The sequence below is a fragment of the Asparagus officinalis genome, chromosome 4 (genome assembly GCF_001876935.1).
Source record: "Asparagus officinalis chromosome 4, Aspof.V1, whole genome shotgun sequence".
Lineage (NCBI taxonomy): Eukaryota > Viridiplantae > Streptophyta > Magnoliopsida > Asparagales > Asparagaceae > Asparagus > Asparagus officinalis.
In genome coordinates this window covers 91,290,496-91,395,528 of record NC_033797.1, presented here as the reverse complement: position 1 = coordinate 91,395,528, position 105,033 = coordinate 91,290,496, and the positions used below count along the sequence as shown (strand labels likewise).

At 36.3% G+C, this 105,033-nt stretch overlaps 1 protein-coding gene across 1 annotated transcript; it reads right to left on the bottom strand.

The window, feature by feature from the left end:
- Positions 24,978 to 46,561, bottom strand: LOC109837845 (CAAX prenyl protease 1 homolog). Its single transcript, XM_020406211.1, has 14 exons — positions 46,419 to 46,561; positions 42,743 to 42,890; positions 42,484 to 42,568; positions 42,182 to 42,277; positions 38,832 to 38,897; positions 38,568 to 38,666; positions 38,290 to 38,403; positions 37,974 to 38,084; positions 29,849 to 29,911; positions 28,697 to 28,789; positions 26,766 to 26,879; positions 26,485 to 26,556; positions 26,318 to 26,383; positions 24,978 to 25,461 (listed from the first exon to the last, which is right to left on the bottom strand). Exons 1-14 carry the CDS (start codon positions 46,447 to 46,449, stop codon positions 25,342 to 25,344), a joined length of 1,278 nt encoding a protein of 425 aa, XP_020261800.1. The 5' UTR covers positions 46,450 to 46,561; the 3' UTR covers positions 24,978 to 25,341.

Sequence of the window (105,033 nt, the reverse complement as noted above, 5' to 3'; positions counted from 1 at the left end):
CCACCAAGGTGGCTCGGTGGTCGAGCCACCAAGGTGGCTCGGTGGCCGAGCCACCTAGGTGGCCGGCCGAGCCACCTCTTGGTGGCTCGGTGGCCGAGCCACCAAGGTGGCTCGGCACAGTGCCGGCCACCCCGAGGTGGCCGACGGTGGCCGACAGTGGCCGACAGTGGCCAGCATTTGTTCTTTCGCGGGCACTGTTTAGAGAGCCTATAAATAGGCCTAGAGATGCTCATTTTCAGATGTTGGAAAATTTTGGAGAGAGGCGAAGCCCTGCTGGATTGGAGACTCGGAACTTAAAAAAGATTGGAACGATCATCAACGCCAAATAAGGCAGGAGTTCGAGAGGACCGGATCTCAGATCTACGTTGCTACACTCCGGATCTAAGCTTGGTCTTAGATCCCGAGACTTGGACGATTGTTTCCTTGGTGAAACAATCCTCCCCGGCTATTATTTCCTTGGTGAAATAATACCCGTTGTACTGCGTAGATCCGACCGGATCTAGATCTCGCGGTGGTCCACGGCAAACAACCCCGGCACAGGCAAAGAACCCACACAAAGCGAGTGACCGCAAAACAGTAGCTCGCGATTCGTTCGACAAATAAGGAAACAAAATTGTAATTTTTTATTTCTTTTTTATTTGATTTTCGTTGTAACCGGATCTTATAAAAAGACCGGATCTTTGTAATCGATAAACTATTACAAGAGTGTACAATGGAATCATTAATGAAGAAAACAACGAATTTCCCCGCGACCGTTGTCATGAATGATCCGTCTTGGCACGCCGTGTCGGTAGATGACATGATGCTTGATGAAATTAATGGCGTTGTTCGTCTTCACTTCTCTAAGCGGAATCGCTTCAGCCCACTTTGAGAAATAATCTGTGATCGCGAGGATGACCCGATCACCTTTGACTGAAGGGGGGAAAATAGGACCGACTATGGCCATACCCCAAGTCTCGAATGGCCATGAAGTGGTTGACGTGTGCAACTGCTCTGGCGGTTGATGCATATAATTCGCATGTATCTGGCAAGCATGACACTGTCGGGCGTACTCGATCGCGTCACGAACCATCGTTGGCGGTTGATGCATATAATTCGCATGTATCTGGCAAGCGTGGCATTCCCGTGCGTATTCGATTGCGTCACGAACCATTGTGGGCCAGTAGTACCCCATTCTTCTGATACGATCATACAGTTTAGGATCGGGTTGATGCGCACCACATTCTCCTTCGTGTGCTTCCTTAAGAACTTCCTTTGCTTCTCTGTTCGAAAGGCATCGGAGTAAAAGACCGTCGTACCCTCTACGGTATAATGTATGGGTTTCAGTATTATAGAAGAATCTTGGAGCTCTTCGGCGGATTGATTCCTTTTCTTTTACATCCTCTGGCAAGATACCATATTGGATGTAGTCGATGATAGGAAAACGCCAATCTCGGGACTCAGACCCAATTTGAGTTGAATTCACCTCTTTGGCGTTCACGTTTCCATCCTCTTCTTCTTCAATCTCCATACTGTATATGGGTACGCAGAGTTGATGCGTCCGTACTGTGACTAACAGCTCAGCTTCGGGAGGCTGTGCCAGTGATACTGCTAGTGCCGCTTTTCTTCAATCTCCGTACTGTATATGGGTACGCAGAGTTGATGCGTCCGTACTGTGACTACCAGCTCAGCTTCGGGAGGCTGTGCCAGTGATACTGCTAGTGCCGCCAGTGCGTCTGCATAAGCGTTCTGGAGACGAGGGATGTATTCAATAAAGAATTCTTCGAAAGATTCTGCCATTTTGATGGCTTCCTGGTGGTACGGGATCAGGTCTTGATTCCTGACTTCATACTCACCGCGAACTTGGTTGACTATCAATTGCGAATCTCCAAAAGCTTCGAGATATTCGACCCCCAGCTCTTTGGCGAAACTGAGTCCAATGAGAAGCGCGTTGTATTCGGCAACATTATTGGAGCACGGACTAGTCAACGAATAAGCCCGAGGCATCACGTGCTTTCCAGGGGAGATTAAGACGACTCCAACTCCAGAGGAAACTGTAGGACATCCCGGGGTTATTACTCTATTAACTGCCCTTGAGGCACCATCGAAGTATAATTGCCATACTTGTTGGTGTGATGTGGTGTTAACCTCGTGGGTTTCATCCGGCAAGTCATCATATACTTCTGCCGTATCTGTGGTCGGGTTTGCCGCCAAAAGGTCACAAATCGCCTGTCCTTTTATCGACTTCTGCTGCTTGAAGTGCAAATCGTATTGGGACAAGAGAAGGGCCCACTTCGCTAGACGCCAATTCATAGAGGCCGGTTGCGTCATAAACACCCGTACTGGATTAACGTTGGAGATAACGTAGATCGTCTGTCCCACTAGGTAATGCCGCATCTTTTGCATCGCAAATACCAATGCAAGGCATTCTTTCTCAATCATCGGATATCGAGACTCAGCGCCTACCAAGGTCCGACTGAGGTAATAAACTGCCTGTTCGTGACCGTTATCATCGTCTTGCGCTAGTAAGGCACTTATCGAGTGGTTCATCGCCTTGAGATAAATCAAGAACGGTTTACCAGATTTCGGTGCAACGAGAACAGGAGGGTTCGCCAGATATGTTTTGATATCTTCGAACGCTTTTTGGCAGGCATCATCCCAGATGAATGATACTCCTTTCTTGTTCAGCTTAGAGAACGGTTGGCACTTCCCAGAAAGATTTGAGATGAAACGCCGGATATAAGCTAAACGCCCTTGCAATCCTCTGAGTTCTCTCAGATTCCTCGGGGGCTGCAATTCATGTATCGCCTTCACCTTATCAGGATCGATATGTATACCCTTAGTGGTGACGACGAACCCAAGAAATTTTCCGCTGGACATTCCAAGAAATGATTTAGTGGGGTTCATCTTCAACTGATGACTCCTCATGAGATCGAACATTGTCTTCAAATCCTTGATGTGATCTTCCTTGTTGCGGCTTTTCACAACCAAATCATCAACGTAACATTCGACTGTTTTCCTGAGATGTTCTTGGAAAATCTTAGTCATCGCTCGCTGGTATGTGGCACCGGCATTCTTCAGGCCGAAAGGCATCACCGTATAGCAGAAAACGCCGAGGGGTGTTCTAAACGCCGTATGCTTCTCATCCTCTGGATGCATCTTGATCTGGTTATATCCCGAAAATCCATCCATGAAGGACATCCTCTCAAATCCACATGTATTGTCGATAATGACATCCGTGATCGGGAGAGGGAAATCGTCTTTCGGACATGCTTCATTCAGGTTCCTGAAGTCGATGCAAATCCTGATTTTGCCATTCTTCTTCATGACGGGAACGATGTTGGCTAACCAGTCTGGATGTTGTTCCTCTCGGATAAATCCTGATTCGATCAACTTCTTAACCTCTGCCTCAATGGCTTCCATAATCTGCGGACGAAACCGTCTTTGCTGTTGCTTGACAGGTTTGGCATCCGGCTTGATATCGAGGCGGTGCATTGCGACATTGGGGTCGAGCCCTGGCATGTCTTCATAATTCCATGCGAAGACGTCGATATATTCCCTGATGAGAGCAATCAATTCCTCCTTCTCATCTGGGGGAAGACTGTCGCTGATGAATATAGGCTTTGGGTTAGCTTCATCACCCATGTTAATCTGGACTATTTTATCTTCAGTGGGTGGTTCTCTTTGCTCGAACCTATCGCCATACTGCATATTCAGATGGTGAACCCACGGGTCTTCCCATGTTGGCATTTGATCGTCGTCTTCCATGGTGGATGGATCAGCTGTAGTCATGTTCGCCATTAGGGTTTTGAAAACTTCTCCCAGACTTGTATCGGAGTCCCACTCTGAAGCATCGGGAGAGTATCCCTTCTTGGCTTTGTTAGCAATTTGATCGATAATTTGCCAACCACATTCGTCATCTGATGAAACATAACCTAAGCCTCGCCCATATTTATAATAATCCTCAGGTTTACCTTTTGGTACATATACTGCTTTGGCTGGATTACGAGGACCTCGATCGAAGTATAAACCTTCTCCGAGTGTGAAATCGTAGCCCTGCTTTTCCATGAGCTTGCGCGCTTCTGGACTATACTTGGATAGATGTCGACCAGGTTTGTCATCATCTTCGTCTTCACTTAGGAAATGATCTGGTAACGGAGAGCTTTTTCCTTTACCGTAAATCACTTCTTTAGCACCTCTTACTTTGTTCGGGATGACCATGGTTGTTCCGAAAGAATGCTGGAGGTGTTCCTTCGTTACATAGGATGATCGGATCGGCATATACAACTCAGGATTGTCGTACAGCTCTTTTATCACATCATCAAGAGACAAGGAGTACTCTAAATCATCTTTTATTGCAATATCGGCAAGTTGCCAGTTACAACCTCCATCTGACGATTGTTCATCGTCAAGATTGATTACAAAGGGTACAATGTCATTTAAAACAAAACCGCCATTGTAATCGAATCCGGCTTCAGAATCAGCTTCTTCTCCGCTGTCTGTGCCCTGGGCCGATGGTTCAGTATCGGATTCGTTACCATAAAGGAGAGAATCGGTGAAATAATTCTCATACCCCTTGAATGGTTGCTTATCCGCGACCACCGTCCTAACCTCATTGTCAGTGTCGACATACTTCAAACACTGATGGAGAGTAGAGGGAATTATCACGTTACTATGGATCCAAGGCCGACCCAATAGTAAGTTGTACGAAGTCTCCGCATCGATCACATAACACGTGACTTCTGTCTTCAGATCTCCCATCTGGCACTTCACCCGGATCTTACCCAAGGGTCTTGACCCACTAGTGTTGAATCCATAAATAACAGTGCCTGTGGACGCCAACTTGCTTACTGGGATGCCGAGGAAATGCATCAATCGAAGCGGCATAATACTCACAGCAGAACCCGGATCCACTTGGATTCGGTTGACTTGGCTGGCACAAAATTTGTGCTTGGTACCAAGTATACCCATTTTTCTCATATATATATATATATAGGGATTGCTCCCCCTATCAAAAAGCCATATAGAATATATGCAATGAAGATCATGGCAAACATATGTGAGTAAGCATAGATGAATATGCTAAATATCACCCACATACAAAAGATAATGAGAACATATATAAATATATCAAGATGAACATATTGTCTCATATCATAAAAGCCAATGTATAAAATAGATTTATGAAATCAAAAGAAGAGAAACATGAGAATCATGTAAAAAAGTTTTCAAATGAAAACAAATCAACCAATTGAAATCATAAATCAAAGTTTAAATCATGAAACCAAATCATCATTGAATTTTAAAAATCAAGAGAGGCAACTCTATCTAGCTCTTGAGTTAGTATTAACCCATATGAACATTTTAGCATCCGGTAAACATGATTTGGGAATAAACACCCAATAAATCCGGAGGGTTATATAAATACAAACCTCTCATCAAAATCAAAACTAGGAATTATGAAAACATAAGAATTTGACCAAAGAAAATTTGTTTTCATAAAAAGTTTCAAAGCATAATTTTCAAATAACCAAGAAAAAGGAAAAATAAGAATACTAAAATTCTTGGTTTAAAATTTAAATTTGTTTTGGTACCCAAGAACTCTTGGTACCAAAAGATTTAGGGACATGACCCCTATCATTAAAGCTCAAAGCCTTAGGGTTATGAACCCTCTTAGGCACATATGGTGCACTAACATGGTCAAAACAATATTCATTCAAATGACCCTTCCGATTGCAATTTGTGCAATGAAAGAGATCCATTTGTTTTTGTGGACCATTAGCTCGTGCACGGGAATCATTTGCAAATAAAGATTTTCTTTTAAAATTATTTTGCAAATGAGAAACATTCTTAAACAATGGTCTATTTGGAACATATTGCAATTTAGAAGCTTTTTGTATATCAAAACAAAATTTAGCAAGATGTCCAAACCTACCACAAACATCACATTTAAAAACATGTGGTCTATTGGAAGCATTTGTCAAATGAGATTTTCTTTTCAAATCAAAGCAATATTTGGCCAAATGACCAAAACGACCACAATAATCACACTTGAACACACTAGCATGCTTATGATGAACTTTGTGAGAATGAGCATGTGAATGTGTAAGTGTACAAGATGAAGAAGCTATATGAGATGCACAAGGAACATTAGCATTCTTATGTTTGTGTGCATCATAACAAAACTTAGCTAAATGACCTTGACGGCCGCAAATAGAACACTTATAAGTTTTGCTATACATGTGTGCATAATGAGTGGATGATTTTGATTTAGTCTTGGCACACATGTCCATAAGCTTCTTATGGTTATTAATGCATATTTTCAAAGTTGAATCTAAGGATGAAATACTATTTTTCATAAGATTCAAATCTTCATTTTTAGGCACATATGCATTTTTAGAAGTAGAACATAAATAGTTATTTATAAAAGAAGCTGTATTATTTTTTATGTTCTCTACTTCTAACATGGCATTATCTTTCTCATGAGTTAACTTACCAAAGTTTGAAATTAAAGAATCATGATCCAATTTTAATTTTTCATTATTTTCTTTAAGGATCATATTCTCATTAGAAATAGTATCAAACTTAGAAGCTAAAGACTCATGATCGGATTTTAAAATTTCATGCTTGCTTTTAAGATTAATGAAATCATTTTGCAATTTCTTGTAGGCATGCAATAATTTATCACTAGCACAAGCAAGTTCATCACTATATAAATTATTATCGGGTTCGAACTCGCAAACCTCACTAGGGCTATCGCCTAGTGCACGTGTGCATGAAGCTCCATATGAACTTGAAGCGGGATCCTCCAAAGCTTGTCGGATCGCCTCCAAGTCTCCTTGATGCGCTTCTATGAATTTCCATAATGTATAAGCGCTATCAAAAGAATCAAGCTTGTTAGACATAAATGAATCAAATGCATTTAATAAAAATTCTAACATAAGCTTGTTCATAATAAACATCTTTTTATCATGTTTGCTCCACTTGGATTTCTCCAACGTGGGCACAATATAAGCACAATCAATGATTTCCCATAAATCGATATTTTTAGATTGAACAAATATTTTGAATCTAAAACACCATTGAGCATAAGGGAAAGCATTGAATTTAGGAGCAATACTAGAATCATAGCCTAAACAAGATGCATCATTCATATCCATAATTTGTAGAAATATGCAAGCAAGATACAAATGCAATCAAAACAAGATTAGCACAAAAAGATAACTTGGATCTTTAACTCAAGGCGATTAGACCTTAAATCAAAGAGCACCAAGCTCTGATACCAATTGTTAGACCCTAGAGGGGGGGTGATTAGGGTCTTATGCTAATCTAATCCGATTAAATGCCAATTAAAACTAATTAACAAGTTATCCTAGCAAGTATGAAATGCAATAATATATATGAGCTAGGATAAGCAATATACAATATGATATATCCTAGCAAAGAGATATATAGCAAAATATATATGCAAGGATATATAAACTAACACAAGGGGTAAACAATATGAACTAGATAGTGGATCATATAAATAATGAGACAATGGCGAAATGAGCAATGAGCATAAATAAGAATAAACGCCAAAGCACATTCAAACACATAATATGATCACGGAGTTCGGACCTTCCGTCCTACGTCTCCGCTCCCCACTCCCGGGGAGAAATCCACTATCACAACCGGGTTTTCTACGCTCACCCGAATAACATTTACACCTCACGAGAAATCCACTATCACAACCGGGTTTTCTACGCTCACCCGAATAACGTTTACACCTCACAGTGTCGGTTTTCAACGCTCACCGAACAACGTCACTCCTCACACTCGGTTTTCTAGTTCACCGAAAACTTCACAACACACTCGGTTTTCTACCTCACCAAAAACCTTACACCACTCACAATGTAACAAATATAAATTTGTTCTCTACAATAGATGAGAACTCAATTAAGCACAAACTCAATGTTACAATCTCTCACAACCCTAATATACTATGTATGCAAATATAATAAGCTCAAGTGGGTGTGTGTAACAATGAGATAATATAATCAAATCTAAACTCAATATAAAAACTAGCTTTAAAGAATGATAATCAAATAACTAAGCAAATGTAAAGCTAGATAGAGTTTAGAAAACTTCTCCAATAGATGACAAGATGGAGAGATGGAGATTGGAGCCCAAACAAGAAGATGATCTCCTCCACTTGTGAAAACAATCTTCAAACCAAACAAACACTAAAACACACTTAAACCCTTGTTTAAAACTCTTTAAACTTGTTTAAAACATTTCTTGATTACATGAAAAGAGATCAGCAATTGGGTATTTTTACCCTCTCAAAACTCAGCCAAAAACCCCAAGCCAAAGGACAACAAAGCCCCCAGAAAGCTCCTCGGAAAAGTAGCCGTTGTGCCCAACGGATCTATTGTCGGTCGACCGAAAATTCCGTCGGTCGACCGATGAGAGCAAAAACACGAGGAAAACATTCTGGACCATCGTCGGTCGACCGGTGCGGTCGACCGATGGAGTTTTTCGGTCGACCGGACCGGTCGACCGACAGACTCTCTGTCGCCCAGTGAACATATGAACTCAGGTTCGGTCGACCGGTGCGGTCGACCGAAAACTGATATGAAAACTGTTTATCTGATTTTGAAATGCTGTTTAAAAATATCAAATAAATTCCAAAAAATGTAAAACTTTGGGGAATGATTGTAGACATGATAATAAACATGCTACAACGACTGGTTTCGAAAAAGGACTTCCCAAATGAAAAATATTATCATTTTACAAAATAGTCCAAAACATGAAAATATGAGATACTTGAACTTTGATGTTTTGACATAAACCAACTTTTGAAACTATGTGAAATGTTTTTATAGACTTAGAAATAGATGTAAACTATTGTTATGAAGTCTATAAATAATGAATATAGTATTTTATCAAAATACACATATAATACACTTAAAACATGATTTCATGGAACTAAATAAAATTGATATTGATGAAATCATATAAATGTATTAAGTGTGAAACAAAAATATGTTTTCCAATTGTATTCAATTTGTTTCATAGTAAAACTTGAAAACTATCAAACCAAAACATATATGTATATATATAACTATATATATACGTGGAAACCAATAAATGTGTGTGTGTGTATGATATTGAGCTTAAAGTACTAACACACATAATATAAAACTCCTAAACTAAATTACCCAAGCAATCTTGATCTTCAATTAAGCTTGACTTGGTACACTTGCGGATGAAGCTTAAACATGATCTTTAACTTGAATTGTATAGGCTTCACCGACATTCCGCCAACCTCCTTTGGATATGATCGTTGAAGCTCTATTCCATCCATCCTCCAACATATTGTTTGCCTAGAATAAATATAAAACACAAACACTAGACAAACAATATTAGATATAAATTATTTGTAAATCATCATCAAAACAAGAAGGCCAACAGTAATAAATATTTAGAAAAAAATAAATTAATTAATAAAAATACCTTTGGCGTAGAATAGAAACATTAAATAAAGATCCTCGGTTGAAGAAGTTATTTATCTCCTTGAGTAAAGTATGACTAAGATAATTGTATTGTGTGTTTACATATTTATATATTATATATAAATTATTATGAAATTTAAATTAATGGACATTAGTGATTTTTTTAGATTTTATTCTCTCGTTAGAGATTGATTTTATACCTCTTATAATATAGATTATTCTCTGGTCAATATATGATTTTATACCATATTTAATGTATAAAATATAAGATAATTTTAACTAGTAAATGATGATAAAACTAAATTTTATATTGTCTTAGATTTTTCTGTTATTTTTTGAATTTATAACATATAATAATTATATAATTATATAAGTATTTAAATTAAAAGTAAACAATAATTATTATATTCAAGATACTTTGGATAATTTTATTATTATATTTCTAGATATTTTGCATGTCTTTTTAAAATTTCATTTCCAACTTTATTTGAAGTTTAAATTTATCCGGTAATTAAACTATATGCCAAATATATTTTTGGTAAGTTATTATAGATATTATACATTGAATATATTGCATTATGATCTAATCATAATATAAAAATTACCTTAATATAATAGATTCTATTTTTGTGTAAATTTACATTAAAAATTCCAAAATCAGATGCAAAATGACAACTAATTAAGTATTCAATTGATTGATAATTGTTTTGAAAAATCATATTCTATTATTCTAGGCAGCTCTTGTTTTTTAATATTTTATATTGTTTTACAATTTGAAATTATATTTTGATAATATTTTTATTGACAATAGATATATTTAATAATTTATTTTAGTAATAAAACAAGTCATTCCTCTCATGTTTAAATTTCAAAATATCTTATATTTGATAATAGATATAGATACTCGAATTTATAAATAGTCAATTATGTAATATTAATGAATAATGTGGTTGGTTTTTTAATAAATACATTAAATTTTTGAAATAATATTTAATTATTTATATTTAAAAAGTTTGAAATTTGAAATAAAAAATAAAAACACTTATTGGGAATATACACACCTGCCACTGCATTACCAGCACATATCCTATAAAATATATGCTACTTACCACCAAGTTAAAATATCATTTCCTACATACCAATTTTTTACTTTAAGAGGTCATCTCTCTATCACAAATCAACAATATTTGTGTAGTATCAAATCTCAACTCCTCAAATTTTGTTTTCATCTATATATGGTAAGTTATGATTTTGTATTTTTATTTACATGATTAGTATCCAAATTTCATCATTTATATATGTCAAGTAAAAGAATTTTAGATCTAAATATAAGTTATTATTATAATTGTAAATAGCCATTTAATTAGCATCATAAATCAACAACACTTGTAATATCAAATATCTAGTCCTTAATTTTTGATTTTTTCTATTTAAAGTACATTGTTATTTTTTTTCATGATTACTATCCAATTTTCAGTTTAAATAGTCTAATTTAATTTATTTTTGGTATATTATTGTCGATATTATATATTGAATTATGATCTAACCTAATTATAAAAATTACCTTAACATAATAAATTCTTTGTGTAAAGAATTATTGTAGATATTAGATGTTATATAATGAATAGTCGATTATGTAATATTAATGAATAATGTGGTTATTTTTTAATAAATACATTAAATTTTTTGAAATAATATTTAATTATTTATATTTAAATTTTTTTGGAATTTGAAATAAAAAATAAAAAGCAAAAAACTTATTGAGAATTTACACACCTACCACCAGACCTACCAACACATATCCTATAAAATATATGCTACCTACCATCAAATTAAAATATAATTTCCTACCTACCAATTTTTTTAAAAAAATCTCATCTCTCTATCACAAATCAACTAACACTTGGTGCAATATCAAATCTCAACTCCTCAAATTTCGTTTTCATCTACATGGTAAGTTATGATTTTGTATTTTTTATTTACATTCTTAATATCCAAATTTCATCATTTATATGTGTAAAGTAAAAAAAATTAAATATAATTTTTTATAATTGTAGACAACAATTTAATTAGCATCATAAATCAACAACACTTGTAGTATCAAATATCTAGTCCTTAATTTTTGTTTTTTTCTATTTAAGGTAAGTTTTTCGTGATTAGTATCCAATTTTCAGTTTAAATACTTAAATTTAATTTATTTTAGGTATATTATTGTTGATATTATATATTGAATTATGATCTAACCTAATTATAAAAATTACCTTAATATTACTAGTTCTATCTTTGTGTAATAAATTATTGTATATATTAGATATTATATAATGAATAGTCAATTATGTTTTATTAATGAATATTGTGGTTGTTTTTTAAATAAAATACTCTAATTTTATTTTAACACAATTTGTTTGGTATGGAAATAAATTTTCACAACTATCTGAAAAATAAAAAATAAAAAATTCAATTAAATTTGCAAATTTGGGTACTAATTTATTTGGGAAAAAGTTTAATTGCACAAATATTTTAAAAACCCGAAATATACTTTCACAGATATTTAAAAATGAAAAAAATCCAAATTAAAATTTAGAAATTAAGTAGAAATTAAGAAACTAAATTATCTTTATAAAAATTTTTAATTTCAGTTATCACATTTAAAAAAACCAAAAATCACATATATTTTAATTTATGAAATCTTGATTTACATGAATAATTTTGAATTTAAGAAACTTTAACAAATTTATAAAATTAAAAAAATCTAAAATTCAAAACATGCATCGAATTATGAATGAAAATGACTATTAGATATCAAAAAACATTAAACATATTAAAATTAAAATAATTATTCAAGGGCTTCAGAGTAAATACGTGAATAATCTTTCTCTAAGTAGAAGTGCATTGGATTGTAGGTAAAATACCTAAGAACTGTTTCTCAAAATTAAAACTCAAGATCCCAAAAAATTAATATTTTTTATAACAATTAGAACTGAGAAAATGCTCCAAAAATTAAAATAAAAATTATATTAGATAAGGGTATATTAAATATCTGATTATTTTCCTCCTAGCAATAAAAGAGCCATGGGTTGAAGATAAAAAATCGGAGATTATTTTTTGCATGTTATAATTTTTTTTTTTTTGTGAGAAAAGTTAAAACAACAACTTTTAAATATAAAAAATTAATAATCAGATATATAAAATTAGAAATAACTAATCAAGGATTGCATAATAAATACCTGAATAATATTTCTCCAAGAAAAAGTTCTTTCGGTCATAAATAAAATATAGGAGAATAGTTTATAGGAATTAAAATAACAATAATAAATACCAAAAATTGTTTTCATTCATTTTGAAAAGAAACGCCTGAATGAGATTATGGATATTTGATATTATTTGTGATTTGAATTAGTTACTAAAGATATTACAAAAGATACACTAATGATAGATATGAAGAATCTTTTAAGATTTGTGCATCTTTTGATGGCACAAATCTTGAGACAAGATGAGTAGATAAAAAGTTTGGTGGACAAAGCCTCCTATCCACTAACACTAACACTAACTAAGGATTATCTGCAACTAACACTAACTATGCATTCAAGCTATCAAAATATTCTTTCAGTAACGACATAGATGCTTCAAAAATAAACTGAGAAACTGAATTAGATAGTAATAGAAGAATAAGAAATGTATAACGACATAGATGCTTCAAAAATAAACTGAGAAACTGAATTAGATAGTAATAGAAGAATAAGAAATGTATTGATGATTAAAAAAAAGAATGGCAGATTAGATAGTAATAGAAGAATAAGAAATGTATTGATGATTAAAAAAAAGAATGGCAGATATGAGAAAAGTGTAAACTCATGTCAGACTCAATGGAAACTAACTTTTAAACCTTCGTTGAGCAAGAGAACACCATGCCTACAAACCTGATGCCAACTTCGGAGGTGAAGGGATGATGGCAAGGAGAGGAGGCAAAGGGCGGCGGATATTTGGCCAGCGGGCGGCCGAGGTGTGGGCGTGAGAGGGATTGTTGGGGGATATTTGGCCTGAGCGGGATGAGGTCTGAAGCGCGTGGACGGAGTGCTCCCGATGGGCGGGGTGACGCGGTGATGATTTTCTAGCCTGAGCGGGCGGAGGTCTGATGCGCGTGGACGGAGCACTCTCGATAGGCGGCGAGCTATTGAAGGAGGCGGTGATGATTTCCTATTTTTTTAGGCTTCAGAATCAATTAAGGAGGCGGTGATGATTTCTAATTAAGAGAGATTAATTTCCTATTTTTTAGACGATAATACCCCTCCTATCAACTAATTCATGCCACATCATCTAATCAAAATCCTGATATTAAAATCTAATCCAACGGTTAAAAACGTTGATGGCACAAATCTTGACACAAGATGAGTGGATAAAAAGTTTGGTTCATCCATCAAATTTTTTATCCGTTGATATTGCATTGGGATCCGTGATAGATATGAAGAATCTTTTAAGATTTGTGCATCTTTTGATGGCACAAATCTTGACACAAGATGAGTGGATAAAAAGTTTGGTGGACAAGGCCTCCTATCCACTTAAGTGGATTGGTATCCACTTAAGTGGATAGGAGTTTTACTCTCTCTCTATATATGTATATATATATATATATTTATACTCTTATATATATATAATTATATATGTACATATAAGTTTATGTTTATATATATGTATAGATATATAAATATATATTTATACTCTTATATGTATTTATACTATTATATAAATATACTTATATATGTACATATAAGTTTATGTTTATATATGTGTCAGCAAGAGAGAAGTAAACCTGCACAGAAACATGCACAAAGTGGTTTTTGTTTTGAGGGTGCTTATCAGTTCTCTCCTACTATCAACTCCTCTAGATTCATCAGTGTTAACAGAGCTTCTACTGCAAAAAGAACTACTGTGTGTGCAGCTGACACTCCAATACTTGCTTCTCATTATTCTATCCTAGATCATAAGATATTTGATTTGGATCCCTCCAATTTTAACAGGGGGGATTACAAATTAATGAATTTGGCTATTTGGAATATTAGAGGGCTAAATAAACCCTCTAAACATGGAGTTGTTAAGAAATTTATACAGGAATATAAAATTTCCTTACTAGCTCTATTAGAAACTAAGGTGGATGGAGAAGCAAAAATGAAGCAACTTGGAAACAAAATTGCCAAAGATTGGAAGTGGATATCTAACATTCATATGGCCAATAAAGCTAGGATATGGATTCTATGGGACAGTGAAGTCTTCTCTATGCAGAATATTAATGCAACTGATCAGTTTATCACTTGCAAGCTGGAATCTAAAGATGGAAAATTATCCTTTCTTCTCACAGCTGTATATGCTCTTAATCAAACAGAAGGTAGGAAAACACTATAGGAAGATCTGCTAAATTTCAAAAGGAATGTGAATTACCCCTGGCTAGTGGGAGGGGATTTTAATGCAATCACAAAAAGTGATGAGAAAATAGGAGGAACTCAAATAACTGATACTGGAGCTGATGACTTTCAAAGCTTCATTACTTCTAGTCAGTTAATGCACATAAAGACTACTGGATGTTTCTTCACTTGGTGTAATAAACAAGATTCAAGCACAAGAATCTGGAGCAGATTAGATAGGATCCTAGTGAATGATGATTGGATTCAAAAATATACTACAAGTCAAGTGGAATATTTGGTACCTCTTTGTTCAGATCACTCTCCAGGTTTGATAACTATTGTTGAGGACAATGTTGCTATGGGAAAAAAGCCTTTTAAATTCTTTAGCATGTGGGCTAAGCACCCTGATTTCCTAAAAATGGTGAACTCAATTTGGAATGATGAAATTAGGGGATACAACATGTTCAGGTTCTATTTTAAACTCAAGAATCTAAAATCTGCTCTGAAGGAGCTAAATAAAAAGCATTTTATGGATATAAGTCAGCAAGTATCAAGAGCTAAAACTGAGCTGTGGGACATTCAGGAAAAGCTATGCACTGATCTTTTCAATCCAGATTTGATTTCAAAAGAAACGGATTGTATTAGAAAATATACCAAACTTTTGGATTGTGAAAACTCCTTCTATAGGCAAAAAGCAAATATTAAATGGGGACTTCATGCTGATAAAGGCTCACAATTTTTTCACTCAATTATGAAGGCTAAAAGGCATCAAAGCAGGATTTTGTCTCTGCATACTGAAAATGGTGCTAGTCTCACAGAAATGTCTGAAATTGTTGAAGAATTTGTTGGGTATTATAAAAATTTGCTGGGCAATGCAAAGGCCGCTAATGCTCCTGATCCTAGTGTGATAAAAAATGGGCCAATCTTGACTGATGACCAGTGTAATAAGCTATGCTCTCCTGTTACCAGAGAGGAAATAAAGCAAGCTCTATTCTCTATACCTAATAGTAAAGCTCCTGGACCAGATGATTTTAACTCTTCTTTCTACAAAGCTACATGAGATATTATTAAGGAAGATCTTTTTCTGGCTATTGAAGAGTTCTTCTATTCAGGTAAATTACTTGGCACCCTTAACAATACATCCATTACTTTGGTTCCAAAAATTCTTAACCCAAGCTCAGCTGCTAACTTCAGACCAATATCATGCTGCAATGTAATATATAAAGTCATATCTAAAATTCTAGCTAGCAGGGTTCAACAAGTGATGGGTTATCTTGTAAATGATGCTCAAAGTGCTTTTGTAAAGTGAAGGCTTATTTCTAGCAATTTCCTCTTAGCTCATGAACCTATAAAGCATTATGGGAGGAAAAATAACTCTCCAAGAGATACTCTTAATGTTGATTTAAGGAAGGCATTTGACACAGTTAGCTGGGATTTCATCAAAAGCATGTTGATTGGATTGGGTTTTCCTAGCACTATGGTTGGATGGATAATGGAATGTGTCACTACCCCTAAGTTCTCATTAGCAATAAATGGAGGGTTACATGGCTATTTCCAAGGAGCTAGAGGATTAAGACAAGGGGATCCTCTATCCCCTTTATCTCTTTGTGATTGGGATGGAATATCTGTCAAGGAGAATGGATGCACTGAAAAAAGATATAATGTTTAAATTTCATCCCAAGTGTTCTAAGTTGAAGATTACTCACCTTGTATTTGCAGATGATTTGTTGCTATTTTGCAAAGCTGATATGAGCTCTGTTGGAAAAATCTTTGCATGTCTTCAAGATTTCAGTCAAGCTTCAGGTCTGGAAGCTAACCCCAGTAAATGCTCCATCTACATGAGTGGGATAGATGATAATCTCAAAAGCCAAATTTGTAGCTTCCTCTATTTCTCAGAGGGTATTTTACCTATGAAATATCTGGGACTCCCACTAAGTACAAAAAGGCTTACTTACATTGAATGCTCTGCATTGATAGGGAAAATTCAGGCTCAATTCCAAAACTGGCAGCAGAGAAGGAAATTTTCTTATGCTGGGAGATTAGAGATGATTAAATCTGTTATTCTGGGTATGCATACATATTGGATTAGCAACTATATCCTGCAAATAAAAGTCTTGGAAAAAATTGATAGACTATGCTCAGATTACTTATGGGACAACAAGATGCACCTAGTATCCTGGAGTGTTGTATGTCAAAAGAAGAAAAAAGGGGGGCTGGGGGTTTTTTCAGCAAAAGCATGGAATTATGCAGCTGCTGTTAAGCTCCTGTGGATGGTACATTTGAAAAAAGATCTATTATGGATTAAATGGGTTCACGGCCATTACTTGAAAAATCATAACATATAGGAGGCACAATCAAGAGTGAGTGATTCATGGATGTGAAGGCAGTTGTTGAAAGTAAGAGATGTGTTGTTGAATAAGTTTGGAAGCATCGAAAACATGAAGATAAGCATGGAAAGTTGCACAACAAATGATAAAATCAAACTATCAGCTGTGTATAAAATCTTGACACAGCCAGCTTCTGAGGTTGGATGGTCTGATACAATATGGGATAGTTTCTGTTATCCAAAGCACTCATTTACTATGTGGTTAGCATGCAATTCAAAACTTCTCACCATGGATAGACTGTGTCGAATGGGGATTATGAACTCAGATCAGAGCAAGTGTGTTCTATGCTGCAGATATCAGCCAGAGACAAGAGATCATATACTTTTTGAATGTCAATTTTCAGCTGACATTTGGAACAGAGTGATGGAATGGCTTAACTACAGGTGGAGATCATGTAATTGGAATCAGCTCATTAATTGGTATTCTTATAGATTGAAAGGAAAAGGGTTGATGAAAAAGTTGAAGAGAATGGTTCTATCAATTTTAATATATATGATATGGAAGGAGAGGAATCAAAGAATTTTTCAAGCTAAAGCAAAAGATCCAGCTCAGATTTTCAGAGATATACAAGTTTCAGTTTACACGAAAGTACTTAATGATAGTGTATATAGCCATATGAAAGAAATACTAGAGAAAATGTAATTTTCTTTATTTTTGTTATATTAGTCATTGCTGGTTCTTGATGTTCTTCACAATGTCACAATTTGGAAAATGAATAAAATTCAGTTCATTTACCAAAAAAAAAAGAAACTTAAGGGGGTGTGTTGAGCTCTAGATTTAGAATAAATCATGATCAAGTATATGATCTATGATTGTGATCAAAAGTAATGGTGCCTTCACTTTTTAGTAGTGAAGAGGTTCCATATTCTACAAAAATAAAGTGTGCACTAGGGATGCATATGGTTCGGATACGGCTCGTATATGATACTTATCATATAAGTATCTGCTTATCAATCACAGATATGGATACATATATAGATATTCCACAATAAGGAAAATTTATATCCACATCTTATAAAATCAGGTAGGAATACAGATATACATGCGGATATACAAATGGATATCCATTTGGATACAAAACGGATATAAAGAAATCTAAAAGGTCTGATATGCAAGCCTAGAGGGAATGAAAAGGATTACCTACTGGTTTCACATTATCACATATAGCTCTAAAGGAGTTAAACAAAAAACACTTCATGGATATTAGTGAACAAGTTCTTAGAGCTAAAAATGAACTTGCTGATATTCAGGTGCAACTCAATGAAGATTTGCTCAATTCAACCTTGATTCAAAAAGAAAAAGAAAGCACCAGTAAATATGTTAAACTACATTTATTGCATTGATCCCTAAGGTACAATGTCCTAAAACCCCTGCTGATTTTAGACCAATCTCCTGTTGTAATTGTCTTTACAAATTCATATAAAAATTTTAGCAAACAGAATTCAATCTGTTATGGGGTATATCATAAATGAGGCTCAGAGTGCTTTTGTGAAGGGGAGACAAATTTTCAGTAATATCTTGCTAGCACATGAACTTGTCAAGAACTATGGCAGAAAGAATCTATCACCTAGAGTTATGATAAACATTGACATAAGAAAGGCTTTTGACACTATCAGCTGGAAATTTATGCATGAAATGCTTAGTGGTTTGGGGTTTCCTGAAGTTTTTACAAACTAGATTATGTCTTGTATCTCCTCCCCCAAATACTCCATTTCACTAAATGGATCACTGCATGGTTACTTCAACGGTGATAGAGGTTTAAGGCAAGGGGATCCTCTCTCTCCTACCTTTTCATTATTGGTCTTAAATATTTGTCCAAGAGCATTGAACTTCTAAGGAATGATAAACAGTTTAAATACCACCCAAAGTGTGGAAAATTCAAAATTTCACACTTAGTTTTTGCTGATGACCTCCTCCTTTTTAGCAAAGGTGATTTTTATTCAGTGCAAAGGATCTACAAATGTGTTAAAGACTTTGGTGATATGTCTGGCTTGGAAGCAAATCCTTCTAAATGTTCAATCTTCTATGGTGGGGTTCAGGAATCAGTTAAGAATGCTATTACAAATAGTTTGGGGTTCCCTGAAGGAGCCTTGCCCATCAGATACCTTGGCTTGCCACTTATATGCAAGCGGATGTCTTACCTGGACTGTATCCTTTGTTCATGAAAATTACAAGCCAGTTTCAAGCATGGATGAAGAATAAAAACTTGTCTTATGCTGGTAGATTGCTAATCATCAAGATTGTAATTCTGGGTGTGCAAATTTTCTGGACCTCTAGCTATATCCTCCCAGCAAAAGTCCTTCATAAAATTGATGAACTTTGTAAGAATTTCCTCTGGGGCAAACCTGATCAAACTTTCAAATCTCTTCTTGTTGCTTGGAGCAAAGTGTGCACGGGGAAAATCAATGGTGGCTTGGGCATTTTTTTCTGCTACTTTATGGAACAAAGCAACAACTTTGAGAACTCTTTGGTACATTCATATTAACAAAGAGTCGTTATGGATAAAATGGATTCATGGCACTTATCTGAAGGATAGTGATATCTGGCGAGTGAAGGCAAAGGTTGGTGATTCTTGCGTTATGGAAGCAATTAATCAAAACTAGAGACAATGTTGTGAACAATTTGGGAGGGGTTGAAAACCTGAAGAATCTGATTAATTCTTGCTGTGTCAACTCCAAAATCCACCTCTGCTCTGTATGACTCTCTAAACTCAGGTTCTAAGGTGGTTTGGCATGATGTTGTTTGGGAAAAGTTAAACTATCCCAAACATTCTTTCATTATGTGGCTGGTTGTTCAAGATAAACTTCTTACATAGGATAGATTACTCAGGAGGGGGATCATTCAATCAAACCAGGTGCTGCTTGTGTGAAGGTGCAGGAGTTGAGAACAGAACCCATCTATTTTTTGACTGTAGCTTCTCCAATTGTGTGTGGAATGGCATTATGGAATGGCTTAAGTTCAACTGGAGATCAACAGACTGGCAAATTCTCTTGAATTGGTATACTTTCAGGTTGAGGGGGAAAGGCTACAAACAAAGAATTAAGAGACTGGCACTATCCACTACAATCTATAACATTTGGAGAGAGAGAAATGCTAGAATCTTCAAAGGGGGATCCAGAAGCATTGAGCAGCTGATCAAGATCATCAAAATTGATACCTGGAGCATATCACTCCACAGTTCACTGCCGAATGAAACCTGTAAATGGCTTCTCTCACTGTAGTAGTGTTCTGACAGTTTTGATGTTTAGTTCTATCACATAATTTTCAAAACCAAGAAAAGGAAAAGTAAGAACATTAAAATTCTTGGTTTAAAAATCAAATTTGTTTTGGTACCCAAGAATTCTTGGTACCAAGAGATTTAGGGACATGACCCCTATCTTTTAAGCTCAAAGCCCTAGGGTTATGAACCCTCTTAGGCGCATATGGTGCACTAACATGGTCAAAACAATATTCATTCAAATGACCCTTCCGATTGCAATTTGTGCAATGAAAGAGATCCATTTGTTTTTGTGGACCATTAGCTCGTGCACGGGAATCATTTGCAAATAAAGATTTTCTTTTAAAATTATTTTGCAAATGAGAAACATTCTTAAACAATGGTCTATTTGGAACATATTGCAATTTAGAAGCTTTTTGTATATCAAAACAAAATTTAGCAAGATGTCCAAACCTACCACAAACATGACATTTAAAAACATGTGGTCTATGAAAAACATTTGGCAATCTAGAATTCTTTTTCATGTCAAAGCAAAACTTTGCCAAATGGCCAAACCGACCACATAGATCACATTTATACACATTAGCATGCTTATGATGAGAAATAGGTGCATGTGTGTGTACATGTGATGAAGAAACTTGATGAGATGCACAAGTAGGATTAATATTCTTATGTTTTTGTGCATCATAGCAAAATTTAGCTAAATGGCCTTTACGACCACAAATGGAGCACTTGTAAACTTTGCTATACAAGTGTGCATAGTGTGTAGGTGATTTTGTAGCACTAGATTTAGCACACTTGTCCATAAGTTTCTTATGGTTATCAATGCATGTTTTTAAAGTTGAATCTAAGCATGATATGTGTTCCTTAACAAGATTCAAATCATCATTATGCACAACATCATTGATAATAGAAGTAGAGCATGTATGGTTATCAAAATCATTTCTAATAGCTACTACTTCTAGCATGACATTATCTCTTTCATGAGTTAACTTAGCAAAGTTTGAAAGCAAAGAATCATGATCCAATTTTAATTTTTCATTGTTTTCTTTAAGGATCATATTTTCATTAGAAATAGTATCAAACTTAGATGCTAACAACTCATGATCGGATTTTAAATCCTCATGCTTGCTTTTTAAATCAATAAAATTTTTATGCAATAAGTTATAGGCATGCAATAATTTTTCACTAGCACAAGCAAGTTCATCACTAGATAAATCATTAGTGGTTTCAAACTCGCAAACCTCACTAGGGCTATCGCCTAGTGGCCGTGTGCATGAAGCTCTGCATGAACTTGAAGCCGGATCCTCCAAAGCTTGTCGGATCGCCTCCAAGTCTCCTTGATGTGCTTCAATAAATTTCCATAAGGTGTAAGCACTATCAAAAGAATCAAGCTTGTTAGACATAAATGAATCAAATGCATTTAATAAAAATTCTAACATAAGCTTGTTCATAATAAACATCTTTTTATCATGTTTGCTCCACTTGGATTTCTCCAACGTGGGCACAATATAAGCACAATCAATGATTTCCCATAAATCGATATTTTTAGATTGAACAAATATTTTGAATCTAAAGCACCATTGAGCATAGGGGAAAACATTGAATTTAGGAGCAATACTAAAATCATAGCCTAAACAAGATGCATCATTCATATCTATAATTTGTAAAAAATATGCAAGCAAGATATAAATGCAATCAAAACAAGATTAGCATAAAAAGATAACTTGGATCTTTAACTCAAGGCGATTAGACCTTAAATCAAATAGCACCAAGCTCTGATACCAATTGTTAGACCCTAGAGGAGGGTGATTAGGGTCTTATGCTAATCTAATCTGATTTTATGCCAATTAAAACTTATTAACAAGTTATCCTAGAAAGTATGACATACAATAATATATGTGAGCTAGGATAAGCAATATGAACAAGGGATATATCCTAGTAATAAGATATACTATGAGTTATATACAAGAATATGAAACTAAGGGTGATATAAACATAAACAAGATAAACAAGATAGTGGATAATATGAACTAAGAGCAAATGACAAATGCGATATAAACAATAAGCATGAATGTAAAAGAACGCCAATGACAAACTCAAACACACGATATGATCACGGAGTTCGGACCTTCCGTCCTACGTCTCCGCTCCCCACTCCCGGGGAGAATTACACTATCACAACCGGGTTTTCTACACTCACCCGAATAATGTTTACACCTCACAATTTCTCTCACGGAGTTCGGTCCCCACGACCTACGTCTCCGCTCCTCACCTCGAGGAGATCTCCACACACTCTCTCACAATGTGGCTACACTCCACCCTTACAATACGGTTTTCTAGTTCACCGAAAACTTCACAACACACTCAATGTAACAAATATAAATTTGTTCTCTACAATAGATGAGAACTCAAATAAGCACAACTCAAAGTTACAATCTCTCACCACCCAACTATACTATGTATGTAAATACTAAAAGCTCAATGTGGGTGTATGTAATAATGAGATTAAATAAATCAAAACTAAACTCAATATAATTCTAGCTTAATAACAATGATAATCAAATATATAAAAAGAGCTAGAAATAGAGTTTAGAAGACTTCTCAAGTAGATCAAGAGATTGAAGGAGGAAAGGTTGAATGCTCAAGCACCAATAGAAGAACTCCTCAAGCTCTTGTGAAGTTAATTTCACAAACCCAAACACTCAAATGCTTAAAAGCTTCTTAAACAAACTTAAACAACACTTAAACAAGTTTAAACCATTGTTAAACTTTTTCTAAAACATTCTCTTAGATTTCTTAAAACTAAGGTATAAGGGGGTATTTATAGCCTCCCAATACCTCAAACAAAAGCCCGAACCAAAAGACCAAAAACCCCTCCAACGGATACAAAAAAATAACCGTTATGGGCATTCTGAGAGCTGGGCGGTCGACCGACCTTTTTTTTCGGTCGACCGCTCGCACTGTACAAACCTGAAAAAGTTCCAGAGACATTTCCGGTCGACCGGTCCGGTCGACCGGAGTTACTGTAGCAGTCCGTAGCTGTTTTGTAAAATTAATTTAAAATAGTAAATGAACTCCCAAAATTATTAAATTTTGTGGGAATGTTCTAGACATGTAGAATAACATGTCAGAGAAAGAATTTCTGAAAAATATTTTCCCAGTTGAGAGAAATAAATATTTGAACACAAATTTACAGTTTCTGAAAAACTGTTAACATATACGATTTTGTAAAATCAATTGGCACAGCAAATCAACTCCAAAAATAGTAAAAACTGGAGAAAAGTTTCTAAACATGTAGATAAACATGTCAGAGATAGAATTTTTCAAATATCACTTCCCATTTGCGAAAACTCATCAGTTTTGTAAAACATGCACGAACATGTGAACATGAAACAAAATAGTATTTTCCAATTCTATTCATTTGTTTCATAGTAAAACTTGAAAACTATCAAACCAAAACATATATGTATATATATAACTATATATATACAAAAACCAAAACGTGTATGTGTGTATATGATTGAGCTTAAAGTACTAACACACATAATATAAATTCCTAAACTAAATTACCCAAGCAATGATCTTGATCTTCAATAAGCTTGACTTGGTAATCTCGCGGATGAAGCTTGAACTTGGATCTTGAACTTTGAATAGCAAGGCTTCACCGACATTCCGCTAACCTCCATTGGATATGATCGTTGAAGCTCTATTCCATCCATCCTCCAGCTACGTTGTTTGTCTATAATAAATAAGAAAATACAAATACTAGACAAACAACGTTAGTGGTAAATTGTTTGTTAAACATCATCAAAACAAGAAGGCCAACAGACGAGGTGCTCGTTGGGGATCAAGAGACGGTTGAGGGAGCGGGCGGCAACGACTTTGTCGGCGATGGAGTGCCACTGGCCGCGGTTGAGGGAGAGGGCGAGATGAAGAGGACGGCACAGTAGAGGGGATCGTCGACAGTTAAGGGTGTTTGGATTTTGAGATGATGACAGAGGAGGAAGAAGAAGTTGAGTTTTGGGGAGATGACAGTGATTTTGGGGAGGGGTAAACTTAGGTTTTTGGGTAAAAAACATATAAAATGGGCCTAATCATGAGCCGGAGCATATTTTTCTCAAATTTTGGGGGTTGGAGCACATAACTAAACTGGTACACATTGTTTTTAAAATTTTGGGGCCTGGAAGCAATTTTTCCTAGAAAAAATGACTTTACGACATTTTCAGAGGCATTGGGACTTTCTTATGCATTCTTTATTATTTCTATTTTATTATTACAGCTAAACCATATTTAAAACTCATCAATATAATAACATCTCTATATCAAGTTAAATAATAACATCTTAATATCAAGCCCCCCGCATCGCACTGGTGAAAAATATTGCAACTCTTATAATCTTATTAAAACGACTCACTGTTCCTTGCAACAATATTTTGCAGCCTGTTCTCATACCAACATGTTTTATTTTCATTTTACCGAATATTAATCCACAAGATTAGCCCAGAAACACCTCTATTTCCTCAAAACAGATAAAAGTTCATTCCAATTTTACCTTCATAGGCTTCTCGATTTTTTTGCATTAATACATGATTAACAAAATCTTCAGCGTCGATATTAAACCAAACATGTAATAAATTTCTGTGCTTCCAGTATACAGAATCCTAATTTGGTATTTGCATTGTTCTATGAAATGATTTCAAAAGACCGTCTGAAACATTATGCAACTGCATTTTTTTTCTCTTTCTGATATCCTCAAATATCATGCAAGTACTCCCTTTAATTTGCAGCTCTTTTCTTTGGAGCACTTCAAGCTGAATGGCACAGATATGCATTGCACTCCAGTGGGTAATGGTGTTACATTACTCTTCTTTCTTACTTTCGGTATCATCTAAAGCAGCCAGTCTTTCCACCAATGGAGGGTGTGAGTAATGGTATGCCGAATACAATGGATCCGTATTCATAGAAGACAAGTTCTCTTCCTGCAAATAATAATGAATCTTTCAATCAACAAAAATCAACATATGGAAATCTATCGACATGTATGTAGCCAAAATTTATTAACTCAAAGACAAACCATCCCATCCACGAAATAAATGCTATGATATATCAGGAAGAGCAGTAACAGTTTAAACTACCAATGACCAAAAATTTGAGGGGTGGAGCAATGCATGAAGTAATGGACATAGCTATGGGACTGCAACAATGCAACCAAAAATGAATCAATGAAAGAGCGAATAACGCAGATGCCAGTGCACTGAAATGTGTTTTGTTTGACTCTCACTGCAGATCTAATTATTCGGCTTTGGCTTAGTCCTATGAAATGTCCAAAACTGGATCAGTGGGTTTCCCTTTCAAAAGTAGTCTGAGTTCGGATCAAGATGGAAGGCCTGCACACTCTACATGGGCCCTATCCAAGTCTACTCACAAGTATTGTTTTCCATTAAGTTAGCAGAAGGAAGCAGTTAACACAATAATCTTGAAAATTGAGTATAAAGGTGCAGGTAATATGACAATGACCAGAGTGATGTATTGTGTTGCCTCCCACATGGAGATAAGAAATCATGTTGGTTCTTTTAAGTGCACCCCAATAAAGAAAGAACAAACAAAAGCCAAGGTTTACCAAATGGCAAATTCACATCCACAAAGATCACAAGGTAGATGCCCTGTAACTGGGCTGCGTATACCATTCAATACTACATAACATATGGTTGTCAAACATAAGTATTCTAACTAACGGAATCTGATGAAAATAATAATAAGAATAAATTTGTGATGGCTAGGAATTTCCATATGTTGAGGTATGCATCTGTTACGAATATAAAACTGCAATGTCACCTGAAGCTTCACAAGGCCTGCACGAAGTTCTTTGGTATAACCAAGTTTCTTTGCAAAAGCATCAGCCTGCAGAACATGAGATATGACAGTTCCGTACCAATTAACAAATGAACAAAAAAAAATTTAGGTACTAGCTGAGAATAACACCCCAATCTATTAAATATTACCTGAAACTCAAATGCCCGGCTTACAAGATTAAGGCCAAAGCTCACAAGGTGCTGGAGAGGTATTACAGTATGCTGCGAGTCGTGAATAAGGAAATTAGATGTGCACTCTACATTTTATGTTAACATATGCAATTATTTTCCTATTTCTTAACTGATGATTTAATTTACTTATATGAGTGCAGAAACAGGTGCTTATATCCTATATGCAATATTTCACCATCGGATTAGAAGAGCAGTAGAAGTTTTGCCCATTAAGCTATGATATTACATCAAACAAGTACCTGAAAGATGATGAGGCCAATAAGCACAGGTTGCGTATCAAAGCCATAACTCTGAAAGAGATCCTTTGAATTTCTTACAAGGGTGTAGCCTCCAAATTGCAGAAGTGTGAGAATCTGCTTAAACATGTCAGACCCATGCTCTAAGATAAAAGAATTACTCCAATGACAGTCGATTTGGAGCTAAATGAGAATTCACACACTATATTTAAATAACTTATCAGCAAATTGGAATTCATTAAGCGAAGGACCTTGAGAAAATACCATATATGCAATACAGGAAAAAGCAACATGCTTAAGATGATATATATAGCTTTATAACCTAGATTATTTTTGCATGGAAGGGACTTAAGTGCAATGAAACAGACGGTACATGAGAACCACCTTCGATCCACTTATGCAGTCAATCAAAATTATCATCTGGATTCGTTTGTGCAAATTACCTTTCTTTATCTTTCTCGTTCTTGGAAACGTGAACCACTCTGGACTTTGCAAGGGGTTGAACATACTCTCGAATCTTCTTTGGGTCGAAGATTTTCACTATTACTTTGAATTATGTTCTCAACTTAAAAGGCCTAACACGTCATAAGTATCGGGTGCCAAAATGTCTCAGCAACCTGAAGAAAGTTCAGTCTAGCATCTAGAAAATCTATACCAGTGTACCTTGCTGATTTGTTAACTAAACACGGATGTAAGTAAAAGTGTAATAACTTTCACCAAATCAAATAAATGAACAAGACCCCTGGATTTCAAGTCATTATCACAACACATATTGCAAGTGCAGATATTATAAGATTGCATAACATACAGAAGTCTAGTTTAATGCTTTAAATTATCTAAAATAGTGCAATGATAACACTGATCGAGCGCAAGAAGGAATTATTAGTGTTTTCAAAGGCGTGCGCATCACCACGCCTCATGCGCTCTGTGATGCGGGGCAAAGGCGAAGCGCCCTGCATCTGATGCAACAGCACCTTTTGCGCCTCGCAAGCCGCAAGTGACCTGTGCTTTGTGTAGGGCACATCCTAGGCATAGACCACATACAGTTTTGTTCTTTAACATTTCAATCGTACCTTTATACCCGATGACTCATACACAAATTAGCAAAATAAAACCGTTAAGCCTTTCTAGTAGCCTAATTGAGGATCATAAGTTTGCTTCAATATTAGTCTTGATTTGACTCTTGATTTGAAAACTTATGAACTTTGCTCTATGTTGGATGTGTTAGCATAAGAAATTAAGACCTTATTTTGTGATTTCATAGTAGATATTGTTTATCTCGATATACTTCATGTGAAGATATGCTCTTTTGTGCTTGATAACCATCTTGAAAATTATGTGTGTGGTGTGCGCCTTGCTTCACTCTGCGCACGCATAGCATTGCACCTTGCTCATTGATAACACACGAATTATATGTTCTACAAAATTGGCATATCAATGATGGAATCGCAACCATATATTTCAAGACTTGAATCTCAAATCTCCAAATGATTTGGATAAAGAGGTCCATAACCTACTACTCTTTGGGACTTCTGATTTTTTCCATAATTCTTCTTCTCACAAAGACCACAAATTCTTCAACTTGAATAGATAAACCTAGAAGGCTAGACCCAACAATAAGTATATGCCCAGCATGCTCCATACTATTGCATAGCGGGTAGGATGTACCTTGAACCCTGCTAATTCATTTTTAGACCGGCTGTTGTAAAGTACATTGTAACATGTTAGCTATCCCCTCTATATTCACTCAATCAATCAAAGAATTATTATTCTTCAAATGACAAAAGGTAGACAGACCCTTGGGCACATTATGAGAGATGTTCATCGCGTAAAGCTGTAATAGTGCACAGAACTTTTTATAACTTTCAGAAGAATGGTACAAACAAAAAAAATAGTGGGGTTGAAAAGCATCTGTTTATGTGAGGAGGGTATACCTGGACAGCAATGAACGAATACATTGTATGGTTCAATTTCCAATGTCCAAGCTCATGGGCGATTACTGCAACGACTTCATCCTCATTTTTGCACTGCAAAATGTTCCTTATAAGTTAAGGTTCAGCATGTCATGTTACCAAAACATGACAAGTTCTGAATGACGTGTAGAACAAGCAAAAAGAATCAACTGAGTGATCAATTGGTATGTTTAGAGCAAGAAATAACAGATAGGAAATTAATTTTAACATTGTTTTGCCACTTTTCAATGTTTTCTATAAATTTTAATGAAAGAGTTAAAGTTGATTCTGTTAATTTAAGGAAATAGATGTCTAAGATGACAATTCTCATTGCCTAGAATTTGCAAATGCAAAATAAAACAGCTTTTGGGTTTATAACACATGTATGTAGATAGAGCCCATAGGGTCAGCAAAAAAAGTGGACAGCTGTGAAGGGGCAAACCAGTTGACAGAGAGGAATCCAAGGTGACATGCCTGGGAACTTGGCTACATTTGGCTAGTATCTGTTAATGGAGGTGGTAAAGATTTCGGAAACTAAGGACTGGTAGTTGGGTAGCATGGGTTGGGAATTACGACACAATTGAATAGGCTACTAATTTTAACAGGAAAACCATAATGAAACGAAGAAAGAAAAAGGCAGGTTGCATATTGGGATGATGGGGTTGACATAAGCAGGCCTTCAGCAGAGCAGGGTTAGGCTAGGACTGGGCCTATGACAGAACCCAAACCTGGCCTCTGTAGATCTTCTATATGGGCCCCTAATTAAAACCCCTATCCTTGCCCTATTTCCGTGAGGACTCTGGGCCTCCGTGCGTGTGTGGGTGTGTGTGTTTTCATTATTTTATTTTATTTTATTTTAATTAATAAATTACTTTATTTATTTATTTATTGGGGGAAGGATTGGGATGGACTCATAGGCTTGTCCTAATTTCCAATAAATTATAAAATAATGATAATGTATGGTCTTTTAGATGGTATTTTCCTGCTTGAATATTTTACAGCCAAAAGGCATCCGGAAGATGTCAATGGCTAAATCATCTCATGTTTGTCACACTCACACCAACATTACATACAAGAAATGTTTTATTATCCAAATAAATAAAGACTGCAAATGAATAAAAATTTTGAGAATACCTGCTGAATTAAAGTATCATAAAGAACGATGCGCTTGTTGTTGAAAAAACCATACATATATGCCTGCCAATATAAAATCAACATAATATTAGCAACTTTAAGCAATATGAGAAAGGAAAAGGTGCAGAAAATAGAGCCTCAAATCACAAGAAATAGGTTCAAGAAAGCATCATGATACAAGAGAAACATGACGACAATATGGGAGCAAGTTCAGAAGAAAGGAATCCAACAAAACCATAGATGAAAATGGCACTAGTGCACCCTACAACAAAACCATAGATGAAAATGGCACTAGTGCACCCTAACACATGACATCATGACATGTACGATGCAAACAACCAATTAAAAGAGGCAACGTGATGTTATTCTTTCTCCAAAACCAGCAATTGCAGCTTGTCAGTAATCAACAAAAGTTTTACATTTTACAAAGTCCGTAGGTCATACAGTTTTCTTTTCTGCCCAAAAGAACAGCAAAATAAAAGATTTTACTTTATTGGCAACAGAAGGAATATCTGTGCTTCTACTTCGCAACAATACGAACAAGCAAATAAAATAGGTCTACTTTGTCAATGAATCAGTCAAGTTTGCCCTTTTCTTATCATTCAAGGATCCACCTAATTTAACTTCCTACAAGTCCATAAGCTGCCGTCTTTCCAAGCTTTTCCATGGAAAAATTTGTGGATTAGTATCAATCCTAGTGCATTACCTTTTTTATAATTCCACATTAGCTACCAAAATAATTAATCAATGCTCCTGTTCTACGAAGCCAAATTGACTTCTAAATCCTTGAGAGAGAGAGAGAGACTTCTAACCATCTCAAAGTCCCTCTAACCATTATAAAAGAGAGAGACATCTAACCATCTTAAAGTCCCTCTAACCATTGCATCAAAACTCCAAAGATTGTGGGAGCTGAGGGTTATAGTTTTATATTAATTCTAACACATACCTCCCTCCACCCAAACCCAAACCCTAATCCTACGCAGAAAACAAATCCAATCCCACATCCAAAGCCAAAAAAAACAAATTGAAGTGCTGATGTTGCTGATCCTAGATGCTCCTCCTCCAGAGTCCTATTGCTTTCTTCAGGAAGACATCCCGAATATATTTCCTAAATCTATTTCCTGATGTCACATAATCCCTAATATATACAAGCTCTAGAAGAAACAAATCTATATTCATTACAAGAGGAACTACAGTTACTACACCTATAAATCAGGAAAAAAATACTACACAGACTAATTCACTAGGGATTAAAAGCATGCATATAGAAAATAAAAAAATAGAGGTTTTAGGTAGGCACATCTCTTTCCTCGTTGCAACAAAAAGACGTACTATCCAGCTATTTTAGAGAGAGTGGGGAGAAGGGAGAGGGGAGAGAGGAGGGGAGTGAAGGAGGGAGAGGGAGGAGAGAGATTTTATTTCAATTTTAAATTTAGCTGCAATGAAAGATGCTTTGCTTGAGTATCTTAAGATTCCTCTTCAACAAGTTATTCAAGAATAGCAAATCAATGTGCGATGCACAGGCCTTGTGTGTTACTCCAATTAAGCAACTCATTATAATTTTTTCAGTAAAGTCTTCTTAAATCCAACTTATTATAATTTCCTAAGTGAAAGTTTTCTTAAATCTAACTCTATTATAACTTCCTCATTGAAGTCTAAATCCAGCTGAGAATAATTTTCTCAGTGAAGTCTTCTTAAATCCTAGATTAAGATCAGAGACACCATCTACATGTCTACATAAAATAATAGTATATCATAACTCTATAAGTACTCCTAGAAATCTTATTGGGAACTCATTCCAAGTACTTTTTCTTAAAGTAATTATTGCAAATTTCTGCTTCCAAACATGCAGAACCCACATAACCCCTCACAGGCCACAACCCACCCTTTTGTCCTAAAAAATTTGTAATCTTTCTTGTGCAACATAAAATAAAGATCTGGTCCTAGATTTAGAGGCATACGAGGTTTCCAAATTAAAAATATATATACTATTAAGCAAAATATTTGTGATTTTAAATAGCAGATCAAGCTTTCGATCATGACTTAGAGTTCTAGATGCTCAAATGCATGATCCATTGACTTTATGTGGTAATTACTTTCCATCTTGTATTCTCCTAATCCATGGAATACACCTTAATACATGACTATGGGTTTCTAACTTCTTGATTAGTATATTTCTTATTTTCAACTATATGCATTGAAGTTTCATTGTGATATATATGGGAATGAGCCATATATCTCAAGACCAGCTCCTTTAGTTCCATATTCCTTGGTTAAAAAAAAGAAGGATTAATGTTTAGGTATATATCAAGGCTAAGAATTCTGGAAGAAGCTTAAAAAATCCTGAGATTGTTGAAGAAACTCACAAGTTGAGCAATAGGGAGCAGGACTAAAAAGAGGCAAATGTTAGCCTTCTTCTAGTTGTTGAAGACTAAGCAACAGTTGGGAGGTTGGAAAGCAAAAGCTTGTGAAGGCTAATGTTTTTCAAATTTAATATTAGAAAAGCGTCAGTGTATAATAACACTTTAGCAAGGATTTTATGTAAACATGTATAAAGGTTATGTCTTGCCAAAGTAAATGGTATAAATTTAGTCAATAGTTATTTTTTGCAGGGTTCATAGAATTATGTTATCTTGATATGTACTATTCGTTTGAAATGTTCAAGTTCACCTTCTCGAAATATACGAGTTAATCTTCTCAACAAGTGATTTTTGAAATAATATGACGAAATTAGATTTTAAATTTTATTGTTGTTAAATTTTAAATAAAAATGTTGTTCCATCTAAAAAGTTTATCATAGTTGTTGTAACAAAATTGTAACACTTTTTCCAAATTATAATTACATTGGAATGAAGAGATGTGATTTTTTTTTTCTTAGTTTGTTTTATGTCTCATCTTGCGTCTTCTTAATTTAAGAATTCTTCTCACTTTACTTTTGTGCTTCATTTTTCTCTTCTCCCTTCTCTCTCCTCACTCCACCTCTACCACTTCATTTCCGAAAACTTTCTACTAAACAATTTTACTTGTGTTCATTGCCTCTTATCAAACCACGACTTTTATTAATTCAACCAACTGTAGTGATATAATAAATAATTTTTTATCATGTGCAAGCACATGCAAAATTTTGAAGGAATTATTAAGAAGAAAAGAAATCACTCTTCATTGATGATTCATAGATACAATACATTAATTTATACATATGATGAGAAATCCTAAGAAAGTCTAAATATTAGGTATGAAATAAGATGGTATATGCACTACCAAATATAAATAAATATGTTATCAAATACCAAGGATAGCAATAAAGTAAATTATATCATATTATATGTTCATATGTCCCACTATATTAAACAGCAATATTCCAATATTTAACTAGAATATTCCTCCTTCCTCTTGCATGTCTCTTTTAAGATGTCTCATATCATTGTTGTTGTCGTCAGCATCACATTACTGAACCACCGGCACTATGGTCGTAATAGTAGCTTGTTAATCTCATATCAATTGAGAGTACTAAAGTCCCTCTAACCATTACACCAAAACGTCAAAGTTGTGTTAAGGATTGAGAATTATAGGTTTATAATTCTAACATGCCCAGCAAGTTAAGCGTCTTTTTTTATAGGCTAAAACTTAGACTCATTTAGATATGCTAATTTTTAGAAAACCTGCTTTAAATTCTTGGCCAGTGGATCTGCACCTAGATTTCTCAGATACCAACCATCTCAAAGTCTAATGATACACCAAAACCCTCTTTTAAATAGAGATTAGAAGGATATTACAAAACAGTTATGAGAAAAATCATATCAAATCGCATCTCACAATATCTACTAGAACTAAATACCAATAATATCTTTGCCATTTCTATTTTCTCTATATGGTATCAGAGCTTCATTGATCCTATAAAACTCCTCACTTTATTAATTTGAGTTCATCGAGGGGGTTTGGTGTTTGCCTTCTTGTTTTGATGATGTTTAATAAAAAATTTACCACTAATGTTGTTTGTCTAGTATTTGTGTTTTCTTATTTATTATAGGCAAACAACGTAGTTGGAGGATGGATGGAATAGAGCTTCAACGATGATATCCAATGGAGATTGGCGGAATAGTGGTTGAAGCCTATGCAATTCAAGTTGAAGATCCAAGTTCAAGCTTCATCCGCAGAGTATACCAAGTCAAGCTTATTGAAGATCAAGATCATTGCTTAGGTAACTTTAGTTTAGGTGTTATATTATGTGTGTTAGATACTCTAAGCTCAATATCGTATACACACACACTTATTGGTTTCTTCGTATATATATATAGTTATATATATATACAAAAGTTTTTGGTTTCTATGCATATATAGTTATATATACATACATGTGTTTTGGTCTTTATGATATGACATATTTCATACTCTATTGTGTTTTAGTACTTTATTGCATAGAATATGTAATTTTGTGAAAATATTATCTTATTAGTTTATAGACTTTAATATCAGTTTATACATGTTTTACTAAGTCTATAAAAATATTTCACAAAGTTTCAAAAGTTGGTTTATGTCAAAACATCAAAATTTAAGTATCTCATATTTTCATGTTTTGGACTATTTTATAAAATGATGATATTTTTCATTTGGGAAGTCCTTTTTGGAAACCAGTCGTTGTAGCATGTTTATTATCATGTCTACAATCATTCCCCAAAATTTTACATTTTTTAGAATTTATTTGATATTTTTAAATAGGGTTTTAAAATCAAAAAAACAGTTTTCAAAATCAGATTTTCATATATCAGTTCTCGGTGGACCGCACCGGTCGACCGGACCTATGTTATTTAGTCAGTGAGCAGCAGAGAGTTTGTCGGTCGACCGATGCGGTCGACCGAGAGCTTGATTTTTCTGTCGGTCGACCGCACCAGTCGACCGATGAAGTCTCTGTTTGTTTTTCTCGTTTTCGATCTGGATCGCGATCGACCGAAAATTTCGTCGGTCGACCGAATGATTTCGTCGGTCGACCGAAAATTTCGTCGGTCGACCGCCGCTCAGTCAGGTCCGTTTCCAACGGCTATTTTTGTTACTGTTGCTGAGGCTGTTTCTGTTATTTGGTTTGGGGTTTTTGGCTGAGGTTCTTGGAGGCTATAAATACCCCATTGATCTCAGTTCTTAATCACCTAAGAGAATGTTTTGACAAGTTTTAAACAAGTTTAAGTTTGTTTAGTTTGTTTTTGGGGTTTGCTGTTACAAAGAGGAGTTTGCATCATCTGTTGAGGAATTCATCTTCAATATCCTTTCATCCTCTCTTTGTGTTTTTAGATAAGTTTCCTTAACTCTATTTCCTAGCATTTCTACTATTGTATTTCATATTAATATTATTGCTAGTTCTTATTGAGTTAAGTTTTTATTTATATCTCATTGTTACACACACCCACTTGAACTTATTGTATTTGCATATATAGTATAATAGGGTTGTGAGAGATTGTAACATTGAGTTGTGCTTAATTGAGTTCTCATCTATTGTAGAGAACAAATTTATATTTGTTACATTGTGAGTGTTGTAAGGTTTTCGGTGAGCTAGAAACCGAGTGTGTTGTGAAGTTTTCGGTGAACTAAAAAACCGAGTGTGAGGAGTGAACGTTGTTCGGTGAGCGTTGAAAACCGACATAGTGTGGTTGTAAACGTTATTCGGGTGAGCGTAGAAAACCCGATTGTGATAGTGGATTTCTCCCCGGGAGCGGGGAGCGGAGACGTAGGACGGAAGGTCCGAACTCCGTGATCATATCTTGTGTTTGAGTGTGCTTTGGCGTTTATTTATACTTGTGTTTATATTTCTTGTCGCCTTTGTCATTAGCTCATTTTTTATATGATCCACTATCTAGTTCATATTGTTTACCCCTTGTGTTAGTTTTATATCCTTGCATATACATATATCATATTGTATAGGATATATCATCTTGTGTTAGTTTATATATCCTAGCATATATATATTCATCATATAGGATATATCTCATTGTTCATATTGCTTATCCTAGCTTATATAGTTATATTTTATACTTGCTAGGATAACTTGTTAATTAATTTTTATTAGCATTTAATCGAATTAGATTAGCATAAGACTCTAATCACCCCCTCTAGGGTCTAACATTTGGCATGGGCTTCATGCTCTCCTCGACGGCTTCGACAACAAACTTTAGAATTCCTATTTTCTAGATCTCAAAAAAACCTCTACAAAAAATAAGAAAATTTTAAAAAATAAACTCCATCTCAAAATCAATAACGATTACACCAAAACTCTGAAGTTGTAGTGAGGGCTGAGAGTTACCATTTTATATTCTAACACGCACTTGCAGATTGAGCACTCATTTTATGGGCCAAAACGTGAACTCTCACAGCGATGTTAATATTTTTAAATATCCGCGTTAAATTCGTGGCTTATGAGATTAAAACCTGGGTTGCTCTGATATCATCTCAAAGTCCCGCTAGTCATTACACCAAAACTCTAAAGTTATGGAGAGGGTTGAGGGTTATATTTTAATACTAATTCTAACGAAGACCTCCCTCCACGCAAATCCTAACCGTAATCCTAGCTAAAAAAACCTAATCCCAAATCCAAATCTAGAAAATTAATCAGAGCGTTAATGTTTTTGCTCCTAGATCCTCCTCTAGAGTCCCAAATTACTGGTTTCTTCAAGAAGACAACATGAATATATTTCCTAAATCCATTTCCTGGTGTCACCCAATCCCGATAAATCTATATTCATTACCAGAGGAATTACACTTCTAACTCAAGGGAAAAAATAATAGACTACTTCACTAGGGACTAAAATGCATATAAGAAAATTAAAAAATAGAGATTTTAAGCGAGCACATCTTTTTCCTCTTAGTAACAAAAAAGAAAGAAAATAAATGAAAAATAAGTAGAGAACTTTGGGGGGATCTTGGACATTGATTCGTTGAGATGAGCACAAAGGAGATGGAGGGAGCATATTTATAGCATCTTAAGGTAGGTCAATTATAGTAAGGAGCAAGAATCTTTTACTCACGAGACGTACTACTATGCTATTTTAGAGAGAGGGGGGGAGGGAGGGAGAAAGAGGAGGGATATTTTATTTTATTTTTAATTTTAACTGCAATGAAAGATGCTCTGTTTGAGTATCTTAAGTTTCTTTGCAATAAGTTGTTCAAGAATAGCAATCTATATGCAATGTAGGGGCCTGTGTATTGCTATTGCTATTGAACTCATTGAAATTTTCTCAGTGAAGTTTTCTTAAATCCAACTCATTATAATTTCCTCGTTGAAGCTTCTTAAATCTAACTCAAAATAATTTCGTTGGTGAAGTCTTCTTAAATCCTAGATAAGGCCTAAGACACCATCTACACGTCTACATAGCAACTCTTTTAGTACTCATACAAATCTTATTTGGGAACTTGTTCCAAGTACATTTTCTTAATTGCAGATTTATCCACCGAAACATGTAGAACCCACCCAACCCCCATAGGCAACAGCCCACCCTTTTATCCTAAAAACATTGTAATCTTTCTTATGCTTTATAAACAAAAGATCTGGTCCCATATCTCTACAGATGTGAGGTTTCCAAAATTTTACCAAAAAAATAACCATAAAGCAAAATGTTTCATGATTTTTAATAGCAGATCAAGCTTCCGGTAATGACTTGGAGTCCTAGATGCTCGAGTGAAAGTTTACACACAAGATTTCTTTTCTTTTTTTTTTTTTTTTTTGGAAAAATTAGTCAACCTAATTAGTATGAAATTTTTTTTTTTTTTTTTTTTTTTTTTTGGAAAAATTAGTCAACCTAATTAGTATGAAAAATCATATTTTATCTATACAATCATTGTTCAGCTTAAACAAGCAGGAAGAAAATTTTGCAATTTGAACTTACGAACAATTGAAAACTTAATCGTTCAGGAGTTTAAGTTGGGATCTTGTGTTAACTTAACATTATAGCAAACCAAGCAAAATTTTATAACAGCTTGGTTAAATTGCCGACCCCGTTTTCAATATACAAGTTTTATGGAAAAATACTATAAATCAAGAAAAAAATACACATTGATCATCAAGTACAAACTGCCTTTGCTTGTAACAGAACTGCAGTTAGGACAATGTTAGAGAACATTGCAGAGACTGAAAACTCACATTACTATGACTTGACCTTGTAGAACCATCCACGACAAAGAGTTTCTTCAAGGGAAACTTTAGAGTGCCTGCTAGTTTCTCTATCTTCTCTCTAAGATTGCCTTCAGGAAGCTGTTTTCGGAATTGTTTCAAAATATGAAATAAAAAAATTATCTAACTGAAGAAACAAGTAAACAACGTGGTAGAGAACTAAAACGAGTACGTCTGAAACTAGCTATATTATGAATAACAAAAAGAAAGTATAACTGCTTTAACATAATACAGGAAACTAAATTTTAACTATTCATTAACCTTTGCATAGAAAGCAAATACTCACAGGAGTGAACTTATTAAAAAGAGGAGCTATTAGAATGGGATATAGTGTCATCATCACTATGGATAGCACGAACATAAAACCCCAGAGGTAGATCGCCAGGTAAGGACCTCCTTTCTGCAGACAGAGAAGAACTTAGTTTATACAAGATAGGGTTATTGCAAATTCAAATTTCAACGACACTGCAATTAGTAAACTTTAGCACAATAGAGTACAACGAAACGTGCTATGTGGATTAAACACTATTGTGAACTAATAATAAAAGCTGAATGATATCATACTTGCACTATGACAATGATTGCAGCCACAATTGGTGGTCCAATTATGATTGAAAGGAAGATACCCTTAATCATGTCCCTGAAGAATAGCCATACAGTTTGCTGCAAGAAATTAGAAAGTCCAGGGACCAATCAGTAAAAAGAGAAACAAAACCACGACTATAAAATTCAAACAAGACCAAACCACTTCTGCTGGCAGGAAAATAAGCATTGAAAATTTAAGCAAATCTAGAGTAGGCATGACAAGACCATAGAAAGTTAACCAACTTTGTTAAAACCATGGCGGGCCTCAATTACAAATGTTGAATAGAGTGAAAAAGGCAAGTCAGTGATCTGCATGACAGTAAACAATGTGTCAGTCATAAATTACCATTATTGTATAATCCAATAAAAGATCATGATGTGCCCGAAGTTCAAAAACTGTTTTGAGTTGCAATTTCTAACAAAAAAAACAGAAATAATCAAAAGGACTTCATAAAAGAAGGAAGATTGCATGATAAAAAGTAATATGGATTAAAAAATTGCTATATTGCTCATAAAAAATTAATCTGAAGCTTCAACAATACATTTCGCTATGTTGATTACAAAACGTAATGTCCTAAAATGTGCACACATAACATAATGTCCTAAAATGTAATCTAAACATACTAGATGAAATCAAATATTACAAAAATGTAAATAATATTTGCAGAAACTTACTTAGGGGGTTATTGGTTGAGGATTAATGATTTCAACTCAGACATTTTCTTGGATTTCAATTTAGGGTGTCATTCATTTAGGACAAGGATTTAAATTTAAATTTACAGTGTTATTGGTTTAGGCTTGGGATTCGGATTTGAATTTAAGGTGTTATTGGTTTAGAACTAAAATTTGAATTTGAATTCAAGGTGTTATAGGTTGTCTAGGATCGTTACTCGCTCACGAATTTCAAAATCCAAACTCCAGTCCAACTCTATATATTCGAATGAAAAATTTCCTACAAAAAGTCCCAAGTTAAAAATTGTTTGGATTGTGTTCCCACTCCAGGGATCGTAATTCTCCTCCTCTTCACTTATTTAAATATTTAATAATTTTCATATTAAATATATTTTTTAAAAATATTCAATATTTCTAAACTAGTGATATATTAACATGAATATATATAATTAAATATGTTAATCAACTTTTTTAAATTTATATAATCCATTAAAAATGAAATAAGGTTAATATTAAATATATTTAATATGAAAATTATTAAATATGTTGAAACAATTTAAACAATTGGTATTCATTTAAATGCTAGACATGAAATATATTAAACATAAATGTTAGATGTATAATATTTATATTTTCAATATATTGAATAATAAAAAATATTCAATGTCAAATCATTCAAATATTTGATGTCAAATGTATGATATAAAATTTTCTAATATATGTAATACATATTTAAATATAGAAATTAGTACCACAATTCTAATTCAAATGGTCCGTGAATCTAAACTTTAGCCCGAGAATCCACACTTTAGTCTGGAAATCCAACCTAAAACTTCAAATATCATACTAAGAATCCACGGCTTTAATTAGAAAATTCTAGTGCTAACCCAAATCAAAGAAAGTTGGAAACTTGGTTGTATCAAACAATCCCAAACGAATAACACCCCTTTAGGGAAAAGAGTCCACTAGAATTTTGCTAAAAAACTTCATAGAGCTAGATTTTTGGATGGAAAACATTAAAAAAAATTCTAGAACTATATATTCTTTTGCGACAAGCCATATAAAAGGCTATATCGGCGAACATATCGGCTGATATATCGTCTACATCGGGTATATATCACCCGAAAATTGCCAAAAAGCAGCAAATAATACTAAGACCATATCATTTTGTAGCAAGCCTAATGAAAAGATATACAAGGGTATATCAAAGATATCACAGATATTTAAAACAATGCAATATAGTATGTAGCTCTATACACTAATGTATGTAGCTATACACCCAACAGTATGAGGCTATTTATTCTATAATATCTGACTATACCACCCTATATACATTCTATTGTATTCAGCTATAAGCTTTGTATTATTTATTTTGGGATTAAAGGTATCAAACTTTGTATAATAGGGTTTATTGTAACATATAGAACTTGGTGTTTTTTTTGATAAATGAGAGTAAATTGTTGCATTTAAAAGCAAAAACCCTAATATCATAATTCACAAGTTTGTAGGTTTAACAGTTTCATGAAATCAATTAAGTGCTAGCAATAACATGCTATAGTAGTTGGAAAAACGATTTCAGATGAGTTGTTTAGTTTTATTATGTAGATTGCTCAGAGAAGTCAAGAGAATTTTAAATTTACCAAATTTTCAGTTAGTTCGCTGTCACAAAGCCGATATTCATGGCCCAGTGGGGTCACTTAATGCCTATGGTAAGTTTGAGTTCGCTTAGCCAGTTGAAGTCAACTAGGACCCAATTCGAAAATGAGAAAGCACATATTAAACAGAGAAGTCATCCAATAATCGTGGTTCATGAGAAAAAAATTGATAACAAGAAGTCGGCCAATAGTTTAATAGAAGAAGAAATTACCATGAAACTTATCCTAAGATAATCTAAAAGAAACAAAAACTTCTTGATGAGAAAGGGAGGAGAGGAAGAAGAGCAAGGATTGTTGCCAAATACCAGCATGAAAGGAGGGAAAGGAATAGGACAAACAATGTCTATGAAAGATACCACAACCTCAGGGTACCTCAAAACTTTTTCATCTGGTCAAGCAAGTTATTTCCATCAGCAGGTTTATCACATGCATTAAATCAATTGACGAAGTGCATGGACTCCTAGACGATTCCACCTCGCAAGTATGAGAACAAGCTAAGCTCTAGCACAGTTCACGACAAAAGATTTTCAAAATAAACCTAAATTGATCTACGAACTAAAACATAAAGTCATTTTAACAACCACCCATTCATGTACCAATTAATCAATCTCCACTTGATTAATCTCCACTTACTAACTTTAGAGATGATCTTCATCATAGAACTTTCATAATGTTCTTTCTTACAACTAACATAAATAATATCTTATTTCTTTCTATGAATCTCCACCAGAAATTCAAAAGCTTCATTTGACATCACTGTATATAAACAAATCACATGCACTTCCACTCAGCTGTTAAGTCAAATCATTAGGTGCTGCTGACGTATCCATTCAACACATCCAGCTAGAAATACTTCCTAATGAGTATCTAGAAAATTCAAGAATAGGATGGATATGTACCAGAATATAAATTAAGCCCAAGAGCATAGAATGGAATTAAATATAGCAAAGAATGCAATAGCACAACAAAGAATTCCATTCAAAACAATGGACATTGATGGTATAGGAGATGATGCTTTTACCTCAAGAGATTTCAAAATTAGACAAAATATTTTAACTATTAGTATTGAAAGAGAATCTAGAACTGCATTTTCATGTTTACTTCTATCAATCCATGTAACTTTGCCTATGTGGTGGGGACTGGCAGAAAAAGTGAGAAATAACACCAGAGGGGCAAACCGCTCAGGTAAGGGTAAAACCATGATATAATATGACTCTAGCTGTCTGCTTGAACCAATAAGTTTAGTAGAATGATTAACATCCATACCTGCGACCAAATCATGACTCCTGCTAAGAACGAAAGGGTGTGAATTATTTCATTGTCTGCATTCAAGCCCATGTACACTGCCAACTCTCCAGATTTCTGCAATCACAAAATAAGTTCCAGGATAAGGTTGATGGAAAAGCACCAAATTATGCAAGGTGCAAATTGTTACCTTCCAGAACCAAGGTAATATGCCAAAGAAAAGCACCAAATTATGCAAGGTGCAAATTGTTACCTTCCAGAACCAAGGTAATATGCCAAAAAACAAAATTGTAGTCCAAATTATGCAAGGTGCAAATTGTTACCTTCCAGAACCAAGGTAATATGCCAAAAAACAAAATTGTAGTGTCCATCAGAATTGTTACAGCTTCATGAACAAAGTGGAAGTGACTGGAATTAAGTAACAAATTAGTCTTCAAGTATAGACGGTATTTAATAGGCCAGAAGAAGAGCAATAGTTATGAACAGTTACAGGATTAAAAACATATAGCACATAATACCAAGAGAACTTATGCATAGCTAATATTAACTGAAGTAAATAGAAAGCTGGGAAAGATAGCAAACCTTTTATCAAGGCTATAAGATCTAGATCTTTCAAATTTTTCTTGGCTGACCACTCCTTCTAATGATTTAGGAAGGCTGGGCAGCTTGAGAGCTGCATGTTGTCGGATGTCCAGATAGGTTTCAAAAATGTACATTAAGATCATAAAACCTGCAAGAGAAAGTGATTATTGATCAGGATAATAATCAAGAAAAGCTTTTTTACCATTGATACCAAAAGTTTCATGTGATTTAATTAATTTCCAATCATCAGAGATGTAAAAGAGCTTGGAAGTTTGAGCCTCAACTCAGGATCAGCTCAAAAATAGCTTACCCAAACTCATCTAATAAGCTAAACGGACAAGCTGGGATAAATTTTAGCTCATTTAAATAATTGAAGCTTGGCAAATCTGAGGATGGCTGTATTCAGGATCAAGCTTACTTATGCAGCTCAATAAAGCTTCGATAATGGATCCAATATTCTATAAACATTCATCTTTAGATTTACATCTTGAAGTTTTAACTCAAACAATCACTTTATTCTAATCCTATACTCCGTAATAAGGGAAAGTACTTTTCTAAAATGACTTATCAGTCACCTTAAAATTTTTGGGATCATCTCTTCTTTAGAGACTAGGCTCGCAAAGTTCAAGGTCTGCCTAGGCAGATTCAAGGTTTTCTCAAGTTGTTCATTCAATGATTAGAACTTGTACAAATTCAAAGCTCCTCTAAAGAAAATAAAGGTTGACATATTAAGGTCTCCACCTGTTGGCTCATTGCACAAACTTAAAAGAAGAAGATTTATCTATGCAAATTTAGGTTTTCAAGCAAACGCCAGACTATCCTTTCTTTTTTCTTTTGAAAGAAAAATTCCATGTGAATTGAACAACAAGTTAATAGGTATACTTAAAATGTATAGATGGAGCATCAGCTACGAGGAAACTAATTTGAAAGATTCAAGTCTATTAAGTGTTATGACTTTTTCAGAGCAACAGCACTGTGATGATGTGCTCTAATTTACTTCAAACTGAGTTTTTTATACAAACTTCAGTTTCATAAAAAATAAAACAAAATAAAAGATGAAAAAACAAAGAAGAATATGAAGCACAAGGCAGTCACACCTAAACAATGGACACTCTTCTATCAGTGCTACACTTGGAGGGGACAACCTTTAATCTATGGGGGAAGAAGTTTACCCTCCAATTTTTTTTCTCTCAAGCTTAGCACCTTACTCATGAAGTTGGCCAACTACAATATTGAAAAAAAAAATCTAGATTGGCTTTAACAGATAGCATATGTAACATGAACTCACCACTGTCATCCAAGCTCTTTGCATTAAATGAGATTGGCAATACAACATGATTTGACCGACATTTATGAAAGCCTAAGTCGGTTGTATTTTAAGTTCCTGAACAATGAGCAAGAGACGGTCTTTCCAGAATCCAATAAGACCAGTTAGTTGGGTAGACTAACTCACCTTTCATCATAATGAAAATTAAACTCAGTCAACAAAGAAGCCCAAACTGAATGCATTTCACAATAGGTAATACATACATTAACTGATGAGTAAAATCCTCGATCAAACATCTATGCTCCAGTGTCACTTCTAGGTTGAAAAAAAAGGAAATGGACAAGAAACAAATTTGAGAGAGCAAGAAAGCTCGAGTGTATAAACTACAAGAAGACTATCATCCTCTTTTCTTACATTCCCTAGATCCAAATAGTATATAACCTGACACCTGCCCACCTTTATCTTGCCCTACAACACAAAAGAAAAACACCAACAACAAACGCACAGATAAAACAACAAAATACTTATTTCAAATTTTTAGGGGGGTCAACTACATGAATAATATTCTGCCATTAAGTTCTATTATGAATTATGGGCCATCATCCCAATTACGTTAACTAAATATACACTCGTATGCATGCCAATAAAAATTGAAAATTCTCCAATCTTGGCAGAGATATTTCTTCATGGACAATGTTGCTACACCTGTAGGCCCACATATCATATTTCTTTATGTTAGGCATATCTAAACAAAGGACAAACAAACGTGATGAATGTTTCAAGCACTAAGCCAGGTTACAAATTTATTACGACACTAATAGATGTTTTCGCATCTATTCTTTCACAGGATACATCATATATTGTTACTTGAAATGTCAAAATACTAACACACATGTTCAGGTATAAAAGCTTTGAATGTTGCACATATTCTTAAACAGTGCAAATTACATGCTCAATAGATCATGTTAAATAATAAAAAATCCACAACTTTCATCAATATAAAGAGAAGTAGAAGCCTTGCAAGGTTACTGAAAGTGCTAGGCGGCATGGCGTTGGACCCAACGCCTAGATCGTACGCAAGGCCTAAGCAGTTTTTCTATTTTTATTTTTTAATCATACTAATCAATAGTAAATGCCAATGATACAGAAACATTAGGCGTTAGACTAGCACCTAGGCGGATTTCTTTCTTCATGGTGGCGGTGAAGGTTTTGCTAAAGGTCTGAGGAGGTAGAGGAGGTGCTCATAGTAGGAGGCTGAAGTTTGGAGGTTAGAGGATGTGGAGGCTGCAACGGAGAAAATCACAATCAATGGCTAAAGAGTGCAACCTACGTAAGCAAACCACGCTCCCCAAGGTGCTCCCAATGACGTAGGTAGCCTAGGTTCCACCTGGACGCTAGGCAGACAGCCTAGGTACCACCTAGGCTAGATCTACACTTAGTCTTACGCAGGTTAGGCGGAGTCTTTTTAAAACATTGAAGCCTTATCAGTTGTCTAATGAAAGATTTTTACATTAAATCTTTTAGGGTTAATTGCGAACAAACTCTTGTAGTATCAACCAATTGCAAGGAGGCCTCATGTAGTTCTATTTGCTACGAATAGGACCCCTATAGTTCTACTTGTGCGAATAGACCCCTGGGTGAATTTTTTTCCTCTTAAAACTGTTAAAAATATTTGAGGCAGATAGACCCTTTATAGTTATATCGGTGAGAATAGACACTCAATTGCTATCTTTTTACTTTAAAAGAGTCGAAAAAGTTAACTTAGGGTGTTTGGGGTCCCCTTACAATTGGCTTATACTACAGAGGTTTGATCCCAATTAACCCAGACTTTTAGACACTTCATTTTATCACTAAGAACTTAGATGCTTGTTTAGATAATCGATCATCTTTTATATGTGGTAAAAGCCAGACGATCAACCTCGAGGTGCATGAAAATGTAAAGTCAGAAGACGCAGAACTTGAAACTTACAAGGACATGAAGAGTTGAAACCCTCCTAAACCCTAATGATTGTTTTCTCCTTTTTGGTGGTGAGTTGTTAACAATGGAATCACAAGGCAGATCCCTTGCCAGAATATCAGGTCAAGTTTTATTTCACCACTTACTATTCATGAAAGAGTAAAACAAACTTCCCCCGAAGATAGTTCAGGGAGAAAGTAAAATCGCCATTTAACTAGATTTTCTATGAATCAACATCGAATACTAAAACGAGTAGCTGAAACCTAAGAAACCCTAATCTGATGATCTCCGCTCAACATTTACACCCAAAGAAATGAAAGTAAAACCTAATATGAAAAAAAAAATCGCCTCGTTTTGGGCAAAATAGATTTTCCCCTTCATATAGAGATCAAATCATCGCGGGTATTAAGTTAAAGAATCGAAGAGAAAAGGGGGAAACTAAAACGTTTTACCTAAAACCGCTTCCAAATAGGGCAGCGCCATTAGCTCGTGAAAATTCTCTGGAGGCGCAGAGGCACAAAGAGGACTCTTTGTCCTTTTATTTATTAGGCTTCGCTCGCCGAGGAGACCAGCGTCAGTGGAAACGTAAATGAAAATAAATATCAGGGTTTTTTTTTAGTATGGGCCTCTTGAAAGTTAAGTCTGCCGAAATTGCCTATTAGTCTCTCAAATATTGGTAATTGTGTCTCTCAAATCATATAGCGCCTTGCATGTTTGTCCCTCTGTTAGGGCTTGTTTGGATCGAGGGGAATAGGGGTAAATAGAAGTTAGGGGAACCATTCATCTTATTTGAGAACACTTATAGGAGGTGAAGTTATTCTCCCTAGTTCCCCTTTGTTCACCCCTTAATAGTATAAAATTTGTTACCCCCAAATTGGGGTGTAGCCAAGGGGAAGGGAGCTCCCTTCCATCCCTTCTCTTTTCTCATCTAATTTTCCTTAACTTTTCTTAACCTCATTGAAATTCAAACACGCCCTTAGTCAAAAAACACAACCATATTTGGGTCAAGCTCTAAGCTAATCCTATTAGCTGCCAATGTTACATTAAACGCTGGGCCCTTCTAGGCGTCGGACTTGGCACCCAGCGTTTAGTCGTCTAGGCTGGCGCCTAAGCAGTTTCTAAACGTTTTTTTTTTAATTGTGATATTTGAAGATAAATATATATATACTCAATCAAAGATGCATAAATACTAATATACCAACACTATTAACTAAATTGCTTGGTTTACCAATTAGGCAATTACAATAGCTCTTTGTATGTTTATACTTCTCAACTCAAATTATAAGTTCATCTCAATAGTGAAAAACTCATTCTCAACTCAAATTACTATTAACTTATAAGTTACTGTTAAGTTTAAGTTAACAATAAACTTAAACTTAAGTTTACGGTTAACTAAAATATTGTTAACTTAAGTTTACTGTTTAGCTAAACTTAAGTTTTTCATCAACAAAAAACTTAATACTAACTTAAACTTAAACTTAAACTTAAGTTTATTGTTAGCTTAAACTTAAGTTTAACTTAAACTTAAACTTAAATTTAAGTTTACTGTTAACCTACACTTCTTAAGTTTAAGTTACTGTTGTTAACTAACTTAAATAGATATTTAAGAAGTACTCTTTACCTTATTTGTAGTTACAGAGAGCAGGGGAGCTCGACAATGTTACAGAAGGCGCTAGGCAGACTAGGCGTTTGAGTGAGCGCCTAGCGTCTAGACCCTTGGGCGTACGCCTAGGCAGCGCCTAAGCGTTTGACTATTTTTAAATTATTTAATTATAATAATTGATAAAAATATGTATCAAATTCATATAAATTTTTAAAAAAAGATAGCAATCTTAGTTCCATAATAAATCATGCATACTCAGATACTAAATAGCCAAATTAATAATTAACAAGGCTAGAGCCTAAGATGTTTTCTTTTTTATTTTTAATTACAATAATTGATAGTGAATGTCAATGTTATAAAAAGCTTAAATGTCGGACTCGTGTCTAGACGGATTTCTTTCTTCATTTAAGTGAAGGTATTCATATTTGGAGGTTAATGGAGTTTGTAGGACGTGTAGGCTACAACACATAAAATCACAACCAAGACCTACAAAGTGCAATCCACGTAAACAGACAATGCTCCCCTAAACGCTCGTAAAATCTAGGTAGATAGTCTAAATACCGCCTAGGCGCTAGGCGCTAGTTAGGCCACCTAGGTATCGTCTAGGCCTAGACGTACGCCTAAGCGGACTAGGCGGAGGTTTTCTAAAACAGTGTTAGCTGCAGTTGTCAAACTACCCCTCCTTATATATTTCTCTCAAGTATGAGGAGCTTATATATAATTTAGAGAATAATCTAAGTGGATTTGGTTTTTTAGGAGCATGTACATGTTTTAAAACTATTAAAGAATGGGTTTATGAACTTAACAAAAGGGTATAAATGTCTTTTTGCCTCCAAGCGCATGACTATTCCCCTAAAGTTTAACATCAGTGAAACAGGTGACGAATTTGCAAGACTACGTATGATTTGAAGTACTCATATACAATTATCAAGATTTGAGGGACTATAATGTAATTTTGGCAGATATAATGGACTAGTGTCTGAAAACCCTAAACATTTAACAGTGGGAGTGTTACTACGTAGGACTTAAATTACAACGTAAATGAAACATTATTCATGTTTTTATTTGTATTTTTATTTTGGGAAAAATGTGTCCAGGCCCCAAAATGAGAAAGTTCATGTGACCCGCCCCCTTGTATTTTGGCCAATGTGATTCAGCCCCAAAAAGTACCATTTAATATTTCAAGGCCTATCCACGTCAGCAGTATAAAAAAAGAGATTGTGTTTTGAAAAAAAACCCCGAAATTACCCCTCCACTTATCTTCCCCAGACGTCTGTTGTTGGCCTTCTTGTTTTGATGATGATTTAACAAACAATTTATATCTAATATTGTTTGTCTAGTGTTTATTGTTGGCCTTCTTGTTTTGATGATGATTTAACAAACAATTTATATCTAATATTGTTTGTCTAGTGTTTATGTTTTGTTATTTATTGTAGACAAACAATAAACAAACAATTTATATCTAATATTGTTTGTCTAGTGTTTATGTTTTGTTATTTATTGTAGACAAACAATAAGTTGGAGGATAGATGGATTACACCATATCGATCATATCAAATGGAGGTTGGCGGAATAGTGGGTGAAGCCTATGCAATTCAAGTTGAATATCCAAGTTCTAGCTTCATCCGCAATGTGTACCAAGTTAAACTACAATGAAGATCAAGATCAAGCTTGGGTAACATTAGTTTAGGTTTATAATTATGTGTGTTAGTACTTTAAGCTCAATCATATATACACACACATTATATTGATTTCCTTGTATATATATATATATTTATATATATATACACATTCTAGTTTGGGTATATATATGTATATGTATACATACATGTTTTTGTTTCCAAGTTTACATAAATATGATATATATATATATATATATAGTTATATATAGTTATATATAGTTATATATATATACACATTCTAGTTTGGGTATATATATGTATATGTATACATACATGTTTTTGTTTCCAAGTTTACATAAATATGAAATTACATCTTTCATATTTATTGTTTTGGTTTTTCAAGTTTAAATATGAAACATTTGAATATAATTGGAAAATACATTTTTGTTTCATGTTTTTATGCTTACATATGATTACATCAATATAAATTTTATTTAGTTCATTGAAATCATGTTTATTGTTTTGAAAGTTTGCAAAACAAGTATTTTTGTGAAAATATTATTTTCTTGGTTTATAGACTTAACAATAATCATATACATCTTTTATTAAGTCTACAAAATCATTTTGTAATGTTTCAAAACATGGTTAAGCTAAAATGTCAAATCTCATGTGTTCACATTTTTATGTTTTGAACTATTTTGCAAAATGATGATATTTCTCATTTGGGAGGTCTTTTTTGAAAACTAGTTTTTGTAGCATGTTTATTATCATGTCTAGAATCATCTCCCAAAGTTTCATAATTTTTGTAATTTATTTGATATTTTTAAACCCAGTTTAAAGTTGAGTTTTTCTGTGCACTTCAGGTCTGTGCATGTTCAATCAACTCATTAGTCGACTCATGAGTCGACTCACGAAGTACAGCGCAGTTATAATTTTTCTTCTGCTGAGTCGACTCATATAAGTCGACTCATTAGTCAACTCATTAGTCGACTCATTAGTCGACTCATAAGTCGACTTATCAGAGAGCCGTTGCATAGTAACGGCTAGTTTTCTGATTTGTTTGTTTATGGGTTTTTGGTCTTTTCCTTGGGGTTTTTGCTGAAGTTTTGAGTGGGTATAAATACCCCATTGCCTTCAGCTCTTCTTCCATCCAAGAGAATATTTTAACAAAGTTTTAACAAGGGTTTAAGTTTTGTTTAGTGTTTGTTTAAAAAAAGCTTTTAAGCGTTTAAGAGTTTTGTTTGTGAAGAGAATTTCACAAGAGCAAGTGGAGATCATCCTTGGTGTTTGAGCATTCACTCTTCTCCCTCTCTCTTGTTATCTATAGAGAAGTTTCCCTAAACTCAATCTAGTTTTACATTTATATTATTTAATTACCATTTTATTAAGCTAGTGTTTATATTGAGTTTAGTTGATTTTGTTTACTCTTTGTTTACACACACAACCATTGAGCTTATTGTATTTGTATACATTGTATAATTTGGGTTGTGGGGTTTGTGTAACATTGAGTGTAAGCCTACATTGTGTTCTCATCTATTGTAGAGAATAAATTTATATTTGTGTGCTTATCGTGAGATCACTTGTAATACACTTGTACACCAAGAGGAGTGTGTGGTGAGGACGGAGTCGATCCGAGAGGAGTGACGTCAGTGGTCTAGTGAGAGGTGATAATTCCGAGCACTTGAGGGAGTCGATACGTGAGGACCAACACTTGAGGTTGTAGCTTGTGTATGTACATTGTGAGATTTTGTGAGAGTTTTCGGTTGACTTGATAACTGAGTGTGTAGAGTTTTCGGTTAGCTAGAAAACCGAGTGTGTAGAGAAGTCCCGGCTTCCAAACCGGGTTGTGTAGTGGATTCTCCCCAGGAGTGGGGAGTGGAGATGTAGGACGGAAGGTCCGAACTCCGTGATCATTTCCTTGTGTTTGGGTTTGGCATTGGCGCATTTATTGTTGCATATTGTTATATCGCTATTGTTGCATGATCATATTGTTTACCCTTATTTATATTGTATATCCTTGCACATATCTTGTAGCATATCATACTTGCTAGGATATATTTGTTAATTAGTTTTTATTATCATTTAAATCGGATTAGATTAGCATAAACCCTATTCACCCCCTAGGGTTCTTTCCTAGTGGCATTAGGGTCTAACAGTCTGGTCCACAAAATACATGGAAAGTCACGCCCATTAATGCGATCTGATGGAAAAAAATAGAGGAAAATTTCTCGCCCTTTTTTGAACACTATCATGAGCAACAACTCATGTTAGTTCTAAGTTATTTAATGTTAGTTCTAAGTTATTTAATATTAGTTCTAACTTATTTTATGTTAGTTCTAACTTAGTTCTATTTCAGGTTTGAGCTAATGTTAAGTAGAACTAATATAAATACTTTAGCCTATTTGGTCTAGTGGTAAACCTTATTTTATATTAGTTCTAACTTATTTTATGTTAGTTCTAACTTAGTTCTAATTCATGTTAGAGCTAACTTTAAGTAGAACTAATATGTTTATACCATGTTATAGTGGCTATGTTAGTTCTAGTTGAGCTCATGTTAGTTCTGGTGGTTCTCGTATTAGTTCTAGCTGATTTCATGTTAGTTCTACTTCTAGCTAGTGTTGGTTCTAATATAAGCGTTAGTTCTAGTGGCTATATTAGTTCTAGTTGAGCTCATGTTAGAACTGACATGATACCTGTTAGAATTGATACTAGAGAAGCTAAAACTAACACATCATCAAGTAGAACTAACATGGTGTTTAGACCTAACAATTACGCTAGAACTAACGAAATAATAAATAAATTAGAACTAACACGATACCAGTTAGAACTAACACTGGAGAAGCTAGAACTAACACATCATTAAGTAGAACTAACATGGCGTTTAGACCCAACAATTATGTAGAACTAACGACTTAAATAAATTACAACTAACACGACATAAATTAGAACTAACATCGCGTTTAGACCCAACACTTACGCTAGAACTAACGCATTAAATAAATTAGAACTAACACGATACCAAATAGAACTAACACTAGAGAAGCTAGAACTAACACATCATCACGTAGAACTAACATGGTGTTTAGACCAATAAGTACGCTAGAAATAACGCATTACATAAATTAGAGCTAACACGATACCAGTTAAAACTAACACTGGAGAAGGTAGAACTAATATAGCATAAATTAGAACTAACATGACGTTTAGACCCAACATTTACGCTAGAACTAACGCATTAAATAAATTAGAACTAACACGATACCAAATAGAACTAACACTAGAGAAGCTAGAACTAACACATCATCAAGTAGAACTAACATGACGTTTAGAACCAACAATTACGCTAGAACTAACGACTTAAATAAATTAGAACTAACACGATACCAGTTAGAACTAACACTGGAGAAGGTAGAACTAATATAGCATAAATTAGAACTAACATGACGTTTAGACCCAACACTTACGCTAGGAATATCACATTAAATAAATTAGAACTAACATGATACCTGTTAGAACTGACACTGGAGAAGCTAGAACTAACACATCATCAAGTAGAACTAACATGGTGTTTAGACCAACAAGTACGCTAGAAATAACGCATTACATAAATTAGAGCTAACACGATACCAGTTAGAACTAACACTGGAGAAGGTAGAACTAATATAGCATAAATTAGAACTAACATGACGTTTAGACCCAACACTTACGCTAGGAATATCACATTAAATAAATTAGAACTAACATGATACCTGTTAGAACTTACACTAGAGAAGCTAGAATTAACACATCATCAAGTAGAACTAACATGGCGTTTAGAACCAACAATTATGCTAGAACTAACGACTTAAATAAATTAGAATTAACACGATATCTGTTAGAACTAACACTAGAGAAGTTAGAACTAACATGGCATAAATTGGAACTAACATGACGTTTAGACCCAACATTTACGCTAGAACTAACGCATTAAATAAATTAGAACTAACACGATCTGGTAAAAATTAGAACTAACATGAGCTGGTAAAAGTTAGAACTAACATGAGTTGCGATAGAACAAACATGAGCTAACTCTAGTTATTTATACTATTTTTTAAATTCTATCATGAGCTAGCTCGTGTTAGTTCTAACTTATTTCATGTTAGTTCTAATGGAAAGTAAGAGCTAACTTTAAGTGGAACTAACATTAATACTTTGGCTACTTGGTCTAGTGGTAAAGCTTGGTAATTTGGAGAGGAGGTCAATAGTTCAAACCCCTACACCTACAATATATATTTAAAAGTCTTTGATTGGGCCTTGGGCCTTAGGGCTCTTTGTTAGTTCTAACTAATTTTATGTTGGTTCTAACTTGCTCTTTGTTAGTTCTAACTCACTTAAAGTTAGTTCTAACTTGCTCTTTGTTAGTTCTAACTCACTTCATGTTAGTTCTAGTTCTAATTCATGTTAGTTCTAACTCACTTTATATTAGTTCTAACACACTGCATGTTAGTTCTAGTTCTAATTCATGTTAGTTTTAGGCTCTTGGGCTCTTTGTTAGTTCTAACTCATATTTATGTTGATTGTAACTCACTTCATGTTAGTGCTAGTTCTAATTCATGTTAGTTCTAACTTAACTCACTAGAACTAACGCTTATATTAGAAATAACACTACCTAAAAGTTAAAACTAACATGACAACAACTAGAACTAACACAAGAACCACTAGAACTAACAGGGGCTCAACTAGAACTAACATACCATAAGAACTAACGCTTATATTAGAAATAACAATAGCTGGAAATTAGAACTGACACGCTGTGATTGGCCCTCAAATTTTCTCTTTCCATTGAAACTAGAGAGCTCAATTTTTCAAAGTAGAGGTCTCACTTCTTAATCAAATAAGGGCAGATAATTCTGTGTCTAGATATGTAATTTGATTTTATTTCATTATGGACATACCAACCTTAGGAGGAAGAGAGATGAAGGCTCTGACAAATTTTGTTCAAGACTGTTGAGATGTGGTTGTAGGAAAATGCAATGTCAGAGGTTATATTTTCCTAATATTTGCAGACAAGATTTCATTCATTTACCAAATTTGTAAGAATGTCCTCTCTAATAGATGAAGCATCTCAATAGACTGGTCATCAATGAGGATGGATGGGATGCTTGCCGGTGAGTTCCAGTTCAAACAACTTGCTTAATGAACACGCTCCAGACTAATATCCAATATAAACATACATAGATGCATAAGTTTGCATATCAGTCCAGCTCTTCAAAGCTTCCTTTCGTCAAACTTGTTTCCAGTCTCCCAGCTTACACACAGTTTCAGCAAATGGCAGCGGACAGAACTAACATGTCAGCGAACAGAACTAACGTAGGAGATAACAGAACTAACATGAAAGCGGGTAGAACTAACGTACGAGATGACAGAACTAACATGAAAGCTGGTAGAACTAACAGTTCAGTCCTCAGAACTAACAGTACAGCCTTTAGAACTAAAAGTCTAGCCCTTAGAACTAACATTCCATCCCTTAGAACTAACAGTCCAGACTACTCAGCTCACAACCAGTTTTCAACAGCTTCCCAATGTTGTTGTTTTTGTCGAAGGTGAACCTATTGTGGTTTATGAAGATGGCGTCGAGGTCCTTGTCGAAGATGGCTCGGAGGGCACCTTGCCCTCGAACTCGTTGTACTTGATGTCGAGAAATTTTAGGGAGAGGAGCCAGAGGACGACCCTAGGAAACTTACCGGCGAACCGATTGTTGCTCGGGTCGAGCTTGAAGAGCAACCTCATCCTCTCGAAGGTCTGAGGGATCGTACCGCAGAACCTGTTAGAGTTTATGAAGAGAGCCAGGTCCCTCAGGAAGCCGAGCTCCTCGGGGAGGTACCCGGCGATGTCGCCGGCGTCGATGACCTCGATGGAGCAGTTCGATTGTAGGGTGGGGCCGCGGTGGGTCCAGGGTTCATAGTTCTAATTTTCCTTGTCCCCCTTCAAATTCACAGCTTCTTAGATTCTTTTGTCAACTTTTAATCACACTGTCTTCAATTTTTAGCTAAATGTCGATATGCCTGAAGATTCAATGTGAGCTTCTGAAAATTTATGCTGATAATCTCTTATACAGAACTCTGTCAATCACCTAATCACACAATAAAAAGGCATTAAAGGAGAACCCAAACCGCTGTTCAAGAATCCAAGGAAATCCTATTTCAATTAAATGAAAGAGAAAAACTACAAAAACCCAATATCGTTTCCCTTCATAAATTAAAAGAAAACTAGAGCACTATCTTGATTAAGACATTGATTTGGGTAAAGAGATTTCGTAACTCAGAAAGGGGAGAACGACGATGCCTTGGACCAAAGCTCTGGGCCCCATCAGCTCGCGGGTCCCACCGGACCATGTTCCGTATTTGTCGTTGAACCCGCGTTCACGAGCTGTTTCCAAGATGACTCCCCGACCTCTGACTCCATGATCACTGTCCCGCCTTCGCCTTCCACGGCCTCCCCAGGTCCTGATCATTTTTAGTGGTCATGACGGAAGTGAGAGAGAAGGAGAAGGTGAGAGATAGAGGAGGGGAGAGAGAGAGAGATGTGATGGGGTTAAAGGGATGGGCGCAGTTACCAAGATCAATCAAATCAAAGGGTAAATTCGTAACTTTTATTTGGCTTTTCTCAGGGTCCGATACTTTGGGGTCTTAACACAAATACAGTGCGTATTTAGGGCTTATACACATGAGTCATAATACAAGGGAGCGGGTCACATGAACTTTCTGTTGGATTTAATCTAATAAATCTATTTGTGGGCACATATGATTAAATCAATGTGTATTGCTATCTTTCAGGATAACCCACTAAAGTGATCAATTAATTTGGGTTAATTGGGTATTTAAATAAGTCATGGGGTTATATGTGCAGATACCAGGTTGTAATTGTGATTTATTGAGGGGCTAAATTATAAAAGTACAACATCTATAAATAAGGGGTTATGGTCCCTAACCTAGGGTTACATTCTCTAATTCTCTTCACCCCCATCTAGAGAGAGAAATTCGGATTTAGAGAAACCCTAAGGTTAGAAGATCCAAAACCCATCTCAAGGTTCATCCATGGATTCAGGTATAAGCTTCCGCTCATTTATGATTCTTGTTAATCTCTTTGAATTAATCATGGCTATATGGTTTTAGATCTTAAGTTTTGGTTTAGATCTAACAAGTGGTATCAGAGCCACCTAGATTAATTCTTAGGGATTTAAGTTTTATTGGGTTTTTTGATCTTAAATCTCTGGTTAAAGATTCAAATTTTTTTGTTCGGATGAACAGTAACGAAAATTTTCGGATGAACAGTAAAGTTTTTTTGGATGAACAGTAACTAAAAAATCACTGGTGAACAGTAACATTTTGGATTTTTTTTGGATTTTTCGACGGTTTTTTCTTGGATCTGGATCAAGAAAACTCATTTTTTGATTCTAGATCTGGTTTTTTGTTTTAATGGCGGCGGTTTCAGTTTGAAACCCTAAGGGTTCGTGCGTGAAACGTGGCGAACATTAAGGAGGTGGTTACCTCAAATTTTGGCGAAGCTGAAAGCTTCAAACGAACCTCGTGTTCGTTCATTTTTTAACCGAACTTCGCGTTCAAACGAACTTCGCGTTCGTTATCAAGTGAGCCTCGCGCTCAACAAACTTCGCGTTCGTTCTCATGTGAGCCTCGCGCTCAACTCAGGTGAGCGTCAAGCTCAATTTTAACGAACCTCGCGTTCGTTCTAAGGTGAACCTCGCATTCAACTCAGGTGAGCGTCAAGCTCAATTTTAATGAACCTCGCGTTCGTTCTAAGATGAGCCTCGTGCTCAGTTCTAAGGTGAGCCTCGCGCTCAGTTTTCAGTCGAACCTTGCGTTCGTATTTAAGTTGAACCTCGCATTCGAGCTTCAGTCGAACCTCGCGTTCGAGCTTCACTCGAACCTCGCGTTCGAGCTTCAGTCGAACCTCGCGTTCGAGCTTCAGTCGAACCTCGCGTTCGAGCTTGCTCAATTTAAACGAACTTCGCGTTCGTTCTCAGGTGAGCCTCGCGCTCAACGAACTTCGCGTTCGTTCTAATGTGAGCCTCGCGCTCAGTTCTCAGTCGAACCTCGCGTTCGTGCTTCAGTCGAACCTCGTGTTCGTGCTTCAGTCGAACCTCGCGTTCGTGCTTCAGTCGAACCTCGCGTTCGAGCTTCAATCGAACCTCGCGTTCGTGCTTCAGTCGAACCTCGCGTTCATCTTTTTTAACGAACCTCGCGTTCGTTCTCAAGTTGAACCTCACGTTCATTTTTTCAAACGAACCTCGCGTTCGTTCTCAAACGAACCTCGCGTTCGTGCTTAAGTGAGTCTTGTACTCAATACAGTCGAACCTCGCGTTCGAAGTTAAGCGAACTTCGTGTTCACTATGGTTAAGCCTCAGCTTTTCATGGGTCCACTTTGGTATACTTAATTTATTCAATTAAGTTATGGGCCCTAATTAAGCTGTGAGACCCCAATTAAGTTTTTGGAAATTCAGTTGATTTAAATTTTTTAATTTAAATCTAATTCGGTTTTTAATCAATTATTTAATTCAAATATTATGACACTAAGGTATTAAGGTTGTCTCTCACTCCAATTGATTAATTGAAACAAGAAGTTGCCAAAGTAACCTCTCTTGTGTAGATTGTTCATGAGGAATGTGAGATGTTTGCGTGTATGCTTTCGTGTAAATATTTAATCGGCCCAAAGGAAGGTTAATATTTATTTAGACTGTATACACATCTGCGATGATAAGCGTGTGACAATTATAAGGTTTACATGTGAATAATGAATCGATCCAAAGATAGTTTCATTATTTGACATGAGTTATTGTCAATGTTTGATCATTGCAACAAGGTATCACTTACAAGTTAATATTACTGTCCAAAGACTTGATATTAATGTTGTGCCCGATATCTTGGATGGGGATTGTCATTATTTGAATTTTATTGATTATGGTTATTGATGTGAGCATTTTTATTTTATTTCAGCTAATGCATCCTGCTGCAACAATTTCTGCTAACATCAACTCAATTCCCATGCTAAATGGGACAAACTTCAAGGTTTGGAAAGAGAACATATTAATTGTTCTTGGCTGCATGGATCTTGACTATGCATTAAGAACTGAACAACCCCAACCTCTCAATGCGGATAGCACTCCTGATGCAAAGAAGGAGCATGAGAAGTGGGAGCGTTCAAATCGCATGAGTCTTATGATCATTAAGCGCGGCGTTCCGGAAGCCTTCAGGGGCATAGAATCCGAAGGGATTACTAAGGCTAAAGATTTCCTTGCCGAAATTGAGAAGCGTTTTGCGAAAAACGATAAGGTAGAAACAAGCACGCTTTTAGCTCGCTTGATTTCAATGAAGTATAAGGGCAAAGGAAATATCAGGGAGTACATTATGGAAATGTCTCATATTGCTTCAAAGCTTAAGGCACTTAAACTCGATCTTTGTGACGAGTTATTAGTGCATCTGGTTTTGTTGTCTCTTCCTGCACAGTTTAACCAATTTAAGGTCAGTTATAACTGTCAAAAGGAGAAATGGACTCTAAATGAGCTCATTTCATACTGTGTGCAAGAAGAAGACAGGTTGAAGCAAGATAAGACAGAAAGTGCTCATTTGGCCTATGCCTCTAAGGATAAGGGCAAGAAAAGGAAGAATGATAAGGAAGCTGCTAAGGGTCCAGTTGAGAAGAAACAACATAAGGATAATCAGGGTTGTTTCTTCTGTAAGAAGCCTGGACATGTAAAGAAGGACTGTACAAAATATCACGCCTGGCGTGATAATAAGGGTACGTTCCTTGCTTTGGTCTGTTCTGAGGTTAATTTAGCTTCAGTACCTAGAAACACTTGGTGGTTAGACTCTGGTGCTACTACTCACATAAGTGTTTCTATGCAGGGTTGCCTGAGCTACCGAAAGCCAAGTGATGTTGAAAGACACATCTTTGTGGGCGACGGACAATCGGTAGATGTGGAAGCAATTGGGCACTTTAGGTTGTTGTTAGGAACTGGTTATTATTTGGATTTAAAAGATACTTTTGTAGTACCGTCTTTTAGACGGAATTTGGTTTCTGTTTCTGTATTGGACAAATCAGGTTATTCTTGTTCATTTGGAAACAGTCAATTCAGTTTATCTTTTAATTCAAATGTTGTGGGAACCGGTTACTTGAGTATTTATGACAACCTATATTTGCTTGATACAATTGCTTCTTACAATGAATCCTTGCATGTGGAATCACGTGGTACTAAGCGTAAATTAAATAAGGAAAATTCGGCGACATTATGGCATAAGCGCTTAGGTCATATCTCAAAAGGTAGAGTTGAGCGTCTTGTGTCTGATGGCATTTTGGATTCCCTTGATTTTTCGGACTTCGACGTATGTGTTGAATGTATCAAGGGAAAACAGACCAAAGTGAAGAGATTAGGTGCCAACAGATCTTCGGATGTCTTAGAATTGATACATACGGATATTTGTGGGCCATTCCCTACGGAATCCTGGAATGGTCAACAATATTTTATATCATTCATAGACGATTACTCACGTTATGGGCACCTATATCTTATTCATGAAAAATCTGAGTCTCTGGACATGTTCAAAGCCTATAAAGCTGAAGTTGAGAATCAACTCAACAGAAGAATTAAAACCGTCAGATCTGATCGTGGTGGTGAGTACTACGGTAGATATGATGGTTCAGGTGAACAACGTCCAGGACCATTTGCTAGATACCTAGAGGAATGCGGTATCGTCCCACAGTACACTATGCCGGGTTCACCTAGCATGAATGGTGTAGCTGAAAGACGAAACAGGACTCTTAAGGATATGGTAAGAAGTATGATTGCTCATTCTTCTTTACCAGAGTCACTCTGGGGAGAAGCACTTAAGACAGCAGCTTACATTCTGAATAGAGTACCAAGTAAAGCAGTTGCTAAAACACCTTATGAGCTTTGGACTGGTCGAAAGCCCAGTTTAAAGCATTTACATATTTGGGGATGTCCAGCTGAGGCAAGGCCTTATAGGCCAAATGAAAAGAAATTGGACTCCAAAACAGTTAGCAGCTACTTTATTGGGTACCCTGATCGCTCTAGGGGCTATAAGTTTTATGATCCCACTATAAGGAATATTTTTGAGACGGGAACAGCAACATTCTTTGAGGATGTTGAGTTTGGGGGGAGAAATAAGGTTAGAGACATTAGTTTTGAGGAGGAATTGGCTTCAGATCCAATCCATACAGTTACTTTTGACAATATTCAGGTTCCTATACCTGTTGTTGCTCAAGAAGTAAATCCGGAACCTCAAGATGATAATGTTGAACAACTCCCTGTTCCAGAAGAACAAACTCAACAACCTCAAGAACCAGTGCCATTAAGGAGATCCACGAGAGAAAGGAGAAATGCTATTCCGGATGATTATATTGTATTTCTCCAAGAACATGAGGAAAGTAGTGGAATGTTAGAAGATGATCCAATCAACTTCTCTCAGGCCATGAAAAGTTCTAACTCTCAACAGTGGATTGATGCCATGAATGAAGAGTATAAGTCTATGCAAGACAATAAGGTTTGGGAACTTGTCCCATTGCCAGAAGGTGCAAAACCAATTGGTTGTAAATGGATTTTTAAAACCAAGCGGGATGCAAACGGTAATGTGGAGAGGTATAAGGCGCGTCTTGTGGCTAAAGGCTATACTCAAAAGGAAGGCATTGATTATACAGAGACTTTCTCTCCGGTTTCATCGAAAGACTCTTTCAGAATAATCATGGCACTTGTTGCTCATTATGATCTTGAGTTACATCAGATGGATGTTAAGACTGCATTTCTCAATGGAGACATTGATGAGATGATTTATATGGTGCAACCAGAAAACTTTGTGTCAGGAGACCCAAAGAATATGGTTTGCAAATTAAGGAAATCCATCTATGGACTCAAGCAAGCTCCTCGTCAATGGTATCATAAGTTTCAACAAATAGTTATCTCGTTCGGTTTTGAGATGAACATTGTTGATGACTGTGTATATCACAAGTTCAGTGGGAGTAAGTATATTTTTCTGGTTCTGTATGTGGATGACATCTTGCTTGCCACTAATGATATAGGCATGTTGCACGAAACCAAGAGATTTCTATCAAAGAATTTTGAGATGAAAGATCTTGGGGACGCCTCTTTTATATTAGGGATCCAGATACATCGAGATCGCTCTCGGGGTATTCTTGGATTATCACAAAAGAGCTATATCGATAAGGTACTTAAAAGGTTTGGCATGCAAGATTGCAGACCAGGTGACACCCCTGTTGCTAAAGGAGACAAGTTTAGTCTCAATCAGTGCCCTAAAGGTAACCTTGAAATTCAGGAAATGCAGAAGATTCCTTATGCTTCGGCTGTAGGAAGTCTAATGTATGCTCAGGTATGTACGCGTCCGGATATTGCGTACATTGTTGGGATGTTAGGCAGATACTTAAGCAACCCTGGTATGGATCATTGGATAGCAGTCAAAAGGGTTATGAGGTATCTTCAGAAAACAAAAGATTACATGCTCACATACAGAAAATCAGAGAAATTAGAGGTCATTGGGTATTCGGACTCTGATTTTGCTGGATGCCAAGATAGCAGGAAGTCTACATCAGGCTACATTTATATGTTAGCAGGAGGAGCTATATCATGGAAAAGTGTCAAACAAACACTAGTAGCTTCCTCCACTATGGCAGCAGAATTTGTAGCTTGCTATGAGGCATCCAATCAGGGAATATGGCTGCGAAATTTTGTCACGGGACTGCGCATTTTGGAAAATGTTGAAAGACCACTAAGGTTATATTGTGACAATAAATCTGCAGTAATGTATTCCAATAACAACAGGAGCTCAACTAAGTCAAAACATATTGACATTAAGTTCCTGGTTGTGAAAGAAAGGGTACAGAGTGGACAGATATCCATAGAGCACATTGGGACAAACTCCATGATAGCTGATCCTCTTACTAAGGGATTGCCACCTAAGGTCTTTCATGAGCATACTGCTCATATGGGTGTGGTATTATTTGAGGATATTATGTTTTAGTGGGAGTTTGTATTTGTGGTGCTTTATGTTTGGTTGTATTGTCTGATCAGAATAAAGTATTCAGTTAAGACACTCTGTTACATTATGTTTGGTTTTGACCTCACTAAGGAGGACCAGTTGAAAATAGACATGTACTGATCACATTGCATGTAATTTTTATGCTGCACATCCATGATTGATCTATGTCGTTTGATTGTATTGGTATATGTGACCATTGATGGGTCGAGTCACGATAAATGTGACAAAGGCCGCTTTGATCCTATATTGATATAGTCAATGGACGAGATTGTTTGGAAATACCTTTTCAGTGATAGCAATTTTTGAGCTCATAAGGTTATACACAATTTAAGGAATCATATGGTGCCCAAGTGGGAGATTGTTGGATTTAATCTAATAAATCTATTTGTGGGCACATATGATTAAATCAATGTGTATTGCTATCTTTCAGGATAACCCACTAAAGTGATCAATTAATTTGGGTTAATTGGGTATTTAAATAAGTCATGGGGTTATATGTGCAGATACCAGGTTGTAATTGTGATTTATTGAGGGGCTAAATTACAAAAGTACAACATCTATAAATAAGGGGTTATGGTCCCTAACCTAGGGTTACATTCTCTAATTCTCTTCACCCCCATCTAGAGAGAGAAATTCGAATTTAGAGAAACCCTAAGGTTAGAAGATCCAAAACCCATCTCAAGGTTCATCCATGGATTCAGGTATAAGCTTCCGCTCATTTATGATTCTTGTTAATCTCTTTGAATTAATCATGGCTATATGGTTTTAGATCTTAAGTTTTGGTTTAGATCTAAAACTTTCTACTTTTGGGGCCTGGACACATTTTTCCCTTTTATTTTTATTTTGTTGAACAAATGAAAATAGTCTGATTTTGAAAGTCGTTTCATGGATTATACTTTCAAGAGATGTTAGTCAAGTAGAACTCAAAATTAGAACTAGGATAATTTGTAGGATAATATTTTATAGCGTTAGTCCATTGGAACTATAACTAGGATAAAATTATATAGTGTTAGTCAATAAAAACTAGATAAAAAATAGAACTCATATAATTGTAAAAATTTATCCACTTTTGTCAAATTTATATAGAAAAGAGAGAGTTCTACTCTCTCAAATTGTTCCAAGATTTAAGCTAGAACTACATGGTAAAAAACTAGAACTTTCTTATTTACTTTTTTTATTTTTTATATTTCATTTCTCCATCATCTTCAAACCACACCATAAAATTAGATCACATCTCTTTTTACTGTTCCCTTTGATTTACTGTTATTTTTTATTTTTGTTAAATATTTTAATTGTATAATTAATTTAAATTTGAAAATTTAAAAATTCATGTTTTATTAAAAATTATTTAAAAGAGATGATGGAATGATGTCTGGTAGATTGAAAAAAAGAAAAAAAAGGAAAAACTATGGATTAATTTTATATTACAATATTAATTGTAAAAATTAAAAAGTTACAAATAATAATAATAATAATATCTTATAGTCTATCTAATGGTCCTTCAAGAATAATTAACACTAAAGTAACTAATTAATATGAATAATAATAATAAGTTTTAAAATGTATAAATAGTAGCCCCATCATCAAAATACATGACTCATATGCTTATTGATTTCTAAAAACTATCCTTAATTATACTAACAATTGTCCCACTGAAATATGATTTTTTTAAAAATTACTCTCAATTATCCCATTATAATATCCCACATTAAAAGTTATCTAATACAAAAAATTGTTCTACTTGTATCAAAAATGTTCAAGCTGACTAACACCCCCTAAAAATAAAAAGTATTCGATGTACTGAATTTACATGCATTAAACATTTTTACGATGAGATATGTAGTCAATCTTTAGTAATGTATTTAGGAAATAGCATTGTGTCCAAACATATATACATTTTGTTAATTTTGAATAATACCAGGTGGAATGCAATATTTTAATTATTTCTTTTTGTTTTATATTCTTAGGGAGTATTTGTTTATAAGAAAGCAATTATAAAGTAGCTGAAGTAAAGAAAGTTGAGGATATATCTGCTATTTTCAAGCAAAAGAGTATGTTTGTTTCTCAGGAAACCTACTTCTAAATTATCCCTTAAATGCAAATGATGTGGCGCTTGCATGTCATCCTTACCTTTTTATTGCTTGAATCATTAGGGCCATTGTCTAATGAGTTTTAGAAAAGTTATGTTTGTGTAGTGAGGAATTAGTAATTTGTGGGCTTAAAAAAGGGTAATAAAATCTCTCACATCATCTTGATTAGAGGTTTTTTTTTCTCTTACGAGTATTTTTAAGTGAACGCTCAAATTAAAATGCTCAAATCACTTTAGTGAATTCCTACTAACTATATGCAATGCAACCCTAAGAATTCAAGCAACTATAACAATATCCAAAAAGAAAATCTTTTTTCAGTTAGACTCAACAATCAAACAAATGTGAGAATGAGAGCTCTTATCTGGATTTACTATTTTGTCAGTAGTTATTCAAGTAGAGGATGGATTTGATTAGGGTCGAAAGAGAAATTTTTTATTTTTATTTTATTAGAACCTAATTGTCTCTAATTGTGAAAAGCCTAGTTAAATGGTAGAAAGAAGACTTGCCTTTGCAAGTAAATCTTCAATCTTCAATCTTCAATCTTCAATCTTTAATCTTTAATATTCAATCTTTTCTTCTAGTCAATCCTTCACAATTAAATGCACAAGTCAAAGAACTATAATAGAAAAATCCCAATTACAAACACCTTCTCGGGCAATGGCACCAAAATTTGATTAGCACATAATAAATATGCACAAAATTACAAGAGAACAACTATCAAGTATAATATAGAAAGATGTTAAATCCACAAAGAAGGTGTATGTTTAGAAATTCCTAAAATTGGTTCTAAAAATATATAGACAAAATGGAGCGAAATAAAATGTGTAGAGATGTAGAGAGAGTTGATTTGTCACAAAAATCAGAAGTAAAAGACAACAAGGGAGAAGAAGAAGAAAAAACATAAATAAAAGAATAATAAAAATAATAAGTAAAAGGAGTAAAAAATAATAGAAGATAAGGAAGGTGAATAAGAGAAAAATCAACAAGAGAAAATCAAGAAAATAGAAATTAAGAGATGAGAAAAATCAAAATCAAGAAGGATTGAGAAAAAAACGAGTAGAGAAGCTTAGGGATTTAGAATTGAATCCAGTAGTTAATTTCAAGTAAGATTTATGAACTACTTTTTTATCATATTTTATTTTGGATTTACTAAGTATGGATTATTAGACCACTTAAAGAAAGCATAATCTATTAAAGTATTATATAAACAAAATTTCTATTCATGAAAAGAATATAAAACTAGATTGTAGTTCTAGAACTTATAAGCATAATCTATCAAACCACTCAAGATAACCATATATTATTAAATTCTTCTTTTGTTGACTAGTTCTCTAGTTGATTATCCTAAGGATAATCATTTTAAACATAAAAAGGTAATCCATAAATATAAAAATTAACCTAGTTTCATACAATCCTAGATCTTCTAAAAAATTTAGTTACACATATTAAGGACAAAAAGAAAACAAAGCATAAAAGAAAGACAATAAGACAGAAAATAAGTAAGAAAAAGAAAATTAAAAGCAATAAAAGAGCAAGAATATGTAAATTAACTGTGCAAAGCATGAAATAATATCTACACTACAAGCATGAAATAAATCTAATCTACCAAACATAATAACAAGAAAATAAAATCCTAAATCATGCAATTCTAAAACAAGAAAAATAAAAAGAGAAAATGAACACTTACTTTCCAAGGGGTTGAGCCATTTTGAAGAAAATCTTCATCTTCATTCATCATCATCAAAAGAGAAAAATGAAAATAAAAGAAGAGAAAATAAAATTTTTATTTACTGTAAATAAAAGTTCACAATTTTAGAAGGTTTTCTCAATTAAGAGTAATATTTCTCTCTAAATAGAGTTTTTCTAAAATATTACACACTCAAACCTGTCATCTTCTACCCCCATTTATAGACTACTACGATTAACAAGAACTATTGGATTAGCCTTGGGCTCTAAGAAATAAATCTCAGCCATTAATTTATTCTGTTACGAACAAATCGGTTAGCCAATCGATTGGTTAATTGCTTGGTTTCTAACACACTTTGATTCTTTATTGACTTGATGACCTGATTTTTTTCTTGATCTTTTAGACTTTTGTGGCTCTACTTTTGGCTTGATCTTAGGCTTCAATAAATGGTAGAAATTTGAGAAAATTTAGTTCTTTGGGATCATTCTCCATTAACTTATAAATTAAGATTAAAATACTTCCTTAGTAGATATTTATTTAAATAAAATATAAACGAGGGTATAAAAGTGTAATAAAATGCGATGATACACTACAGTCCAAATCCAAATCCAATCCCAATCCAAAACCAAATCCATATCAAATGACTGAAATGTCATTAAACTACAATCCAAATCCAAATCAGAACTCAATTCAAGTCCAAATCAAATCAAGTATCCCTCGAGCTAAAGATAAGTCAATTGTAAACTGAGGGTATGCTCTTGGTTAATCTCTGTAAATAAAAGAGCAATAAATATAATTATATGTACTCCATTTCCTATTGTGCTAACTTTCAAGTCTCTTAATCGGAGGTTCATTTGGTTCAACCCAAATGGTAATTAATAGTAGGGGCTTTCATCTATTGAAAGCAATGAACCCACATATTGTTGGGGATTCGAACAATCAATCGAACCATTGCCCCACCACACAGTTCTTTTATTAATTGAAGAAGAAATACAAGCTCTCAAACTAGGATTTTATCTCTCTGAGATTCTCTCTCTTTTCTACAGTCAAAAAGCTCTCTTTTTTGTGTTCTATCAAGCCCTAAAAAACATTTAGGTATATATATATAGAGAGTCCTGGAAGAAAAATAATCCAAAACAGATAAGGCTGGCTGACTGCGTCACGGTCGACCGCGGCGGTCGAAAGTATCAAACGACAGAGCCCAAAAAATCTTACAGGGTACTCACGGTCGACCGCGACGGTCGACCGAACCAAAACCCAAGACAAAAATCCATTACAGAGATTTGTGCGGTCGATCGTCGCGGTCGACCGCCTTCAGCTCCAGGCTCTAACCAGCTTTGTGCACGTTCGTGGTCAACCATGCAGGCCTCCTCCTGTTTTCTTGATTTTTTTCTTCGTCTTCTTGATTCCAGCTTCGACTTCGACTTTGGGTCTACACTTTAGACTAACAATCTCTCACTTGGAGACCAAAATGCCATCAGCGAGCTCACCCGAACTCTCCCCTTCTTCGCATGTATCTTCTCCTCCCCAGAAAAACATTTCTTCAATCAACAATATCCCGACGATCTCGCCGATTCTCGTAGTGTGGCTCCGCCTTCGTCTTCTACTCGTGAAGGCCAACTGAAGTTGTGCACAACTCTAGTTTCTCAATGGTGACTGCCTTCGCCAACATGTCCGTCGGATTTTGACTCCCCAAAATCTTCATCAAATGTAACTTTCCGTCTTTAACTAGCGAGCATATAAAATGGTATTTTACGTTGATATGCTTCGTTCTGGCATGATATACTGGATTCTTGGCAAGATGTATAGCGCTCTGGCTATCACAATAAAGAACTCTGTTGGACCCTAGAGGGGGGGGGGGTGATTAGGGTCAAGAGGCTCTAATATATAATAAAAATTAAACACAAGCAAACCACAAACTGGAAATGCAATCAAAGTAAGAGAGATAAAGTTAGGAATCGTTATCCTTGACGCGCGATGTGTTAACGAGGTTCGGCCCGCTGACCTACGTCCCCGCTCCCCACTCTCGAGGAGAAATCCACTACACACCCGGTTTGGAAGCCGGGACTTCGTCTATACACAGTGATCCCACACTATCTCTCACTACACAGTTTGATCTCAACAGATCACACTCCCTCACAGTTGATCTACACAAGATCTCACTCACACAGCAGAAGAAAAGATGCAAGACTCTCTCTTTACACAGCCCCTATGGCAAAGAGAAAGATTACTGAAGCTGGGAAGTGAATCACACACAAAAACCACAGAGAAAACAGATTTGAAAATTCTCTCAGGAAGACAGCACAGTCTCTCTGGTTTTTGCAAACGTTGGGGCAACTAAAGAAGAAGAGGTCTAGGGTTTAAATAGAAGAAATCAATTAATTTAAAAACAAAACCCAATCTTCTAAAATAGGAAAATAATCTCCTTTTCAGACCCTTAGCATTTGACCTCTGAAAATTCTGAAACTTTGTAAAATGTTTTTAATACTAAAAACAAACTGCTTGGAAAAAGAATTTTGCAGATAGGTACTCAAACTTGTGAAAAATAGTATTTTGTGAAAAACGCTTAAAAGCACAAGTTTAAAAACGTGTGTGTGATTCCCAATAGCTTCAAGTAAACTCAGTAACTCTTTGCCTACATTCTAGCACTAGAGAGAAAAACAAAAGAAAGCTAATATCCTCATATAGAGAGCAATATACTTGAGCTTTGATATAGCTTGAATCGGATGAAGCTTTTGATCGAATTTGTCGTTCTTGAAATAACGTTGCTTCATCTCTTGGCCTCCTCCTCCTTTGGATATCTTCGTTGTAGCATATATTCCATCCATCCTCCATTAATGGCACTAACGAGCTTGACAAATGAATTTACTACATTTATACTCAATAAGCCATTAGTACCGATAATGGTGGTTGTAAGAACATCATCAAAACATAAGGGCTAACAATCTCCCCCTTTTTGATGATGACAACCAACCATTATAAGAGCAAAAATAAAATAGCTTATAGATAGGTGCTCCCCCTATCTATGAGCTCCCCCTAAATATATGCAACAAATGAGGAGATTTCTCTCCCCCTTTGTCACCATCAAAAATGGGGTAAAGAGAAAATAAAATACAACTAAACAATCACACAATGTAGAACTTTCACATAATGCATAAGCCCAAACCATTTCTTATGCGACAAAAATCATCCTCTCCAAGAGGCTTAGTAAATATATCTGCTAGTTGAGATTTTGTGTCAACAAATACTAGGGATACATCTTATCTCTCTACATGATCGCGTAAGAAATGATGGCGCACATTAATATGCTTAGTTCTAGAATGCAAAACCGAATTTTTGGAAATATTTATGGCACTTGTGTTATCACAAAAGATTTTAATATTTTGAAAGTTCAAATCATAGTCAACTAAGCTTTGTTTCATCCATAAAACTTGAGCACAACATAAGCCGGCGGCAATGTATTCCGCTTCCGTAGTGGACAATGCAACACAATTTTGTTTCTTGGAAGCCCAAGAAACAAGTGAATTTCCTAAGAATTGGCATGTTCCACTAGTACTCTTGCGATCTACCTTACATCCGGCAAAGTCGGCATCACAAAAACCATATAAATCAAACGAGGTGCCTTTTGGATAAAAAAGACCAAGGTTAAAGTTCCATTAACATACTTAATGATCCTTTTAACCGCAATTAAATGAGATGCTTTTGGAGATGCTTGAAAACGTGCACATGCACACACATTAAACATAATATCGGGTCTACTAGCGGTGAGATAAAGAAGACTACCTATCATACCTTGGTATGGTTTTTGGTCCACATCTTCACCACTCTCATCCGCATCAAGCTTCACACTAGTACTCATGGGAGTGGGCGCATGCTTAGAATTCTCCAAATTGAATTTCTTCACCAATTCATTCGCATACTTGCTTTGTGAAATGAAGATTCCATCCTTAGTTTGCTTGACTTGGAGCCCGAGAAAGAATGTAAGCTCTCCCATCATACTCATCTCAAAGTGATCCTGCATTACTTTAGAAAATTCCTTGCACAAGGATTCATTAGTAGCACCGAAAATAATGTCATCCACATATATTTGAACTAAAATGAAATCATTTTTCCTTTTTCTCACAAAAAGAGTGTTGTCAATTGATCCTTTTGAAAAACCATTTTCAATAAGAAAACTAGAGAGGCGAGCATACCAAGCTCTAGGAGCTTGTTTCAACCCATATAAAGCTTTTTGTACCCGGTAAACATGATTAGGAAAAGCATGATCTATAAAACCGGGGGGTTGCTCAACATACACTCCATCTTCTATAAAACCATTTAAGAAGGCACTTTTAACATCCATTTGAAATAGTTTGAAATTTTTAAAACTAGCAAATGCCAAAAACATCCTAATAGATTCCAACCTTGCAACCGGTGCAAAGGTTTCATCATAGTCTATGCCCTCCTCTTGATTGTATCCTTGGGCAACCAAACGTGCTTTATTTCTAGTTACAATGCCATGTTCATCAAGTTTGTTTCTAAAAACCCATTTTGTACCAATAACACTAGCATTGTTAGGTCTAGGAACTAACTTCCAAACTTCATTTCTTTGAAAATTGTTTAATTCTTCATGCATAGCCAAAACCCAAAATTCATCATTCAAAGCATCATTAACCCTTTTAGGTTCTAGTTGAGATAGAAATGCAACATTACCACATTCACTCAAGGCTTTTGAGCGAGTTATAACTCCTTTTGAAGGGCTCCCAATGATTTGTTCCTTTGGGTGGTTTGATGTGAATTTTCAAGCTTTAGGTTGTTCAACTTGATCTTGAGCATTTGTGCAATCTACATCCTTTTGAGCTTCTATAGAGGGAGTGTCATTGATTTGCAACAAGTCCAATCCTCCCTCAATATCATCATCATCATCCTTCCTAGGCAAAACAACTTGAGAGCCAACATTAGTCTCATCAAAAGTAACGTTTATAGACTCTTCAACAACGAGGCTTCGTTTATTGAAGACCCTATAAGCCTTACTTCGAGGTGCATAACCCAAGAAAATACCAACATCAATTTTGGAATCAAATTTATCATGGTGATCTTTTGTATTTAAAATAAAACATTTGCAACCAAAGACACGAAAATAGCCAATGAAAGGAGTTTTTCCATAATAAAGTTCATAAGGGGTTTTCTTAAGCTTTGGTCTAATCAAAACACGATTTAAAACATGGCAAGCCGTATTGACGGCTTCCGCCCAAAAATATTTTGGCAAATCAAATGAATTGAGCATAGTGCGTGCCATCTCTTGTATGGTGCGATTTTTCCGTTCAACAACACCATTTTGTTGTGGTGTTCTAGGAGCGGAAAACATATGAGTTATACCATGATGAGCACAAAAATCATAGAAAAATTCATTTTGAAATTCACCACCATGATCACTTCTTATTTTAACAAATTTCAAATCTTTTTCATTTTCAATTCTTTTGACATGATTGGCAAATTCTTCAAAACAATTATTTTTCTTAGCAATAAATATTGTCCATGCAAAACGAGAAAAATCATCAATAATTACAAAAACATAGTGTTTGCCTCCAAGAGAGGTAACACGCATAGGACCAAACAAATCAAGATGAAGTAATTGCAAGAGTTTAGAAGTTGATACCTCATTGATGGATTTGAAAGATGATTTTGTTTGTTTACCTTTAACACAATCCTCACATGTGGTATCTTTGATGAAGTGCAAACTAGGTAATCCTCTCACAAGATTTCTCTTAGACAATTTTGATATTAACTCCATGTTTGCATGTCCAAGTCTCTTGTGCCAAATCCAAGGATTTTCATCAATTGCCGCAAGACACTTCACATCTTGATTTACTAATTTATTCATCTCAGCAATGTATACATTAGATTTGCGATTAGCAATAAAAATAATTTTTCCATTCATACTAATGATGCATTTATCCGGTTTAAATGAAATATCAAAACCTTTATCACTTAATTAGCTAATGCTAAGAAGATTATGATTCAAACCATTTACTAAATAAACATCTTCTATAATGGGTGAAGGTTTCTTACCAATAGAACCGATACCAATGATTTTACCTTTCTCACCACCACCGAAGGAGACACTACCTCCTTCAATCCTTGATAGGGTTACAAATAACTCTTTGTTGCCCATCATATGATGTGAGCAACCACTATCAAGGTACTACATCTCCTTACGTCGTTGCCGTAACGTTCCCTACAAAAGAAGAAGATGAAGGTGTGGTAGCTTTAGGTACCCATGTCTTGGGTCCTTGGTGGTTAGTAGTCTTGGTACCTTTGGGTACCCATATCAATCCATAAAAATTTTGGTTGTCTTTAATTCTACAATGAGTAGAAATGTGTCCATGTCTCATACAATAAGTGCATACAAAATTTCTTTTGTATGTACGAATGTTAGAACCATGAAACCTATTTCTATCATAGTGATTGTAGTTAGCATAAACATGAGTGGATCTAGTTCTATAACTCTCAATTTCTAGTCTTTCAATTTTTGATCTTAATTGCTTATTCTCGAAATCGAGATCTCCTAGCAATTCATCTTTTAGAGCAAGAGAAGTTGTTAATTGCTCTAGCTTGATATCACAAGAAGTATGCAACTTTTTGAAAGAAGAGTATTCTTTAGACATTCTTTTAAATTCAAAGTTCAACTCTTCTAAAGCCATAGCTATGTCACATTGCATATAGAAAGATTCACTTTCGGCCTCGGATATTACCTCATGTTCATTTGCCATGAAACAAACATTTGGGTCACGAAGAGCAAGTTTGGCTCCTTCTTCATCACTATCCGAATCACTTGGTTCGGATTCTTCCCATTCGGCATACATAGCCTTCTTCTTCTTGTACTTCATGTACTTTTCCTTGAGCTTGGGTGGCTTCGATTCATGTTAATAGACAGATAGAGATTTCAAGAGCAGATAAAATACCTGAGAAGGAAGCTCCGGCCACGAGGGGACAGAGAGACATTGATCGCCGGAGGAAAGAATGAGGGTTTCGTCACTGGAATAGGGAGAACTCGATCAGTCGGGGAAGAATTTAGGGATGATGAGATATGAGGAGAGATGAACGGTCGAGATTCAATCTCTCAAGGAGATGAGCGGACAGGAAAGCTGGGCGAAGCGGGTCGGATTCAATCAAAACAGCAAAAAAATTTTAACCGCAAACCAAACTCTGCTTCAGCGAGCTCGTCAGTCGACATACCAGTCGACTGATGTCATCAGTCGACTGATTTGTCGAATAAAGTGCTGAAAAACAGTTATATAGACTATTTTAAAAGAGTTTGTATTTTTTTTTAAATGTTTAAAAGCCTATATGATATTAATTACTCCTATAAAACTACATATCAACCATATCTCAATAAACATAAAAAGTTTTCAAAAAATTTATATGTATAGTAATTTTTCAAAACAATTTGAAACATATCCTATAAGACAAAAATCATAAAAAGAAACTCAAATTAATTTTGTAAAGGAACTCAAGTATTTTTGGTGCTGAAAGAATTTGGGACATGACTCCCATCTTTTAAATCCAAGGCCCTAGGGTTATGAACCCATTGGGGCGTGTTTTGTGCACGGATACGGTCAAAATAAAAATTATATAAATGACCTTTACGATTGCAATTTGTGCAATGATAAGGTTAAAATAATTTGCGTTGACCAAATGATTATGCACGGGAAATATTAGAAACATTTGCAAACATAGATGAATTATTTGAAGCTTTTTGCAAATGTGAAACATTATCAAAACAAAACTTTTCTAAGTGGCCAAATCTACCACACACATTACATTTATAAACATGTGGTCTACTAGAAACATTTGACAAATGAGACTTATTTTTCAAATCAAAACAATATTTGGCCAAATGACCAAAACGACCACAATGATCACACTTAAACACACTAGCATGCTTAGGATGAATTTTGTGAGAATGAGCATGTGAATGTGTAAGTGTATAAGATGAAGAAGCTACATGAGATGCATAAGAAGCATTAGAATTCTTATGTTTGTGTGCATCATAACAAAACTTAGCTAAATGACCTTGACGGCCGCAAATAGAACACTTATAAGTTTTACTATACATGTGTGCATAATGAGTGGATGATTTTGACTTAGTCTTAGCACACATATTCATAAGCTTCTTATGATTATTGATGCATGTTTTCAAATTCAACTCATCATTAGGCACATATGCATTTTTATTAGAAGTAGAACATCTATAATTATTTGTAAAAGAAGCAACTTTATTTTTCATGTTCTCTACTTCTAATATGGCATTATCTTTTTCATGAGTTAAACTAGCAACATTTGAAATTAAAGAATCATGAATAGTTTTAAACTTAGAAGCTAATGACTCATGATCAGATTTTAATGCATCATGCTTGCTTTGTAAATCAATAAAATCTTTGTGCAAATTGTTGTAGGTGTAGGCTGTCTAAAAATCACAATAGATAGCTTATCCCCCATCAAACACCGATGATGGAAGTTACAATCTGACGACTTCCAGAAGGCTACAATTTGAGGACTTTCACGTAGAAGGTTACAATCTGACGACCTTCACAACAACTAATGAAGGCCCCAATTCAACAACATTCACAATCAACATCGGGAGTTACAATCTGACGACTCTCATATTTTCAAGGAGCCAAGACGAAGATTACAAGAGGACGATCTGTGCAAAGCTCTAGCAAAAGAGACTACAAATTGACGGTCTCTTCATATTAGAATGCAGATATCTCTCAAACCGTAAGGAATTTGGCAAAACGGAGGAAGCGAACCGAAGCCTTCGGCTGGGTTCGGATGGCCCCGTCTCGTCGAGATAGCCGATTTTCATATGTAATTCGTCCAATTCCGACGTACGGTTTGAAAGTTATGACCTGTTCTTCGTAGCAAGTTGTATTCTGAAGTCCGTCTGCAAGACTGAACTTCGTCAGAACATTGGACTTAGCCTGAAGCTCGCCAAGCCCGCCTAAGGTTCGCCTCTACATTACAGAGTCAAAAACACTAACAGAACAGTTTCAAAACCGTTTATCCCACGATTTGAGGGATTTTCGCCCCACTTAAGAGTGGATTAAGGGGGCAGTTATCACCCGTAATCCCCTATAAATATCAGAAACTCAACTGAGTTCGGGGCTTTTGGTCTTCTTTTTGGCTGGCTTTTGGCTCTGGGCTCTGGGATCCTTCTTTTTGGGCAGCAAGGGGGAGATCGGCGTTCATCCTCAGCAACGATCGACCACAGGAGCATTCCCTTGGCTTATAACCGACTTTCGGTTCAAATCAACTCTTTTTCAAGAGTTCAAACTCGTTCAGAGTTATCAACTCGATCAGAGTTCAAAACTTACTCTACGAGTTCTTCTAAAACTCGTTCAGAGTTATCAACTCGTCAAGAGTTATTTCAAAACTTGCCACGCAAGTTCTCCACAGCGTCAAATCGTGAGGAGAAGACATCGTTCCAGTGAATCAAGACGTTCGGATTGTCAACGAAAAGCAAACTCGACGCGAGCATTCGAGGGAGGCATCTCATCGCCACCGTGAAGAACCCAGTTTTAAATGGAGGAAGCGAACCGAAGCCTTCGGCTTGGTTCGGATGGCCCCGTCTCGTCGAGATAGCCGATTTTCATATGTAATTCGTCCAATTCCGACGTACAGTTTGAAAGTTATTCTTTCATTGTCTTTTTACTTCAAATTTCCTACAAACAAAAGATTGCGTTACAGAGTCAAAACGCCCAGGCTTAACTCTGCGTTTTCAACATCAAAACGCAGAGTTAATCTCTAAAATAGCACAACTGTGCGTTTTCAGCCGTTAACAGGCTCAACTCTGCGTTTTCAACATCTAAACGCAGAGTTAATCTCTAAAACAGCACAACTGTGCGTTTTCAGCCTTTAAACAGGCACAACTCTGCGTTTTCAGCCTAAAACGCAGAGTTCATATCTAAAACAGCACAAACTGTGCGTTTTCAGCCTTTAAACAGGTCAACTGCGCGTTTTCAGGCCAACTGTGCGTTTATGGGCTCAACTGTGCGTTTTTAGCCTGAAACAGGCCAACTGTGCGTTTACGGGCCCAGCTGTGCGTTTTCAGCCTCAACTGTGCGTTTTCAGATCCAGCTGTGCGTTTTCAGCCTTAACTGTGCGTTTACGGGCCCAGCTGTGCGTTTTCAGCCCCAACTGTGCGTTTTCAGCCCCAGCTGTGCGTTTTCAGCCTCAACTGTGCGTTTCAGGTCCAGAAACGCACAGTTCGGGCCCAGAACGCTGTTAACCGAACTTTCGGTTCAAATCAACTCTTTTTCAAGAGTTCAAACTCGTTCAGAGTTATCAACTCGATCTAAGTTCAAAACTTGCTCTGCAAGTTCTTCTAAAACTGGTCAGAGTTATCAACTCGATCAGAGTTCAAAACTTGCTCTGCAAGTTCTTCTAAAACTCATTCAGAGTTATCAACTCGTCAAGAGTTATTTCAAAACTTGCCACGCAAGTTCTCCACAGCGTCAAATCGTGAGGAGATGACATCGTTCCAGTGAATCAAGACGTTCGGATCGTCAACGAGAAGCAAACTCGACGCGAGCATTCGAGGGAGGCATCTCATCGCCACCGTGAAGAACCCAGAATTAAATAAAGGGGAGAATCAAATTTATTCTCTTCTCTTTTGTAATCGGAATCCAAATTGTAATTGATTTTGAGAGGAATACAAGTCAAAATTTTCTTTCATCGTCTTTTTACTGCAAATTTCTAACAAACAAAAGATGGCGACTCTGCTGGGGACTAGCTTCTCTGATGAAGAAGTGGTGGTGCAATCCGACGTTCATCTCACTAGAACGACCGTTGAAACTCTGATTATCGAGTTCGATCAAGCCAAGTTTGAGAAGGCCCTCTCCTCCGGATCCTTTAGCCCCAAGGCTATGCGCAAGATCCACAAAGTTTCCGAGGAGACTAAAGCTCCAGTTGTGGCCAACTCATCTAAAGACTATCTCCCATGGGGGTTGCACTGTTCATACAGTCCCCTCCCTAAAGGAGAAGACTCGACTTCGGCACGACTCCAAAGCCGATCCTCCAATCAACGCGAACTCCGTGTTTGCGAGCCTCAACATGAGCTCTGCATAAGCCAAGCGAAACGCAACTCTCAGGAGTGCGTTCTAAAATTTAAACGCAGACATCAAACCTGCGTTGATCTGGCTGAACGCAACTCTCAAGAGTGCGTCCCAGAACCAAAACGCAACTCTCAGGAGTGCGTTTCACAAACTGAACGCAACTCTCAGGAGTGCGTTTCTGAATCCGAACGCAGATCGCAGGACTGCGTTTCACTAGCAAAACGCAGACTTTGGTCTTGCGTTAATCAAGCTAAACACGACCCTCGTGTTCCTTCTTTGGAACACGATGTGATTCGTCGTGTTCAAAATGATCAACATGGATTTAAAATTCATGTTTACCAAGAACCAGTCCCATCCTTTAACGGACAGGGGGTTCCATCTCTACCCTCACGCTCTGTGAGAGGTGCCAAGGAGACTAAAGCTCCAAAGGTTGCTCCCATGCCAACGGAAACCCTTTCCTTTAGCCGCCGAGATTACTCGAACAGCCCCACCTCTAAAGGAGTGGGCTCAGTTTATGACAAACGCAGCCTTCAGTGGTGCGTTGTGCAATCAAAACGCAGCCTTCAAAACTGCGTTGATTTGGCAGAACGCAACTCTCAGGAGTGCGTTTCAGAACCAAAACGCAACTCTCAGGAGTGCGTTCAAGATCCAAAACGCAGACTTACAAACTGCGTTAACCAACAAAAACGCAACCGGCAAAGGTGCGTTTCATCAACAAAACGCAGACTTCGGTCTAGCGTTAGTAAAACAGAACACGACCCTCGTGTTTCTTCTTCAGAACACGATGCGATTCGTCGTGTTCAAAAAGATCAACGTGGACTCAAGATCCATGTTCACCAGGAGCCAGTCTCATCCTTTAATGGACAGGGGGTTCCATCTTTACCCTCACGCTCTGTGAGAGGTTCATCCCAAGTCTCTGACTTGCGGGAATTGCTGTCGATATTCAACCGACCGACGAATGTCGTTTTGCTCAATAATCGACGACATCATCACAGGAAGAAGACTTTAGAGGTTGAATACCTTGGAGTCACTTCTAACATGGTTGGCAGAGGGAGATCATCAACCCCTAGTTCTGACGAGTCAGAGACAGATCGTTCTCCAAGCGTCAGAGAAATCACTAACGAGTTTGAAGGAATCTACCAACGTACTCGGACTCGAACAGGAGCCATTCCTCCTATCAACTATCAGAGTTTAGCCAGAGGAACTAATTCCGATGACGAACACTCAGCCATTGCGGAGTCCCAATCATCAAGCTCTTTTGTTGAACATAAGAGCTTCGCTTATATGACGGGAAACCATGAAGATCTCGCAAAGAGACTTGATGATCAGCAGGAGGCTATCAATGAACTCATGGCCATGTTGACTCAAATCGTCGCAGACAAGGCCAAATCTCAGGAGACAGATTCGCCGCTTAGGCAAGAATCTTCCCGGAGAGGAAAAGCGTCTTCATCCCGACCTCACACAAGCAAAGGGAAGGGAAAAGTGGTTGATGATGCGGCTTCTGACCAAGAAGCCCACAGCCTGGAATCTTCCTCTGAGGAAGGAAGAGAGACGGAGAATGAGCAGAATCTTCAGTCTGCAAAAATGGAAGAATTGGAAGCCCGCCTTAAAGCCATTGCTAGCAGAAGTGAGCTCCAAGATGAGGGAGTTATCAGACCCTATCCTGCCGAATGGGATGCAGCCCCTTATCCTCCAAAGTTCGAGGTCCCGACGCTACAAACTTTTGACGGCACGGGATCACCGAACCAACATATTTATCATTTCAAGTCACAGACTGGAAATGTAATATCAAACGATGCCATACTGGCTCGATTGTTCATTGGCACCCTCAAGGGAATTGCCTTTGAATGGTTCAGGAAACTGCCTGCGGGCTGTATCCAAAAGTGGGCGGATCTAGAGAGACTCTTCCTGTCAAGATTCTTTGAAGAGGATACAGAAGTCTCCATCCATACCCTTCTTGCTACTAAGCAGAAGAAGAGGGAGTCCGTCAAAGCCTATGTCAAAAGGTTCCGATCCATGGCTCTCCGGTGTTCGTCAGGTATGACACAATCTACCTTAGTAGAGACCTGTCGACACACTCTATTCCGACTTTATGGATAGTGCCCCACTAGGCTATGTGCCTTGTCTACCTCTTTTTTATTCCCCTGCTAAGTCTTCATCAAGACTGGGGGTTGGTTACTTGGAATCCACTGGATTAAGAGTAACGAATCTTTCACATCGTCGAGTTAACATTACACTTCTGACGATCATCATCCCCACAGAGTATGCATTCAGTTTGCATCACTCCAAATTCTTGTCACGTTAACACTACACCTCTGACAAAAATCCACTTATCGACTCTCTCCAATAGAGCGATAAGTTCTCAAAATTGCTTCCATAGCAATATCTTTCTTGTCACGTTAACACTACACCTCTGACAAAATCAACTTATCGACTCTTTCCAATAGAGCGATAAGTTCTCAAAATTGCTTCCATAGCAATATCTTTCTTGTCACGTTAACACTACACCTCTGACAAAATCCACTTATCGACTCTCTTCAATAGAGCGATAGGTCCACAAACTCGTCAAGTTAACACCACACCTCTGACGACCAAATCAACTTATCGACTCTCTCCAATTGAGCGATAAGTTCTCAAAATTGCTTCCATAGCAATATCTTTCTTGTCACGTTAACACTACACCTCTGACAAAATCCGCTTATCGACTCTCTTCAATGGAGCGATAGGTCCACAAACTCGTCAAGTTAACACCACACCTCTGACGACCAAATCAACTTATCGACTCTCTTCAATAGAGCGATAGGTCCATAAAATACTGTTATGTTAACATAACACCTCTAACAGTCAACCCCCCAATGAACTTGTTAATTCTTTCGGTGTTTCAAGCTACACAGGAAGAAATGACACCAAAAATCCATGCCTTCACGCATGGGGGACTTTATCTCGATCCCTAATTAGAGATAAGTCTGCATCTAACACATGCTGCCGGGTAGCCTATTCCCGCAATAATAGCAAAGCCTACGTATTCAATATCGTAGCAGGTCGTTATTAATAACGCCAAAATCCATGCCTTACACGCATGGGGAATTTTATCCTGAATCCTAAGTAAGGATAAGTCAATGTCTAACACATGTTGCCGGGTAGCCTATTCCCGTAATAATAGCAAAAGCCTACGTATTCAATATCGTAGCACCAAAATCCATGCCTTACACGCATGGGGAATTTTATCCTGAATCCTAAGTAGGGATAAGTCAATGTCTAACACACGTTGCCGGTTAGTCTTTTACCGTGAAAAGGACATCAAAATCCATGCCTCACACGCATGGGGGACTTTATCTCGATCCCTAATAAGAGATAAGTCTACGCCTAACACGCGTTGCCGGTTAGTCTTTTCCCGTCAAAATGACAAAGTCTATGTATTCAAAATCATAGCATCAAGACTAAGAGAGTTCATTCTCTTAGCACAACGTTACATGTGGAACGGACCTAGATAATTCACATGCTAGCCCGACTCAAACGGTAGTCGGTAAAGGCTTATCAAATCCGTTGATGGCTGAGGGTTTGCCAAAAATCCTATGCACGTTTGCAGGTCCATCAGCTTAATGGATGTGAGCCGAGACTTAAGACAGATGCGCCAAAGACAAGTCTCAAAGACTTAGTCAAAAATGCACGGAAGCCACTTCCATGTCTTAAGGCAAAACGTTGAGATCAGACCCGCGATGCAAAAAACCGAACGCCGAGGTCACACCCGTATTCCAAATTCATCAGCAAGGGTGAAATCCGCATCTCAAGTTCAAAATGCAGGGTCCACCCCCACATTCCAGAAGCAGGATTATGGCCCGCGATGCAAAAAACCGAACGCCGAGGACACACCCGTGTTCCAAATTCAACATGCAAGGGTGAAACCCGCATCTCAAGTTCAAAATGCAGGGTCCACCCCCACATTCCAGAAGCAGGATTATGGCGCATACCCTCACACAGGTCTTGCATGGAAAATCCCTTCAACCAAGCTGCCTTCGAAGCGAGTGCAGAGAACAACTCCTTTGTGACAAGGAATCAACAGCTCCAAGATCAGAGTTGAGATCCAAAGTATTCCGAAAATTCGTCCCAGTCAACCGCGAACTTTCGAAAACTTTGGAGGGTAGACTGTAGGCTGTCTAAAAATCACAATAGATAGTTAATCCCCCATCAAACACCGATGATGGAAGTTACAATCTGACGACTTCCAGAAGGCTACAATTTGAGGACTTTCACGTAGAAGGTTACAATCTGACGACCTTCACAACAACTAATGAAGGCCCCAATTCAACAGCATTCACAATCAACATCGGGAGTTACAATCTGACGACTCTCATATTTTCAAGGAGCCAAGACGAAGATTACAAGAGGACGATCTGTGCAAAGCTCTAGCAAAAGAGACTACAAATTGACGGTCTCTTCATATTAGAATGCAGATATCTCTCAAACCGTAAGGAATTTGGCAAAACGGAGGAAGCGAACCGAAGCCTTCGGCTGGGTTCGGATGGCCCCGTCTCGTCGAGATAGCCGATTTTCATATGTAATTCGTCCAATTCCGACGTACGGTTTGAAAGTTATGACCTATTCTTCGTAGCAAGTTGTATTCTGAAGTCCGTCTGCAAGACTGGACTTCGTCAGAACATTGGACTTAGCCTGAACCTCGCCAAGCCCGCCTAAGTTTCGCCTCTGCATTACAGAGTCAAAACGCCCAGGCTTAACTCTGCGTTTTCAACATCAAAACGCAGAGTTAATCTCTAAAATAGCACAACTGTGCGTTTTCAGCCGTTAACAGGCTCAACTCTGCGTTTTCAACATCTAAACGCAGAGTTAATATCTAAAACAGTATAACTGTGCGTTTTCAGCCTTTCAACAGGCACAACTCTGCGTTTTCAGCCTAAAACGCAGAGTTCATCTCTAAAACAGCACAAACTGTGCGTTTTCAGCCTTTAAACAGGTCAACTGCGCGTTTTCAGGCCAATTGTGCGTTTATGGGCTCAACTGTGCGTTTTTAGCCTGAAACAGGCCAACTGTGCGTTTACGGGCCCAGCTGTGCGTTTTCAGCCTCAACTGTGTGTTTTCAGCTCCAGCTGTGCGTTTTCAGCCTTAACTCCTCAGCTGTGCGTTTTCAGCCTCAGCTGTGCGTTTTCAGCCTCAACTGTGCGTTTTCAGGCCCAGCTGTGCGTTTTCAGCCTCAACTGTGTGTTTTCAGCTCCAGCTGTGCGTTTTCAGCCTTAACTGTGCGTTTACGGGCCCAGCTGTGCGTTTTCAGCCTCAACTATGCGTTTTCAGCCCCAGCTGTGCGTTTTCAGCCTCAACTGTGCGTTTCAGGTCCAGAAACACACAGTTCGAGCCCAGAACGCTGTTTTCAGCGTTTAACTCGTTCAAGCACGATTTGAACGGTTCCAGAACCGTTTTCTCCCCAAGATTTTAGGGGATCACTACCCTATCATGGAGAGATTTATGGGGAGCAGTTAGACCCCATTAAACCCTCATTAAGGAGATATTTAAGGGGGCGGTTATACCCTTAACCCCCTATAAATACCTCAAAACTCAACTGAGTTCGGATCCTCTTTTTTTTTGGAGGGGGGAGCTGACTTTTTGGGGATCCTTGATCGAGCATCTTGCCGCGTTCTGCAGCAACAAGGAGTTTTGGAGACCAGCAACAGGAGCTTCTTCCTTGGCTTATTAACCGAACTTTCGGTTCAAATCAACTCTTTTTCAAGAGTTCAAACTCGTTCAGAGTTATCAACTCGATCAGAGTTCAAAACTTGCTCTGCAAGTTCTTCTAAAACTCGTCAGAGTTATCAACTCGATCAGAGTTCAAAACTTACTCTACGAGTTCTTCTAAAACTCGTTCAGAGTTATCAACTCGTCAAGAGTTATTTCAAAACGTGCCACGCAAGTTCTCTACAGCGTCAAATCGTGAGGAGAAGACATCGTTCCAGTGAATCAAGACGTTCGGATCGTCAACGAGAAGCAAACTCGACGCGAGCATTCGAGGGAGGCATCTCATCGCCACCGTGAAGAACCCCGTTTTAAACAAGTTATAGTATAAAAAATATCGATCCTACGAGGAAGGTGATTTTAAGAGATTATTAGAAATGGTTCTTATGTTTTATGCATGACAATTAGGAATAAAGAATAAGTGTGATTGTGATGAGTGGTTGTTTTGATTTATGTGCAAGAGATAATAAATTTAATTTGAGAGAAGAAAGAATCAAAGAATAAATGAAATCACAAGGCAAGAAAGAAGAATGAATAAAATCAAGAAATAAACCAAGAATGAAAAAAAATTTTAAGAAAGTTAAGATGAAGGATTGAAAAGAGGTAAGAAATCTAGAATATAATCCACTAACCAATTTCAATTACAAAATACAAACTATTCTCTTTTTATCATATTTCAATTTAGATTTATTAAGCATAGATTATCAAACCATTTAAGATAAGCATAACCTATCAAATTATCATCTAAGTCAAAATTACTATTTATGATAAGAACAACAACATGATAATAATCCTAGAATTCATAAGCATAACCTATCAAACCATTTAAGATAAGCATAGATTATCAAATTCTTCTTCTACCGATTAGTTCTCTAGTTGATTATCCTAAACATGAACATTTTAAGTGCAAGAGAATAATTCATACAATATAAAGGAAATTAGACTAGTTTCATACAATTCCAAGATTCCTACAAGAATTAAATTCACATCTTAAGAAATAAAAACAAGAAAAAGAATTAATTACAAAAATAAAAAGAAAAGAAAAATCTAAACTATGAACAAGAAATAAATCTAACTACAAAGAAAATAAAAATCTAAACTACAAAATATATTATAAAAATTAAATGCAAGAAAATAAATCTACTCTACAAATTAAAGTGCAAAAAGAAATTAAAAGATAAGAAAATAAATCTACACTATAAGCATGAATTTAAATCTAAGTAATAAGCAATAATAAAGAAATTACTAAAAAAAAATAAAAGAGAAAAAAATGCAAACCTTCAATTTGCTCTTCATCTCCATCCTCATCATTCAACAAAGAGGAGAAAGAACAAATTTAAAGTCGAGAAAAATTATTATTATTAATTGCAACTAAAGTTACAATTTTTGGAAGGCCTTCTTAATTAAGAGTAGCCCTCCTCTTCAAAAGGAGTTACAAAAATTTTCACATCCTTAACCCCTCACTCTCTACCCCTATTTATAGTAATCTTCAATGAATATGAGCCATTGGATTTGTCTTGAGCCCCAAGCAATAATATCCACCTTTGAATTTGCTTTTTGTTCTTCTCTAATCCAACATAAGAGGCCTAATTGATTTTCAAAAAAAAAAACAATTGAAAATTAAGTTGATCCATGAAGAGTTTCAGCAATCAAGTCCGTCCCTCAATCTTCCCATTTGATTGAAAATGAAATCTGCAGCGGCCCATGTGATTCAACCTTGGAGAAGCTCATTCATGATTTTCAATTCCACCTCTTTGCAACCTAGAAAACAAGTCCGGTCTCTTGTGATTCAAAGCTGCAGCACATAGGTCCGGTCTTCAATTCATATGATTTTCGGCCCAAATGAAGATCAAAGCTGCAGCTTATCAAAACTAGGGGTAAAATTTTATTTCTAATTATTTTGAATAAAGATGGACAGGTCCGGCCCATGGTGATTGCATTTGATTTTCAAAATGAAAATCTGGGCCATTCAAAATTCTACTATGCAACATCAGTTCGGTCTCTTCTACTCTTTTGCATCCAAGTCCATTCCATTCTACTCTTTGCATCCAAGTCCATTCCAACTCTTTGGTGTAATCATTTTTTTGATGGGCTTTGGGCCTTCAAGCTCACTTGAGAATAAAGAGGAGGAGCTGCCATGGGCTTTTGGGTTTTTTTTAAATTCAAATATTTCACTTTGGCTTCTTGAATTTCTCTTATTTCTTCATTTACTCAAGGGCCTTTGTTGAGAGATGGGATTTTTGGGATTTATTCTTCATTAACCTGCAATTAAAGATAAAAGCAATTATTAGTGGTATATTTATTCATATAAAATAGATAATAAGGGTATAAAATTATAATAAAATATGATTATCAAATACCCCCACACCTAAACTTTTGCTAGTCCTCTAGCAAAGAAAATAAAAAGAAAATCCTAACTCACTTTTGCAGGAATCGCGGTTGTATTTAGCGCATACAATAAGCCTTTAAACCCTAAGGTTATCCTAGTGGACGAGTTGTAGTCTCGTGAGGGTTTGCAGTGAATATACCCACAAAATTCGGTCAACTTGCCAAGTTAAATAAGTCAGTAAATAACAGATTTTCCTTGATATATTTAAACATTCTAATTGAAGCTAGTTAATAATCAAGAAAACGTTTTTATATATAACTCCAATGTAATATATATATATATATATTTCACTCTCTAATTCTTGGTGATTGTTTTCTATTTTAACGGGCTTTCTAAGTGACCATTTAACGAGTTTTGGGCTAATGAATCTCAACCCAATTAGGCTTAGGTCATTAAATATAGAGATACTCCTTGGGCTTAATTGCTTAGTCAATTTAGGCTTTATAAGATAGAATCACATTGAATTTAAAAGTTTTTTTTTGTGCCCATTTTTCATACTCTTCTTTTATAAGGTTAGTTTTTTTAATATATATATGTGTAAGTATATATAGTCTTTAAAAAAATGTGTAAATCAAGATGACTTAAAAAAAATATTTTTAACTCTAAGTTAAGCATAAAAGGTGAACTTGAATATGTCACTAACTAAGAATTAGAAAATTTAAAATCTATCAATTTGATCAATTATTACTTAACTCTATTAATTTGGCAAGTGACAATATTTTTATAATTTTTTTTAACAAAAAGAAAGAAAAATAAAACTAAAAAGGTAAAATAAAGAGGAAAATATGTATTTCTCACCCCCACACCTAAATTTTGCATTGTCCTCAACGCAAATTCGCTGAAGCACAAAGTAAAGCAGATAAAATTAAAGAACTTACTATTGTTTGGTTGACAATGATGATAAGGATTTGCAATTACTATTAGTATGAGGATGAAGAAATCAAATAAGAGTAAAATTGTAATTATTTTTTTAATATTTTTTTTATTTTTATTTTTTACCTATGTTACTTATTCAAATTTTTGTTATTATTATTATTATTATTATTATTATTATTATTATTATTATTATTTTAAGAAACAAAAGAAATTTTTTTTAAGAAACAAAAGAAAAATTAGTTTTTTTTATAGATAATGAGGTTCATGAAGAACCAACACCTCTTCCTCTCCGAGCGTAGAAAATTCTAAAAATGGTTTCAGACGTTGACCATTTATTTTAAAAATGTTACCATTTTTAGGATTTTCTATCTCGACAGCTCCATGTGAAAAAACTTGTTTGACAAAAAATGGACCTGTCCATCTTGATCTTAATTTTCCTGGAAAAAGATGCAATTTTGAATTGTACAATAAAACTTTCTGTCCTAGAGAGAAATTTTTTTCGCAAAATTGATTTGTCATGAAAATTCTTTGTTTTCTCTTTGTAAATTTTTGAGTTTATGTATGCATCATTTCTAATTTCTTCCAACTCATTTATTTGGAGCAATCTGTTTTTACCTGCCGAGTCTGAGTCAAAATTCAACTGTTTTATTGCCCACATTGCTCGATGTTCTAATTCTACTGGTAGGTGGCAAGCTTTCTCGAATACTAATCTGTATGGTGACATCCCCAAATTGGCCTTGAAAGCTGTTCTATACGCCCACAGAGCATCACATAATTTTATAGACAAATCTTTTCTATTATGACTAACTGTTTTTTCTAAGATTTGTTTGATCTGCCTGTTTGTGACCTCTACTTTTTTACTGGTTTGGGGGTGATAAGGAGTTGATAATTTGTGTGTTATTGAATATTTCCTCATCAAAGCCTCAAAAGAACGGTTACAGAAATGTGTACCGTTATCACTGATGATCGCTCGAGGTACTCCAAACCGGGCAAAAATGTTCTCTTTCAAAAACTTGACAACGACCTTGTTGTCATTAGTTTTGCAAGCTACCGCCTCAACCCATTTTGACATGTATTCAACGGCTACTAGAATGTACACATTTCCAAAGGAATTTGGAAATGGTCCCATGAAATCGATACCCCACAGATCAAAAAGTTCAACGGATAAGATGGGTTGTAGGGGCATCATATTTCTTCTAGTGACCTTTCTTAAAAGCTGACAGCGGTTAGAGGTTTTGCAAAATTCATATGAATCCTTGAAGAGAGTGGGCCAATATAGCCCAGACTGGAGAACTTTTTTAGCTGTTTTTCTTGGGCCAAAGTGGCCCCCACATGCTTGTTCATGACAAAATGATAGAACACTCCTAGTTTCTTCCGTGGGAACACACCTCCTAAAGATCTGATCAGGACAGTATTTGAACAGATATGGATCATCCCAGTAAAAGTATTTTACTTGGGAGAGAAAACGGGATCTATCCTGTTTGGACCAATGAGAAGGGATCTGGTTCATGACTATGTAGTTCACAATGTCAGCGAACCAGGGAACATATTGGATTTCTAGGAGTTGTTCATCTGGAAAATGTCAAACTCTTGAAGAAGGAGAATCCATCTAATGAGCCGTGCTTTAGCATCCTTTTTGGTCAAAAGATACTTTAGTGCGGCATGATCAGTAAAAACTTTGGTTAAGGAACCGATGAGGTAGGACCTGAATTTTTCAAAGGCAAAGACTACAACTAAAAACTCTTAGAGTAGTTTTGCTGGGCATCATTAAGAGTCCTACTGGCGTAGTATATCACATGCGGTTTTCCATCAAACCGTTGTCCTAAAACAGCACTAATCGCAGAATCGGATGCATCACACATCAGTTCGAATGGTAAGGTCCAATCCGGTGCATGAATGATAGGAGCTATGGTTAGCTCCTTTTTCAGATATTCAAAGGGTTTGAGGCAGTCGGGAGAGAAGACAAATGATGTATCCTTAGCTAAGAGATTGGTCAAGGGTCTAGCAATTTTTCTGAAATCCTTGATGAAACATCGGTAAAAACCAGCATGACCAAGAAATGATCTGACATCTTTGACTGTTTTTGGATGAGGGAGATTGGAAATGAGATCTACCTTAGCTTTGGCCACTTCGATTCCCCTATTCGAAACTACATGTCCTAAGACAATGCCTTGTTTGACCATGAAATGACATTTCTCCCAATTGAGAGTCAGATTTTTCTCCCTACACCGTTCTAGGACCAGTTTAAGATGATGCAAACATTGGGAAAATGTGTCACCAAAAATGGAAAAGTCATCCATGAAAATTTTGAGAAATCGCTCTACCATGTCGGAAAAAATACTGATCATGCAACGTTGGAATGTGGCCGGTGCATTGCACAGGCCAAAAGGCATGTGTCGGTATGCGAATGTTCCATACGGGCAAGTGAAGGTGGTTTTCTCCTGATCTTCGGGAGTGATAGGGATTTGATTGTAACCTGAATATCCATCCAGGAAACAGTAGAACTCGTGTCCTACTAAACTCTCTAACATTTGGTCAATGAAAGGAAGAGGGAAATGATCTTTCCGAGTGGCTAAGTTGAGTTTTCTGTAGTCAATACAGACTCGCCATCCAATTTGGATCCGAGTGGGAATCAGCTCATTAGCCTCATTTTGGATCACGGTGATCCCAGATTTCTTTGGAACAACTTGGACTAGACTTACCCATGAACTATCAGAAATGGGATAAATGATCCCATAATCGAGATATTTCAGAATGTCTTTCCTAATGGCTTCTTTCATCACTGGGTTTAACCTACGTTGAGCATCTCTAGTAGGTTTGGCATCATCTATCAAATGGATTCGGTGTTGAACAATGGTTGGACTAATCCCTTTGATATCAGCCATGGTCCATCCAATGGCTTCCCTATTCTCTCTTAACACAGCTAAGAGAGCTTCTTTTTGACCGGTAGTCAACTCAGAAGAAATGGTAACTGGTAAAGACTTGTTCTCCCCTAAGTAGGCATACTCTAAATTTTTGGGTAGAGGTTTGAGCTCTAACTTAGGGGGTTCCTCCACATATGGGCGAAGCTGGACTCGGGGTTCTATCTCTAAAGGTTCTCGTTGCCAACCAGCAGCAAAAACATGATTGACCAACGGTTCTATCTCAAGTTCGTCATCAGAAAGCTCCTCAATCATTAAATCAGATGCATTTGAATCAGACTCACACTCTCCCTCTTGTTGTTCACTGGATATTCCTTGAATGAAATTCACTTCCATGGGTTCATCAGATGGATCACTAGGCTGTCTCCCTAAGTTGAAAATATTAAGGTCAACAGTCATATTCCCAAAAGATAGTTTCATCTGACCAGTTCTACAGTTGATCAAATCATTTGAGGTGGCTAAGAACGGTCTTCCTAGAATGACGGGAATTTGACTTTTGAGATTGGAAACGGGCTGCGTTTCCAAGACAATAAAATCAACTGGGAAAATGAACTTTCCAACTTTGATCAGAACATCCTCTGCCTCTCATTTGGGAATTTTTACAGATCTATCAGCTAATTGTAGAGTGCATCTTGTCGGTTTAAGTTCTCCTACACCTAGCTGTTGATAGACTGAATAAGGAAGGAGGTTGACGCTGTCTCCCAAGTCTAGAAGTGCCTTATCAATGTGGGTGTTACCTATGACACATGGAATTGTGGGACAACCGGGGTCCTTATATTTCAACGGCATAGGTTTCGAAAAAATTTCACTGAGGTTGGCAGCTAAGAAGACTTTCTTCGGGACATTTGTGGTTCTTTTCTTAGTGCATAAGTCATTCAAGAACTTTGCATAAGAAGGGATTTGTTCGATTTCATCTAGGAGAGGGATGTTGTTCTTGACCTGTTTAAATGTTTCTAGGATTTTCTCAACTTGCCGGGAGTTTTTCCTAGGTTTGAGTCTATCTGGAAAGGGGGCAACGAGCCTATACTTATCTAGATCAGGCTCAATTTCAAGTTCAGCGTTTTGGTCATCGGAAGGAATAGCTTCATCGGAAGGAGTGTTTTGAATAGGAGAAGGGGTTTGATCCGGTGGCATTCTAACCTGATTGTCTATTTGTTTTCCTGATCTCAGAGTGTGAATTGCATTCAGTTGAGCTGGATTGTTGGAACTAGATCCAGTGTCTTTAGGGTTTGCAACAGGTTGACTTGGGAATTTTCCTTTTTCTCTCTCACTTACGGCAGCGGCTAATTGCCCAAGTTAGGTTTCTAACCGGGCTATGGCTTGAGTGTTCGAGTTGAGCACTTGGCCGGTGGTTTTCATGAATGAATTTAGAGTGGTGGATGATTGGGTCAACATGTTGGTAGTTTGTGTAGAAGCTTTGATCATAGCTTCTAAACCCTTTTCTAAGACACTCAAACGTTTATCATGATCGGAATTTGATTGATTTGTAGGCTGGTGAGTATGAGGATGCTGGTTTGGAAAAGGTGGGTTAGAAAAATTGTTTGGTGCATTGAACGGGATAGTGTTTCCCCTCGGGAATTGCGGGTTTGACGCGGGAATGAAGTTTTGATTTCCGGGAGAGTTTCCTTCGTTCCAAGCAAAGTTATGATGATTTTTCCAACCTGGATTGTAGGTTGGAGAGAATGGATCATTTCTAGGGCGCTAAAATGCAGCGTTCATCTGTTCTAAAGCGTGGTTGTTTCCTAGAAGAGGATATTCCTCTGAAACGTAGGTAGGAGACTGACAATTATGACATCCCGGGGCAGAAATATGATTGATTTGAGCCGGAGCTCGTTCCTTAACTTCTAGGCTTCTAACCTCCGCATAATCGTCGCCATCTTTGCTTCAGACACAATGTTTGACTCCAAGGAAAAACCACTAGACTTAGATTGGGAAACAGATGAAACCCTGTCATCATAGTTTTCCCACTGCATTGTTTTCTCGGATAAACTCTCTAGAAATTCCCAAGCTTTATCTGCGTTTTTTCTCATAAAATCTCCCTCCAATCCTTCATATATGACTTGGCACAATCGCCATTTTTCTAGACCGTGATGAGGACATTGGATTAAAAGATCTTTAAATCGGTCAAAGTATTTCAAGAATGGCTCTCCCGGGACAATTTTGAAATTCTGAATGTTGTTCCTAAGTTTTACCGTTTTGTGAATAGGGAAAAATTTCTTGAGAAAAACGGTGACAAATTCCTCCTAAGTTGAGATGGAATTTGTCGGTAAGCTGTACAGCCATTTTTTTTAGCTTTGTCCTTAAGGGAAAATAGAATAAATCTGGGCTTAATTGCATCTTCGGTTAATTCCCTCATTTTAATCATAATACATACTTCCTCAAATTCCGAGATAAATATATATGCATCTTCTGTTTCATTACCTAGGAATTTGGGAAGCATGTTTATGAAATGCGGTCTAAGCTCGAAATTTGCTCCATTTACTTCGGGGAGTCTTATGCAAGATGGAATTGCATTTCTGGTGGGGTAACACATATCCTGAAGAACTGGTTGATTTGCCATTTCTTGGATTGGTTCAACACGGATTAAGCGATGAAAATTATCCCGAACCTAAATTTGCATACACCAAAACAAATTTTTTTTAAAGGAAAGAAAGAAAATTAGTTTTTTTTAAGGAAAGAAAGAAAATTAGTTTTTTTTATATGAGAAGATAAAGGAAAAGAAAAATCCTAACTAAAACAAATCAAAGCAATCACTTTTCAATCAATTCTAATTCTAAGGTTTAGCCTAACTCCACTAGACTAGCTCCTAACCAAAAACTCCTATAGTGAAAAGATCAAAGTTTTATCCAGGTAGTTAGCCAGGTAAGGATAGTACTAGAGGGTGATCAAAGATCAATTAAGTACCTCTTTCCTTACGGAGCACTTTACGTAACCCCTAAACCTTGCCTTAGACACAAACTATTCTGAGAAAACTTAAACCGTTCACTTAAGGATTTCTTGTTCCTTATTAAGCTCGAATCCTTAGGGGCCAACGTTTAATGAGTTTTAGAAGGCTTGGGTTTGTGAAGTGAGGAATTAGTGATTTGTGGGCTAAGGAAAGGATGATGAAATCCCTTACCTTATCTTGATTGGGGTTTTGCCCTTAAGAATGTTTTAAGTGTGTGCCAAATCAAGTGCTACAATCACTTTGGTGAATTCCTACACTATATGAAATGCAACCCTAGAAATTAAAAGCGACTAAAAAGGATGACAAAAAGAAAATCTTTATATATATTTTTTAATTATGGTCAACAACAATCAAATGCGAGAAGGGGGAAAATTGTTTGAGTTTATTATCTTGTTAGTTAATGTCCAAGTGAAAGATAGATTTTATTATGGTCAACAAAAATAAAATATTTTTTTTAAAATCCTAATTGTCTCTAATTGTGAAGCTAACTAAAGAGGGTGGAATTGAAAACTAGAAAGAAGACTTACCCGAAAGCAATGCTCCCAATTTTTGATCTTCAATCCAAGATTTCCAAGCTCCAAGCGGTTCCTTCACAAAAAAAATACACAAGTTAAAAAACCAAATTAATAAAATCCTATTTTAGCACCTTCCCCAGCAACGGCACCAAAAACTTGATGCGGCATAATTATGTACCAAAATTGCAAGTGCACAATTTATCAAGTTATAGTATAAAAAATATCGATCCCACGAGGAAGGTGATTTTAAGAGATTATTAGAAATGGTTCTTATGTTTTGTGCGTGACAATTAAGAATAAAGAATAAGTGTGATTGTGATGAGTGGTTGTTTTGATTTATGTGCAAGAGATAATAAATTGAATTTTAGAGAAGAAAGAATCAAAGAATAAATGAAATCACAAGGCAAGAAAGAAGAATGAATAAAATCAAGAAATAAACCAAGAATGAAAAGAAAATTTAAGAAAGTTAAGATGAAGGATTCAAAAGAGGTAAGAAATCTAGAATATAATCCAATAACCAATTTCAATTATAAAATACAAACTATTCTCTTTTTATCATATTTTAACTTAGATTTATTAAGCATAGATTATCAAACCATTTAAGATAAGCATAACCTATCAAATTATCATCTAAGTCAAAATTACTATTCATGATAAGAACAACAACATGATAATAATCCTAGAATTCATAAGCATAACCTATCAAACCATTTAAGATAAGCATAGATTATCAAATTCTTCTTCTACCGATTAGTTCTCTAGTTGATTATCCTAAACATAAACATTTTAAGTGCAAGAGAAGAATTCATACAATATAAAGAAAATTAGGCTAGTTTCATACAATTCTAAGATTCTTACAAGAATTAAATTCACATCTTAAGAAATAAAAGCAAGAAGAAAAGGAACTAATTACAAAAATAAAAAGAAAAGAAAAATCTAAACTATGAACAAGAAATAAATCTAACTACAAAGTAAATAAAAATCTAAACTACAAAATATATTACAAAAATTAAATACAAGAAAATAAATCTACTCTACAAATTAAAGTGCAAAAATAAATAAAAAGACAAGAAAATAAATCTACACTACAAGCATGAATTTAAATCTAAGTAATAAGCAATAATAAAGAAATTACTAAAAAGAAATAAAAGAGAAAAAAAATGCAAACATTCAATTTGCTCTTCATCTCCATCCTCATCATTCAACAAAGAGGAGAAAGAACAAATTTAAAATGAAGAAAAATTATTATTATTAATTGTAACTAAAGTTACAATTTTTGGAAGGCCTTCTCAATTAAGAGTAGCCATCCTCTCCAAAAAGAATTACAAAAATTTTCACACCCTTAACCCCTCACTCTCTACCCCTATTTATAGTAATCTTTAATAAATATGAGTCATTGGATTTGTCTTGAGCCCCAAGCAACAATCTCCACCTTTGAATTTGCTTTTTGTTCTTCTCTAATCCAACATAAGAGGCCTAATTGATTTTCAAAAAAAAAAAAACAATTGAAAATTAAGTTGATCCATGAAGAGTTTCAGCAATCAAGTCCAGCCCTCAATCTTCCCATTTGATTGAAAATAAAATCTGTAGCGGCCCATATGATTCAATCTTGGAGAAGCCCATTCATGATTTTCAACTCCACCTCTTTGCAGCCTAGAAAACAAGTCCGGTCTCTTGTGATTCAAAGCTGCAGCACATAGGTCCGGTCTTCAATTCATATGATTTTCAGCCCAAATGAAGATCAAAGCTGCAACTTTTCAAAACTAGGGGTAAAATTTTATTTCTAATTATTTTGAATAAAGATGGACAGGTCCGGCCCATGGTGATTGCATTTGATTTTCAAAGTGAAAATCTGGCCCATTCAAAATTCAACTATGCAACATCAGTCTGGTCTTCTACTCTTTTGCATCCAAGTCCATTCCATTCCACTCTTTGCATCCAAGTCCATTACATTCCACTCTTTGCATCCAAGTCCATTCCAACTCTTTGGTGTAATCATTTTTTTGATGGGCTTTGGGCCTTCAAGCTCACTTGAGAATAAAGAGGAGGAGCTGCCATGGGCTTTTGGGTTTTTTTTAAATTTAAATATTTCACTTTGGCTTCTTGAATTTCTCTTATTTCTTCATTTACTCAAGGGCCTTTGTTGAGAGATGGGATTTTTTGGATTTATTCTTCATTAACCTGTAATTAAAGATAAAAGCAATTATTAGTGGTATATTTATTCATATAAAATAGATAATGAGGGTATAAAATTGTAATAAAATGTGATTATCAAGGAGCAGTCGCGGTGGGGAGAGCCCTCGGAAAATTCCCTCCGCATTGAACTTGCGCGATGACGTATCCTTCCTTTATGTTACAATCCACCAGAGAGATGTAACGGAACCCAAGCCTCTTAGGGATTTTAGATAAATCCCTAACCTTGAGAAGAACTTTGAAGTCTTCGAAGTTAGAATTTGTTATGACGTCCCTAGACCACATGACACATTCACTGATACTAATGAGCAAAGATTGCAGATATTCAAAAGTCCAGAGGTGGTATGGGAGATTGAATAGGCGAATCCATACTAGAAAGGGTTGGGGCAACGTTGCTAGCCTCAGATCCTCACTCCAACGGTGGAATCTGCCCTTAAATGTGCCAATATCTATCAGTCCTAGTTCAATAGCTGTGCCCTGCCGCCTCCTTGATTTGATTGGGCCATGTCCTAAGATTAAAGCAGCAGGTTAGCATCTCTCGGAGCTCCTACATGGATGGACGGCCTCTATCAAGATTGAAGATGGCGTAAGAAGAAAGATGCTTGATCTTGTTAGAGGTGTTGGCCAGGAAGATAAGTATCCTTAGAGGGGCACGGGCAGTAATTCCATGATGACAATCTCGAGAGCTATGCCCTACCCCATGGCAGTGTACACAAGAAAGATCCTTAGCCATTTGTGAGGGCTCATGACGGAAATCGATGACGCTGGGTTTCGGTTTTTTAGCAGGGGATGGGGTTTAGAGAGGCGCCTTCACTGTGTGCAGAAGAAGAATAGTAGTGCCGTGAATATCCATTGAAGATCATAATTAATTATTTACGTTAATGAACCGCCTTACCTGACTTGGGAACACGTGAATATATGATGTGATCTGTTAGTATGATGGGACATGTCTTCGAAAAAAGCAAAAAGGTGGAGGGACTATTTGCGGTAATGGAAAGTCCTTTCTTGGAAGAACACGAATAGAGTACAAGAGACAAATTAAACAAATAAAAAATTAATAGCTATTTAGAGCGTTAGTTCTTATGAGATTGCCTCTAACAGCTTCGATGTTAGTTCTAACGTGTTGCGTGTTAGTCCTAGCCCCTCCAGCATCAGTTCTAGGCGTTGGCGTGTTAGTTCTAATCTGTTTAGAGCGTTAGTTCTAGTGAGATCACCTCTAACAGCTTTGACATTAGTTCTATCGTGCTGCGTGTTAGTCCTAGCCCCTCTAACGTCAGTTCTATGTGTTAACGTGTTAGTTCTAATCTGTTTGGAGCATTAGTTCTAGTGAGATCACCTCTAACAGCTTCGATGTTAGTTCTAACATGCTGCGTGTAAGTCATAGCCCTTCTAGCATTAGTTCTAGGCGTTTACGTGCTAGTTCTAATCTGTTTAGAGCGTTAGTTCTAGTGAGATCACCTATAACAGCTTTGACGTAAGTTCTATCGTGCTGCGTATTAGTCCTAGCCCCTCTAACATCAGTTCTATGTGTTGGCGTGTTAGTTCTAATCTGTTTAGAGCGTTAGTTCTAGTTAGATCGCCTCTAATAGCTTCGATGTTAGTTCTAACGTGCTGCGTGTAAGTCCTAGCCCCACCAGCGTTAGTTCTAGGCGTTGGCGTGTTAGTTCTAATCTGTTTGGAACGTTAGTTCTAGTGAGATTGCCCCTAACAGCTTCGACGTTAGTTGTATCGTGCTGCTTGTTAGTCCTAGCCCCTCTAACGTCAGTTCTATGTGTTGGTGTGTTAGTTCTAATCTGTTTAAAGCGTTAGTTCTAGTGAGATCGCCTCTAATAGCTTCGATGTTAGTTCTAACATGCTGCGTGTAAGTCCTAGCCCTTCCAGCTTCAGTTCTAGGCGTTTGCGTATTAGTTCTAATCTGTTTAGAGCCTTAATTCTAGTGAGATCACCTCTAACAGCTTCGATGTTAGTTCTAACATGCTGCGTGTAAGTCCTAGCCCTTCCAGCTTCAGTTCTAGGCGTTTGCGTATTAGTTCTAATCTGTTTAGAGCTGCGTGTAAGTCCTAGCCCTTCCAGCTTCAGTTCTAGGCGTTTGCGTATTAGTTCTAATCTGTTTAGAGCCTTAATTCTAGTGAGATCACCTCTAACAGCTTCGATGTTAGTTCTAACGTGCTGCGTGTAAGTCCTAGCCCCTCCAGCGTCAGTTCTAGGAGTTGGCGTGTTAGTTCTAATCTGTTTAGAGCGTTAGTTCTAGTGAGATCACCTCTAACAACTTCGACATTAGTTCTATCGTGCTGCGTGTTAGTCCTAGCCCCTCCAGCGTTAATTCTAGGCATTGGCGTGTTAGTTCTAATCTGTTTAGAGCGTTAGATCTAGTGAGATCACCTCTAACAGCTTCGATGTTAGTTCTAACGTTCAGTGTGTAAGTCCTAGCCCCTCTAGCATCAGTTCTAGGCGTTGGCGTGTTAGTTCTAATCTGTTTAGAACGTTGCATTAGTTCTCATAAGATCGCCTCTAACAGCTTCGATGTTAGTTCTATTGTGCTGCGTGTTAGTCCTATCCCCTCTAGTGTCAGTTCTGGGCGTTGGCGTGTTAGTTCTAATCTGTTTAGAGCGTTAGTTCTAGTGAGATCGTCTCTAACAGCTTCGACGTTAGTTCTATCGTGCTATTTGTTAGTCCTAGCCCCTCTAACGTCAGTTCTATGTGTTGGTGTGTTAGTTCTAATCTGTTTAGAGCGTTAGTTCTAGTGAGATCACCTCTAACAGCTTCGATGTTAGTTCTAACATGCTGCGTGTAAGTCCTAGCCCTTCCAGCTTCAGTTCTAGGCGTTTGCAGCTTCGATGTTAGTTCTAACATGCTGCGTGTAAGTCCTAGCCCTTCCAGCTTCAGTTCTAGGCGTTTGCGTATTAGTTCTAATCTGTTTAGAGCCTTAATTCTAGTGAGATCACCTCTAACAGCTTCGATGTTAGTTCTAACATGCTGCGTGTAAGTCCTAGCCCTTCCAGCTTCAGTTCTAGGCGTTTGCGTATTAGTTCTAATCTGTTTAGAGCGTTAATTCTAGTGAGATCACCTCTAACAGCTTCAATGTTAGTTCTAACGTGCTGCGTATAAGTCCTAGCCCCTCCAGCGTCAGTTCTAGGCGTTGGCGTGTTAGTTCTAATCTATTTAGAACGTTAGTTCTAGTGAGATCGCGAAGAAGAGGTCTAGGGTTTAAATAGAAGAAATCAATTAATTTAAAAACAAAACCCAATCTTCTAAAATAGGAAAATAATCTCCTTTTAAGACCCTTAGCTCAGACTGTGCCAAACACGATTAAGTGTAAGCACAGTGTTCTGGCAAATGACCGTTTTAAAAAAGTCGCAGCTGACCGAAGAGAATTTCGGTTGACCGAAGGAAATTTCGGTCGCCCAAAAAAATACGTTGGTCGACCGACCGAAAATTTGGTCGACCGCGAACAACTAAGAAAACCCAGAGAACAAGCAGAGCCATCATCGGTCGACCGGCGCGGTCGACCGATAGAAAAAATGAGATTTCGGTCGACCGCACCGGTCGACCGACGACCTCTCTGGAAAATACTGACGAATGATCATATGTGCGGTCGACCGCATTCTGATATATTGCAGAAAATGATTTTTGACTCAACTTAAAATATTTGTAAAATATTTATTTGACCACTGAAAATTATGAAACTTTGTAAAATGTTTTTAATACTAAAAACAAACTGTTTGGAAAAAGAATTTTGCAGATAGGTCCTCATACTTGTGATAAATAGTATTTTGTGAAAAACGCTTAAAAACATAAATATGAAAACGTGTGTGTGATTCCCAATAGCTTCAAGTAAAATCAGTAACTCTTTGCCTACATTCTAGCACTAGAGAGAAAATAAAAAATAGATATTATCCTCACATAGAATAAAGTTCTTGAGTCTTGATATAGCTTTAATTTTGATGAAGCTTCTATATGAATTTGTTGTTCTTGGAATAACATTGCTTCATCATTATGCCTCCTCCTCCTTTGGATATCATCATTGTAGCATATGTTCCATCCATCCTCTATTAATGGCACTAACAAGCTTGATAAATGAATTTACTATATTTGCACTCAATAAGCCATTAGTACCGATAATGGTGATTGTAAAACATCATCAAAACATAAGGGCTAACAAACTCTTCTCCCTTGCTTCAGATCCAACTCTTTCAAACACCCGTTCAATCAGATCATATCCTTGCTTGCTTCAGTCACCGCGACATACTCAGCCTCAGTTGTAGACAAAGTCACAATCTTCTGCAGACGTGAGACCCAGCTCACTGCTATCGACGCTAAGGTATAAACATACCCCGTGGTGCTTCGCCTCGTATCATGATCACCGACGAAGTCCGCATCCATATATCCCTGTAGCACCAACTCCTTCCTCCTGAAATATAGTGGCTTGTTCGTTGTTCCCCTCAAGTACCGTATTATCCACTTCACAGCCTCCCAATGCTGCTTCCCTGGATTGTTTGCAAACCTGCTCATAACTCTCACTGCATGGACGATGTCCGACCTCGTGCAAACCATCGCGTACATGAGACTCCCAATGGCCGAAGAATATGGCACCCTGCTCATATGCTCTCTATCTGCATCTGTCTTAGGCGATTGCTCTTTAGATAACTTGAACTAACTTCCAAGGGGCGTGCTAATAACTTTAGCATCCTGCATATTGAATCTCTGAAGTACCTTCTTAATGTATTCAGCTTGTCTCAATCTCAACGTCCCTTCAGCTTCATCCCTACTAATTCACATCCCTAGAATCTGCTTTGCTGCACCCAGATCCTTCATTGTAAATTCCTTTGCTAGCTGCTTCTTCAAACTGTTTATATCTTCTAAACACGGTCCTGCTACCAACATGTCATCAACATATAATAACAAGATAATGAAACTGTACTCAGACCTTTTGAAATAACAGCAATGATCCGAATTGCATCTTCTGTAGTCATTGTTTTGCATGAAGTTATCAAACTTCTTATACCACTGTCTCGGAGCCTGTTTCAAGCCAGATAAGGTCTTCTTGAGCTTGCACACCATCTCTTTCTTTTTTTTCTTCAATGAAGCCAACAGGCTGCTTCATGTAGATTTCTTCATCCAAGTCACCACGAAGAAAGACAGTCTTCACATCTAACTGCTTAAGAAAGAGATCTTCTGCAGCTACCAAACTCAACATCACACTGATGGTTGTGAGCTTCACAATATGGGAAAATATCTCCGTGTAGTCCACTCCTTCCCGCTGTTAAAACCCCTTTACTAGTAATCTAGCCTTGAATCTCTTTCTTTCATCACTCTCTTGCTTGACAAGGTAGACCCATTTGTTATGTAAGGCCTTCTTATGTACAGGTAGCTGGGCTAACTCCCATGTCACATTAGTGAGTAGAAAATCCATCTCCTCCTTCATCACATGCTCCCACTGCTGAGATTCACTCACTTGCATTGCCTCTTCATAGCATTCCGGCTCACTGCTATTTGTTAACAATAAGTAGTCAAGAGATAAAAGATATCTGGGATTTGGTTTGGGTACCTTGGATGACCTCCTAAGCTCTATGCCCTGGGTAGTTTCTTCTGCACCTGGAGCCTCATCCGTTCTGTGGTCAGAACAAACATCATCACCCCTATCTGGAAGTTTCTCTATATCCATGTACTCGGATCCACCTGCATCCGAAGTGCTGGTCCCACTGCTTTGGCTATCATTGGCATTTTTCCTATTCTTATACATCACCTCCTCATTGAATATCACGTCCCTGCTTCTGATGATCTTCCTGTTCTTCTCATCCTAAAGACGATACCTGAACGCATCAATATCGTATCCAATGGATATGCACTTTTGTGACTTAGCCTCTAGCTTGTCCCTGACGTGGTCACTGATATGAACATAAGCCACGTAATCAAATACCCACAGGTATGAGAGATTGACCTTCTTGCCACTCCAAACCTCCTCTAGAATTCCAAAATCTAATGGAACTGATGGGCTGTGATTAATAAGATAAGCTGTCGTATGCACCGCATACGCCCAAAATATATTAGATAGACCTGCATATAATCGCATGCTCCTAGCACGCTCTATCAAGGTTCTGTTCATCCTCTCTGCAATGTCATTCTGCTGCGGCATCCCTGGAGTAGTCCTCTCTAATCAAATCTCATTCGTAGTACAGAACCTCTTGAACTCCTCTAGTTCATATTCTCTACCATTGTCTGATCTCAGATACTTCACCTTCAGATCTATCTCGTTCTCCACCATGACCTTCCACTTCTTGAAGACTCCGAACACATTTGACTTGTACTTCATAAAGTAGACCCACACTTTCCTCAAGTGATCGTCGATGAATGTGACATAATATCTCGAACCGCCAAAAGAAGACACATTGGTTGGACCTCATACATCTGTATGAATTAACTCTAGCTTCTGAGCCTTAGGTAGCCTTCCACCCTTCTGGAAACTAACCCTCTTCTGCTTCCCAAAGATGCAGTCTTCACAAACCCCGACTCCCTTAGTTTTCCCTATGAATGTAAGATCTTCATCCCCTTCTCGCTCATGTGCCATAACCTGTTGTTGCTACAGATCTGTACTCTCTTTGTCAGTTGCAATTGCGAGGGTATCACTCGCATGTAAGGTGAGGTAGAGAGTCCTGAGTTTGTTGCCTCAAGCAACTATCATCGTACCATTGGAGATTCTCCATGAATCCTCTGTGAATATCGAAACATAGCCTTCTGCTCTAAGCTGTCCCACCGAAACAAGATTCCTCTTCAGCTTCGACACGTGTCTCACGTTCTTCAAGGTCCACTTAGAGCCCTTCATCTGAATCTGCACTTCACTCTTTCTAACAATATTACATGGCTCATTATTCCCCAAATACACTTTTTCAAAGTCCTCTGCTACATAATTCTGAAGAAGCTTCCTGTTAGCAGTGGCGTGGAAAAAGGCTCTTGAATCAATGACCCAAGAATTCGAGTCATTGTCCATAGCAAGAATCAAGGCATCCTGCACGATATGAGCCTGCTGCTCACCCGCATCCTTCTTTGAACTCTTGTAGACTGAAGACATATGGCCCTCCTGGCCGCAGTTCCAACACTTTCCTTTGATAGGCCTAACCTTCGAGTTTGACCTCTTCTTTACTGATTTCGACCGATTCCTGTTCTAGTTTCCTTTCTTCTGGCTTCTGCCTCTCTGATCGAAACTTAGAGCTGAACCTAAACCTTCTGATTCGGACGATTTCCTTCTAACCTCCTCGGATAGAATCATGCTAACCACCTCACTCAGCTTCAACTTTCCCTTCCTCGCCAAATTGCTGTTGTCGTCACACAACCTGTCCAACTATCCGATAACTGTGATAGTAACAATAGGACCTACACTTCGTCATCAAACATGATGTCTATGGAGATAAGCTGATCAACAATTGTGTTGAACTCACTGAGGTGTATCGTAAAGGACCGTCCTTCTGCCATCTTGAGGTTGCAAAGAGTTTTGACGATATGCACCTTGTTTGCTGTCGACGGTTGCTCGTACATCTTCGTAAGAACGTCCATAAGCCCCACCATCGTCTTCTCCTTTAATATGTTGTGGGCTACTGATTTGGCGAGCGATAACTGGATTTGCCCTAAAGCCTTCCTATCCAGTATCTCCCAATCACCATCTGACTCCTCTTTCTTCTGCCCCTTCTCCTTGCCCATCAATGGATGATACACGTCCTTTTGGTATAGATAGTCCTCCATCTGCGACTTCCAGTAGGCGAAGTCTGAATCGTTAAACTTCTCGATCTTTGATTTATTTTCCTCTGTCATGGCTTTCACACATATTGTTGAACGAAGCTCTGATACCATTTGTTGGGGATTCGAAACAATCAATCGAACCCTTGCCCTTCCGGACCTTATGTTGAAAGTAGGAAAGTAGGAAATTCACCACAAATTAGATCAAAACTTGTAAAATAGTAAAGGAGATGAACACACTAGATTTAACGAGGTTCGACAAACGTGCATACGTCCTCGGGAGCCACACCACACAATTCTTTTATTAATTGAAGAAGAAATACGAGTTCTCAAACTAGGGTTTTATCTCTCTAAGATTCTCTCTCTTTTCTACAGTCAAAAAGCTCTCTTTTTTGTGTTCTATCAAGCCCTAAAAACGTTTAGGTATATATATAGTCCTGGAAGAAACAAAATCCAAAATAGATAAGGACACTGGCTGACTGCGTTGCGGTCGACCGTGGCGGTTGACCGCGCAGGTATCGCGGTCGACCGCGACGGTCGACCGTATCAAATGACAGAGCCTAAAAAATCCTACAGTGTATCCACGGTCGACCGTGGCGGTCGACCGAACCAAAACCCGAGACCAAAATATATTACAGAGATTTGTGCGGTCGACCGCCGCGATCGACCGCCTTCAGCTCCAAGCTCTAACCAGCTCTGTGCACATTCGCGGTCGACCGCTGTGGTCGACCGTGCAGGTCTCCTCCTCTTTTCTCGATTTTTTCTTCGTCTTCTTGATTCCAGCTTCGGCTTCGACTTTGGGTCTACACTTTAGACTAACACATATAATAAACCTCTACTCTGCAGAGGGAGTTTTTAGGGTACACATCCAAAGTTCTAATTTTTAATCCTCTGTATTCTAAAGGGACCACTCTTGCTAGGATGAGAATTTTGGAGCCCACAAGGATAAATGTAAAATCACCCATGATCTATTTGTTACATAAGTTTGTTTAGGTATGAGGGAAATTTTTCTCCAAATTTAATAATTTTTGGTTTGTTTTATAAACGCTAGATTTCAAAAAAAAAAAAAAAGAAAAGAAAAGGGAAAAAAATCCTTAACTTTAGACGATTATTAGATAACCCTCATAGCTTTTAAAATACCAGAACGAATAATTATTATTGAACCCCCTTTAGGTTTCATAGTTCATTATGAAATTTCCTAACATATTTTTTTCATTTTAACACCTCCTGCTATTTTAAAATCTGTTAAAATTATTTCTACCTTTTTCTCTAAAATATTTCTCAATAAAACTTCTGTTCTGCCTCACACTATTGAAAAACATGTCTTCCTTCACATTAAACCCAAGTAATTATGACCATTAATAAAGACAACAATAATAGAATATTAACATAATCTCTTCAAAACTTTGATTTTAGTCTCTATTGCTGCAACTTTCAATTTCTAATCTATATCTTGCCTTTGGGAGGAAGAGAAAACATGGTAAGAGGAAGAAGAAGAGGTAGTTTTGGAATATAAACGAGGTTTAACCGTCTTTTTAACAGCAAGATTTTTTATAATGAAAATAATAGCATCAAGAGGTTTCATAACAAAATGTCAGCCTGAAGGGAACGTCATAATAATTACTCTATTAGAAAACCAGCCCCTAAGCCCAATGGGATTTTATAAAATTTAGCCTTCCATAAGTATTGAGATTTGAGTGGTATTTTTGCTAATACTAGTTTTTATGCACGTGCAATGCACGTGGTTAAATATTAAAAAAATTATATTTATTTTATTACTTTAAACAAGTAAGATTTATCTTGAGTTCAAATATGTATAATTGAATTATAAGTTTTATTAGTATTTTATTTAAATATTAAAAAAATAAATGTAAAGGAATTTAAGCTAAACTTGGATGAATATACATATCTAGGATATTGTAATTTTTATTATGAATTTTAGTTATAGTAATGTAAAAAATATTTCAAAAATTTAAGTTTATTCAAATATTTTTTGACTTAAAAAGCTAAGATCATTGTTTGATTTACTGCAAACTTGTAAATTATTTTTGTTCTAAGAATTTTTAATTGATCACTACCACCAACACTTAACATGAACTTAATTAAAGTATGAAAGTAAATCTTGATCAAATTTAGTCCCTTATTCAACATGCCAACAATCTCAACAAGTAATAATTAGTAAGCCAAGGTTTTTTTTTGAAAACAATGAATATTGAAGTTTGTGACAACCCTAAGCAAATTCATCACAATAGTAATTATTTGCCAATTGGTTAAAGAGATCACCTTTATATCATAAATGATTGATCACATGCTGCACTAGATATCAGGAAGAGTATTTTATGTCTATCTGACAATATATCCATTCACAGGATCAATAAAAGCAGATTTTTATCGATTGCTTCTCACGAAATGCAGGATCATATCCATAGACAATAATAAAATATAGTAAAATGGTTAAATATCAAAGTGTAATTTTATGTGATGTAAGCAATCACATAAGCATACAAAACTACTAATAACTTTGCATGAAAATGTCTTATAAAAATTCCTAATTATAATAAAAAATTAAGTTGTTATATAAAATGATTAAA

What these genes read in the sequence shown, in the direction of transcription:
- LOC109837845 (XM_020406211.1), bottom strand. Translation starts at nt 46,449, where the DNA reads ATGGCGCTGCCCTATTTGGAAGCGGTTTTAG. An exon ending in TCTTATAGCCTTGATAAAAG is followed by an intron (nt 42,569 to 42,742) that starts GTTTGCTATCTT and finishes ACTTAATTCCAG; the next exon opens with TCACTTCCACTTTGTTCATG. An exon ending in ATTCGTTCATTGCTGTCCAG is followed by an intron (nt 26,880 to 28,696) that starts GTATACCCTCCT and finishes ATGTTTAAGCAG; the next exon opens with ATTCTCACACTTCTGCAATT.